Below are 144,179 nucleotides of genomic sequence, written 5' to 3'. Positions count from 1 at the left end.
CCTACTTAAAAAGGAAATAATTCATAATGAAATAATTCTAATTAATTAAAATATTCGATTTAAAAATAATAATAAAAATATTTCATTTATTATTATTTCAACTTCAAATATTTTGTTTTTTGACTAACTTCAAATAATTTTAAAAACCAATTTTTATTTATTTATTTATTTTTGTGGATGAAATGATTTAAACAAAATGAAAAAACGTGAAAATAATATTTTATATTTTTTTTAAATGAATCATGGCTTGACCAAAAAAAAAAAGAATCATGGAATTTTCTTTTTTGAAAAAGATGTGATAATATATGAATGTTTTTTATTGTTGATGAATCATGTAATTTATTATTTTGACTAATTGGTCATATTTGTTATTAATGATTTTAATTTCATATTAAAGACAAAATTATTCATATCTCCATTTTTTTCTCTATATATATATATGATCTTTGTGTGAATACTACAACTCACAATTTTTCAAATCTTTTCTTTTGGTTATTTCTCTTAGTTATTTTCATTGTTATTTATTTACTTGAATTACTTGAATTTTTAAATTATTCTCTTTTTTATCAATCATATTTGTTGTCTTTATAATTTTCTTCAACTTTTTCTTCTTTATTCTATTATTTTGTTGATCATTCTCTCTTCTTCTATTTTTCAGGAATGTGATCATAAAGAAAGACATGAAACACAAGAAACAAAGTTGTTTTCATGGGAGAATGCAAGAATATTGAGAACATTTTGTGGGGCCTCAAATTAACTTCTTAATTTGGATGCTAATAGTGTTTATTCTTTTGCTTGATAGTGTAATAATCATATTAGCTGTCTTCATTGTTAATCATTTGTTGTAATGGGTTGAAGTACATCTTCCTGCATCTTATTTTGATTTTGCCTATAAAAAAAAAACTAAACCACATTTGTTGTCAAATATTAATAATATTAATTATTCTCATTTTTGTGTCGAATGCATTATTTATGATAATTTTTTATTACATAAGGTGGTTTTATTAATCAAGGCATAAGATATGCTAAAATCGGAACACTCGCACTGTCCAATAAAGTCATATAATAGAAAAGTAGAAAGAAGAAGAGGATCTCATCACAGTACATCGTGTTCCTGGAGTTAAACAACAACAACCCCAAGTCTCTTAAAAACTCAAAATTAGAAAAATTATGTCGCGCAATTAAATTAGTGTAGACTATTAATGTGTACGATTAAATAATAAAAAATTATGTCCGCAATTTGTGACTAATTTTTTGGGTCATGTTAATTCTTAGAGTACATGTTAAAGAATCCAAATATCAAAATATTCTCTTCAATTTTGTGCATTTTTTTATATAATAAATTTTTCTGCATTTTATTTATGAAAATTTAAACTTGAATTAACCGCATGAATTTTAATAAAATATTTTTTTATTTAAATCATTATATGTGTTACATTAATTTTAAGGGAACAAGTTAGCATTTTCCTATTTTTTCATAGTTATTTACTTTAGATATTATGAAATTACTTTAACTTTTTCTGTTTGCTTGAGGGCTTTATTTTAAGATATTTATACGAGATTTTATATTTTTACTCATATATTCATACATTGAACTATTTTTTGTATTTTTTATCGGGTCTGTGTTCATTTTTTTTGTTATTTATATATAACTTTTTTTTTTGTTAATTTATATGAAGATTATATATTTATATTCATATATTAAGACGGAAATCTATTTTTATTTTATAATTTACGTGAGACTTTTGTATTTATAATTTACATGCGCATATATTTTTGCACATGTATTACTTTGGGGCTATACTTACCTGATAGTCGAACTGTGAATTATCAGCGAATTCTTCCATGAGAACAAGAGTGTTAATACTACTTAATACCAAAAAAAAAAAATTAAAATAAATACGTTATTTTTATTCATGTATTAACACAAAGACATATTTTTTTCCAATAATTTATAGGATGTTCTATATTTATTTTATTTGGAGGATATTGATGTGGAAATTAAATTAACTAATATAAGATATATTCAAATAATTTTTTTAGGGTATTTTTGTTTCATATTTATTTTACTATGGGTATTATGAGATTATTTTAACTTTGTTTTGTTTGTTTGGGGGGTTTTTTTTAAAAAAGTTTACACACGAGTCTATATTTTTACGTATATATTAAGAGACATGATTTATTTTTTTGTAATTTATACGGGGCCTACTTTTTTTTTTTTGTGATTCACGCGGGAAATATATTAAAATTGTACGTTTAATTTTCGGTAAAATAAAAAATCAGAGGTACAATTTTAATTGAATTGTAAATGATTTTAAAACTATTTTAATTGACTATATTTATATATTAATACGGGATCTTAATTTATTTTATTTTTGACAAATACGGGATCCTACTTTTTTTATGTTATAGTTTTTCATTTTTCATCCTTTTTATTTCAGAATGATGAAAATTTTAATATTAAAATGTTAATTTTTTAGTCTCATTTTACCCGTGCTTGGCACGGGTCCGGATACTAGTTGGTTCAAATGATAGGAGATTTAATCTCTTAAATAGATGCTCAGATATTTAATATATGACTCTTGCTTTAGTTGAGAGGAAAAATTCATTTTATGTCTTACTGATTTTTCGACAAATATTAATTAACATATTAAATGACAGGAAAAACTTTGTCCACATTACATGGTAACCAAAAAATAAATTTTGAGGAAATTGCAAAATAAAAAAGGTGACAGACAAAATACTATAAAGAAATAAAATAAAACAAAAAAATTAATAAGGCTGTTTCCTAGTTGGCTAATTGAATGCTCCAACATATAACAATTAAAAGTTCGTTGGGGTGGTTGTATCAACTATCCCCTATCTCTTCACCCTTTATAACATTGCTATCTTCCATAATTTTTCATCACATTCATTTCTTCCTTTTTTTTGTTCACATTTACACATTCTTAGCCAAAACACATCATATGCTATACACACCCCTCTTCCTAAATTCATCACTTGAGAAAAATATATTTATTTTCATCCATTTTTAGTATTCTTTGTCCCCTCCTTTATATAATCAATTCCGTAGAAAAATTTCTAAGAGTTCTATAATCATGGAAGATCAACAAAATCAAACAGCTACACATGAAAGAAGAAAACTTCCAAATTTTCTTGTATCTGTTAGACTCAAATATGTGAAACTTGGTTACCATTACTTAATTTCAAAAGCTATGTACCTTTTTCTCATACCACTTTTTGGAGCAGCTTCAGCTCATTTATCAACTATATCATATCATGATATTATTCAACTATATGAAAATCTCAAATTTAATCTTGTATCAGTAACATTATGTACTAGTCTTATGGTATTTCTTGTCACACTTTATTTCATGAGTAGACCAAGAGGTGTTTATTTGGTTGATTTTGCATGTTATAAACCAAAACAAGAATATACATGTACTAGAGAAATTTTCATGAATAGGTCTGAATTAACAGGTACTTTTTCAGATGAAAATTTAGCTTTTCAGAAAAAGATTATTGAAAGGTCTGGTTTAGGACAAAAGACATATTTACCCCCAGCAATATTAAGTGTTCCACCAAATCCTTGTATGGCTGAAGCTAGGAAAGAGGCAGAGGAAGTTATGTTTGGTGCTATTGATGAACTTTTGGAGAAAACTGGTATTAAGGCTAAAGATATTGGGATTTTGGTTGTTAATTGTAGTTTGTTTAATCCTACACCTTCTCTTTCTGCTATGATTGTTAATCATTATAAGTTAAGAGGGAATGTTCAAAGTTATAATCTTGGTGGTATGGGTTGTAGTGCTGGACTTATCTCTATTGATCTTGCCAAACAGCTCCTTCAGGTTAGTTTGCAATTTGCATGCACTTTTATTAATTCTTTTTAAATTTTAATTATGATCCTTTGTTTATTCATATACTATTGTTTACTTGACTTTATGGTCATTTTGCTAATATTATATAACTCACTAGTATACATGTTTCTTTAAGGTATGACCCAATTAAAAATTAAATGGAATTAATGTACTAAAATATACTGTATCTTAGTAATTTTAGCTTTAAGCTAAAATCAATTTTATTAACGGATAATATATTTGGTATCACGGTGGGTTTGTGATAATCCCGCTGACGGACTGTGATTCTGACAATCTATTATAATAGTAATACCAAGCATGCATTTTATTTTAGTTGAAAAATACTAACCAAACATGTCAAAAAAAGTAAAAGTGTAACCATAGAAGTAGTCCACTCATTAGAGAAGTTTTGGGAAGCAATTACATCACCCAGTTGTCCACACACATGTACAGCTTGTCCATGTTACTAGCAGTTATTATTACATTATATTTTGGCCATCCTATTTAATACTGCCCCAAACTATAGGCAATAATACCAAAAATGTTGACCCTTTTTGGTGTATAAACTTAGTACTAGTACTACAACAAATTGTCCACATCTACAACTTAGGGACCATAAGTAAACCATTGACATTAATGGAAAACGATTTCCTACTGTTGTTACAGTAGAACGTTCTACCAGATAAAGACCATTTAATTATAATCGTGTGGTTGAGATTATTTTCAGTAATTTTGTAAATGAATTTGATCCTCAGATATGAGGATCAATGGTTGAGATACAAAACTGTGTGAAACTGTGTGTTTTTTTTTACTACAACAAATCTCAATTTGAAATTAACCATTCACTAATCATCACTCGTTAATTCAAACTTATAATCTTAATATACAAAAAATACCATGTTACTATATCAAAACAATTTTATTGATATATTTGTTATTTGTATAGGTTCATCCAAACTCTTATGCCTTAGTGGTAAGCATGGAAAACATCACACTCAACTGGTATTTTGGCAACAACAGATCAATGTTAGTCTCAAATTGTCTCTTTAGAATGGGAGGATCTGCAATTCTCCTCTCCAACAAACCATCAGACAGCAGAAGAGCCAAATACCAACTTATCCACACCGTCCGCACACATAAAGGCGCGGACAACAAATCCTACGGCTGCGTCTTTCAAGAAGAAGACGAAAAGAAATCAGTTGGTGTATCACTCTCAAAAGATTTAATGGCAGTCGCCGGAGAAGCACTCAAAACCAACATCACAACACTTGGTCCATTAGTCCTACCTATGTCAGAACAACTCTTATTTTTCGCAACTTTGGTTGCAAGAAAAGCTTTCAAGATGAAGATCAAACCATACATTCCTGATTTTAAGTTAGCTTTTGAGCATTTTTGTATTCATGCCGGTGGAAGAGCTGTTTTAGATGAATTGGAGAAAAATCTTGACCTTAGTGATTGGCATATGGAACCATCAAGAATGACACTTAATAGATTCGGCAACACTTCGAGTAGTTCGTTGTGGTATGAATTAGCTTATACTGAAGCTAAAGGAAGGATTAGAAAAGGTGATAGAACTTGGCAAATTGCATTTGGTTCTGGATTTAAGTGTAATAGTGCTGTGTGGAAAGCATTGAAGACTATTGATCCTGCTAAAGAGAAAAATCCATGGATGGATGAGATTCATGAGTTTCCTGTTCATGTGCCTAAAGTGTCAACTATTGGTTCCTCAAGTTAGGAGAAGAAATTTGTTTGAGGGATTTAATCAATTCCACAATTAATCTTAGGAAGAGTGTGCAAAAATAGTTTGGCAGCTTGTTATGTAGTATGGTTAAGTTGAAAGAGTTGATAATTATTGTCCAATTGAACATTTATTGCATGATACTGTATTTTTTTCTGTCTTCATAAAATGTACTTGTTTTTTGACTAAATGTACTCCTAAATTGACCTTTCAATGATATCTTAAATTGATTTAAGATGCTTGTTTAGTTGAGGATTGATGAAAGTACTTCTATTTAAGTGTATCTATTGATGTTCAGGTTTGACTAAAGTTGTTTCTTAAATGGTGATATTGTTGGACTAAATTGATACTCCCTCCGGTCCTTATTATAAGAAACAATTTGGAAAAAACACACATACCAAGAAACCTTATCTTTCTTAATAAAAATTCTAAAATTTTACAATCTATTCCAAAATTAACCTTGGTGTATTAATTTATCCTTAGGGAATATATCACTCTAATTAATGCATAACTTTGGAATGGATACAATTTAATAAGGGTAAAAATGGAATTGTAAGAATAAATTTAATGATTGTTTCTTATAAAAAGGACCAAATTTTTTTTCCAAATTGTTTCTTATAAAAAGGACCGGAGGGAGTAGTAGTTTGGGTTCATATAATTAATGTCTAACATATCTAAATTCAGATGATGTCTGAATGAATGAATGAATGAATGAATGAAGGAAAATGCTAAACAGTGCCCCCGGGCACTGACACTGGTTAAGCATGTTAAAATAGAAATTTTGTCTCGAAATGCGTGCATTCAATGCCTCAAAAATACAAAAAGTTGTCTTTTCAATATAAATTTTATTTTTTATTTCCTTTTTAGGTATGTTTAACAAGTGTCCGAGGACACGTTTAGCATGACCCATGAATGAATGAGGCAACATAATTAATTTAGTAGAAGATGATAAAGTCAAGTGGGATAGAATTTTTTTTTTTTTGGTACATAAGTGGGATAGAAATTTATTCCACAAAAAGATGTATTTTCCGGTTATACTATTATAAATAAAAATTCATATCTTTACCAAAAAAAAATAAATTCATATTTTAGATTTATTAAATAACAAAAATATTTAATTTATATTAGATGAAATGAGAGCTAGTAATAAATCTAGGATGAAATGACTAGTAATTTTATTGTTATTGCATGATTGTGTTTTCTAATAAATATGATTACCTTTCAATGGCACTCAATAGGCTAATTGGCAATAGACATTCACATTTTTCTAAGATGTTATTAATGTGTTTCGATAAGACTCTTATATATTCTTTGTATTTCACATCGCCATACCACACTGGAGTATAACATTTCTTAATGAATGAATGAATGAACGAACGAACGAGGCAACATAATTAATTCAGTAGAAGATGATAAAGTCAAGTGGGATAAAATTTTATTGCATAAAAAGATGTACATAAAGATAAAGATTATAGAAAAATAAACACACCAAGATTAGTCTTTCAGTTTGGCCCAAATTGGCGTACGTATGGGGAAAGAGCAATTCTCTGATCCACTATGATGAATGTTTACAAGATATACAAAAAAAGTTTTTTAAAAAAATAAAATAAAATAGCTTCAACGGTTTTCCTATAACAACCCTAATTTTAATAGTTTTCTATCTCAATCTCTCCTATAACAAGAGGGTTACAAAAGTGACCACAATATTGTTCTCAACAGCTCACCAAGAGCAATCCTTAATTTCTTGCATTTCCTCTCAACCCCTAACTTGATAGGTTTCATTCGAGAATCTATTAGAGAAAGCTTTAATCCTGCCTAGCTACCCAAGTTATTTCCCAACCCTATAATCTTTCCCCAAAAAGCTCTCAAGCCTTATGATCATGATTCCCTAAAAATTCTCTATTTTTGGTCTAACCCTAGCCTCCAAAGAAATTCTCTATATTTTTTTCTTCCTACTAAAAAAATTAGTTGGGGAGGGGGTGTTTTTAACGCTGGAGCTGGGAGAAACATCTCTCTATTATGAAACTCCTCTGTTGGGCTTTTGGGCCTTGTGTACTTAACTGTTTAGTCTTCATCTCCCTTCCTTTTCTTCCTAGATGTTTTCTCTCCCAACCCCCCTCAATTCTTTTCTACCCCCCTGAATTTCCGTTTTTGCTCTTGGGGTACTGCGGTTTATACGAACCGAAATAAGCTGACATGCTGATAAATTTCGGTAACCACTTACCGAAATCTGGGACATTTCGGTTTGTAGGTACCGAAACAATTATTTCGGTAAACTTCTACCGAAAATGACCTAATTCCAGCGACCAACATACCGAAATCTAGGACATTTCGGTTCGCAGATACCGAACAAGCTGACGTTCGTTTTTTGTGTACCGAAAACGCTAATGTTCGGTTTGCAGTTACCGAAATGGTCTAATATTTGGCTTCGGTGAATACGAACCGAAGTTTTTTGGCAAAAATGTTTGAAACCGCAAGGGGCAAAATTGGATTTTTGGGGGGTAGAAAAGAAATGAGGGGGGTCGGGAGAGAAAACATCTTCTTCCTATTTGCTGTTTTGCAATTAATTTCTGTTTGGTAGAGTTATCACGAGATTAGATCCTCTCCTGTAAATTTTTCCTCTAGTTTCATGTCAACCATGAACAGATTCAGAAACTAATCGAATAGGGGGTTGACCATTTTTCTATAAAAAATATTACATAAAATTTAATTGTAATTTATATGAATAGGGATCAAATTATACCGATATAAAATTATTTTACACTGATTTATTTATCGAAATCTAATTTACACTACAAATATACATACAAATTAATTATAATTATATATAAAAAACAACTTTGAAGATATAATATATACACCATTAGGGGTGGGAGGGAGGGGCCGAAGGCCACCCTTGCCACCCCTTAAATCCGTCCCTAATCTCAATCATCCATATCTTTTTTGCAGTGTACTGTTCATATGACCAACAAACATTGGATGGATGGGATGTAAAATTTACCATATCTAGTTAAATATTAACAGGAGAGAACCTACTCTCATCAAATTATAGGTACCTGTTTTACAACATTTGAACTAACTTTTTTTGCTCTTCTTTTTTCTTAAAAGTTATGTCAAACAATTTTTAAAAGTTTAGTAAGAAAAAAACAACATCTGAATTTTAAGACAAATTATAATATTTTATCAAACATATTTTTTAACATTGTTATAAATTATAATCAATAAAAAACAACTTTTAACTCTTTTTTTTAAGAAGTAAGATTTATCAAACAACTTTAATTTTAGTTTTAAAGCTACTACTTTTAGCTTTATGATTAAAATAGCTTCAACACCTAAAATAAACAGGGTCAAACGATACCTTAGAATTATTACTTTTGTTGAATTTACTTTTTTTGAATTATCTAATATTGGTAGCGATTGTGTCAAAAAAAAAAAAGATATTGGTAGCGATTAATTTCTACTTTTTACCATTACGTTTTTTTGCAAAAAAATCAGTTATTTTTCTCACATTTTAACTATAGCCTTTTAAAATTAAACACCCCAAACTTCTCCTTTTTCTTCTCCTTTTTTTCATAGCCGCCGCCCCCACCTTAACCTAGTTTTTTTTCTTCTTGATCAATCAAGGAGGGGTGGTTTTGGGGTCAATTTTTGACCCAAAATCACCCCTCATAATTGTTTTTCTTTTTCTTCTTTATTTAAATAAGTGATTTTCACGTTGATCAAGTTTTTCTTTTGTGTTTTCTTTTCTGTGATTTCGCCGTCTGAGTGCGGCGTTGTGTTGTTCGTCGTCTTGTGCGACGTTTTTGTTGTCCCGTATTGTGCGGTGTTCATTTGATTTATATTGAAAAGATCGGCTTCAGTCAATTACAGATTCAACCAATGATTTGGGCTTCAACGCTGCAGATCCGGAGGCATGGATACTTCGGTGACTTTAACTTTATCATATTATTTGTTGTAGGCATTTTGCCGTTGTATGCTATTAACTCGGATGCTGTGAGTTTTGTTCGCAGATTCATCCTTTACGTTTTTAGCGATGTTGATTATGTGGTTGTATTTGATGTAATCTATCAATTTGAATGAATGAATATCATTTTGTTATTGTCAAAAAAAAAAAAACTATAGCTTTTTTTTATAAGAAAATGAATTAAACGAGGTAAACTAACTACTATTTTGGCCTGACTTTTTTTCTCTTATTTAAATTTTATACAAATAATTTATGCAATTTTAATATATTATTATAAGTTTGGAAAGATAGTTTATGATAAAATAACTTATAAAAAAAAAATTAGACAAACAGACGCTTAGTAGTATATATTTACTAGTAGTATACGATCCAAAAAATAGTTTCCGTTGCGACTTGATTTTAATTTTAAGAGAAGTGAAGAGAAGAGAAGAGAGAGAAACACAATGTAACCCTAGTCCAATTCACCGCCTCTCTCAAGCTCCTTTCCCCACCGTGACGGACAGGATTCAATGAATCAACTTGCCACCGTCACGAATTCACCGCCTCTCTCAAGCTCCACCGTCCACCGTCACGAACAGGATTCAATGAATCAACTTGCCACCGTCACGAATCACGAAAGAAATCGCTCAATCTCTCACCGCTTGCGAAGAAATCAGACGAATTTAATTTTGGTGAAGTCATTATCCCTTTTCCCCTTTTCTTTTTCTATCAATTCTTGGTAATTTCAAAAATCAATTATCAATTCTTCGAACATGGATGTTTACCCTATTTTTTTGCTGTGTATTTTCTTGTTCAAATGTTAGGTTTTTGGCAACAGCTTTGGGTGTTTGTAGTTCCAAAACTACATCTTGTTTCTTGGGTACGTACGAGCACAAATTTGTTTGCTTTGTTTGTAGTTTCAAAAAATCAAAAATTAAGAGAAAATAAGATGGCCATATTATAATAACCAAAAATTAAGAGAAAATTAAATCTTGTTGATGATATCTTGAAATCTAAAGATGATTGAAGTTGAAGCTTAAGAATAGATTGGGAGTTTTTTCTGTTTTTTGAATAACCTGTTTACATAGATGATGGTTAACTCTTTGTAAATCTCTTGTTTCTTGAAACATTTCCAATAAACATGTGTATTTAATAATTGTTTCACATTTTCTCTTAACCAATACTTTCTATTTACTGTTCTCCTCAGTTTGACACTAAAGACTACATACTTAAACTTCCTTCACCAGAGTGTTGGGTGGTAAGGCAATTTTGTTTCAACACCTTCTTGAAGCTTTTACTTATCAGTACAAGGTCAAGGATGATTGAGTTGGTATCAAAAGGTTTGACTACATTAGAGGTATGGTAGTTGTAGTGTTGTATTTGCATACAATTTTGTAACTAGTTTTTTGTTGTTGTTGTTGCGATTAACTGCATACTAGTTAGACGAACTTTGATTGGATTGTTTCAGTGGTGGACTTGATTTTATTGACTTGTGTGTTTCACTTAAACACTCTGGCTCTCTTTTTATGTATGCGGTTCATGAGTGTGGATCTTATTCAAAAAACAGTTTTGGAAATTTGTATGCTCACAAGAGACTATGTCTTTTTTTATGTTCCCTCTTTCTATTTACTTTGCAATTAATGTTTTCTCTCCTTTGTTATGATTGATGGTCATCAGCAAATGGCATATAGCATGAAATTATCAGAATGATTTTTTTCTAGGAATATGATTATTGTAGTGATCCATTTCTGAATGCATTTACTTCATTATTCCACTTTATGTAACCTCTTTTTTTTTTGTTGATTATGCCTGTTTTTATTTCCGACCACCTGCAGGGCTGATGATTAAAGTGTGTAAATGATTAGCTTATGAATAATATGATAGCTTTTCAATACATGGTTTATGATCATTTTGACAGAAGTCATTCTCCCCTTCCCAGTTCCCAACACACTTTCCAGTTCATGTGGCTGTTAATTGAATTCACTGTATAACTATAAATTCATATACTGTAGTATTCTATTACTACCTTAATTTAATTTATCATTAGTTGTGTTCAAGATGAAGAAATGAACTTTACTATTTTCTTCTCTTTCAGAGAAACCATAGAAAGCATGTGCATATCAATGGAATTAGTAGATGCTGTTCTTGGAGATCATGGACAGCGTCCTCATGAAAACTATGGTAAATTCATGTTATTTTAAATAGTATAGTGTTTTTAGATTCATTTGAAAAACACATTCCAAATTTCAAAATACATTACAAATTGGAAAGTAAAATTCATATTGTTATCTACAAAAGGATGACTTTTACCGTGTCAACAAAATTAGCCCAAATTTTATGTATAAAATAGACTTAAATTTGTTTTTGGAATTGTATGATGTAGTATTATTTCCTATCATATATTCATTGGCATTTCTTTCTCTGAGCAGTAGTGGCTACAGCAGTTACTGAATTGGGCAATGGAAAGCCAAAGTTCTATTCTACTCGCGATAATCTCTTTTTGCATAAAATGACGATTACCAACAAATCACGTGTGGTTGTTCTCAACAAGGTGAACATTTAGTATTTAAATAGGCGTTCTTTATTATTCAACTTCTATAAATGACTCAAGTATGATATCATTTCTTTTACACCAGCTATCTTCAAATAATTTGATATACCGAAATTAATTAGTGTTATATTAGATTTAGAAACACTAAATACCTATTGTTTTATGAAATGTGTAATTATTATGTGATTAAAATCTGATGGATTGGTATTCTATTTATTAAGTTCTTAGAGATTTCTGGTCTGTGAGATCAGTTTTTTTTTTATATAGTAATATATAATAAAATATAATATAATAGTAAAACATTTTGATTGAGAACCTTTATGTAAATGTAGAAAATCAGCCTCTTCCTTCTTTGCTGCCTATGATGCCTAATGCGAGGAAGGTACTGCAACTTCTGTATGCAGGGCTCTTGATGAAATTGTGGACGTATCTATACCAGGTATGAATGTTATGTTAGCACTATTTATTTAACTTGACATTGTGTCTCATGCTCCACATATATGATGAAATGGTATTTGATAGAAAATGATTTTTTTTTTTTAAAATGAAAATAGAAAGCCTACTTTGTTTTAAATTCAATGAAATAGACTGACCTGATGGAAAAAATAGAATGACCCTGATGGAAAAAATAGAATGTCCCTGATGGAAAATATATGGTATTTGAACCTATACGTTTCGATAAATGGGATGATGATGATAATGTGACCCTTAATGGAATGAAAATAGAAAGCCTACTTTGTTTTAAATTCTATAAAATAGAATGACCCGATGGACAAAATAGAATGTCCCTGATGGAAAATATATGGTATTAAAACCTATACGGTTCGATAAATCGTAGGATGATGGTACTGTGACCCTTAATCGAATGAAAATAGAAAGACAACTTTGTTTTAAATTCTATATAATAGAATGACCCTGATGGAAAAAATATAGAATGACCCTGATGGAAAAAATAGAATGTACCTAATGGAAAATATATGGCATTTGAACCTATACGGTTCAATAAATGGAATGATGATGGTACTGTGACTCTTAATCGAATGAAAATAGATAGCCTGCTGCCTACTTTGTTTTAAATTCCATGAAATCAAATGACCCGATGGAAAAATAGAATGACCCTGATGGAAAAAATAAAATATCGCTGATGGAAAATATATGGTATGTGAACCTGTACAGTTATAAATTCTATGAAATAGAATGACCCGATGGAAAAAATAGAATAACCCTTATGGAAATAATATAATGTCCCTGATGGAAAATATATCGTATTTGAACCTATACTGTTCGATAAATGGTATGATGATGGTACTGTGACCTTTAATTGAATGAAAATAGAAAGACTACTTTGTTTTAAATTCTAAAAAATAGAATGACCCGATGGAAAAAATAAAATGTCCCTGATGGAAAATATATGATTGTACTGTGACACCTAATCGAATAAAAATAGAAAGCCTACTTTGTTTTAAATTCTATGAAATAGAATGACCCGATGGAAAAAATAGAATGACCCTGATGGAAAAAATAGAATGTCCCTGATGGAAAATATATGGTATTTGAACCTATACGGTTCGATAAATGGGAGGATGATGATACTGTGACTCTTAATGGAATGAAAATAGAAAGCCTACTTTGTTTTAAATTCTATAAAATAGAATGACCCGACGGAAAAAATAAAATGTCCCTGATGGAAAATATATGATTGTGTGACACTTAATTGAATGAAAATAGAAAACCTACTTTGTTTTAAATTCTATGAAATAAAATGACTCAATGGGAAAAATAGAATGTCCCTGATGGAAATTATATGGTATTTGAACCTATACGGTTCGATAAATTGAAGGAGGATGATACTGTGACCCTTAATGGATTGAAAATAGAAAGCCTACTTTGTTTTAAATTCTATAAAATAGAATGACCCGATGGAAAAAATATAATAACCCTCGTGGAAAAAATAGAATGTCCCTGATGGAAAATATATGGTATTTGAACCTATACGGTTCGGTATATGGTTGTATGATGGTACTGTGACCCTTAATCGAATGAAATCTGAAAGACTATTTTGTTTTAAATTCTATATAATAGAATGACCCAATGGAAAAAATAGAATGACCCTGGTGGAAAAAATAGAATGTACCTGATGGAAAATATATGGTTTTTGAACTTATACGGTTCGATCAATGGGATGATGATGGTACTGTGACTCTTCATCAAATGAAAATATAAAGCCTGCTGCCTACTTTGTTTTAAATTCTATGAAATAGAATGACCCGATGGAAAAAAAATAGAATAACCCTTATGGAAAAATTAGAATGTCCCTGATGGAAAATATATGGTATTTGAACCTATATGGTTCGATAAATGGTAAGTTGTTGGTACTGTGATCATTAATCGAATGAAAATAGAAAGCCTACTTTGTTTTAAATTCTACGAAATAGAATGACCCGATGAAATAAATAAAATAACCCTCATGGAAAAAATAGAATGTCCCTGATGGAAAATATATGGTATTTGAACCTATACGGTTCAATAAATGGTAGGATGATGGTACTGTGACCCTTAATCGAAGGAAAACAAAAAGACTACTTTGTTTTAAATTCTATATAATAGAATGACCTGATGGAAAAAATAGAATGTACCTGATGGAAAATATATGGTATTTGAACCTATACGGTTCGATAAATGGGATTATGGTACTGTGACTCTTATTCGAATGAAAATAGAAAGTCTGCTGCCTACTTTGTTTTAAATTCTATGAAATATAATAACCCGATGGAAAAATAGCATGACCTTGATGGAAAAAATAAAATGTCGCTGATGTAAAATATATGGTATGTGAACCTATACGGTTCGATAAATGGGAGGATGATGTTGCTGTGACCCTTAATCAAATGAAAATAGAAAGCCTACTTTGTTATAAATTCTATGAAATAGTGTGACCCGATGAAAAATAGAATAACCCTTATGGAAAAAATAGAATGTCCCTGATGGAAAATATATGGTATATGAACCTATACGGTTCGAGAAATGGTAGGATGATGGTCCTGTGACCCTTAATTGAATGAAAATAGAAAGACTGCTTTGTTTTAAATTCTATTAATTAGAATGACCCGATGGAAAAAATAAAATGACCCTGATGGAAAATATATGATTTTACTGTGACACTTGATCGAATGAAAATAGAAATCCTACTTTGTTTTAAATTCTATGAAATAGAATGACCCGATGGAATAAATAGAATGACCCTGATGGAAAAAATAGAATGCCGCTGATGGAAAATATATGGTATTTGAACCTATACGGTTCGATAAATGGAAGGATATTATACTGTGACCCTTAATGGAATGAAAATAGAAAGCCTATTTTGTTTTAAATTCTATAAAATAGAATCACCCGATGGAAAAAATAGAATGTCCCTGATGGAAAATATATGGTATTTGAACCTATACGGTTCGATAAATGGTAGGATGATGGTACTGTGACCCTAAATCGAATGAAAATAGAAAAGACTACTTTGTTTTAAATTCTATAAATTAGAATGACCCGATGGAAAAAATAAAATGACCCTGATGGAAAATATATGGTATTTGAACTTTGACGCTTGATCGAATGAAAATAGAAAACCTACTTTGTTTTAAATTCTATGAAATAGAATGACCCGATGGAATAAATAGAATGACCCTGATTGAAAAAATAGAATGCCCCTGATGGAAAATATATGGTATTTGAACCTATACGGTTCGATAAATTGGAGGATGATGATATTGTGACCCTTAATGGAATGAAAATAGAAAGCCTACTTTGTTTTAAATTCTATAAAATAGAATGACCCGATGGAAAAAATTGAATAACCCTCATGGAAAAAATAGAATGTCGCTGATGGAAAATATATGGTATTTGAACCTATACGGTTCGATAAATGGTAGGATGATGGTACTGTGACCCTGAATCGAATGAAAACAGAAAGATTACTTTGTTTTAAATTCTATATAATAGAATGACCCTGATGGAAAAAATATAGAATGACCCTGATGGAAAAAATAGAATGTACCTGATGGAAAATATATGGTATTTGAACCTATACGGTTCGATAAATGGGATGATGGTACTGTGACTCTTATTCGAATGAAAATAGAAAGCCTGCTGCCTACTTTGTTTTAAATTCTATGAAATAGAATGACCCGATGGAAAAATAGCATGATCCTGATGGAAAAATAAAATGTCGCTGATGTAAAATATATGGTATGTGAACCTATACGGTTCGATAAATGGTAGGATGATGGTACCATGACCCTTAATCGAATGAAAATAGAAAGACTACTTTGTTTTAAATTCTATAAATTAGAATGACCCGATGGAAAAAATAAAATGACCCTAATGGAAAATATATGATTGTACTGTGACACTTGATCGAATGAAAATAGAAAACCTACTTTGTTTTAAATTCTATATAATAGAATGACCCGATGGAAAAAATAGAATGACCCTGATGGAAAAAATAGAATGCCCCTGATGGAAAATATATGGTATTTTTAACCTATACGGTTCGATAAATGGGAGGATGATGATACTGTGACTCTTATCGAATAAAAATTGAAAGCCTGCTGCCTACTTTGTTTTAAATTCTATGAAATAGAATGACCTGACCCGATGGAAAAATAGCTTGACCCTGATGGAAAAAATAAAATGTTGCTGATGGAAAATATTTGGTATGTGAACCTATATGGTTCGATAAATGGGAGGATGATGTTGCTGTGACCCTTAATCGAAAAAGAAAGCCTACTTTGTTATAAATTCTATTGAATAGAATGACCCGATGGAAAAAATAGAATAACCCTTATGGAAAAAATAGAATATCCCTGATGGAAAATATATGGTATTTTAACCTATACGGTTCGATACATCAAGATGAAAGGAAAACAAAATTACAAGGAATACTTCTCTCGATTAAAGTAGTACAAAACAGAAAATAACAGAAATATTTATGGTAATCAGAAGATAAAACACCCGATTATATCCCAAATCTAAAGTTACACAACAACTTATAAGTACTTGCATAGTTCAAGATTTGGCGGCTATGTTGGAATTTTTATTATATTACCTTCAATTTATTGTAGCATTGTTATTTTAACATAGGAAATTTAGTTAATATTGTTCATTGTACTTCAACATATGTGTATCTAATAATTGTTTTACATTTTCTCTTAACCAATACTTTCTATTTATTGTTCTCAGTTTGACACTACAGACTGTGTACTTAATCTTCCTTTACCAGAGTGTTGGGTGGTAAGGCAATTTTGTTTCAACACCTTCTTGAAACTGTTACTTATCAGTATTTTATGTTCCTGTAGACAAGGTCAAGGATGATTGAGTTGGTATCAAAAGGTTTGGCTACATTAGAGGTATGGTAGTTGTAGTGTTGTATTTGCATACAATTGTTGTTGTTGTTGCGATTAACTGCATACTAGTTAGACGAACTTTGATTGGATTGTTTCAGTGGTGGACTTGATTTTATTGACTTGTGTGTTTCAGTGGTGGATTGTTTCATGAGTGTGGATCTTATTCAAAAAACAGTTTTGGAAATTTGTATGCTCACAAGAGATTATGTCTTTTTTTATGTTCCCTCTTTCTATTTACTTTGCAATTAATGTTTTCTCTCCTTTGTTATGATTGATGGTCATCAGCAAATGGCATATAGCATGAAATTATCAGAATGATTTTTTTTCTAGGAATATGATTATTGTAGTGATCCATTTTTGAATGCATTTACTTCATTATTCCACTTTATGTAACCTCTTTTTTTTGTTGATTATGCCTGTTTTTATTTCCGACCACCTGCAGGGCTGATGATTAAAGTGTGTAAATGATTAGCTTATGAATAATATGATAGCTTTTCAATACATGGTTTATGATCATTTTGACAGAAGTCATTCTCCCCTTCCCAGTTCCCAACACACTTTCCAGTTCATGTGGCTGTTAATTGAATTCACTGTATAACTATAAATTGATATACTGTAGTATTCTATTACTACCTTCATTTAATTTATCATTAGTTCTATTACTGTAGTATTATTTCCTATCATATATTCATGTGGCTACAGCAGTTACTGAATTGGGCAATGGAAAGCCAAAGTTCTATTCTACTCGCGATAATCTCTTTTTGCATAAAATGGCGATTACCAACAAATCATGTGTGGTTGTTCTCAACAAGGTGAACATTTAGTATTTAAATAGGCGTTCTTTATTATTCAACTTCTATAAATGACTCAAGTATGATATCATTTCTTTTACACTAGCTATCTTCAAATAATTTGATATACTGAAATTAATTAGTGTTATATTAGATTTAGAAACACTAAATACCTATTGTTTTATGAAAGGTGTAATTATTATGTGATTAAAATCTGATGGATTGGTATTTTATTTATTAAGTTCTTAAAGATTTCTGGTCTGTGAGATCAATTTTTTTTTTTTTGTATATAGTAATATATAATAAAATATAATAGTAAAACTTTTTGATTGAGAACCTTTATGTAAATGTAGAAAATCAGCCTCTTCCTTCTTTGCTGCCTATGATGCCTAATGCGAGGAAGGTACTGCAACTTCTGTATGCAGGGCTCTTGATGAAATTGTGGACGTATCTATACCAGGTATGAATGTTATGTTAGCACTATTTATTTAACTTGACATTGTGTCTCATGCTCCTCATATATGATGAAATGGTATTTGATAGAAAATGATTTTTTTTTTTTTAAAATGAAAATAGAAAGCCTACTTTGTTTTAAATTCAATGAAATAGACTGACCTGATGGAAAAAATAGAATGACCCTGATGGAAAAAATAGAATGTCCCTGATGGAAAATATATGGTATTTGAACCTATACGTTTCGATAAATGGGATGATGATGATAATGTGACCCTTAATGGAATGAAAATAGAAAGCCTACTTTGTTTTAAATTCTATAAAATAGAATGACCCGATGGAAAAAATAGAATAACCCTTATGGAAAAAATAGAATGTCGCGGATGGAAAATTTACGGTATTTGAACCTATACGGTTTGATAAATGGTAGGATGATGGTACTGTGACCCTTAATCAAATGAAAATAGAAAGATTACTTTGTTTTAAATTCTATAAAATAGAATGACCCGATGGAAAAAATAAAATGTCCCTGATGGAATTTATATGATTGTACTATGACACTTAATCGAATGAAAATAGAAAGCCTGATTTGTTTTAAATTCTATAAAATAGAATGACCCGATGGAAAAAATATAATAACCCTCATGGAAAAAATAGAATGTCCCTGATGGAAAATATATGGTATTTGAACCTATACGGTTCGATAAATGGTAGTATGATGGTACTGTGACCCTTAATCGAATGAAAACAGAAAGACTACTTTGTTTTAAATTCTATATAATAGAATGACCCGATGGAAAAAATAGAATGACCCTGATGGAAAAAATAGAATGTACCTGATGGAAAATATATGGTTTTTGAACTTATACGGTTCGATCAATGGGATGATGATGGTACTGTGACTCTTAACTGAATGAAAATATAAAGCCTGCTGCCTACTTTGTTTTAAATTCTATGAAATAGAATGACCCGATGGAAAAAAAATAGAATAACCCTTATGGAAAAAATAGAATGTCCCTGATGAAAAATATATGGTATTTGAACCTATACGGTTCGATAAATGGTAGGTTGATTGTACTGTGACTCTTAATCGAATGAAAATAGAAAGACTACTTTGTTTTAAATTCTATAAAATAGAAAGACCCGATGGAAAAAATAAAATGACCCCGATGGAAAATATATGAATGTACTGTGACACTTGTCCGAATGAAAATAGAAAGCCTACTTTGTTTTAAATTCTATGAAATAGAATGACCAGATGGAATAAATAAAATAACCCTCATGGAAAAAATAGAATGTCGCTGATGGAAAATATATGGTATTTGAACCTATACGGTTCGATAAATGTTAGGATCATGGTATTGTGACCCTTAATCGAATGAAAACAGAAAGACTTCGTTTTAAATTCTATATAATAGAATGACCCGATGGAAAAAGAAGAATGACTCTGATGGAAAAAATAGAATGTACCTGATGGAAAATATATGGTATTTCAACCTATACGATTCGACAAATGGTAGGATGATGGTACTGTGACCCTTAATCGAATGAAAACAGAAAGACTACTTTGTTTTAAATTCTATATAATAGAATGACCCGATGGAAAAAATAGAATGACCCTGATGGAAAAAATAGAATGTACCTGATGGAAAATATATGGTATTGTAACCTATACGGTTTGATAAATGGGATGATGGTACTGTGACTCTTATTCCAATGAAAATAGAAAGCATGCTGCCTACTTTGTTTTAAATTCTATGAAATAGAATGACCCGATGGAAAAATAGCATGCCCCTGATGGAAAAAATAAAATGTCGCTGATGTAAAATATATGGTATATGAACCTATACGGTTCGATAAATGGGAGGATGATGTTGTTGCGACCCTTAATCGAATGAAAATAGAAAGCCTACTTTGTTATAAATTCTATGAAATAGAATGACCCGATGGAAAAAATAGAATAATCCTTATGGAAAAAATAGAATGTCCCTGATGGAAAATATATGGTATTTGAACCTATACGGTTCGATAAATGGTAGGATGATGGTACGGTGACCCTTAATCGAATGAAAATAGAAAGACTAATTTGTTTTAAATTCTATAAATTAGAATGACCCGATGGAAAAAATAAAATTACCCTGATGGAAAATATATGCTTGTACTGTGACACTTGATCGAATGAAAATAGAAAGCCTACTTTGTTTTAAATTCTATATAATAGAATGACCTGATGGAAAAAATAGAATGCCCCTGATGGAAAATATATGGTATTTGAACCTATACGGTTCGATAAATGGGAGGATGATGATACTATGACTCTTATCGAATGAAAATTGAAAGCCTGCTGCCTACTTTGTTATAAATTCTATGAAATACAATGACCTGACCCGATGGAAAAATAGCTTGACCCTGATGGAAAAAATAAAATGTTGCTGATGGAAAATATTTGGTATGTGAACCTATACGGTTCGATAAATGGGAGGATGACTCTTATCGAATGAAAATTGAAAGCCTGCTGCCTACTTTGTTATAAATTCTATGAAATACAATGACCTGACCCGATGGAAAAATAGCTTGACCCTGATGGAAAAAAATAAAATGTTGCTGATGGAAAATATTTGGTATGTGAACCTATATGGTTCGATAAATGGGAGGATGATATTGTTGTGACCCTTAATCGAAAAGAAAGCCGACTTTGTTATAAATTCTATTGGATAGAATGACCCGATGGAAAAAATAGAATAACCCTTATGGAAAAAATAGAATGTCCCTGATGGAAAATATATGGTATTTGAACCTATACGGTTCGATACATCAAGATGAAAGGAAAATAAAATTACAAGGAATACTTCTATTGATTAAAGTAGTACAAAACAGAAAATAACAGAAATATTTATGGTAATCAGAAGATAAAACACCCGATTATATCCCAAATCTAGTGTTACACAACAACTTATAAGTACTTGCATAGTTCAAGGTTTGGCGGCTATGTTGGAATTTTTATTATATTACCTTTAATTTACTGTAGCATTGTGATTTTAACATAGGAAATTTAGTTAATATTGTTCATTGTACTTCAACATATGCGTATCTAATAATTGTTTTACATATGGTAAGGCAATTTTGTTTCAACACCTTCTTGAAGCTTTTACTTATCAGTATTTTATGTTCCTGTAGACAAGGTCAAGGATGATTGAGTTGGTATCAAAAGGTTTGGCTACATTAGAGGTATGGTAGTTGTAGTGTTGTATTTGCATACAATTTTGTAACTAGTTTTTTGTTGTTGTTGTTGCGATTAACTGCATACTAGTTCGACAAACTTTGATTGGATTGTTTCAGTGGTGGACTTGATTTTATTGACTTGTGTGTTTCACTTAAATACTCTGGCTCTCTTTTTATGTATGCGGGTCATGAGTGTGGAGCTTATTCAAAAAACAGTTTTGGAAATTTGTATGCTCACAAGAGATTATGTCGTTTTTTATGTTCCCTCTTTCTATTTACCTTGCAATTAATGTTTTCTCTCGTTTGTTATGATTGATGGTCATCAGCAAATGGCAAATAGCCTGAAATTATCAGAATGATTTTTTTCTAGGAATATGATTATTGTAGTGATCCATTTCTGAATGCATTTACTTCATTATTCCACTTTATGTAACCTCTTTTTTTTGTTGATTATGCCTGTTTTTATTTCCGACCACCTGCAGGGCTGATGATTAAAGTGTGTAAATGATTAGCTTATGAATAATATGATAGCTTTTCAATACATGGTTTAGATCATTTTGACAGAAGTCATTCTCCCCTTCCCAGTTCCCAACACACTTTCCAGTTCATGTGGCTGTTAATTGAATTCACTGTATAACTATAAATTGATATACTGTAGTATTCTGTTACTACCTTCATTTAATTTATCATTAGTTGTGTTCAAGCTGAAGAAATGAACTTTACTATTTTCTTCTCTTTCAGAGAAACTATAGAAAGCATATGTGCATATCAATGAAATTAGTAGCTGCTGTTCTTGGAGACCATGGACAGCGTCCTCATGAAGACTATGGTAAATTCATGTTATTTTAAATAGTATAGTGTTTTTAGATTCATTTGAAAAACACATTCCAAATTTCAAAATACATTACAAATTGGAAAGTAAAATTCATATTGTTATCTACAAAAGGATGACTTTTACCGTGTCAACAAAATTAGCCCAAATTTTATGTATAAAATAGACTTAAATTTGTTTTTGGAATTGTGTGATGTAGTATTATTTCCTATCATATATTCATTGGCATTTCTTGCTCTGATCAGCGGTAGTGGCTACAGCAGTTACTGTATTGGGCAATGGAAAGTCAAAGTTCTATTCTACTCGCGATAATCTCTTTTTGCATAAAATGGCGATTACCAACAAATCACGTGTGGTTGTTCTCAACAAGGTGAATACTTAGTATTTAAATAGGCGTTCTTTATTATTCAACTTCTATAAATGATATACTGAAATTAATTAGTGTACACTATAGCCTTTAAAATATCGAAAACAGAGCTAAATGCATTATTGAATATTTTGTTTTTAAAATAAAAAGGTGGCATCACACTTGTCTCTAATTTACATTCAAAATAGCATTATTGTAATATACTTGGCCCTAGTCTGGATGACTTTTTCTATGCCAAAAAGTACATTTTTAAAACTAAACTAAAAGATCATTTTCAGTTATTTGTTTGTACTCTATACGGGACATAGTCAATTAGTCTAATTGCACATGAGAAGAGGCTAGAAAAATAGAATCCAATTCAGTCGAGTCAAAAATATTTTCTAAACTATAATTTAATTTGAAAATAAAATCTAAACCATATTTAGAAGACAAAAGTATAATTTTTTTATAGACAAAATAGTAAAACCATTATAAACTCACTTATTGATACGTACCTTTTTCATGCCCAACAAGACAACAACAATACGTGAATATACATCATTGCATTGCACAACCTAATTAACTAGTATGACTATCTCAAGCATGAGATACATGATCTTTAAAACAACGTCATTTAACTTCAACGAGATACATCATCGCCCCTGAAGCTATGTCATTTAACTTCAACAATGTCAACTCTTATCATTGAAGTAAACACTTAATATAACTTAATTAATTTCATAAAATTTGGTATTGGTTGAATGGTTAAAATATCTACTATATATTTAGCTCTATGGTGAGAATAAATATTTTTGAGTAAATTAATTCTGTAAAATTGATTTTAACTTATGTAAAATTGATTTTAACTTAAGTTAAATTATAAATTAAAGTGAATTATGTTTGGACCATTTTCCTCCAAAAATGGACGATTATCTTAAAAGAAATAGAGAATTTCTTTTCCCCGTTTTCTCAAGAGTCCTATAAATTTACCAAAATACCACTACTTGCTACTTAGGTAGCGGATATCCTCCAAAGACATCCTACCAATTTTTTTTTATATCGTCCGATACTTAAGTATCAGACATCATTTACAAAAAAAATTAAATTTTTTTTCATTTTTAAAACATTCACCACTTAAGTATCAGAATGAGAAAAATAAAAATGCGTGAGAAGTAGGTAGGACGACAAAATAAATCTCAAAAAAATATTGACTTCTCTCCAAAAATAGGCCCTAATCCGGCCGCCCATCTCGATCTTGCTCCGGGTCACCACCAATTTGGCCCACTGATTCTGAATTTTTCTTAGATGTTTTCTCTCTAGGCCTCCCATGTATCTTTTATACCCCCAAATATTACAATTTTGCCCTTGTTAAAAACTTTGGTTCGTAGCAACCGAAATTTTTATTAAAAGGCAAAAAGGTAAATTCCAAAGAGGAAAAAAGAACCATGGGAGACCTAAAGAGAAAATATCTTTTCCTTAACCTTGGACTTCTCTTTTCACTTGGGTCTTGCATGTTCTTTCCACATGCCCCACGTTACCCTACTTATGCACCTACCCTCAGCCCTCCACAAACATTTTCTTTGGGTTGATTTGTTCTCTTGTGGTGAATGTAAGTGGAAAAAACCCCTCCATAATTGTTGATCATATACATTTTGTTGTCCCTTTCTAAATTTTGTGCTTGAAAAACACCTTCTACTGCCACCACTTTATCGCCATTACTTATTTGTTATTGTGGCTATAATGCATTTACTAATTCTAATCAAGTATCAAGGTGATCAATGACAACGCTTCTAACTTTTTCTCTAACGATAAACAACATGTTGTATTTATAATTTTTAGGTATAGTATTAGTAACATGTTATTTTTGCACTATTCTTTCATCGGAAAATCCTTAATTGTATACTATGTTCAATCGCTCATAATCAAGCATTTAGAATCGGTTGTTTGACGAATCAAAGCTGTGGTTTGATGGTGGTTAAAGACAACCAAAAAAATTTGTTTTTGTTAAATTGGTTTAGATCTCATCCAAAAAGTTAGTTAAAAAAATGAGGGTGCCTAAACACATTTATACATTCAATAGTCTAAAAAATTGAGTAATGATAAGACTCCAAACAACTTCAACACATACATTCATGCTTAGCATAGGTCTTGAGTCATATTCTGACATTAATTGCAATCTTAACTCAACTCTAACTAATAATACTATGCTATATGAGTTTGAATCTCTTCCCAAAAATTATTTAAAAGATAAGGGTGTCCAAACACGTTTATACATCCAAAAACCCAAAAACTTAAATAATATGAGATTTCGACAAACTCCAACAATTTTGACTTAATATTTGGTGGTCTAATTCATTTGTGCATGTTTTGGTTATGAAATGATATTTTGACACATACTTTCTTACACAATACATACACATGAGAGAGAAATAAGGAAAAAAGGAAAATGATGAGGGAAAATATTACCTCTCTATTTATGTATTGTGTAAGAAAATATGTGTCAAAATATTATTTCTCTTCTATTTTATGATGTAGCTTTTGTGTTTTCCCCTTGTAAGGTGAACTCTTGCTTGCCCCTTGTAGGCCTATCTTGTGCATAGAAGATTTTTCAATTTTAATATATATTTGGCTTCTTAAAAAAAACTTCAAAGATCTTCTTACACATCCTCCAAAATATCTAGTGCTTCAAGATGCCATCATCCTTCCTTGTACATCAAGCTTCATACCATCACCAATTGAAAAGGGATAATTATTGTGAATGATAGATTCTCCTTTCAATAGATTATAATTTCTATCACCTTATATATGAGATTAAGTTAAAATCGAATTTTTGTAAAAAAAAAAAAAGTTAAGATCGAATTAATCGAAAATATTCTAATCCACAATTCATCTTCATCGTATTTTACTTAATTTTTAATAAAAATAGAGAAATATTGTATTGAGGAGATGTCATTTTTTTTAATTCGAGTTACTGGAGGAGATATCTAATCTCTTACTGTTTAACTATATAAATATAAACATAAAATTTTAAATATAAATTTGAATGCATATGTTTTTAGTAGTATAATAGCTAGACGCACACCGTCACACTAGCGTAGAAAAATAAGAAATTTAGAATTTGAACTATGGTCCCTCTAATAACATTTTAATAGCTACCAATTAAATTATCCACATGGTAACATGTGTTCTTATGACAAATATTAAGGAAACTAAAACTATAACTTTTACATTAAAAAAAAAAATGAATGCAAAATTTCTAAAATATTATTTTAACATTGAGCTATTTTTACCGTAAAAAAAATTGAGTTATTTTTAACATGTGTCATAAAAACGCATCTTAATATAAAAAAAAATAGGAACACCTCTTAATATTTCCCTTACACATAATCATCTTCATGCATCTCATTAATTTATTATAGTGACATAATTTGCTTATTTCACACAAGTTAAAAGAAATATTCCTACTTTAATTTTTTACCAAAAGAAATGAAATATTGTAATTAAAAGAAATTTCACATGCACCATCATCCTCTCCTAATTAAATTAGAGTAATACAGGAAGAATAACACAAGAATATGATATTTGAAAAGAGCAAACATGCCCTTTCTTTATAAATAAATTTATATGGATCTTTGCTACTTTGTGTGAAACTTGTTATCAAAGTGGTAAAATAATGTTGGTTTTTCCAAACTAAATCAGTGTGTTTATGTAAGTGTGTACCATACGTGGGGAAGTCGGTACATGTGATTAGCTGCATACAATAAATTTCCAATTAAAATGGGCCATGAAATGGTTAGATAGCACTTTTGGTTTGGAGTTGGGTTGCTCTCTCCCATTATCCCACTTGACCTTTCAATCAATTCTTTAATTTCTCTACCATTCCATCCAAACAAACAAATGTCGAAAGTAAAAGCAAATATGCCAAAACATGCTAAACAAACATGACCAATGTCATTATTACCATGTGATAAAATAGAGAATTGCATTTATTCTTATCAAGGAATCACTGTTTTTACAAGTTGTTTTTTGTGGATGTCATGTTATTCTTTTAGATGTAATTATTTTTAAGTAAATTTAAATTTTGAATTTGTTTTTTTTACATAGTGTGCAACTAAAAGTATTTTGACCCAAGACAAAGGCTCATCTAGTTTATATCGCACTTGACCCATAAATTATTGAGTTCGTTTAGGTATAAAGACGAGTTATAGTCTACAAAAATAGTCTGATCAAGATTTAGTTAAAGTTGGTGTAATCTATAGGAATTTGGGTAGTATACATGAGGTCCTAGGTTCGATCCTCATTGCTAATATTGTAAACCAAAAAAAATTAATTTCAAAGATTTTTTATAAAAAAAATAAAAAGTTTGCTTAAGCCCATATAATGTTTTATGTAACTTGTAGACGTTGTTTTCTTTAACCTTTTACTTCAAAACTAACAAGTTGTGTCACATAAACCTCTTCTTCTAAGGGGTCATTTAGAAAGACACACTTCGCATTATCTAATACATAGATCAGTTGTTGATATTGGCTAAAGCAACAACTAATTTTATGGTTTCAATTCTAGCCCCTGGTGCAAAGACCTCGTCAAAATCAATGTCTTATGTGTGAAGAAACCCTTTGGCTAGTCTACTGTCTAATCACTTCACCATTTGTGTTTAATTTCACTCTAAACACTCACTCACGTCAATAGCTTTACTGACCCACTTTGGATCTTTCAGTGCTTCAATTACATCTAGCAGCTTAGTATTTGCATAAAATGCATAGTGCACTAGTTCACCTACATAGAGCACGGTGAGCTCAGTCACAAATACGGGAATTGGCGCATGATGAGCACAAGGGAGGGCAACTTAGATACGGGACATACAAGCACACAATTATGCAAATTGAAAGAAAAGGAATATTAAAAGAGGGAAAATTCTACGGTGCATTCCAGCTTTGGAATGTTTTGGTACATTTTTAATCTAGCCAATGAGAATGCAGTGTTGACCAACTTTGAATGATACGGTACAATCCACATATATGGTGCTTACCATGTATCTTTGCATCTTTTAATATTTTAACTAAGTCCCTAAATATTATATTAAATAAATCTTCATCTTCAACCTTCAGCCAGGTCACTTCGACCCGTTTTAGATCTGCGATATCCAGCGTTGACCCGACAGTTTTAGGTCCATTTAAACGTGGAAAGTAACAATTAATTACCCAGAAACATCACAAAAATCATTTGCAATACAGTTATGATTTTAATTTTGATTCAAATCGTCTAAAACAAAAAACATAAAATTAAAATCTCTAAAACTTGAAAACGAGATCTTGCCACCGCCGCATATGCCACAACTGACGATGAATGATTTCACCGTATCCACTGTTAATGTTACTCGATTTGTTTAAAATCTTATGAGTTTATAAAATTTTCTTGAAAGCAATAGAAGAACAATGGATCTTGAGTTTGAAATATCATGAGATTAAGAGTTTTTGTACAAACATGACAAAGAACATAGTTTCTTCTCTCTCCCGTTTTTTTTTTACTAAAATGATAATATATATTTAATTTGTAAATTATTATTAACTAAATGAGGGACTAATGTGCAATAAATTAAAATTTCATAAGATTCACCATGGACTTGCGCTGATGCGGAAATAATTGATATTCTATTGGTCAATTAAAAGGACTGCACCCAAACAGTCCAAAACAGGGCTGCACCATAGAATCTCCCTTAAAAGAGATGGACTTGATAGGGAAAAGTAATCACATTCACTTATCATTTAATGATCACATTACAAGTATTAATAAGCCAATAACTTGTACTCTAAGTTACTAACTTCAATGTTTAAACTCCCATTTAACACCTTAGTAATAGAAATTTGAAACTCTAACTAACTGGTTGCTTGTGATACAAGTAACTAAAATTGGCTATAATTAATTAATTAATCTCAATAGTTTTTTTTTTCACCACCAGTTTAATCTGATTCGGGGGGTCAATTCTGACATCAAGTGGTTCTAGCCCCTCCTTAACGCAGTTGCGGGAGATCGAACTGCGGTCCTCCCTACCAAGTTCATTTCATTTTAGTGATCATAATAGATATTGAATATGGTAAAATACCAAAAACAAAAATTAACCTTTCACTTTAGTGATCATAATTGAATCATGTAATTTATTTCAATTGTCTTTTAGTAAACCATTAAATAAGTCCCGATTTTATTGGATGTTCTCAAGTAGGTTCATAATTTCATAAATATTTTTAAAATGTCTCTCATTAAGTCAAATTTTACACATACTAATCATATGTGTGTGTGTGTCTTATGCGAATACAAAGCATGTTATTATGTACTAAAGTATCAATACTCACATCTATACCTATTCTTTTTTTTTTTTTTTGAATAATTACTCATATCCATTTTTATATTCATAATGTGAGTTTTTACCTATTATGAATATTTTCAAAGCAATATTAACACTTTAGAAAAAAATAATTTTATTTTTATTTTTGTAAAAAAAAAATTATGAATATTTTCTGCAGATAATATATAAGTCCAACAATAATCATTTTTAAAAATAATTAATATCAGAAAATTAGTAATCTTTTTAATGTCTCTCTGGTTGCTACTGTATTTGCTTTTCCATTATTTGACTTCATATTTGCATATGACCATTAAATGTGCTAGTGCGGCAGTGCCCGCCCAGGTTCAATACTAGATAGCATGTGCTTGATTTGGTTGGTAGAAAGTAGAAACTAGGAAAATCATACCCAAAGACCAAACAGCTAGATACTTTTGGACATGAGTGGTTCGCAGCTGTGCATTTTAGTTTATGGGAGTAGTATACGATAAACTTAATGACCCTTTACCTAATTAAATATTAGGCTTAAATGTAGTTTTGGTCCTTCTATTTTTAATATGGGTTATGCTAACCGGTGCTCCAGGGCACTGGTTAAGGAAACCAAAAAAGGAAATTTTTAAATTGAAAATAATACTTTTTAGACTTTCGAGGCGTTGACTACACAAAGTTCAATGTCATATTACTATATTTGCTTCCTTAAACAGTGCCCCGGAGGCACTATTTAGCATTTTCCTTTTAATATTTTGAAGTTTTAGTTCCCCTATTTTTAAAACCAATTTATTGGTCTCCTATTTCAATTTTTTATTACTTTTGATCCTCCACCCTACTTTTGAGTCAATTTTGATGACGCAGCCAAGTCACTTATGACATAGCAGATGTCACATGAACACAATAATTATACATGTAATTATTCTTTATTTTAATTTTAATAAAACACGTTAAAAAATCTTTTTATTGATAAAATAATTAATTTAATTAAATTATATGTTACATATAAAAATTGAATCCTGCCTCAAAAATAAAATAAAATTGAATATGTGAATTTCAAATTGAATCCATCTTTACCAAAACCAATATCCTCCCCTCCATGTTCTCCTAATCGATCCCTACTTCTCCATCCATCAATTAAGTTTTTCTCCCCCATAAGCATTCACATATAAAAAGCTATCGTAAAAAAAAAAATTGTGTCTACCATGTTCCTATTGAGGAACAAAGAGATTGTTCTTAACCCAGATTATCATGGCAGAACTTAACAAATTTTAATTCAAGTAAATGATCCTCTCAAGTAGGAGCAAAATATAAAAAATCCATCTTTATAAAAGAAACACAAATTATTAAGAAGCTTTAATTTGTTAAATTGGTTAAAAGAGTAAAACCAAAAACGTATAGAAACAATAAAACAGAGATATAAACCCAATGAGGGAGAATAATATTTTTTTGCAGCAAGAAGAATGAAAGATATGCCAGACGAATAGGGAGAATACTAGTTCGTAAAAGATGGATTTCATTTGGGATTTAGGGTTTTTTTTCTTATGGTATAAGGATTATTTTTTTAACAAATATTATAATTTAATTTATTATTTTATCAATAAAAATATATTGTAATATATTTTATTGAAATTAAAATAAAAAATAATGACATGTAATTGTTGTGTCCATGTGTCATTTGCCACGTCACAAGAGAGTTGCCCACATCATCAAAATTGACTCAAAAGTAGGGTGGGGGATCAAAAATTTTAAAAAATTGAAATAGGGGGGACCAAAAAGTTGGTGTTTAAAATAGGGGACTAAAACTTCAAAATATTGAAAATAGGGAGACCAAAACTGTATTTAAACCTAAATATTATTTTGAATAGTGAGACTCTTACAAAAAAAATAATAGTGACACTATTTTTCTAGTTGAATCATTTTTATTAATACTTGAGTTTGAATTTAAGGTACTTTTTTTTTACAACAAATAATAATTTAATGTAGCTTTTGTTGGCAATACCAATACTTGTAGTATAGAACATCAACCACATTATTGTGCCATTTTTACCCAAATTGAAAATAATTTTTTACACGTTAAATGTTAAGGAATAATAAATTATAATATAAATTTTTGAATCCCCATTTTTATGAAGCCCTATGCCACGGCCTGGGCTATGGCACATACATAAAAGACGTCTATGTTATATATTAGGGAGAACTCTATTTATAAATTACAATAACTAGTCGACTACCCGTGCGTTGCACGAGTTCGATGGAACGTCATGTATATGTCAATCATGGACGTTGTCAATCATGGATGTTGATATTAAAATACTTATTAACAAAGTTATACTACCCAATTATATGAGCAAAGCCCGTGCGTTGCATGGGTTCGACGGAACGCCATATATATGTCAATCATGGACATTGTCAATCATAGATGTCGATATATTAAAATACTTATTAACAAAGTTATACTACCCAAATATATGAGCAAAGCCCGTGTGTTGCACGGGTTCGACGAAACGTCATATATATATATATATGTTAATCATGGACGTTGTCAATCATGAATGTTGATATTAAAATAATTATTACCAAAGTTATACTACCCAATAGAATGGTGATAAATAATAATCAAATTTAACACGCGAATGAGTCTCATCATATTCAAAGACCAACAATAGAATGGTGATAAATAAATGAGATGGAAAGTAATACGGGAATGATATAAGTTAATCGTAAAACATAAGTTGGAATGATATAAGTTAATCATAAGTTTGCGTAAATCAAATTCAATTTGTGTGGTGAGATGGGTCATTGATTTCCAATAATTATCATTTTTCTTTTGTTTTACAAATCTAATCACCTCTTGGAAGAAAATAGTATTTAGAGAAGAAGGCGAAAATCTTAAATTGTGTAACTAAAAATGTGGAAAGATTTAGATAGAGATAATTTAGTTATCAACCCTCCCTAAAAAATAGCATTCATAATTAATCCCTTAAAAATAACATTCATAGCGGTACATTTTTTTTCTCTCTAGGGATATTATCATATTGATTACAAATAATTGGTCATTGAGTAATTGGTATAGCATTCATAAGGATACACATTTTTATTTTTATTTTTTAGGATTAAGGGTTGGCATGACCAGCTTGAAATTTGTTTAAAGTCAATTGATTTATATGTAAATTAATTATACAACCTTGATCTGATAAGGGGAGAAGCACCTTGGGCTGTTTGTTAAAGCTCAAAGGCTAGGATGGCGCGGGTGCACGCTTTTGCCATAGTCGCGCGTACACCGGATCTAGTCCCTGTAAATACCCAAAAAATCCAAATTTGCTCATTTTCCATTCATTTTCTCTCTCTTCTTCTCTCTCTAATCCGAAAACTCTCTCCTCTCTCTTATTTCACCTTCACCAATTTTGTTGTTGTTAAGTTTCACTAAATCATGCTTAGAAAAACATATATTATTACAACATGTTCGTCACATTTCTTGATAGTGCTCTCAAGTTTAAACAAAATAAACAACATTTATAAGTATTTTAATCTCATTTTCTTCAAAATCAATCTCTTAAACAAAGTGCTTGAATCATCTATTTTTCCTTATAGTTGCATGATTTTTGCTCTAACTTGATGCACCTTAAATAGATGGGTTGCTTGAGCAAGCCCTTAAACAAAGTGATTGAATCCTCTACTCTTTCTTATTATTTTTTTTTGTAAAATTTTTGTGTAAAAATTTGTGTTGTTGCGGTGGTGATGGTGGTGGTTTTGAGAAGAAGATGAAGATTTAATGTGATGTAGGTTGTGAAAGAGATAGAAAATTAATGTGTGTGGTGTGTGTGGGTGAGAGTGAGGGTAGTGGATGAAAGGTTAAGCTAGTGTGTGTATTTGATGGATTGAAATGAGTTTATATAGAGTGTTTGAAAGTAAAGAGGATAGATGGATGCTAAGTGAAGCTTTTAAAGCCAATGAAATTCTTACACTTGCAATGCAATGAGGATATGAGAAACATAGCAAATGGTATTATGCAAAGTCATGGATGGATAGTAGAGAAAAAAAATAACAAATGATATTATGCAAAATCATGGATGGATAGTAAAAAATGAAGTAGAAGCACTATATTTGTCACTTGATTAAAGTGTTATTTGGCTTGAAGAAGATATATGTGGTCAATGCATGCATGATGGAGGTTCCAAAAACTTTTTGAGTAATTACCAAGACACAATTGTCACATGAGCATTGGACTTATTGCATCACACATGACATAAGGCACTAAGTGCAAAGATCATGACACACTTGTCATATCACTATTGCACTACACATGATAGGCCCACACATGCTTATAGGTGTCAAGAGATGGTTGGCCATGATAGATAATGTTTTTTAAGGAGTTAGGGTTTTCAATGACATCATGTATAATGTCATCCAAATAGGGTTGCAACTTCTATCTTTTATAGTAAGTAAAAAAAATTTAATTTTTTCCCCCCACTTACTACTTGATGTGGGATTATATAGATAGCCACTTACAACATATCATCCGTTCATCCAAAATTTCACATTGTTATCAATTTTATTCTCTTAGAATAAAATACCAATATTCTTATGATGACCACTTTGCAGAATAATTACTCTTCAACTTGATTTTTTTAAAACAGGAACCTTGTGCCAAAGCATCTTTTTCTATTTTTGATAATACATGTACCAAAATCAACTAAATTATATAGTGAGTGAGAAGTGGCGTGAGAATTATGTATTTGTTTAGACATTTGTGGCAACAGATTTATTACATGCCCGTGTATACTCCCTCCGTACTGCAATATATGTTGATTTGACACTTTTACATATATTAAGAAAGATAATAAATGTTGTATGGAAAAAAAAGATTATGAGTTGATTTACAAAATTGTTCTTTATTTATGGTATGGAAAAATAAATTGAAAGAAGAGAGAGTAATAAATAGTTAAGGGTATAATAGGAAAAATAACATTAAATGCTTCAATGGTAATATAAAACGATATATATTATGGTACAAATTTTTTCCCCAAAGTGACATATATTGTGGTACGGAGGGAGTATTAAGTTTTGAAGTGTTTTTTTAAGAATAAATAAATAATATTAATTAATTTTTAATTTGAAATGTAAGAACAACTGAAACACTAAATGATTGTAGGAATATTTGATATATTAAGAAAAAAAAGACTCTAACTTCATTCGCAAATTTCCACTTCTCTTCTATAAAAAAATAAATAAATCCACTTATCAACACTTAATGTGAAATTTTGAAATTCTTTTAAAAAAAATCATATAACAAACGGGTCTACAAAACAAATACTTCATCCGGTCCTTTTTATAAGAAACGGACAATTTTTTTGGTACATTGCTTGATCAATGTATTTGATCTATAATATAAACCAAATACATTAATTATTGAATGAACCTGAAAAATCAAAAGTTTTTTATAAAAAGGACCGCGAAAAGTATATTTGAAGTCACTAGGTTTGATATAGCGGTGAAGGATTTAGATAGTATGTTAGATGTCCTGAATTTGATCCCCAACTACATTAAAAAAACATACTTCCTCCGGACACAAATATAAGAAGAAAAAAAAAAACTGTTTACGCGGTGTTTAAGAAATCTAGTTAAGTGTAGTTAATTTTCTTGATTTAATGCAAAACATAGTTAAGTTTACTATATTACTCATTCTGAAAAGTGTAAAAGTGAATAAATATCTAAAATAAAATAGAATTAAATAAGGGTATATTAGGAATAGTAGTATTAATTAGTTTAAAAGTAGTTAACTTTTGTTTATAATAGTGACCAAAATTTGAAGTGTTTTTTTGCTTATATTTGTGTCCGGAGGGAATATATATTTGAAATTTGGGTGAACCAAAAAAAGAGATTTAAAACATCTAAATTTAAAGATGACAAAATTAAAATAAGAGGGCGAGGCTTTTATCGCATAGTTTTTATTAAAAAATATAGTATTTTTTGGGTTATTCAAATTTTAACTTTTTTTTTGTCAAGTAGTTTAGTGGTTAAAAATTTTATTTTAAAATGAATAAATGGATATTCAGGGTTCGAAGACTAGCTTATACTTTATATTTAAAAAGTTTATAATATATCAAATTAAATTAAAAAAAGGTATAATATATGAAATTTTATTTTACAATATGATGGAAACTATAGTATAGACAAAAACTTTTGCTTTACTTTATAAAAAAAAATAAAAAATTGCTTTACACATATCATCCTATAAGATGACCTCACACAATGTGTCCCATGGAAATGTTGCATGGTCTCTAAGCACAACATATGAACACACTTTTAGCAAGTAAATTGCCCTTATTTTGAAAAAGTTTATATCGAAATGCTCAATTATGAGTGTTCAAATCCCGGCTATAAATGATATCATATCAACTGAATTAAATTCACGAGGATGAATTCAAGTAATATCTTTAGTCTATAGTATAAGAAAGCGTTTACATTTTAAACTCGTGAAATAATTGAGATATTTAATCTACAGTTTAAACTAAATACACACATCATTCTAAAATGTACATTAAATTTTTTTCTTATATTGAAAATATCTAGAGGAGAAACTGTTCGATGGAATAGTTTCTTAATTGTATTACCACACTCTCAGCAGAATCTTTATGCTCAAAACCTCAATTTGAGTAGTGATTTATTTAGTACTTCTTCGCAAAGCGAAGAAACTACCATTCTAACACTTGGGGGATTCCACCCTCGAACACAAAGTTTATGACTAGCCAATATAACACATCATTATTTAGCTATTGAAATTCTTTTCTCATTGTCGATCATATGTATAAAACTAACTTCGGGTTTGGTCACAAAATCAGTAGGTAATAAATTTCATCAAAAAATAAATCGTTTAATAGAATTTAATATTAATTCTTGTGTAAAACATTTTTTTTTAATCAAATTTTACTTATCGCTCAAACTTCGAATGATAATCACCCTTCCTCCTGAAAATTGAAGTATTAACAAAAACAAAAAAAAAAAATACATGAAACACAGCAAAAATTTACAAAAAGCTAAGATAATATATTAATGAATTTCCTCAAGAAGAGAAAATAAAATTACAAAAAAAAAAAAAAACATCGTTACATAATATACATGATACAGTAGGGGAAGGTAGCAACCAGAAACCCATAGCAGTAGAACTAGGAAAGGTAGTGTAGGTCCTGTAGGACATGAAAGAATGAATAGTATAGTAGTAGTATTGTCTCAACTCTCAATTCAAATCAACAGCATTGGGACCAGCACAAGCATTCAAAATTGGGCTCCAAACCCATTGGACCAAAAACTTTCTATTCCTAAGCCCATTAACATTAAAAGTTCTTCCATCTCTATCCTTCATAACTTCCCCAATGTAACCGCCACCACCGCCTGTACCATACAAACCTTCACACAAATCACCGATCTCCGTCGGCGCTGTCGGATCTTCACCGGCGTACCACGCGTTAACTAATGGATTCGATGATAGTTCCGCTAATTCATGAGCGATCACACTCACCATTCCGTCGACTCCGACGTTACCGTTCGGCGGTGAGAGTTTCCCCGGTCCACCTCCTGCCATGTATCCTGGTACGGCGAATGGATACGCGCAAACTTCGGGACACTGTGTGCCGGAGTTTCCTACCCAAGCGTAAGGGAGAGTGTAACCTACTTTTGATGGAAAGGTGAAGTAGTGGAAACCGCATACTGCACGGCAGTATTCGTCCATTGTCACGTCGTCGGATGTTAGAACAAGGTAGATCCCTTTCCGGTGATCGACGGGGAAAGGTTTGGATCGGACCGCGGTTGCGATTACGTCTTGGATGGATAATCTCGTGAGGTGTTTTCCGTTTGAGTAACGTAAGTCGGAATATTCTCCAGCTATGGAGACTGTTCGGGAGATGTTAGCGCCGGTTTGGTCTGTGTAGAGTGAAACGGTGGTCCACCAATCGGAGACAGAGGGGTGAGGTGCGGTTGTATCGGAGATTGAGAGAAGGAAATCTTTGATGAGTTGTTTGTGTGGTCTAGCCCAGTTACCGTACCAGATTAGGTAGATGTTGATCGGAGAAGATAGAACTGGTCCCATGTGGTATTTCAGTTTTACAAGATCGGAAGATCCTTCAAAACGTTTTGATGATGATAGAGTTCTGAGTGGTGGGAGTGGGATTTTGGGGTTGAATTTTGTGTTAAGCGTTTGAAAATCTCCATTTTGTTCACTTGATGCAAGTGAAAGAAGTGCAAAGAGCAAACATAAGGTAAGAAGAAGAAACAAATTTTTTGCCTGTGACATGTTTGTGAAAATGCTCGTGAGAAGAAAAGAGAGAAAATATGAAGTGAATAGAGTCACTCACTTTCACTTGCTATTTTAGTATTTGAAATTGAAAATTGGGTTGTGGGTTGTGGGTGTTAGTTGTATTTTATTGAGTGAAAACAAACGGTGGAGGAAGGTTAACATTTAACAAAGATTATGAGATGTTATATAGTAAAGTAATAATGTAAGGTAGAGTGAAGAGATGAAGAGGAAAGGGGGAGGTATTTGATTGGGAGGGAAATGGGCTGGAGACAGCTGCCATGTGTGGGCACACTTTACTGGCCAAAAACAATCATAAATATCTATCTACTTTTTTTTATGTTTTTGAAATGTGGAAAGTGGAAATAGATATTTGTTTGTTTGATTCTAATCTTGTTTTGACTCATAGTACTAACTAACCATTTGTTGCACAAAATTATTAAAGGTAACTTCACATTTTACATTGGGAATCTTTTTTCAACTTGCTCTTTTGTTCTTGTTCTATGTATTTTAATAAACTCTCACATTATTGACAACCGGGCTAGTTGAAAACCGAGATCAAAGATAGTTTATATACAACACTTATACTTTTTAATTGAATGAAACATTTTTTTTATAAAGGACAAAGTTGTGAGAATTCACACAACATCCGGTGCATTCTCGAAAATGCCGTGCAGCGGACTTGACATCGAAACAGTTTTTTTGTTAATGTATGTTAATGTGTTTTTACCTTTTTCCATGTTAGTGGTTAGTGGTTACTTTTCTTTTTTTTTACTTTTACCAGTCTTTGAGATAATGTGGTTGCTTTGTTGCAGATGAACGTTGATTATTATTCATGATTGATTCAAGGGAGGAAAAGAAAGTAAAAGGAAATTGGTTGGTGGGTATGGTAAAGTTAATAAAGTATAATGAGGAGGTTGTATGTAGGGATGGTTGCAGACTTGAAGACAATTGAGTTCTTCGCCGTGATATGCGTATATTGGGATTTGGGTCCATAAGGTTTGTCATTTTTTATTTTCTCAGTGTTCTGTTTTTACATTATGGTTTAAGATTTTAATGTTTTTATTGTATATATTTATGTTCTGGTGGGGTTTTCATGCACATTTACGAGAGAGATCATCTGCGGTGCAATATACCTCAGGTGGCATCTAAGCCACTCATTTCATTATTGCAGTGTACCGTACAAATTACCAAGAAGTCATGCATGGCGGAGATTTAAACTGGACTGCCTCGCGTGTAAATTGCACCGCAGAGGATCCTGTCTCCCACATTTACCTATTACAGGGAAATCATATCTAGGCACCATCTTAACAGAGAAGCATTTTAACAATATATTGAAAAATCCTATTTTTGGGGTTTTGAACAAGAAAATTTGCTAGCATAAAATAACTTCCTCAATTGTCACACAAGTTGCAACTCACGAGTGTTTGTTTAAGCCAATTTTTCCTTTTATAGTTTGTCCCTTCCTTCATAATAAATTTTAAATTAATTATTTTATCTTAATTATAGTAAGTTGATGGTTAAGTTGTTGAAAGATGATAACAATGAAACATTATTTATGTATTATGGACAAAAATGATTAGACCATTCTTTATATATATATTTTTGTTTGATTAAACTCCTCAATTTACAATTGGGGGATAGATGCTTTTAGGCTTTAGATAATTGTGTTCGTGTTATATATCTTTCAACAGCAGTTATATATCCGGAATATATTACTATTGTTTAGCTGTGATTAATCCTTGTCATAGAATCTATTGAATTAAGTACATAAGATGAAGTCTCTTTTTTAATTGAATTTTTTTTATACACCACCGTCAAATTTGAATGTCTGACCACATGTTTGTTGGGGACATTGTTGTTAAACAATGGACAATGGTCATGGCAAATATCAATGGCGGATTTTGTGAAGGATGGCGGCGCCACGGTGCCATATGCCGGCTTGTATGTCATTTTTTTGCCCTTGGCAATCGATAACATTGGTTGGACAAATCTCAATAGTTAAGTGTGTGTTTCAAATTAACTTTAGAGATTTCTAGGAATAAAATGATAGAAAAATGCATTGTCATATTTTATTTTTTTGGTACAAAATGCATTGTCATATTTATTACAAGTTTATCTTATTTTATTTCGGGTATATAAAAAATTATTAGAAAAAGAAAAAAAATTCCAAAGAAAAAGGTGAGAATAAAAGTTCCCATAAATCTATCAAGATAATTTGAAACAAACCCCTAAACATTTTGTATAATATATATACCTGTTCAACCCTCGAATACTTGGAATATGAATTATTCCCAAAATATCTAATATTTTAGGTTTTGATTTGAGAATGATTAAATTTTATGAATTTATTTCTCAAGCACCAATTTACCTATTATGTTTCACTCCAATATGAATTATTCTCAAAAACATGTCACTAATACCAGTTTCTGATTTGTAAATTTCGCCCGTTATTTAAATATCCGACGTTAAAAAAAAATTGATAGGGTGTCTTTGAGATGTAACCAGTAACCACTATTTAAGTGGCGGTTAATGATATTTTGTTAAATTCGTAAGGCACACGAAAAAATGAGTAGGATGCTAAAACAAACTTGGCGACCCCATGCTTCAAGTTTCTTTGGATCATTCATACAAGATTATCCAGCCCATCCTTTGCATCTAACTTACTGTAATCTTAGCTTGCCTCTCAATTCCCAACTTATGAACGTTGCTATTTTGTCACTACTGCATGTGGAGCCTATCTTAAATTAATCATTAACCTACCTTAATTTGCTAGTGCTGCCCAGTGCCGACCACAGTGGTTCCACCTGAAATAATTAACTTTGCTGTCAAATTAATTCCAAAGAGTTCTTACCTATTTTTTCAAAATTTGGCATGGAGTTAATATTTGAAACTTGATTCATCTAAATTATTTTGACATTAATTTAGGGTTGATTCTAGCGTGAAAGAGTGGGGCATACCGTGAGAGAGTTGGTTCGATGCCGTTCAATCATCATAAAAACCTGCCAACGGTTGAGATGTGTTTATTGGAAATTGTTGCTACAACACCTACCAATTTAGATCTCCGGCGTTGTTCGGATTAGACATTAAATAAATTTGTGTGCACGACGAACATACATATAAGTATATTAGATTCAAAAATTTAATTTACAATTACAATAATATCTTAATATCTTAATATCTTAATAAATATAAGAGGTGAGATGAATATTCAATTCAAGAATAAAATGTGTAATAAAATCAACAATGAATTGGTCCAAGTGATAAGGTTCCTAGACCCCTTAAGCAGGTGGTCATGACTCCTGCGTATGGAAAAATTCGGTTGGGAGGGAAAACCTTACCTAGTGTGCCTCACAAGTTCCCTAGCGGATATTAGTCATTGTCACAACGGTGAAAACTTCGTACATATGTTATGACTCCTGCGTATGGAAAAAATTCTATTGGGAGGGTAAAACTTACCTAGTGTTTCCTACTAGTTCTTCGACGGAGATTAGTCATCGTTACAACAGTGAAAACTTCGTACATATGTCATGGCAAATGTGCAATTAAGGGTCAATGGACATAGACTAGACTATACTATTAGGAAAAAAGAACCATCTGCAATTACCGAAGAAAGTTCTCCAGCTGCACTTGCACTATATGAGTGGTGGAAGAGATCTAACTGCTCAGTGTGATGTTCATTAAAGGTTACAACTAGTATTCGTGGTTCTGTCGATCGGCATGAGAATGTTCGTGATTTGCTGAAAGCCATTGACGATCAGTTCGTCACTCTGAAAAGGCTTTGGCAAACACCTTAATTATGAAATTTTCTTCCTACCGACTCACCAGTATGAAAGGTGTACGTGAACACATAATGAAAATGCGCGACATTTCCGCTCAACTTACAAAACTTATGGTTGATATGTCTAAGTCCTTCCTGGTGCACTACATTTTGAACTCTCTTTCAGCTGAGTATGAGCCTTTTAAGATTTCATACAATACACATAAGGACAGTTGGTCAATCAATGAATTGATGACCACGTGTGTTCAAGAAGAAGAAAAGCTTGTGATGGACTATAGTGAGAGTGCATTGCTGACAACCACTCACAGGAAGAACAAAGCTATCAAAATTGACAACTCTCAAGCAAATCAAAAGGGTAAATTCAAAATACCACCTCAAGGTGATATCATGAAGGACCAGAGTGTTTTTTATGTAAAAAGGGAGGACACATGAAGAAGCAACGCCCTCTCACCTTGTTCCATCACAAGCTTTTTTTCTTCCTAAACACACATGATCATCAATTCATTGATTGGCCATTTTTCCTTATGTGTATTATATGAAATCTCGAAAGGCTCGTACTCAGTTGGAAGAGAGTCCAAAATTTAGTGCACTAGGAAGGATTTAGACATATAAACCTTAAGTTTCTTAAGTTCAGTTGAAATGTCGCACATTTTCATTATGTGTTCACGCACACCTTTTACATCAGTGAGTGGGTGGGAAGAAAATTTCCTAATTAAGGTGTTTGCCAAAAGCCTTTTTAGAAGTGACGAATTGATCGTCAATGACTTTCAACAAATCACGGACATTCTCATGCTGATCGACGGAACTATGAATATCAGCAGTAACCTTAGTCTTAATGAACATCACATTGAGCCGGTTAGATCTCTCCCACCGCTCATATAGTGCAACTGCAACTTGAGTACTTTCTTCAGTAATTGCATGTGGTTCGTCTTTCCTAATAACATAGTCTATGTCCATCCACCCTAAATGGAGGAGAATTCTTTCCTAATAGCATAGCTGGATTTAAGGAATGGCTTGAGAAGAATGGTAATTTGTTTTCATTGGATATGCTGAAAATGATCGTGAAAACTTTGCACTAGCCGTGATTTGCAAAGATTCAAATTTGTGGTATGATGCCATGAACGATGCGATGAATTCCATGAAAAACAACGGTGTTTGGGATCTTGTAGAGTTACTTAATGGAATAAAGGTCATTGGTTTTAAACGGATATTTAAAACCAAAAGAGATTCATTAGGTAACATTGAGAGATACTAGACTTGTTGCTAAAGGATTGACTCAGAAAGAGTTAGTCGATTACATAGAGACTTTTCTCCTGTATCTAAGAAAGATTTTCTGCATGGCACGGGTTGAACATTTTGACCTTGAGTTGCACCAAATGGATGTGAAAATAGCGTTTCTTAATGGTGATTTAGAGGAAGAAATTCATATATGGTTTGAAACCAGCATCCCATCAATGGTATCTTAAGTTCCATGAGATAATTTTCTCATTTGGTTTTGTTGAAAATCTCATGGATCAATGAAACCGCATTAATTCTTCCTTCTTCTAGATCTCGCATAATTCTTTCTGTGCATTCCAGCCACCAAATTCCTCTTCCACAATTACCATTTTGGATACTAATCTCTGAATGCCTTCCAGACGAGCCATAATATCTTTCTTTTTACGCAACACTTGATCAGATATGTTTTACTGATATGTTGGTAAAAAAAATAAAAAATTGTGAAGAGGTGACAATTTAGTGTACAGCTATGTTAGTAATTTGTTTTTTAACTAGTGCATTTGAAAGTTTGGACATTTGATATCAAAAAACAACATAAAAGAAGTTTGGACATTTGTTATTTCCACTTCTTATTTCTGTATGTGAGAAAATTTTAATAAAGACCAGGGTATAATTTAAAGCTTGAATTCTCATGTCTTACTGGGTTTCTTTTCTTTTTTTACTTTTTTTTTATATTGCTTTTGGCTGCTTTTATAAGTTAGTGTTACGGCGGCCCCATCTTTAACTAATAGCTAGTGTCTAAATTCTGGTTGATATACCAAGTTGTATTGAACATGTTTTAATCAATGATATGCTATAAGCACTTTTTCATAAAAATAAAAAAAAAAAGTTAGTCTCAAAGAATTTTTCTTTGTTGAGAAATTTGGCTTATTGTCTTGAATTGGTTGGTTCCACAACATTTGCGAGTTGAGAGTCTTATTGGATGGAATGTTGTGTTTCCAGCTGTAGATTTTAAAGAATATGCTAAGGGGGCTGGAATTTGTTTTTGGCAATTAATTGATGATCACTATCTTCTCTTCTAAATACAGTAGGAATTGTTAAGGCCATGATGTGTACTACTGCAGAGAAATGAGAGGGGCCTGGCGCTGGGGCTGTCACTTCGATATTACTAGGTTATTTTTGGTCAGACAATGACTTATATTTTGTTTTCCGGACACATGAAGCTCTGCATTCATCAATTGTTACAATCATGCACATAATATATAACCAACAAAAATCCAACAATATTTAAATGAGATTATACAATTCTAAATTCTTAAGTTTGATCTTGAGTTTAAGCATTTAAAAATGTTAAAATTCTTGGTGAAAGATTTCCCTTAAATTACACGGTTCTTCCCATGTCTTTTCTTCTATGTTGTCCATTTGCATTAGTCCTTTATTCTCTTTTTCTTCCTTTGCTAGACATTTTTTTTTCTGAATTAATCAACCGTTAAAATATGAAAAAGAGAGTTGAGAAGAGTATCCTAATCTAAAAGTATAACCAACAGGACTTCTCAATGGATGTTTTTTACCCCCTATAAAATTAACAAATTTTATTTTTCGTCCTTATGAAAAAAAAATCACATACTTTCATCCCCTAAAAATTTTCTGCTTTGTTCTTAGTCCCCAATGATCAGTCTATATTCATTTTAATGCCAATATTATAATTATTTCTAGTTTAAGATGTGTCTTTCAACCAACTGAACTATGTCCATGGACAATGTCTATATATAATATTAAGAGTGCTGCTATATGCAGCGAAAGTTTTATCACGAAATTTTCACGAAGCGCGTGGCCTTCTCTCATCTTTTAGAGCGTGTCGCTTCTTTTGTTTGAAAACGTGGAGTTCTTCTTTTTGACAGTTGTGGAACTCTTTTTTATCATCTAAAAAATTAATAAAAAATATTGGATCAATCTTGCCTCTGTTTTTTCATTGTGAAGCTCTAACAGGAATAGAGCAAAATTCTTGACCTAAAGAGGGGCTAACAACCGGTTCAATAAAAAAAATTATCAAATTTCTTCTCTAAATTGGCTCATCAAACTGCTTTGAGGCATTATGCAATGAATTAATTCTATTTGAATTTTTAATTAGAGGTCCTATTTTTCTCCGGTGAAGGGAGAGGAGAATTATAGGAAGCAGAGTCGACGGGAAATAAAATAGCTCGACGGAAGAGACGATAGGAGTGTCCGGGTGTTTAAAGGATGGCGAAGAAATCGGTGTAAGATTCAGGCCCGGGAGAGAGCGACGTCAAAGGAGGGAGGAATGGACTTAGTGTCGTTGTTGTAGACGATGCAAGTGCGGAGGAGTTAGTGAGCTGAGGGAAAGAGTAGCAAGTTTTTTTTTTGCCAAAGAAAGATGAAGGGAAGACGCGGATGGTGGGTTCTGAGAGACGAGAGAGGTGTAGAAACAGTCAAATAGCATCAAATAATCAGTAAAGTTAGTTTAATATTTCTTCTGCAATATTAAGAATAAGTTAAGTGAAGAAGAAACAAAACACACTTGAAGAGAGATAATGAATCCATTAATTATGCAAGTGGGTCCAAAATGAAAGTGCCATATCATTCGTGATTCATTCGCGATCACTGTTTTCGCGATATTTATCATCCTAATATTAAACCTATATAATTTTATATTATGTACAAAAATATGTTAATTCTGTCCAATAAAATTAAAAACAAAACATAATTTTTTGAGAAAAAGATTTAATTTTTTATAAGAATGACAACCATATTTTTCGTAAAAACATTTTTAAACCATGTTTTTAAAGTAGTTGTCATTTTATATTTGCATGATTGTTGCTTTATACATACTATACATAGTTCAAATTTCAAATATGCACGCACTTAAATTGTATATGGGCTTAAATGTCTTAATATTTTAGGAATTTTTTTCGCGTCCAGTAAATTTTTTAAAATATTTTGCTGCTAAGTTGTGAACTCTCGGTTCGCACCTTAAGTAGTAAACAACAATTTTTTTTATATCAACCTTAATGTTTGCACCTGTCACGCCCTCCATATGAAAATATTCTGGAAAAACAAAATTCGCTATTTTAACTAGTGATCAAATGAAAAAAGTTGTTTCAGTTTATTGAATTCTTGGATGCTTGTGATTGAACGATGCTATGTCACAGCCGTTGTGGCAAAGAAATTCTTAGGGTGCGTTTGATCTGCTAAAAAATAGTGGACTGAACTGGACAACTTTTTTTGTACTATGTTTGAAAAATATGAAAATATTAATTTTATTTTCGAATATAAAGATATTATCGCTCTATATCTCTTCGGTACAGTTTTGTCTTGTACTGTTCTGTCCAGTACTTGCTGTTTTACGAATCAAACGCACCCTTAATGTCTTTAAGTTATGTGGATCTATAAACATGAAGCCCAAGAACTAAACGTAACTACTTCTCGTCCAACCCAAAAGAAAAGGTTTGAACTAAACATGCAAGAAATTTTTTCTTCCCACCCCGTGTGTTACTTTTCTACCCCCTATTTTTCCAATTTTTGTATAAAAACTTTGGAACGTGTTTTCCGAAGTTTTTTTAGTTCAAATAAAATTTCGGTAAACACATTCCAAAAAAAAATTCAAGGCAAAAATAATTAGGAATACACGTTCCCTAATATTTATCAAAGGGCAAAAATGGAAATACGGGGTGTGAGAATAGAAAATTCCAACATGCAAATACATTTCGGATTATATGATCCGGATATAATTTATTTTTATTTTTACATTTCAGAATTTACGTTTTGAAAATGGTCTTTTTCGAATCCTAGGATACGAAGTGAAATTTCATTTCAGAAAGCAGGATACAAATGAATCTAAGTTCAAAATTGAGGGTATTTTGGGGGGCTTGAGAGCAACTCAGGGGGCCTAAAGAGCAATTTTCTTAAAATTGTTGTGGAACTAATTTATGAAATTGAAGTTTTATGAGTTTAGATCTTTAAGACAAAAAAAGAGTTGGGCTTTAGTTTATGGATCTATTCATAATTATAAGTATAATGTGGGGGTGTCATATAGAATTTTGCTCCCAGGTCTCATGTTCTGACCAAATTACCCCTAAGCATGATATTAAAAATGTTGATGTTTTGAAGGAATGAAAGTAAAGGATTCATATAAGGTAGTTTTGGATTGTAGGATCTGAAATTAATTAATTTTAAAACGTACGTTCCGAAGTTGCTTTTTTTTTCTTTCAATTTTTTCGTATTTCGGAAGTTACAGTCCAAAAATGCTCAGTTTCAGAACGTAATTTCCGAAGTGTGTCGGTATCATATTTTGGAATATCAAATGGTACATATCAAAAACAGTGTGTTACTGGGTGCTGCTTCTACAACAGCAAATCGAATTCGCCTCAAACACTCGGCATGTTGCCTCTATTTTATATATCCCATCCTACATATTTTTTATGGACTTCTCCCTTAACCATCTTATAATGAGCCCTTGAATAAAAAAAAAATAAAAAAAACAGAAAAAGAAAACAAGAAGTTTTTCATCATGAGTTAACTCGTTCAAAATCAATTTTTTCACGAGTTTACTAAACAATAAATTACTACTAATTTAACTCATTTTTCATACTTAGAAACATAAAATTATCCGATTTTACAAGTTAACACGCGAGTTTAACAATATGCTACGCCGCCCGCCCAATACTCCAATATGAGTATCAATTTTTTCTTTCAATAAGCTTGTAATGACACAATGTTCACACACTGACATGGGGCCATCAGCTGTGACAATAACTCTTTTAGTTTAATAAATTTATGTATTAAGTCAATAGTTGGTTTGAAAGATATACGTACGTACCCCATATTTCCTACTATAGTACAATTTTAAATGGAACGAGCGTGCTACAAATTTTTTATGAATACATAAATAATATCCATCGTGGTATTTAAAAATTAAGATTTAAGGTTGTGGTCAGCTCTAACTATTGATCAATTGGTTTGATTTTTGGATAGAAAACTAAAAAAAATCAACAGCAGAGAATGGTTACAATGAAGGACAAATGAGTGATTGAACCAAACAAGGACTTTACAACAAGCAGCTAAAATAAGGTTTTGATTTATTTAAAAATAATAATAAGGTTTATTCTAAAAAAAATAAGGTTTTGATGGTTTTAGTAACTTACTAGTTCACTTGCTCGACTAAATAACCTAAGATTTCATCACATGTTTTGTTAGTTGAAAGTGGAACCTTCCAAACAAAAATCGGTCTATTAACAGAGAAAAATATGTAAGTGGTCACAAATCACAATGGATCGATTGGATTGTAGTACGAAGAGGTTTAAGAAGGTATTGAAGAGAAGTTGGCATGGTGGCCAACCAAGACAATGAAATCGAGACAATCAATCGGAATAGGGTTTAGTTAGGAGTCCGGGTTCCATGCTATAAGTTGAAGGAAGGGAGCAAAGGAAATACTACTATTTAGTCATTTTATTTGATTACACTCGCATAAAAATATATATCATTTAATTATTTTAAAAATACATATTATTTAAATATTTTTTTTACCTTTTTATCAAACATGTGTGTATCTAAATAGAGAACTAAATCGTTGTGACCATCTAAAACTTTCTTAGTGATAGATAAAACTTTACAGAAATTATCCAAAAAATTAATACTAACATTGTGGAAGCTACCCATCTTAACCTTATCATTTAGTTATGCCAACCGTTGGAGTCAAGTGGTTGGGATGGTTTGGATTGTTTCCCAGAACATCATTGATCCAAGTTCGACCTCCGGCAGATTGTATTTTCAATATTAATTAATTGAGGTATTTCAAAATACCTCTTTAAAAAAAAGTTATGCCAACAAGATTTATACTTTTTTTTATTAAGTGAATATTGTAATGCACTTTCTTTTTTCACCATTAGTATTTGGTCCACTGGATCGTCTAATCCAGTTTGAAAATCAATTTTGGTATCAAGTTATTTTGACCCTCTTCAGATCCAGGATATAGAGGTTTGAACTGTGATCCTCCCTACCAAATCTAACATCGACCAACTAACGATTGGTTGTAATCCACTTTCTTTGATTTGGTTAATTTATGTGTCCAAATTTTCATTCAAAAAAAATAAAATAAAATAAAATGGCTAATGTGTTAATGTCACCTAGGCTATACATGATGGAAGCTAATGTTTGTAGTATCAGTTGTGTAATGAGTTTATTTAGCAAACATCAATGCTTAATTTAACATTGATTAAATGCTGTTAGTAGCAGATGAATATGAAATACATACACTTTCCAGTTATTTGACATCACTTTCTCGAGTTGAGACTAGCTAGCTGGTCCTAGTTAGTTACTCCCTCCGTCCTATTTTATAAGACATACTTTGACTAAATGTAATATGCATATGTCTTGTTTTGATCGTATTTTTCTAAAAGTATATAAATGTAAATATTATCGTATAAGATCTTGTTTGATTTATTTTGAAGAGTATTTTTAAAATATTAAATTTTTATAATTTTTATTAATACACAATTAAAAATATTCGTAATCAAACTTATGTATTGATGTACGTGCAAAAGTCAACGAAGTCTTATATTTTGACTCGGAGAGAGGACTACTACTACCTACTAAACTTTTGGGGAGAGCAAACGAGGGAAACAAAAGATGGGTAATTTTTATCTGGACCACTTGTTTGTTTGTGAATCATCAACAAAAATGAAACGTATTGTCATGCTTGATTAATGCTACCTATCTTTCTGCAATAATTTAATTGTGTGAACTATATATTCCCCCTTCCATCACCTGTTTTTATACCATACTAGTGTAATTTTTGCAAAAGTTTTGTTTTTCCATTTACTTCTAAAAATCCAAAGAATAATGTTGGTTTTACACACTATGTATGCATTTAAGTAAAATAAACATTAATTTCAATGTACAAACTGATAAGTGCTAAGTAAATGTATTAATTTTTCTAATCACATGCATAAACTCAAATATATAATTATTGCAATTTGTACACCCACAATCATACACTACTTTACTTCAAATCAATCAATATTTTAAGGGGAATTGGCACCACTCTTGTCCTTATCTCTTAACTATGTTTCTTTTTGCATGATGATAGAACTTTTAAGTGCATAAAGGGTAAAGGGATTTTGAAATCAAAGGTTTTTGTTGGGGCAAGCATTATTTTACTCCTCTCTGGATTAGGACTTGTTGGGGGTAGGAATCACAATTTTATTGTTCACAATATTTTCTGGACTTCCTAACTTAATACTGCAAAGTGTATCTTTTTATTTAATTCTGGAACCGTCATAATTGATTTTAGACGTGTATAATTAATTCTACTTTGTTTGGTTTCTCAAAAATAGAATTAATTCTGCCTTTTCAATTGATTCTACTTGAAGCTATAAATCATAGCTTCTTATTATAGAATTGATTTTTACACTTAGGGGGTGTATTCAATTGGGATTTGGATGGATTTTAAAAGATTTTTTTATGTTTAAAAAATCTTGTGGTATTCAATCAAGACTTTTATGAAATCTAAATAAGTCTTAAGGTATTCAATTGAGACAATCAAGATTTTTTTTTTCAAGGCAACCAAATCTGTTGGTATTCAATTGAGATTGTTTTAAACTTATGAAATGTCTCTTGGTATTCCAAAATCCACAAATTTTGATGGATTCTTTTGTGAAGTGGATTTTGAGAGACTTTTCATTAAAAATACACATAAAACACTTATCTAACAATCTCAATCAAACCCTCAAGACTTTCACGACTTTTTTCCTTTGCCTGCAGGACTACCCTCATGTTCTTTCTTAAAATTTCAATCGATTTTTTATGCATATTGGCCACGCAGAAAACTGCTCTCATCTAACTTGAATCAATACTGTATTGTTGATGCTATTGCCATATAGCCGCACAAATCAAAGATATGCGGCAACACGATTCATATATATATATATATATATATATATATATATATATATATATATATATATATATATATATATAGGCAAAGTCTATGGTGCACAAGTGTGTTAAGTTGTGCACCATGCAAAAGTCGCCAAAAATACTATAACGAATAAGAATTTTACATAATTCACCGTTGGATAGAAAATTTATATCGTATAGATCATCCATAAATTTAAAAAAAAAAATTGAAAATCATTTGATATGTTATTGAGACCCGTCAAAATTAACGGTTTATGGATTTTTATTCAATGTCGTTAGTTTTGATAGGTTTCAATAACATATCAAATGATTTTCAAAAAAATTTATGGATGATCTAAACTATATAAACTTTTCATCCAACGATAAATTTTATAAAATTCGTATTCGTTATAAAAATATCAAAGACTTGTGCATCATGCACCACTTAATCAAGTGGTGCATGTTACTATGTTAGACAAAGCCTATATATATATATATATATATATATGATATGCTGATTTTTTTTTATTTGAATCACATATAGGATGAATATAGGGTTGAAGAGTGGAGACTATATGCAACAGGCAACACGACTCTGCAATTTACAAAATGATTCATTGTAATTTTTTTCATGTATATATGGCTGATTCATATCGTTTTTATAAAATCATTTCATATTATTTTTGTTTTTTCTTCAATAAAACTGAGGTTAAGCATCAAATTAATTAAGAAGAAAACTGTCAGATAATCGATTATCCCAAAAGCTTAAGCTGTTAGGATATGGTCACATTAATGGTTTTATATTATTTCTAACACGCCCCCTCACGCAAGAGCCCATTTGGGCTTGAAGCGTGGATAATGCATAGGCCCACCTACCATATGCTTAAATTCCACTTTTTAATTAGAAAGTGAGGGGAGCGGGGATCGAACTCTAGACCACTTAGTCATAGAGGCTCTGATACCATATCAGATAACCGATTATCCCAAAAGCTTAAGCTGTTAGGATATGGTCACATTAATGGTTTTATATTATTTCTAACATATTGAAATGAGTATTGGGCCTAACTCAACCTTAAAAAACCGGCTTGTAAGGTGAGGATTGCCTCTAGTATATAAACACTTAGTCAGACCATCTCTCAACCGATGTGGGACTCTTAACACACCCCCTCACGCCCAGCACTATTGGGCTTGGTGCGTGGATATAAACGGTAGGTGGCCCGATAGCGGAAACCTGATAACAGGTGGCCCAACGGATCGTGGAGAGGCTCTGATACCATATTGAAATGAGTATTGGGCCTAACTCAACCTTACAAAACCGGCTTGTAAGGTGAGGATTGCCTCTAGTATATAAACACTTAGTCAGACCATCTCCCATCCGATCCTATATATAAGAAAAAGTTTATTTTTTAGATTCATTGTAAAATTAATGTATCTCGATAACATTATAGTCTAGATACATCAACTTTACATTGAATTTAAAAATAAACTTTTTCTTATATATAGGATCGGAGGGGGTATTTAGTAAGAATTTTTTGATGCAAGAAAGAGAAGAATGATACCCACAACCTAAAACAAAAAAAATCCAACCGCCGGAAATTGAAAAACCTCGAAATTGCATATATGAAATAAAAATATGAACTTTACGAGAAATTGAAAGAAATGCTTCAAAATGAGTGGTGCTATAAGTATAAAAAATAATATAAATTGATGAAAAGCAAAAAAACACACATATTAAAACCCTTTTGTCAATTTCACAAAAAAAAACCTTTTGTAAAAAAAACAAAACCATTTTAAAATTTTTGTAAATTAAAAATCTCATTTTTTTTTTACAAAACATCTCTTTTTATTTTGACAAAAGGCAATTTAGGAAATTTTTTTAATTTCCATTTTAAAATTTTTGTAAATTAAAAGAGTAATTTAGGAAATTTCTATTTAAAGAAGTCTTGAAATGACATGTTAAAATTATTATTACATGTGAACCAATTAAAATTATACACCTTAACAGTGTACCGGTACACGTTCACATAAGATGTGTACCGGAGTGTTCACCATTATTTTAATGTATGATTAGAAATTTCACCTTAAAGACGGATAAGTGGAGTGGTTCGGGTTCGAACTCTCGCTTCTACATTTATAATGCTACTCCCTCCGTCCCAATTTAATTGTATAATAGTAAAAATTATTAAAATTTGATATTTTGAAAATACTCATCGAGACGAATTAAACATCTTATATGCTAATATTTATTTTTGTTTATTAGTAGAAAAATAATTCAAATCAATATGTATGAATAGTGCACAACAATCAACTGTATCAATCAAATTAAGACGAAGTGAGTATGTTCCTACCAACTAAGTTAAGCTCACGTGGACCAATTATTTTTATTGAAGCTTTATCATTACTATTTACTACTAGAATTATTTATTCAAATATGACTTGATATTGGTAGCTAGAAAAATGAAAGAAGAGGCAATAGGTGATGATGTCCAGCTCAGTCACCTGAGGACAAAATAGAAGCTGAGCCAATTGTAGATTAGGTAATAGGTTTTTAATTAAGTAGAATATTAATTTGTGCCCTTAAGTCACATGTTAAGGAAGCAAAAATAGAAATTATTAAATGCTAATTTGTACATTTTGACTTTTGAAGCATTAAATTTTTTGTATCATTAAATGTTTAATTTCTATTTTGGTATATCTTAATATGTGTCCTTAGAGCACATGTTAACAAGACCCTTTAATTAAATTAAATTATGTGCAGTACTTAATAGTTAATACTCCAAAATCTAAACTTTGCTATCTTATCAAATCTCAGTAGTACTGTGAGTAGCCGAAAAGGTAATCATACATTGTTTTAGGTGCAGAGTGCATTTGATTTGTGTGTGTGTCAATGTGACATGACTTCTACTTTGGCATATTCCCATACCAAAAAATAAATTCATTAGCCATCAGAAAATGGATAAAAGACAACACTCCCATATTAAGAAAAAGTGTTATTATTATTAATGTACTATTAAACTATTAATTATACTCCATCCGTCCCTTAGAGCATCCACAATGAAACTATTCATTTTTGAGTATTTAAGTGGCTTCACATGTACACATCATTTATTTATAATTTTTTTAATAATAGTACATAATAAGTACTCATTCCCTCCAACCCAAAACCTCTTCAAAAGTTTTAAATTGGTCCCACTAGTAGCACATTTATCCAATAACTCAACATCATTTTAAATGGGTCCCACAAAAATTATTTAGGTACTGTGTCTTATTGTAGAACTAGTACCTATTAGGTACAATTTTGTTTTTACTCCCATTACCTATTAGGTACTAGTACTTACAAATATAAGTACCACCATTGGAGATTGTCTTATTATAAGTTTCGTATTGTGATTTTTTTATGCATATTAAAAAAAAATTGGTAGTGTAATTAATATGTACTTTTTTTAGTGTTACAATTACTAGATTGTCCTTATAAAAAATGTATTTGTAATTGACTTTTTAGATTTCAATGTAAAGTAGGGTTATGTTTGAAAAAATAGTAATAAATACGTCTATGAATTTGGAAAGAGACTTATATATAGAAACAAATTTTATATTTAAAATGAGGCTTATAATTAGGGACAGACAGAATAGTTTATTGTGCCAAACATGTCAATGGCAGTGCAAACAGATAACCACCACAATGGAAGCAGCACTATAACATCATGTCATGTAAAATAAAAAGGTGAAAATTTTAAAGATCCTTCAATTTTTGGCTATCGATATAGGAGTAGTGCATTAACATCATCACATCACATCACATCAGCAGTTAATTTAGAGTATACTATAGTTGTAGCTAGCTAAGATTTGTTCAGCTAGAGCAGAAAGACTTTGAAAGGTAAGCATTAGAAGCTCAAGATCCAAGTGAGGCGCAGGCTAATATCATTACCTTTTTCTGGTTATCTCTGTACTAGTCACTCATGCAAGCTGTTCTTTACTCAACAAAGCTAATCTTGTGTTCATGAATCATGACTAATGTATGGAACATAGGAATTTGGAATCTCTCCTCAGGACACGGATTAGTCCAATGAAGTATTAAGTAGTCTAAATACATTAGATTTTCAATGAATCTAAAAAATAAATTTTTTCTTAGGATCAGAGGAAGTATTACTCTAGGAGCATACCATCGTAAGTGGAGGTACTATCTACAAGACTTAATTATGTCCAATATTACCCAAACATGTGGACCAACATATCATCGCGACCGAGATATTGGTCATGGTCCTTAAGATAATATTTTTAGTTAGGTTTAAGTTATTAACTTACTCACCGTGAAAATTTAGTCAATATACAAGAAGAATGAAGATAAATTTAAACAATTGTTCACACACTACATATAATAACCTAATTAGCAAGTTCTTTTTGTGAACTCACTTATATGGAACCGCATATATTTCATCCCACTATGGTGGTGGAGTTACAAGACTCTTGAAGTCTTAATTTCTTTTGTTGTCTTTATGTAATACTCACTCCATGATAATATATAAGCAAAAATCATATTTTTAGGTTTATTGTATATTTAATGTATCTGATCTATATTATAGGTAAGATACATTAATTATGCAATGAACTTAAAAAAGTGATTTTTGCTTATATATTATCACAGATGAAGTATATAAGACTTATTCAGATATGTTTCATGTGTAACGCCATTTGTTATTGTATTTTAAATTGATGTATGTATAAACACACGAAAGTGACTTTAGCCAATACATTATGGATACTACCTTGAATGTACCATTATGATTATGAATATTATTATTTTAGATTTTAGACTTACAATACTTATAATATATTTTTGGAGATTAAAAATCATTTATCCCAATGATAAATAGTGATAAAGTTCAAATTTTATTGAATATTTTATTAATACACAATTATGAACAGTATATCTAAAAAAAAAAACTAAAAATAAAAAATAGTAAAATACAATGAAGGGTCTATAGTCTATACCATATTATGGGCTTGGACGCTTGCCAGCCGAGATAACAAGCCCAACTTACAATTTGGGCTCAACAACATGAGTAAGAAATTTTTTTTTTCTACCCCAACAATCTTCATTCTACCCCAACATTTTTCTAAAAATACCCAATATACCCTTATTAAAAATTAATATATTTTAAATTTTTTTTTGTCGTATTATATTGTTCCGGTAGAATTTTCATCCTCCCAAAAAACTGTTCCGGTAAGTATTTATCGTTACCGGTAAATTAACTTTACCAGTACACTTTTTAAAAAGTATTCCGGTATGTTAATATTACCGGTACACTTTTTAAAATGTTTTCCGGTATGTTTATGTTACCGGTACACTTTTTAAAAAGTGTACCGGTATGTTAAAACTCAGTTCATGAAAAATGCAACACCGGTACACTTTTTAACAGTGCCCGAGACCAAGAGACCCACCATTGTCCATTCTCTCTCTTTCCTTATCTCTTCCTCTTTCTCTCTGTTAATTTACTTTTTTTTTGTCTACCTTCTCTGTTCATTGTTTTAACCTTGGGTTGGAATTGGAATCTCTTGTAATTTTTCAGGGTTGAAACTTGAAATCAAAAGGGTTCATGAACTGAGTTTTTCACACAGCTACTTTGCATTTTTCATGAACTGAGTTTTAACATACCGGTACACTTTTTAAAAAGTGTACCGGTAACATAAACATACCGGAAAATATTTTAAAAAGTGTACCGGTAATATTAACATACCGGAACACTTTTTAAAAAGTGTACCGGTAAAGTTAATTTACCGGTAACGATAAATACTTACCGGAACAGTTTTTTGGGAGGATGAAAATTCTACCGGAACAATATAATACGACAAAAAAAAAATTTAAAATATATTAATTTTTAATAAGGGTATATTGGGTATTTTTAGAAAAATGTTGGGGTAGAATGAAGATTGTTGGGGTAGAAAAAAAAAATTTCCATGAGTAATGTAATTCACAAGATGTAAAAATACATTGCATAGACCGAGAAACAAAGGGTAACTTTTTCAATGTATTCTTATTATACAAGAAATAAAAGAATTTGTCTATTTTCTTATAAGTCACTTGGTTGAGAAATTGCTCTTTTACTTAGAAGTACTCATGTCGAAACCTGGCAGCAAGAGAAGAAGGAAAGAAATAGAAGAATTTAAATACACTTTTTGTTTAATTAAATACCATTATATCAATTATTGTAAAAAAAAATACACTCACATAAATTTAAAAAGTGTATAATTTTTGTTTATGATTAAGGTCAAAGAAATAACAATATATCCAATTTTATGAATTAAAATACAAAATTATCAAATCTTTTTATTTATTTTGGTTTAATTGCGATTTTGGTCCCCCTAATTTCACCAGTTTGCAATTTGATTCCCCTATTTTAAAATTCAACAATTTTGGTCCTCCGAACACATATTTTATCTAAAATATGGTGATACAGTGTGTTTTAAATTAATTTTATGAAGAATTTTTCTTGTGATTTCGTCGATGTTGATATTTTCTCATCACATCATATGCCACATTGTTTAAAACACATTACATCACCAAGTTACAGTTAAAAATTATAATAGGTGACCAAAACAGTCGAATTTTAAAATAAGAGAACCAAAATTGCAAAATAATTAAAATAGAAAGACTAAAACTGCAATTAAGCTATTTATTTTTTCTCGCAGATTATTGATATTTAGAATTGTATTTTAAAAGAAACTCTTATGTTCAAACAAAAATTATTAAAATTATTAAAATTTAAAATTATATTTTAAAAGAAATTTATTTATATTTTTAAACAAAAATTAAGATAAAAACCCTTAATCACAATGAAGATTTGACATTTCAATTATTTTATTTTTAGCATTCAAGTCATCCAACTAACATTTTTGGCACCCTAAATAATATTACTCCAATATTTTTAATAAGAGATACGAGCTTAAAAAATTATATTTCTCAATATTTATTTATCAGACTAATCATAATATTAATTAAGGTAATTGAAGAGAAAGTCTCTTTTCCGAACCAAAATAAACATTAGATATTATTCTCCACTAGATTTCTTTTTTCTTTAAAATATTTACTATTTTTATCAACTACTGTATTTTATTACATTGAGTGGTAAGTTGTTACTTCTTTCTTACAGAGTTCCCCTTGTTGCACAAAAACAGTAGCAAAAACAAAGAAATTCGAAAGATTAAAATTTGGAAGGAAAAAAAAAAAGTCCTTCTAACTTTGATTATGCTTTTTTTAATTAACGCAAAAAAATGCAAAATTTTATTTTCTTTTATGATTTATCTTTGAGAAGAGCGGCTAATCCAGTCACCACCTTTGCTCCTTTCTCAACACTCTTTACTTTCACTGCCGGTAACTGCCACGTTGGCATCGCCACTGTCAACAAGCTTTTCTCACCACCGGCAACATTTTCCGATTCCGGCGAAGACGTTTTCTCGCCGAAGATCAGCTCTAACTCACCACAATCACTCTCCGATGCAGCACTATCACCGTCGCTCAGATCCTCTTTCAATTCACACACAGCAGTGGTTGGCGACGGGATTTCTCTAGTACACGAGGCGGAGAGCCACTTAGCTAGCATATACTCCGCCTTCCTCCACGGCGGAACATGCATTCCTTTCTTCTTCAAACTTTGCTTCGCCGCCTCCGAAACAATGGCCACGATCTGACATAAACGATCAGATTTTCCAACGAAAATGTAAGGAAGAAACTGAAGAATCGCCTTGAATGTTCCAGTGGATCGAGCAATCTCAAACTCTGATCGAAAATCAATATCAATAATCAACCTCTCACCTTCCACAATCACATCGATGTATTCATATTCACCTGAATCAAAATCACAACATTCAATTTTAGGTTTTCAATTAAAAAAATCTCCAGCCAAAATTTCAACTAATTTGGGGAAATTTTTTTACCAGCGGGATAGGATCGTGTTTTATGCCATTTAGATTTGCATATTGATGAATCGTAACCTAGAGATGAAAGATTTTCTGCAACGATCTTTCTCAAATCGTTTTTTCGTTTGTAAACTTTGCTGTTTTTGTCTACTATTTTGGATGTATCTGCTAAGAGGTTTCTCTCTGCAATACTCGCGCAAGGAATCAGACTCTGCAAAAATGGAAACACAAAATGTAAGAAAAAGCGAAAAAATGCGAAAATCCGAAACTAGCGAGTTAAACTAGAGTTGTTGAAGTAACCTTGAGAGCGTCACCGGCATCGGTGAAAGAACCGGAAGGGACAGATTCACCGAAGAAATCAGTTTCCTCGTCGGAGATATCGTTACTGTTACCGTTAAAGCAGTTGCAGCTGTTGCGAGTGAATTTCTGCTTATCGTTACTTCCTTCTATGAAACTCTGCACCATTTTTGCTAAGACAATGGAGCTAGGCTCGAAATCTTCAATGAACCTATTGCCGGAAACTGGAGGTGGAGCTTCGCCGGCGATAGGTTTCTCTGAAGAAGTCTTTAACACGCTAGAAAATTGCCGGTCGAACACGAACAGCTTTTTTAGCCGCGATTTCAACACAGGCTTAACGGTGTCGTTTCGAACTACCGCTTTCAATTGATTCAGCTTCTCTGAATCGATGTCGATCGGTTGGATCTTCATCGGAGGCATGATATCACAAAAGTAACAACAACAAAATGAAAATACCGCAAGAAAAAGTTCTCTGAAAAGCTTCGTTAAACTACACTACTCTATAAAACTACTTTAGAGTTTAGACTAGACGAATAGAGAAAAAGAGGTGAAAAATGTTTCGTGGAAAACGTGACGGCGATGATCGGCGAGACGTGCATTGTTTATGGAAAACGAAGTAATGTTCGCCGGAATGTTCATTTCACCGGCGAGTTAACTATCGCCGGAAACTAATTATTTTCTGTATTTTGATTTTAGTATAATAATTTTCGCATTTGTTTTTCTTGTTTAGCGTTTTGAATTAGGTGTGAAGGTAGGGAAGGATGGGTATTTATAGTGAAGATGGAGAGTTGATGACGTGGACTATAGATGCCACGTGGGATCCTACATGGCGTTGATGATTTTTGGAACCCAAAAGGCAATCACGGAGCATTAGTTTAGTGACGCGTGTTGAAGATTATAATCGTGTGATGTACGCTTTGGGTTTTCGATGGGGTTGTATTTACTGATTTACCCTTGTTATTACATGGAATATCGGGTAGATGCCACTCGAGTTCTGTGGATTGTAGAAAACTTCTCCAATCTGGTGAGTAATAGTGGCAAGTCTGCATTTTGGAGTATTTTTAGAATTAATAATAATTAATAGGATTTGTTTTTGGGGTTTTTTTTTGGGGTTAATCTTTGCAATTAGTGATGTGAAAGTGATAGGAGAGATGGAGATTTCTTGTGCGGTACGAAGATAGTCCATGGGTAATTGCGTTATGAGGCAGGAGAAATTGGGAATTGGATAGCCTGCGGTTGAATTTTTACTGCAGGATTTTTACTGCAGGATCCTGCTGTAGAGCAAAAACCACTACAATTCACTTTATTTTTTTTAATTTGTAATTTATTTATATTATTTAAATAATAATTGTGGCTGATTTGTTCAACTGTGTGACCCTGCAGTTTAACACAACTGCATGTAATCCAAGTCCGAGAAATTGTACTGCTTTTTTCTTAATAATAATAAATGTCACATTAATGTGTTTATGTACTCCATATATGTTTCACCATCAATAGGTCATTTATTTATAGGTGCAACATGTTGGTTTGATTTTATAAGTTTTGAGAAGAAATTTTTTCAATTATTAAAAAAATGATAGTCTGTTTAATTTTATTTTTTGTATTTTTAAAAAAATTTAAATCAAATTAAATCAATAAAGAATAGATTGATTTTATTCAAATAAAATGAAACATGGAAAGAACATCAAGAAACTTGGAATGGTCGTCAAGGAAGGGTCACCAGAAAATATTGAATTGAGATTGTAAAATATTGGGTCCATGAAAAGCCTCACCGAAAAACATTGAATTAGACAAAAAAAGACACATGTTATAAGATGAAACTTCAATCGACTATATATTCTACACAAAGTCGAAGTGTTTAAGTTTTTTTTTTTGTTCACAATGTTTTCAATGAGGATCGAACCTAAGATCTCATGCATGCTATCTAAACCTCTCACCACTAGATCAAACCTAGTAGTTTGAAGTGCTTGAGTTTTAGTTAATGAAAATGTCTTTGGCTATGGCCTCTTTCACCCTTTTTTAACTTTTTTTTTTTTAAAAACTTGGTATCCGGCCTTAGGACCGACTAATCCAAGGGGACCAATCCCACCGCCCACTTGCGGGGGTCCCATTTAAAGCCAGAGTTTTTTTTGCTCTGTATGAACTTAGCCCACCGAAATTGGCACTAGTGGGAATCGAACATGAGACCTTGAGAGGAGCATACTGCCATACTCCAAGGGCCCAAGCCAACACCACTCGACCAACCCCAAGTGGGTTCACCCTTTTTTAACTTGGTGTCCCCCTTTCATCTTTTGTTCATTTTGTTCTCTTATTTAGGCTCTACGACTAAGTCATTTCTCAGATGTTGCAGTAGCATTTCCAAGTAAAGTGGTAAAGCGAGATGGTTAATTGGATTAAGCCATTTTGGGCCTCTTTGGCCTCTATCGTAGTTGGTTATAATCCTACCCCATTTGTTTCATATTAAGTTACTCATTTAATTATTGGGGGAAACAAACCATTTTCGTCCCTCAATGTACAACTCGTTGTCACTCTGGTCTCTCACTGAGGAACAACTACAATATAATCTCTGAATCTACATTTCGTTAGTCAATTTAGTCCCTGACATTAAATTTGGTCGTTAAGTCAACAAAAAAGTTGATCTCACATTTTTTTGGACACTCACCAACTTGCTGAGGTGTCACGAGGGGCCAAAGTGGAGAATCGGACAAAAATTTAATTGTTAAAAAAGAAAAGGAGAAACTATCATTTTAGTCACTGAATGTGCGCATCGCTATCATAGAAATCCCCGACTCACATAAAAATACAAAATAGTTATCGACTCTTCAATCTGTTAGTCATATTAGTCCCCAATATTAATTTATACCGTTAACTCTAAAAAAAAGTTGACGTGTCTATTGTTTTTAATGTTTTTTTTTTAAAAAAAAAAACTCATAAACATATATCTTCATCACTTTGTTCATAATACTAGTATTCATCATCATCAACAAAAGCCAAAAAAAAAAAAATCCCTTCAACATCATGAAAACCCCATCAATGAAAATATAAAAACTCCATCATGAAAATTCATTTATACTATAGTACTCCTACTAATGAATAATAATGATCGTCTAGGTAGCTAATTGGTCATTTAGTAGTCAAACAACATTCATGAAATGGAAAGCAAGGTTTGAGAGAATCCAAATGATGTAGCGATTTGTCGTTTATGTGAGTAAAAGTAGTATGAATAACATTTACAGTGTAGGGATAACCCTTCAATTGTACGCATGTCCGGTCAATTTTTTCATCAGATTTACGATAATTAAAGGCATATCCCTTGTTACATGATCTTGTGTACACTTTTTCCATCCACAAGAGATGTTGTCTGATTTAGAGGATGCACGACACTAGTTAAATTAAAATTAATGAGTTAAGGACGAGTAATGATAATCTTCCACAATTAGATTTGTGATTAAAACCACTTTTGAGTAATATAAATTGAAAATTTGTACAAGTACTTAGATATTTTTTAAGATAATGCTAATGAGTATTTTTTTTTTCGATCATAGTAAATGTTCAATGTATAAGGAATTAATCTCAACTCTACGAAAACTAGTCTAAGAATTGACCGCTTGAGCAAGATTATGAACAATCATATTCGCTTGTCTCCTAACAAACTTCACTTCGAAGTTTGACATAAATTAAACTAAATTCCTAGTTACCACTACGTCTGGTTCGAATAGTTTCAGTTAACACATGTGAGTCGCTTTCAAATTGAATCCTATCCAAATCTCTACGATTGACTTCCTTCATTGTCTACAAGAACGCCCATGCTAATGAATACTCCCTCTATGTAAGAGTTGTGTAAGTGTTCCGGATTGGCTAAAAGCCCAACATACATGAAGGCCTATCAAAATGGGATCGATAAGATCAATCACGTGGCGCAACGACCACATAACTCAAACAACGAGCACGGAAAAAGTACAAACACCCATAATAACGTCCCAACGTGTTCCCTTGCAAAGGACAATCCATAAATTATATGTGGTTGATCCTCTGCACATGAGGGACATAACTATACTGTAAAACTCTAATATTCTCCCATATATAAACATCCATACATCAATTCTTAGGTATGAAATATTTGCGCCTTCAATTACTCACTCTTTTTTACCTCATTCAAATACTCACTTGAACGTTGGAGTGTTAACAATCTTGCAAGTACATTTCCCTTCACAAAGACCAAGAAATCATCTCAACAACACGATTTCGTATTCACACCAGCTGAATCACGACGAGTTAAGACAAATCATTTCTAAATAACTAGTTCGGTAAGTATGACACAATTGTTTGTGAAACCACTTGACAATAGTATATAAAATTTAAAATGAGATTTTTATTGGAGATGATCTATGAGTCTATGACCATCCCCAATGAGAAATATGCCCAATAAAATAATTACATATTTGGGAGAAATAAAAAAGAGTACATAGAGAAGAGGTATTTTACTTAGCCAAAATATTTTTTGCTGGATCTACGTTTTTTAATATTAAAAAAAATTAAAATATAATAATATATAATTATTAATATATGATTAATGTGTCTCATTTAATAATTTTTTTAGGTATATTTGGTTAGAATCGTTAGATGAATTGAGTGTTTATTAAGTATAAAATATTGAATTCAAGTGATTAATGGACTCTTCTTAATATGAATTGTTCAGAAGAATCCAAATTTATTTTCTTGTGAAAACCCTGTACGTAACTTTCTATAATTTTTTTTAAAACTTATTTAATTAATGTTATTTGTTTTTTCCCTTATAGTAGTAGTTTGGAACGGATGAATTATTACAGAATATAATTTGGCCCAAAACCACAAAAAGAAAAGGGAAAAACAAAAGAAAAAGGAAACGATGAAAGGGGTCTTTCATTTCGTATACTAGTACTACTAGTTTACACTACAGTGGTGTTGCATTTCTTATATATGAATCTCACGCTCTCTCCTAAAAGAGAAAAAGCCAAACAAGATACCAATATGTTGTGACAAGCAACTACAACCTCAAATTTAGATTAGGGATTGTATTATTTGTTTTGATTTTTGGTAAGGGATTATTACTTGTTATACAAGTTTATAAGAAGGTTTGGGAAAAAGGGGTTCTAGGATCATCACATCAGATCTTGAATAATTACACTTGTGAATTAGATACTACACTTTTATCCAAAATATTAAAGTGTTAGGTTTATAAGTCTTCTTACTTATAATGTGTTCAACATCTATTTTTTTCATCTGATTTGGTCTTCAACTCACATTTGAAATACCAACAATTTTCCCTTCAAGTGTGAGTCTAATAGGACACCCGCCAGAAGCCCTGAACACCTTGTCAGGAAGACTTTCAACATAAGGAGCCGAATCAACAACCATCAGCTCTGATACCACTTGTTGGGTCATGAGGGGGTCCGGGGATCATCACACCGGACTTTGAACAACTACACAACTGAGTTGGACACCACACTTTTACCGAAAACCTTAAGGCATTAGGTTCATGTGTCTTCTCACTTATAAAGTGTTCAACATCCATTTTTCCATCCAATATGTGAGACTCAACCCACACTTAAAATATCAACAATCTCCCCATAATGTGCGAGTCCATCCAATTTTTATGGATATACTCTCCCTCAGACATAAGCTTTTTCATCCACTTGCACCACTGTTGTGACACTCAACAAGACACGCCACCTGAACACCTTATCAGGAAGACTTTCGACACAAGGAGCCAAATCAACAATAACCGACTCTTATTATATCACATATTGGGGAGTCCGAAGATCATCACATTGAACCTTGAACAACGATACACTATTAAAGTGTTCACCATCTATTTTTTCATCCGATGTGAGTTTAACTCACACTTGAAATATAAAATAGAGGTGTGAGAGGTGGGAGAAAGAAAATAATAATTACAGAAATATATATAGTATAATAATAGAACAGTAATTTTCATACATCAATTTCTGTTTGAGGCCTCTTGTTTTCATTTTCAATTTATTTTACCATAAGTGGGTTTAATTTAGTTTTCACATATAGTACTATTTTCGTTTCCTTCAACTTTCTCTTTATTGACATACTCATAACTTTTTGTGTAGGAAGATCTTATGTCATATTTTCCAAGGAAGGTCCATAATCCCTATCAGAGTAAACTAGCTACCATGTTTTTTGCTTGATTTCCAATTTAGTATGTAGAGTAAACTTATTTGGCGCTTTCTAAAATTTATCAAGTTATACATAAAGTAGAAGTTAGATTTTTGACATGCATACATATGACTCATTATGTTAATTAAAAATCAACATCTAAATAAGCACACATGTCACAATTACTTAAAAGAAATTTACAATTTAAATTTGACTAAGGTGATATTGAGATTTTTTTTTAAGTGTTGAAACTTAAGTTGGCAACTAAACTTCAATAAAAGACAAATTATTCAAAAGAACATGAATTCAAATTCTAATAAAAATAATTATTTATTGAACTTTTATTTAACTCCAAACCGAATTCACATTTATCAACACCCCTTCTAAAATTTAGAAAAATATAAATGTATTATTTTTATTAATGTATAATACATAATCTTATCCATAGACAACACACATAATCCTGTCCTTTTCTTTGATTTAGCTAAAAAATCAGATTACAAAGTCATTATCTTAAAAAATCCATTACAAATAAGTGCTAATTAATTAAAAATAAAAACAAAACATGGTCATATTAGAGAGTAAAAATAGTGGGTGACCACACTATACAGAAGCAACAGAAAACTAAACAAGAGCCAATCATCCACCATTTAACCACTTAGCTAAGTAGAGAGGATATTGTCAGACACAGTTGTTTGTCACTTTCTATATTTCCTCAAAGTATCTCAATTGTTGGCCTACCACTACACCATTTAGTATTTACATGTATACTAAGTCAAGTGTATATATCTTGCTCACCTAAGAAAAACTATCACCAATGTCATTTTTATTTAATTTGATACTACATGTCACATTAAATTGGACCCACTTAATTTGTTTGTAAATATTTGATTTCTTCATAGGTGTAGTATAAAATAAAGTATGCTTTGTTTGACCTTGTTAATTCCACTAATTGATATGGATATAGCAACTATTGTCCAAAAGACTATTTATTAATTTAATTTAAGTCCCTCTTTCTTATCACTATTATTTATATTATATGTGCCTTGCTGATATAAATTTGTGATATTATAGGTACAAATTATATAATGGTTCTAATGCAATCATTATGTTATCTTGCTTAGTCTTCTTAATTACATGCTTTTGAACTCATCTTGTGTTGAATTTCCTTATTGAATCAAATCAAATTGAAGATTTTTATTTATTTTAAAATTTGATGTGTGCATATGTGTCTCAAACTAATATAACATTGCAAAATGTATATATGTTGTAAATAATATGATCAAGACACACCACATTCAAATGTGTGCACTATGTGTACATACTTATCATCATGAGTTGTTAAAATTATAGAGATGTTTGTATTTGTATGTATCAATTGCTACAAAAGTTGATGTCTTAACAATATTGAATTTTATAGGTTAATAAAATGTGAGATGATGACTGATAAGGACACAAAGTGTATGATAAGGGTAGGCCATACAAGACATGATGCCTCAGTCACTAAAACCACCTTTGGTTGGGATTCATGTTTCGGTTATCTGATTTTCCCATGTCAGAAGCCAAAAACTAGGTTTTCTGCTCATATAATGGCACTATCTGCTCAAATAATGGCACTTTTTCTTAAACAAAAAGTTTAGATCAATTTAAGAGACACTATGCAAAGAGTCAAAGAAATTGAGAGCCATAAGCTGAATCCACAATTTACAATAAAATTTACCTATAATTTATTGTTTAGATCTAAAGTTCGCAATCCATGAACCATATTTTTAAAGTATTGTCGGTTTTCAATTTTTCATTTTATTCTTTCTTTTGTTAAAGGCGTCTAATTAGTCAAAGGAATTAATGTGATGTTGTTTATAAATTACTTTTATGCTCGATTTCTCTATCATTGTGAGAATTTTTTAGTGTATCACAATAGTAACCTTTGGTTGAGGTTAAGAAACCAACTGACTCTGTCAACCTTCAAGTGCAACATAGGTTCAATGTTTGTGCTTAAGTCTAAAACATTGCATTTGTAATTAAGTCTAAAACATTGCATTTGTAAATTAGTATCGTGTGTTTTGAATCTTGCATAAGTGTTTAAATCCTCAAAATTTTGTCTTTTGTCTAAGGTGCCTATGTGGTTAGAAGTGGTATTGTCTGAGGTTGTTTATGTGATTCTCAAGTAATGTATGCCTTTTTTTTGTGTAGTAGAACATCTTTTTCATATGTGAAATTCTAAATTAGATTTTAAATGAGTGTGAATATAGGTAGAAGGTCTAACCATATGTGTTAATCGCAGTTGACACACATTTTAATCAAACTTAATTACAGTTTGAATTAACTTATTTTTATGTTTATGCAAAATAACATATGCAAACAAATAAATTTTTATATCAAATCCAAAATTACAAATTTACTATTAAACTTTTAACTATGGTATGATGATGTTATAGACATGGGCTGAAAGAGTCATGGCTGATGATGAATCTCCAAGCCACTCAATTGTTTTACCAAAGGGACCCATATTCATGATGATGCAAGAATTTCACAACATTATGATCCATCAAAAACTTTTTTTCTTTGATGTTTTAACCACCGATTTGAATCAATTGATTTTAACCTTACCAAAGAATATCTTCACACGTGTGATGATCAACTATTCAGTTTTGGATGATCTTTGTGTACATATATTTACTAATCAACCCCTACTAGAGGAATTAACTTCAAGACTATAAGCTAGAAATATTTCATGTAAAATATGTCAATGACCAATAATAATTGGTAGTGTAGCAGGTGTTGTATATGGTGCCTTCAAGTTTTCATGTCATCTTCATATAGTTGATTAAAAAAATTGTCACATTCATATCTTTTTCCCCAACTTGCAATTGCAAATGTGGGTCCAACTAAATTATGAAGTTGGGGTTTGATAATTTGAGCCCAATAATCTATTGGCCTTGTGTGGTTTTTTTAAATTGAAAGTCACTTTACTATATGGTTCAAGTGATTGCACTTGTATAATTTTTAATCTCACACTAACACAATCAATTAATGCAAAATTAGGTGGTATGCAGCACATAAATCCAGTATAAATTTTTTTATTTAACAAATATCTCTGAAACTCACACGCAACTACAAAGTTTTAGGTTTGAATTTGATCAAAAATATTTAGCTTAATAATATCAACATTACTAGTTAAGACAGGAAGAGACGATATAAGTTTATTTTATCTGATTAGATAAATAATTTGACTAAAATTACATGAATAGTATAAGGTGCCTCATATGTTATGTCTTTAACTTGAGTGACATGTATAGGTAACATGTCAAATATAAATGTACAATAAGAATCTTCCATCCTTTCATTTTTATTTTTTTTGGTAAATTAAATGGTGGGGTCTATTTTTGTTCTTTTTTTGGTTCAAGTTAAAGACAAAAGAACAAAAAAAGCATTGTACCCGTTATTCGAATTTTAATTGAAAAAGTTAAAGAACTATACATCTTGAGTACTTGCATTACTTTTCAGAAGCATAAAAGACTTACCATAGTGCACATATATATGTATTGTATCATTGTAGTACCAAAAGACTCAAAGCTCTTTGGTCATTTAAGGTCACTACTTAATTAACACATCTAAGTTCAACGTCTTTATTTCACTATTCCTTTTTGGCACTTTTCTCTTTTTTTTGGTGAGGGTTGCCCTAGAAGACTAAAGAGCCAAGGAAGGTACCTGTTCCAAAGGATCATAAAGAAATTTAAAACATAAACTAGTTACTGACCTCAATTAAAGTTCACTTACAAGGCAGATGACTATCAATAAAAGTTCAATTTATAGTGTTGGACTCTACTATTAGTAATATATTATAAAGAATATGTACTAGCTAGTTACATCATATTCAATGTACAATTTTGCATTTTTTAATATTTAATTTTGTGTAAAAAAAAATATGTTAGTGTAAAAAAACGTGGTTAATAAAAATTATAAGCATCAATTTATAAAAAAAAGAAGTTAATTTTTTATTTCTAAAGTGACTCATAATTGATTATGATTTATTGATACTTGGTGGTAGTATAATATTATTTTAGTGCAAATGAAAATGTATAAAAATTAAATTTCTGGAGTATATAAAGGTAAGGTTGTATCGGGTCAATGAATCTGGACCGTTGAATGGTGCCCAAAAAGAAGTGTTATCTGCACACACTCCGACAATCAAGTAAATGCGCTGAATCTCGAATGTGAGAGATATTAGGGTTTAAATGTGACATATATCTAACATAGACTATGAATTAGACTTTTATGGATAGAGAATTAGGATTTTAGAAACCTAAAGAAACTTCTCTTGGACACTTGTTCCTAGAGACAAGTGTAGACATATCACCTTAGAGAGTGAAATTTGGTGATCCGCGTATCTCATATAGAAATAATCTAGTGCACTTCTAGGGTGTGCTCATGATATGATTCATGCAGTTTTATTTGATTTGAATGATCCAATCCAGTTTGTGAGTAGGTCTTAACCCAATCAAGAACAGTTATCAAAATACTTTTAACACATAATATAAAAATATTGATACTTTTATTTTTTACTTAAAACTTTGATAATATTATCTTCAATAAAAATCATAGGGCAATGCAACATCCAGCAGCGGACCTAGGAGTGGGCTGAGGTGGGCCATGGCCCACCCCCACCCAAAAAATAATTTTTTTATATATAGAATATTAATTTAAATGTATTATTAATTAATGATATTTTTAGTCATTCGGTATAGATATTTGTACAAATATTAATGTAAATATTAATTTATAGTTTATTATAGAAGATTATAAGTAATTCGGTACACATGTTAGTTCAAGTATTAATGTAAATATTAGTTTATAATTAATTGAAATTATAGTATTAGATTAGATAAAATTAGCAATTGAACTAGCATATATATAAATATGAAATGACATAAAAAAATATGTTTAATTAATATTTAATTTTTTAAGTTCGTTACAATTTTAGTCCCCTCTCAATGTTTTTTTTTTTTCTTTTATGCTGTAAAACTAGTGAATTTTAATACCAAAAAATGTGAATTTTGGTCTCAATTTTGATATTTCATCTTTTGATTCAATGTTGGAGACAATAAATCACCTTTATGGCCAAAAATCACAATTTTTAGAGTAAAAATATAAATTGTTGGTACCAAAATTTTAACATATGAAAATAGAGGACCAAAAAAATTCAATTTAAAAATAGATTGACTATTTTTCTGTCCAACCACACTATTTTTTCCGGTTCCGCGCCACTGGCATCTTCTCATCAAAGTCAATAACGGATTTACGTTTTGTGTTGTTTATGCGGATACTCTTTTTGCTTTTTAAACTTCCATGTGAAGATTGCTCAAAACCTTGCCTCAAATTTCAGATTTCCACTCACGAATCTGAAAAAAGGAAAAAGAAAAAACAAGTGTTGGAATAAGGATATCATTGGTGCATTTAAAATGTGCACACTTGTAACACTATCAAATTTTATGATTTTTCTTTTGTTATATTTTGTGATCATAAACATCGAATAATGCTATTCTTGTCCCTCATATTATGCACAATTATAGGAAGACTGCTTAGTTTTAACAAGCAAAGAATGATAGTACTCCCTCTTTACCCCCTAATTATCAAACCCTTCAAAATATTTATTTGTCTTTAAGTAAATTCACTTTACAAAATTTTAGAGACATTTATAATTATATTTTTTCAATTGTTTTTATTAATGCTATTAATTTGTCGTAGAATGTCAAAAATCAACATTGGATTTTTTTTTTTGTTGATATAGTCATTGGATGTATTTTTTTGTACAAAGAGTTTCTAAACAAATTATACTATCAATTTACCAACAATGAGTCAAGTGGTAAGGAGTTTATATTGTTTTAAGTTAATGATCAACTTAGATACTCTTGATTGACATTTTTTCTTTTTGTTATCATGTATTAAATATAACTCTCGGAGTCATGTATATAACTATGCATGATACCACCAAACATATTATGAAGTTTAAATTAAAAAAAATAAATTTAAACATTAATAAACCATACCTTATTGATTGTTCCTCATGTTCATGTATTAAATATGATTTATAGAGACATACATATAAATAAATAAAAAAACACCACCAACCAACACATACATAATACTACCAATATATTTTTTCGAAAATTCATTCTCCCAAATTCTTCATGTATTAAACATATCTCTTTGAAGACATGAATCTCATGTGATAATAAGTATTATATATGTTAAAAAAAAACCTATTACATATATCTATTATCTATCAAATAGTATATGATTTTATTTTAATCAAAGAAAGTTTTGTAACATTCCACTATTTGTTGGATAAATTATAAATTCCAATAGTCGCCACTTTGAGAAATATCATAATTATTTTTCTATTCTCTTAATTATCTTTATATATTATCGTGTGGCTTTGTCTAATATGCACAAGTGAGAAATAAGTCTTTTGTCATTCACAAGTTTGTTTTTCACCATTAGATCAATATGCATAACACATCTCATTTGATCAAATAGTGAAAGTAAGTTTGTGCATGATGAAAACTTAAGACACTTGTGCATATTAGCCTTCACTCATAGACTTGGTATTCTTTCGTAGTCTCATTTTTTTAGCCTTAATTAACGACAACGATGTGTTAGATGTGTTTTTTTTTATTTAAAAGGCTAAATAAAAATTGAAGAGTGTGACATTCTTAACACAACACAATCATAGCACAAAAGTGCTAAGAAGTGCTAAGATTGAAGAGTGATCTTATGCCATTTCATATTTCATGAATCATGAATATGAAAGATTAAAAATATGAAGTCTCAAATAAGATAAAAAAGAATCATATTCGCTCAACTCTTTTTACCAACAATCAATGTATCATCCCTAAATTGTAAATGAGAAATACAAAGTTGAGATTCGAAAGACTCAACAAATTAATAGCCCAATATTTGAGGATGCCTTCAAACATGACATGATACACAAATTTTCCAACTAAAAAAACAATATAGCAAAACCTATTCATCCAAGAGCCGCAAATGAACCATCCTCTCATCCAAAACTCTAATGTGAATCGAGCAGTTGGAAAGTCTTTTCGACAACAATTTGCTGCCATAATAAACCTTTCAAAACAGACGGTGCACATATAGTCATCCTAATATTTGCATTAAAAAGAGTTCATTGCTAATAAAAACCAAAAAATGTAATATCAAACATTGAAATATATTAAAAAATTTCATGCTTTAAAAAACCTGTCATGATAACGTTTACTTCATAACTAGTATGTATAAATACCTTTAAAAAAGTGTTGAAATAATCCACTATGTTCTATATTATCCAAATGGTTTAATAACCAATAATTTTTTTGGTTAAATAAGTTTTTTTTATCCTAAAAAATTATCAAGTTTTGTTTTTATCCTTATAAAGGAAAAGTGATATGCTTTAGTCTTTACAAAAAATGTATTCACACAATTTTTTTTATATAAGAAAAAAAATTTGATTACGAAATAAAATAATCATTTCTAACCACTTGAATTTAATGTCTTAATTATTTTACAAGAGTTGAAAATTGCATGTATAACTACTGAAGATGATGCAACGTTAAAACAAGGAGAAAACAATTCAACATGTTAAAGAAACTTTTTAAAAATTAAAAAATGTTTTTTCAATGCTAAACTTCAACTTTTGTATTCCTTTAACATATACCTTAGGACACATATATTTTTTTGAATAAGCTAAATTAGCCCACCCAAATTGGCACCAGAGAGAATCGAACCTCAGACCTCAAGAGGAGCACACTCTCAGGTCCCAAGCCAATACCAATGCACCAACCCAAGTGGGTTCCCTTAGGACACATATTAGCAAACCCTTAAAACAAATAACTACTTGTAGTCAGTCAGAAGTTTGAATTGGAGTGTTCAAAATGCTGCAACATCAAAACTATATGCCCTCAGATACACAGAATAAAACAAATAAAATTTTGCAACATGCATACATTGAGCATATGTTACATGGTCCCATACAGTACCAGCAAGTAACTAACGTGTAATCTTATTGAAATTTCACATTATACTCATCATGGCTTGAAAGCTAATATAATGATACATTCTAACAGAAAATGCAGATGTGCCTTACAACTTGAAAGGGGTGAATACTAACACTATATTGCTTCACCACATTAAAATATATATGAAGGGGCTTGAAGGTGTATGCACTCGCTACAAATTCTACAATAAAAAACTCCAGTAGCATAAACATAAATTCTCGCAAACTCAAGTTGTATCCTTTAGATTTAAAATGACAGAACCACAATCCGGTCATGTAGTCTCCCTGCTCCATTTTCGCACTCTAGCAGCATCCCGAGTTTTGAACAAACAGTAAACAAATAACATAATCTCAAACTCTTTGGAACATGTTCTTAAGGAACATTCATCACTTGTATGGACTGAAACATATCCGAGACAGCAATGACAAGGTCACCAGATTTGATCAGATTTCTGGCCTTAAGCAATGAGAAGGTTTTATTGAGATTGCTTTCCATGTCATCAGAGAAGCTCAGACGGAAAGGTATCAAGCCCCACTGGAGGTTCAGACGTCTACGCACAGATGGAGTGGTAGTAAAAGCAAAGATTGGACAATCAGGACGGCACCGTGACAATAGAGATGCCATGTGCCCGGTCTTTGTGTATACAAAAAGTGCATCCACCTCTAAATTATTGGCTGCCAAAGTTTAAATTCATATTAAGATACACCACTAAACAACTCCAAACCAAATAAAACCGAATAAAAAAACAAGCTTTTCGCTTCACTTAAACATGAAAGATTGAATCTTGTACAAGAGTTGAGTGCATTATGATACTGTTTCAAATATGAACACCATGCAGTCTTCTATATTATTGTATGAAAGTAAAAGACAACAATGCAGAATTATCACATAAAGACTTTCAACATATAAGTTTCTTTAAACACAAACATTAATTGCTGTGATTATCAAACATAATTAGAAAGCAGTGCAACAGCCTATATTTAACTTTGAATTTTTAAAGTATATATCTTGATAGAAAAGATAAATTGCAATAACAGTATAAACAGCAGAAACAAAAGAAGGGAAATAGACAAAGCAAGAAGTTAAGACTGCATACCCATCTTTGCAGCAGAATTGCAGATTTCTTCAGATATTTTTTCTGAAAAATAACTACCAACTGAGGGGAGTTGCGTAGCTTCATAGCGTTTTTCTTCCCTCCACCATCTCTCAATTCTCAAACTAACACTCCTTAATACAGTTAAGGCCTTATCAGGGAACTGGCCCATTGCTGACTCACCAGAAAGCATCAAAGCATCAGCGCGTTGCCTGACTGCTTCAGAAACATCTGCTACTTCAGCTCTTGTAGGTGTAGGATACTCAATCATGGATTCAAGTAGCTGAGAGGCCACAATGACAGGTTTATTCATTTGCCTGCAAACTTGAACAATCCTTTGTTGGGCAGCTGGAACCTGTTCTAACGGTATCTGAGCTCCCAAGTCTCCACGTGCCACCATAGCTCCGTCTGATGCTCGAATGATCTCCTCTAGGTTCTTCAGTGAATCAATACTCTCTATCTTTGCAATGACTGAAATATCACTGTATCACCACATCACAGTTCAGTCTTGGCTATCAACATTAGCATTTTCCAAGAATATAAAGCATGGTTATTAACAGCGCACTATTGCGGCATTATAGGATTGGATCACACTTAGTTCACATCACAGTTTAGTCTGTTGGAGATTTTGTTGGGAAGATACTTCAACACTTGAACAAAGAAGATGTCGATGACGAATGCACTTAAAGATTCAAAGCGTGTATATACACTAACCTTTAGGTTCAATTCACCCCAACCAATTAATGTGTATTGGATGCAAATGGGATGAACAATGAATTCCCTGCAGGATACTTGGAATACCTTGATGTGATTTGCATTAACACAAGAAGCCTATCTTTGATTAAATTTTACAGAGAGATGATTCCCACAATTCGTTCATGCATTAAAGAAGTGAAGGATGATTTAGAATAATGTAAATGAGAGAGAATCAGAGAAATTGGTTGGATTATATCCAATTTCGTGTCCTTACTGTTTCCAAGTTTCTCTATTTATAGAGAGATTACCATCACTTGATGAAGAGAAAAACTTCTCTTTTTTTTTTGACGTAAAGGTGCTTAAAGCATTTCATTAATAATAATGTTATGAATACAAATAGGTGTATCAGTGAAAACACGGAAACTAGCTAGGGATGGGGCTGCCCGTGCTAAAACATGAGCGACCATATTGGCTTGTCTCCTAATAAACTCGACCTTTGAGTTTTTGAAAAAAGTGTTGTGCAAACGTTGACAATCTTTGATGACTTCCCCGAATTCAGATACATCATCCTTTTTACTATGAAACTTAGTAACAACAGTTTGCGCATCAAGTTCAAAATCAACATCTTCCAGCTGTAAATCTCGAACCCATTTGAAAGCTTGCAGAAGCCCTTGAGCTTCACCCATCTCCACGTCACAAACAGGTGAAAACCACTCTGTTTTGGCGACGACAAATCTGCCTTGATCATCTCTCTTGATAACCGTTATTAATGTTTACAATTCGAAATATATCCATAACTGTTATCAAGAGAAGTTTTTCTCTTCATTAAGTGATGATAATCTCTCTATAAATAGAGAAACTTGGAAACAATAAGGAAACGAAATTGGATATAATCCAACCAATTTCTCTCTCAATTACATTATTCTAAATCATCCTTCACTTCATTAATGCATGAATGAATTGTGGGAATCATCTTTCTGTAAAATGTTATCAAAGATAGGCTTGTTGTGCAAATCACATCAAGGTATTCAAAGTATCCTACAGGGAATTCGTTGTTCATCCCATTTGCATCCAATATACATTAATTGGTAGGGGCGAAATGATCCTAAAGGTTAGTGTGTATACACGCTTTGAATCTTTAAGTGCGTTTGCCTTCGACATCTTTGTTAGTCTTACATATCTTCCCAACAAAATCTCCAACATAGTCTTGGTTATCAACATTAGTATTTTCAAAGAATATAAAGGATGGTTAATAACAGCGCACTATTGCGGCATTATAGGATTGGATTGCACTTAGTTCCCTCTGCTTACTTTTTAATGTATTGTGTTGTGTTCCAGTGCCATTGTCGTTTATAGCAACTGAATTCGTGGAAGTTGCAGCACAATTGGATGGAGCAATACCAAAGCCATTTTTTTAAGGGACAAAAAGGTTATTTGGTCATTCTTTGTTCATAAAAAAAGGATTTGAAATTTAAACCCTTGCTCAGTTATCCACTACTGAAATACGCGTCTCTTCCCTTCTCTTGGCATGAAAATCTTCAACCAGTCATCATCGGTATCATTTCTAGCCAAGAATCAGACTTTTACAGCATAGCCCTGCAACTATGATCTGTTCTTCATGCTGTCTGTTCTGTACTCATCTACTGCTTTGTTCTTCCTTCTACTTCCGGTTGCCTAACATATGTTATTCTAGCATTGTTTTGTTTCCCTTTTAATTTCGTTCTCCTAGACTATCTTAACTTCTCAGTTTTAATTCTGTTTAGACTTCTTGTTTCAAAACTTAAAATCCTTGACTTTTGATTATTAATTATGATTCATGAAAGCCCAGATACTTGATTCGCAAGGTACGATACAACACAGATAAGGTGAAACAGAAAATATACATGTTTTGCATAGTGCAGGATATTTGTAAAGAGATGTTAATATCTTTTATAAATATATAATTATAGCTATATAAGTTGACAATGATCACAACTTACAAAAAGATACTTGTGATCATAATGAAAACATATAGGGCTCGTTTGGTGCACAGGATAGAGAGACAGGATATGATAAAATTATCCTATCCTATTCAAATCCTTTGTTTGGTGCACCGATTGGAAAGGATAAGACAAACCTATTACTTATCCTATCCTATCGAGCCTTTGTAATTATTATCCTGATTTTAAGCTAGGTTAGCAACATGATAGGATAGTCTAACACCGGTCCTCTCTTCGAGTCATGGTGAATGCATTTTGCTTAATTTTTTATTATTTTGTTCACCATATTTTACTTATGCATACCCACACGTGTTACTTTTTCCAGTAGCCCACACGTGTTACTTGATTGCTCACCCACATACTATTTTTTTTTACTAATCTTTGTATGTTTATATTATTTTATTTTTTTTACTAATCTTTGTATGATTATATTATTATTTTCAAAATATATCAATGTCAAAATTATTATGTTCATTAAGGATAAAAAGTGAAACATAATTCTTTTTACGAAATGAAATAGAAAAATTTGGGCAGACAAAAACATCACATTTTTATTTTTAGGAATTCAAAATCAAAATTCACTATTTTTTTAAGTACAAAAAACTTATTCAACCCATTTTTTGATACCAATTAAAATACCAAATTATTTTATTTTATAAAAAATGTGTATAAAATAATTTTTTCATTACTTATTTATTTTTCCTAATGTTAATTAAAAATATAAATTATTTTAATAAAAAAAATAAAAAAATAAAATTATTTGTTTTATAAAAAAATGTACATTTTCTTCACAAGAATAAATTTTTCATTTAAATATAATAGGTATTTTATCATGTCAATATCAAGTGTGCACCAAACATATGATATGATAAAATAATGTTATCCTCTTTCTTATCATGTGTGCACCAAACACATGACATAGGGTCATCTTTCTCTTAACCGTGTCAAAAATATCTTATCCTAGTAAATATATACTGCAAAATGTTTTCCCCCCATAACCAATGTCAAGATGTTGCCAAAACCATGATCAGCCCTATGTAAAAGAAGTATTGTTTACTCTATTCAATGGCTAGCAATTTACTCCCTCCGGTCTCATATATAAGCAAAAATCAACATTTTAGGTTCACTGAAAAAGTCAATTTTTTCTTATATATGAGACCGGAGGGAGTATTGTCGAACACTAATTGTTTCATATTCAACTCCCCGTTCTCGTCTTAAAAAAAAAAAAAAGCGCAGTTTCTGAATTAAGTTCACCAAGAGACAACTCAGCCAATTCAAGAAGTCATCACCTCATCACCATCATCATATGGATATGTATGTCTCCTTAAATAACCCACAACCATGTCCCTCTTTTTTGTTTTATATCCTGAAATTATGAATAGAGAAAGTACTCTGATTCCTCCTCTCACAGCATGACTGAGGACAAGGCTGTACAAAAAGCTTTAAAAGTTTTTGGAGAATATGGAGGATACTGATTGGATGTGTATCTAGGGGTAACATGTGTGTATCACTATTGTGTAAGGGTGACATTGATACTTTAGCAATTTTTGAGTATCTAGGCTTCATAGATTATGATTCTAATTATGAATTTATGTTTAATTATGAGCATATTTTTAACTTTAAAGTGTTTATATATTTTATACAGGGTTGGTAACTATAATATAAATCCAAAACTGATAAGAGTACATAAAATCCTATGGACTGCTAAACTTAACAGGATTAGCACTTTTCACATATTACAGAAATGCAGAGCTGTAGGTGCTTTGACCTCCAACGTGTTAAATGCAGTTCTAGATTGGAAACCGGCGTTCATCCTTTTTGGCACTTTCCTGCTCCGTTTTCTTTGGAATAAGCTTCTCAAGATTTTAGGAGAATATTGGGTTTGTCCTAAAAATCATGTGTCCTCATTCTTCCTTTCCAATTTATTGATGTTTACAACCAGAGACCCTTAGAGGAATGCTAGAATTTTTAAGGATACTTGTTTAGATCTGTACTTCATTTAGGATAGGGTAGGCTTATTGTTTTAGCCATTCCTCGGTGTAATGCACATGCTGTTTTCAGAAGGGGGTTTTCCCAAGAGGGTGTTTTATCCTCTTCCTTTGTACTTTTCTCCCCTTCCTTAATAGATTTCGGAGAGGAATGCTATAAGTTTTGAGGATACTTGTTTCGATCTAGATTTCATTTGGGTTAGGGTTATTTTTTACCCATCCTTTCAAGGTAGTAATGAAGATCGCGATCTGGCATGTAGGATCATACGGTCCTACGGTCCATGATCATGGTAATGTGTGGCGATACAGGCAAGATCGCTAGAGGTCGCCATCGTGGTCAAGATTGCGAGTTCAAGGTAGGATTGATTCATGTTGGGCCACCCACTTTGCAACAGAGCTTGCTGAAACTGGTCTGATTTTGTGAAAAACTCAGTTTTTTAAAACGCGACAAAACCCTTCAACTTGGGCTAAATTGAAAATGACGAACAGAGAAAACCCCTGACTATGTTATCTCATCCTCCAGAACTGTTCTCTCCTCCTCCCTGCGACAGTGTTCGCTCTTCCATGCTGTCCCCTGTTTTCATTTTGTTCCCTGCCTTCCCCTGCACCTATGACTCTATTTCTTCTTTCACAAGTCTGAAGTATCTGTAGTGTAATGGCTTCAATCAGGTCTCAGAATGTTCTAGTTATGTCTTTTGAGTTACTTTATGAGCTTTAGTACTTGGTTGTTATGAACTTTTATTTTACATTAATTGACCTATGGAATGATGGTTTTGAATTTTTAATCAACTAAGTTTGATGTTGTGATTTATTAGAAGTTATTTTATTCATGAATGATAATTTTTATGCTTGTGTGTGTGTAATAAGTACAATTTTGACATTTGGTAGGATCTTAAGAGTTGTGTTACGATCTTCGAATTACAATCTTTCACGCCCCTCCCAATCCTATGTAGGATCTTGTGTTTGACTACATCGCATCCTTCAGTGTCCTTCTCATGGTTTTCAGTGTGTTTTCCCACTTCAAATGAGTCACTTATCTTTAATACCTCACTGAAATTCTTTTGTTAATCAAGACAAAAAGGCTTAACTCAACATGAAGGTTTACATAAAAGGATCAAGTCGCTTCTAAATATTGGAAGAGGCTGGGAATGGACAGATTTGGGTGAGAGAGAAAAATGATGTTAAGAATGATGATGATACTTTTAAATAATAAAAAGAGCTCTCAGTACATACCTATCACGAGATCGTGCAGCAATATAGCTTTTAAGATGAGTAATAACTTCAGCAGATTTGACAAATGAAATAGCAATAAAATCAACACCCTCAGCAATACCAAAATCAATGTCTAACCAATCCTGGATATGGAAAATAAGATGAAAAAAATAAATTAAGATGGATAGCTTTTTTGACTATAGATCATATACAGTGATGGGGATGTCAAGTCACAAATAAGATTCAAGCTCGGTTTATAAAATGCAGAATGTGAATATCAAACAAAAGAAAATGTGGAGCAACAAGCAGACCAACATTGTTCTCAAGTAATGAACGTTGGGGAATGAAGTGTGAACAAGAGCATAAAGTTGAGTAACACACCAAAACTTATTGATGAAAAACAATGGACAAAGTTCACACATCTCAAACAAAATTCATGGCAAAAGTCTCAGCTCAAGGCAATGTTCATGCCAAAAGTCCAAAACAGATCATATTCTAATTCCACCAACAGTCTAATTTCCCACCAGAAAAGTTAACCTTATTCAAACAAAATACTTATAAACAAGAGGGAAAGGAGTTGCAAACCTTTGAAGAAATTGTAGGGAGCATGGCATTCCTTTCTCGAACTAAACTACCATTTCTCCAGAAAGTGAGATTTGCTCTTGGAAGCAACAAACCAGGATCAGTGCAAAGACACTTCACATCTGGACCTATCTTTTCAATGACCTCAAACCTAACCATTCCCCCGTCAACCAAAAGCTCATCCCCAACCTTCACATCTGACACATTATAATAAACCAATAAACAAAACAATAGTTCAGAATTAAAATCAGAAACAAAATGATTCAGCATAATGAACCAAAAATATTATTTGAACATCAATTTGGGACAACAAACTTCAACAATTTTTTTTTTACAGCACTTCAACGACTTTTTAAATTGTTAATAAAGTGTTAAATTTGGTTAATATATATACCAGATGTCTGCAGCTTATTAGTCATCTACTTAACTTTATTAAGCACAAAGTTAAATGTGTTAGACTTAAATTAACCATTCAAAAAATTGTCAAATTTTGTTGTCCCAAATTGATGTTCAAATACTCGTTCCGTTTCAAAATGAGTGTTCTATAGCAAAAAATTGTTTCAAAATGAATGTCATTTACACTTCCCAATGTAGATTATTACTGTATTTTACTTCCAATTGTATCGTCTAATCGATTGAGTGTATACTACTTCCAAAACATTACACCAATGGTAAATAAGATTAGTTTAGTAAAACTGTCATTCTTAGATCATTCCATTTCTTAATCTGTGTGTAAAAACCTTAGACCAACTCTCATTTTGAAACAGGTTAATTGAATAACTAATGGATCTGATTATAGACCAGACATGTCAGTTTTTCAATGAACCTGAAAAGTGAACTTTTGCTTGTAATTGTGGCCGGAGTAGTATGTAATAATTATGCAGTAATGAAATTGAAATTAACCTTCAGCAAAACCCTCATAATTGACATTGATGGTCCGTTCCGGAGGTGGAAGACTAGAATCAAATGCCCTAACACTAAAAGTCCAGATCTCACCATCCTGAATAAGAACAGAAAATAAAACTCATCAAAATAAGATTCAAAATTTTAAAAAACAAGAGTACTAATGAGATTGAATAAGAAATGAAAAATACTTCAGCTTTAGCAGAAGAAGCACCAGCAAGATCACCCATATGAATCTCACTCCCTTCAGTATCCATCATAATAGCAACAGCAAAACCCTTTTGATGATTAAGTCTTCTAACACGATCAATAACAGTTTTATGCCATTCTCTAGTACCATGACACATATTAATTCTAGCAACATTCATTCCACCAACAGCAAGAGCTTCAAGCTGTTCAAAACCACATGTTGCAGGTCCAACAGTGCAGACAAGTTTCGTTCTTCTTGTGCTACGGAAACCGTTTTCTTTAAGCTCTGTTTCGGTTACTGCATCAACTTCAATTGAGCCGAGATCTGAGGGTGAAGCTGAGGGTGAAGGTGGTACTCCATTGTTGTCGGGGATTGTTGTGAATTGGGAAGTGGAGGAGGCGCGAATGAGGGGGAAACGGATAGAGGGGAAGGAGATGGTGGGGGGTGAGAGGTGGGAGGGGGTGTGGTGGTGGAAGGTTGTTGACGGTGGAGTGAAGAGTTGGAGATGGAGGCGAGAGACAGACATGGTGGTGGTGAATGAAGTGAGTGAGGTTTGTGTTTTGTTTGAATTTGTGTAATGTTGTTGGGGGGCGGAGATAACGAGGGTAACAGAAAAGAAAATGAAGTTGGGATGGGAGGTGCGGTTTTGACGTTATTACTGTTTATCGTCCTTGTCACAATGACTGCGGAAATCACGAGGTGTGTTGCGACTGCAACTTGTGAAAAGTAGACAACGGTGATCGATTCTTAGTTGATTCAACGATGATTGACGGTGAATTTGATAGGGAGTAGTATAGTTCCCAACTGCGATCGGGAGGAAACTGGAACCACCAGATTAAATTGATGGTGAAAAAAAAAATAGACAACACTTTTTTTTTTCTTCCTTAATTTAGTTTTCAATCCTTTTATTTTCATAATTTTGTAGAAATAATCTCTTATTTTAAAATTTGACAATTTTAGTCTTTCTAACCCATATTTTGTATAAAATGCTTTGATACAATATGTTTTAAGTTAACTTTATATAAACGTTTCTTATAATTTCATCAATGTTAATATTTTCTAGTCATCAGATCATATGTATCGTCGTTTAAAATATATCACATCACTACTTTACGGTTAAAAATTATGATAAATGAGCCAAAACTGTCATATTTTAAAATAGGGGCGTCAAATCCGTAAAATAATAAAAATAGGAAAATCAATATTGGAATTAAACATTTTTTAGCATGATATTAGTACAAACTACTATTCGAGAACACGTAGAGAAGACTTTATTATGACACATGTTAGCATGACCCTATTTATATTTATCTTTTTCTTAGAGTAACGGAGTTTAAATTTGTCTTTTTGATGACGATGACACTCTTGGAGTTTACCATTTCTTTTTCATAGATGTTAAAAAATATTGTTGGAGTCATAATTTTATTTGGAATGTTTGCGATTATTACTCTATTATAATTTATGTTAAATGTATTCAATGATAATCTTTTATACCACTAATACCTTAATTGAGTCGGTCAAGATCAAATCTGTTTATCCAAGTACTTCTTCGATTGCTCAAGACATCTCTTTTCAACTGAGAAAGAAAACAAAGTCATATCGAAGAAATAAAGAAACGTGCGACGATTTGGCACCAGATATTTGGATGTGAAAATTTTGGAAGGTGAGATATTTGAATTCCGAATGAGACTAGCCCAACCAACATTTTGAACAATAGGACAGTGAAATGAGTAAGCATCTTTTGAGGGAGAATTCACAATCGTAAAAGTGGATCTATAAAAGCATGTCCTCTTAAAATTTGAAATATTCCACTTGACATCAACAATGAAGAGGTGCTTACTATTATTATAAAAAAAGAAGAGTTAGTTATAATTTAAAAATTAAATTGATGGTTTATTTACAAATTTATCATTCAAGTTTTTGTTTTTATAATAATTTTAACTTTTTCCCATTTGTTTTCAAATTGAGCTACCTTTAAATTTATCAAACCACAACTCTTCCTCCGAGGCGAAGGTCACCTCCAACCATTTCCACCATAGCCTCACCTAATCTAAACATGTCTGCCATCGTATTATCCCTGTCAAGACCCAACTCAAATAATCTATTAAATTGAGACTTAAGGTGAATCTCATTCATCCAATTATCATTCCAGACTAAAGTCCTCTCCCCATCCCCTGCCCTCCTAAAACTGTTATCTCCAAACCACCTCCCCTCCACTATACTATCCAGACACCTAATACTATAAATAACTTTCCACCAATTAGACAGTCTATTATCCTCATTATCCACGTGACCATCCTTTATGCCATATTTTGCCGCCAGCACCTTAAATCAAAGATCCTCAGATTTATGCAAAAAAAGCCTCCAACACAATTTACCTAGTAACGATAAATTAAACTTTCCCACCTGACACACCCCTAAACCTCCATTCTCTTTGACAAAACAAATTTTGTCCACTTAATCAAGTTAATTTTCCTGGATTCCTCACTCATATTCCACAAAAAGCTTTAAATAAATCAAACAAAATAAATTCTTAATAATTATGCAACAAAGTTAGAGTTTTTATAATAGTACCTATTTTTAAAAGCAATTGTGATGTAAATTATTAAAACATCACGAATCAATAAAAATAATTTTTTTTATATATAGTTTTTATTTTATTTTTATAATACTATAATTAATTAAATCAAAATAAAATTTTATTACATATTTATTTGTTTATTTAGTAAGTAGAAATAAATTTATTAAGACTATATATATAAAAAATTTAAAACTAGCGGGTCAGATGCGTTCCGTGTCACACGCTTGTCAGTGTCTAACTTATGTAAAAAAAAAACTTATGTTATTATGAGTTTGTTAATAATTTTTTTTTGCTGTTATAAAAAAAGAAAGATGTACTTATGATGAGTTTGTTAATAAAAAATTTGTGTTACGGTTAAACATATCAAAATATTGTTACGGTTAAAACATATCAAAAATTTGTTAATATTGTTGTGTTACACCAAAACTTTTTTTGAAACTTATATATTGTTTTATATAAATAAGAGAAGAGAATGTAACCAAAAAAAAAAATATAAATAAGAGAAGAGAAAGTAAGGAGAATAAAGATAATAAAGAAATTAAATTGGGGGGTGGTTCCTAATTCCTATGATAATATGATGATGATATGCCATATGACGTGCTAGATAGTTCCTTTCTTCCGTCGATCAAAATTGAATATTTCGTTACCAAATCATCAAATTCGCTGTTCATTCCAATTCACACACCAAAATCATCTCCGATCCGATTCTCTCCGCAATCGCAACACATAACAACACCGCCTTCCAGGTTCGATCCTTTTCTTTTTTCATCGATCCACAAACTTTAAATCGACCCAACGCAACATTAATATATGCTTTTTCTATATTCAAATTGGATACTTTTCTGATTGATTTGTTTGGTTGTTTTTCTGATTTTTCACTTCAGGTGTGATTAATATATTTGGGAAGTATATAGTATAGTGCTAGATTAGAGGGAAAAAGGATGGGGGCAATGATGTCGAGATTTTGGTTCATGTTATTCCCTGCTAAAGAGTATAAGATTGTTGTTGTTGGTTTGGATAACGCTGGTAAAACTACAACCCTTTATAAATTGCATCTTGGTGAGGTTGTCACTACTAACCCTACTGTTGGTAGCAACGTCGAAGAGCTCGTTTACAAGAACATACGATTCGAGGTCAGCTCGCTAACTAACTCGTCGACATTATACTATATTATATATATGTTGTTATTCTTGCATGCTTCAATAGTTATAAATTGCGGTCTGCAATTACAATTGCCCAGTATGACGGCAACTGCAATTTAGAACCATGAGTTTGTTAATTAATGTTAGGTTTAAATATGATGTTCGTCCCTGTAAGCTTTTTTGTTTGCATTCAGTCCTGCTAATTCAATCGTTTTTAGTCCTTGGCGTCATATGTGGTCTAATATAATCATGCCACGTGGCCCAATAAGGTGGTGTTAGGGATTAAAAACAACCGTTTTTTTGAATTTGCAGGAATTGAATCCAAACAATAAAACTTACAGGACTAAAACTAAAAAGTGCTATTTTTGCAGGGACTAAAATTGTATTTAAACATTAATGTTATCTTTATTGTTGCTTGTTGAATATATTATTTACATGATTCTTTGTCTCGTCTTTTTGGACTGATCAAATTTATATCCTGAATACCATGCATATATTACAATTCATATTTGGTTTTCATTTTGTGACATAAGTCAAGTTAAAAGAAAATTGTAATTAACTAGTGTGTCTATTGAAAATTTTGTTCCTTTATCTTTGGTTGTGGTGTGTGGTTATCAGGGATATAAACTTTTATAGGAAAAATAGTATTATAGGTCGTTGAAAAAAGTATAGTATTATAGGTGGTGAAAAAAGGTATGGGGGAAACTATGTCATTTGTAACACTTGAGTCTAAGATCTTTGGTGTTTTGGTTTTACCATGTTGTCAGGGTGACATGGTGATATTTTGAGAACTAACATGATTAGAATCATGAATAAGTGGCTATTTGATTGTGGGAGCAATGCTAGTAGATCTTGCATTTTATCAATTGTTAGACCTTGTATAGTTGCCACCTGATTGGCTGCCTTTCTGGACTTGCACCTAGAGGGACGTCCCACGTCCGTACTTGAAAAAGCAAGTGTCCACAATTTGTACATTGCATTTGGGAAGTGTTCTTGCCATTGAACTGTTTGGACTACCACGAGATGAGCAACCTCTACCTTGTGTTGCTGGGTTAGGAGCTAGTTTGGAATTGATCGTCAGAATAGTGGGATCTACAATGTTCGAATTCAAAGTTGTCTTTCTTGTTGGATGATTAGAACAACTTATTGATATAAGGTAAGGGGTCCATCAACTTATTGAGTCCTTGAGTACCCATGAACACTTGCAAGAAGCATAGAACACAATCACGATCCCTATATCTGCACAATCTTAGAATTGATACATGGATATTTGCAAGTTGGCTGGGGCCGCAAATTGCAATGCTATCCCACAGTATCTTTAATTATGTAGAGGGACTCGGTGAAAATATCTACCAGTTGATCATTAGAATTTATAAAAGATGCAACAAATAACATTATCCCCGTAGACAATCTTCTCTTGGATAAAATGACAATCAATCTCTATGCATGTAGTCCATATGCCTCACCTTGGGATAAAGATAGTATTGATCTGAACCAAAAAAATGGTAGCTCAAACAAAGGACACTATCTTTACTTTCTCTTAGCCTTATCGTAGTTTCCTTCCAAGGAAAATTCATAAAAGCAAACTCTGGTTATCAAAGACAGGATTAGATGCAATATATAAGGTTGCTGGTTATCAGAAAAGAGACTCATGGGCTCTAATTTACATAACTTCTAAGTCACATAGGAGTTGTTTCAACCAAATAATTTCAAATGTAGTAAGAGCCATAGCCTGATTTTATGCTTCTGCACTAGAACTAGTAGCAACAACACTCTGCTTTTACTTTTCCATGAAATAAAATTCCTTCCAACAAGAACACAATAACCAGAGCTGACCATTGGTTATTAGGACATCTAGCCCAATTTGCATTTGAATATGCAACATTATTAGCGTGGCATCTATTTTCATAGACTAATCCTTTCCTTTGAGATCCTTTGATACGTCTCAGGAGAATTTTGGTTCACAATGGTGACGACAGAGGATATGTCAGGTCTAGTCACAATAAGATAGTTTAACTTTACAACCAATCTTTTATATCTACCATGGTCTAAAAAGGAGGAGGAACAAGAAAATTCTGAGAGGCAGATTGTTGTGTTACTGATGAAGAAAAGAGTATCCTCAAAGGTAACACAACACACACACACATATCCCTTTTATACCCAAGCAAGTAGCTAATAAATTGTAAATACACCATGTCCTTTTTGTACATCAGGACTAAAGAAGCTAATAAATAAATAAATTGTAAATACAGTTTACAGAGAAGCAGATAACTCTATTCCCTAAGTAAAAGGAATCATTCATAATATTTATGCCAGTTTTATAGATCGTATTTGAAACAGTTATTAGTTATTTATAATATGAAAGTAGCTGATCTATTTCTATCAGCTTCAGCTTCATATATACCTTCATCCTTCATGAATAATATTCGAAATGCCATTTTACTACTATAGTAATACTATTATAGGATCTGATGGTATTCGATATTGCCAAATGCTTAGGTTTTTCTGTATGAACATAAGTACCCTTTTAATTATCGTAGGACTAAGATATGTTTTTTTAGAGCACAAGAGCATCATTTCAGTCTTCTTGTTTTAAAGAGGGCAGGCATTCTTAGTGCTTGTTTGTTTTCACCGCAAAGAACACACTGCAGCCAACAAAAATTAAGTTGCACAGTTTGCATTTCACTTAGCCAACTCTTAGTCTTGCGAAAATCAATTTTTTGCTGATTTGATTTCTGCAGATGATTTTTTTAAAAAAAATTTGACTTTAGGTGGATGACTCACAAAAACTTGTCTTTGTTTACACTTTAAGAATGAAACTTGGTTTGATTATTTGCTTGTTTCCCGAGAGGTCACTTGGTTGAGGATTTGTTCTTCAACCTTGAGGAACTCGGTTCGAGACTCGGCACCGAGAGAGAGAAGAATGATTTTATAATTACATATGTTAAAGTATTATTCAGAAACCATTTTTTTCAACCTCAATTTTTTTTCTAATTTTTTTTTTGGTATTCAACGGGGCCTAAGCCCAATTTTTTTTCTAATTTAATTTAGGGTTAAATATGTTCTTAGTCCCTACAAAATTACATCCATTCAAGTTTAGTCCTCATTAAATTTTAATGGTTATTTTAGTCCTCTATGATATTGCATTTGTAAGAATGGTCCTTATTTTGAAAACGTTTTACCAAAAATAGATATTTTTTGTCTCTCAAAATAGTCTTACAGCCCGGCCTTCGCTTTTTGAGACTTCCTCTATCCGCATCTCTATGCTTGTAATTACTGTAGCTCCCCAAAAGCTCATCTGACCCCAAGGTGGTACGTATCCTGTAAAAGCTGTCACAATCATTAATAGGAAGATTACAACTCCGATACGGATTTTCAGTCCTTTGCTCTAACCAGCTGAGCTACCCGAAGAGCTCGCCCTGACTTAGTCTTGTCGATAGGAATGAGAGAAAAGGTCAGTCCCTATAAAATGCAAATAGGGACTAAAAGTGAATAATTTTTTTTGAGGGACTAAACTTAGAAGCTCATGATTTTGTAGGGACTAAAAACATGCTTAATCCTTAATTCATCAAAATTTATACAAACTAACACTTATCCTTTTAGAATCAACTTTCTTTGCTAATTTTTATTTTCTTAGTGAAGGGGTTAGTTTTGATGCTTTTGATAATAATCCATCTGTGTATATGGTTTTATACAGAATATTTCCAAGCTTTGCTATTGTGCACGATGTAATATTACTCACTCGGATTTGTCCTTCAATTCAGGTTTGGGATCTTGGCGGACAAGAAAGACTCCGTACATCATGGGCGACATATTACCGAGGAACTAATGCTGTAATTGCAGTGATTGACAGCAGTGATAGAGCCAGGATCTCTATAATGAAGGATGAACTTTTCAGGTTGCTAGGTCATGAAGATTTACAACATTCTGTCATCCTTGTCTTTGCTAATAAACAAGATATCAAGGATGCTATGACTCCTGCTGAGATCACCGATGCACTGTCTCTTCACAGCATCAAGGATCACGATTGGCATATACAAGCTTGCAGTGCCCTCTCAGGAGAAGGGCTTTATGATGGTCTTGGATGGATTGCCGGGCGAGTAACTGGCAAAGCATGACGTGGTATTGCTGGAAACTAAGGATGACATTTATTTTAATGAATTGTATTGTTGTTATAAGTGACAAAAATTTATGTATCATTTATATTTCAAAGAATCATGCCAAACTAGTGTGTGTGAATTGCTGTGCAGAAAAAGGTTATTCAGTAATCTATTAAGTCACACACATTTTCCCAAATTGCTATAGAAAGAAGTCTCTGCACTTCATGAATCTTGGTCATTTCCATTTAGTTGTTTCTGCTTCCTCTCATCAATGCAGCCCATTTTTCTGGCTGTGTTTTCCTGTCTTGTTGGCTTTATAGTAATCTGCTTGAAATAGTATTTATTTAATTTATTTAAAAATGTGAAAATAAGCAGTTTATATCCGACAAAAGAGTTAATAGTGAACATCTTTTTGTCTGGGATCGATCATCATAGTTATGTAGAATTTTTATGTGATGTAGAATTAAATCTCACTAATGATGATTGAAAAACGAACATGGTCACATGTATATCAGCAAAACAAGCATTTTATATCAGCTAAAACAAGCATTTTGGATAGAGGAGTGCTAGCAACACACTCCAATAACAAACACACTCTAACACACTCTCTTTTATTGGTTAAAATTTATATGGGTCCCATAAAAGTTATATGGGTCCACATTTTTTTATGGGACCCATGTGAATTTCAACCAATAAAAGAGAGTGTGTTGGAGTGTGTTTGTTAAAGAGTGTGTTGCTAGCATTATTCTTTTGGATATGGTCGAACATAGACTCATTGTTATTCTTTCTTGTCCACCGTCAAACAAAACATTACAGAAGCACATACAATACTAAGCTGAATCTTGCAGACAAGAAATAAGAAATCACAAAACAGCCAGCACGTTCTCTATATCTATCACATAAACATAAACTTGGCTTATCTGCTGGAGGAACATCCCCCCCTAATCTCCTCCACAAAAACAATTCTAGAATTATGGTAAAGTTGAAGGGGCAATGCAATTGACTATGCCAGAACATTTCAACAAATTAACATTATGGAAGGCAACATTCTCGGCCATTAATTTGGAAGTTAAAGGCTTTTGAACACCAATCATCAAAACTAACACCATTTCCTGCCCCAACTTTACTTGATTCTCCCATCTTAGATTAAATAGGCCTGCCCTTTGGAACAATTTGGTCCTTGATCCACATGTAAATTGGTAGTATTGTATAGTAAGTGGCTGCAATTGCACCAAGAATGAGCCTTGAGAGAAACACCAATGGATTTACAGGCTTCTCTAAATCCTCTACCTTAGGACCAAGCTGCATAAAGAAATGCATATAATGAAGAATTTAGTGTTTGATGAATTTTGATATCTAAAAAAGAACTTAAGAAGGGTGTATATATTACCTGAAGGGGAGAGTCACCTGATAAAGGCTTGACACCAGTGACAGAACATCCCATGATGAGTCCGTGCCTCCGTACGCCGCGATACCATTTTGGACCTATCCTTTTGAGCTTGACATCTTTGAAACCAGCGTTTTTAAACCATTCAATATACTCTTCCTCCTTAGGGAAGAGCATCCACATGTCTGCAAAGAATTGAGACAGCCAAAAAGTTGGGTGTACAGGACCTATAAGACATGCTTTGCCTCCTATTTTTAGCACTCTGTATGCTTCTTTAATGCCACGCTGTGGATCAGGCCAGTACTCAATGCTGAACAACATAATAATCTTATGTTACATTGATATATAAGGAAAAAGATAGCACAATTAGTAGAAACCATAGATAAATTAGCTATTTTCTAAAAAACATGCTCAAGTTAGCATTTTCCACTAAAATATTAAAGTATTAGTTACCATTAAAGGTGCTCACAGTCATGTTTCACAAAGGTTAATTTTTCAAATATTTTGGTCCAATGATAATAGGATTAAGATTTCACTTATAAAGCTCAAATGGCCTCCACCGTAAATTATGTTACAAGCATCCTTTAAATTTGACCGAACTGGATTGTAATATTTAAATATAAGTTGTAGTCTGTAACCCTAAGTCTTCACTGATAAGAGAAAAGCCGCACTGAAGTTGAAGAGGTATACACGACCGAACTTCATGATCAAACATTGTGTGCTCTCTATTTGTGTTTCTTTCGTATCCTTTACTTTTGAACCGAGTTGCTATTCTAACAAAATCCATGCAGACAATTCACATAGTACTCTTTAACTTAAAAAACAAAGAAGTGAACTTAGCTCAAATGCATGAACACTAATTAAAGTAGCCCCAAATCATAATTGCAGGAAACAATAATAGATGTGTTAAGAGTCTCACATAGGACTAGATAAGACCTAAATTGGGTTTATAAGTGACGGATAGTCCTCACTTTACGAACTACTTTCGTAAGAGTTGAAGAAAAAATTCTAAGAGGTGCATACTTATTGTGAAGAAAAAATTGTGACCACACAATACCTTCCAGCAGAAACATATCGATCGGCATAATCAGTTGGAAAAGGAAGATTTTCTGCATCACCTTCAATTATCGTACATTCTTTCAATGGTTCCTTCTTCTTAGCCTTAGCCAACTGATGAGGAGACTGATCAATAATGGTAACATTTTTAGCATCAACATGCTTAACAATACCAAGAGTAGAGAATCCAGTTCCTCCTCCAACATCAACAACTCGCATATTCCGGTCATACAAATCAACAGGTTCAAGTGCCTCTTCTCTCATATCTTCAGTCCAGGGACCAAAATTTAGCATGTTATCATATACAATAGACAAAAACCTGTAGAACCAAAATGCTTCTCTCTTGTGTTGGATGCATCTTGGCTGAGACATGGAAGGTATGGAATTTGTAACAGAATTGGAAAATGGCAAGTTATATTATGGATTATGCTACTATATAAATAAGTGGATAGTGGAGTATCTTTTTTGGTAGAATTTATTAGAGGGACAACCAAGGAGTTGGAATATGTGACACACCACCAAACATAGATAAGCTAGGGCGAGGTCAAACTATACATATTATAGAGGCTACAAACAGGTTCTGTCCAAGTTGAACTTCAAAAGTCATGACTCTGACTCTCTTGTTCCATTCACCAATGAGGCATTGCTATCACATGAAAAGAATGGTGTGTTGGATCTTATCTTTTTTGGTACAATTTATTAGAGGAACAGCCAAGTAGTTGCGGAATATGCGACACACCAAATATAGATAAATTATTACCTACTAATTAATACGAATGGCGAGTTCTACTGTGCACAAACCTTACATATATTGGGTTTTGAATTTCCTGCTGTGACATGTAGTTACTGTTCTCAACCGTTCAATTTGAATACACAATTGAGATTGTTTTATTATACAAGTGATTTAGACCGTCTGGTCTCAAATCAACAGTCCAAATTTATTACCGTGTAGAACTGTGTAAATAGTTGACAACATGAAATCCTGGTCCCATATTGTACATCATATGCAACATTTTGTAATCATTAGATAATAAATTTTCATCAAAGTTAATATGATTTTATTACACTAGATTTTCTACTCATTATCTTCGAAAAACGTAGTCAAACTGTGCGCCACCTCCGCCACCACCTTCTCGGCCACTCCTTGCAACCGTCCGACCACCAACAGACGTGCCCTACCATCTCTTTTCTCCCTTGGTCAAGCTCTATCTAGTACACGAAACTCGTATTCAAACTACCACCATTCTCGTTGGAGCTCCACCGCATTCAAAAGCAATTTCTCGCCACCATGATAATGATAGTCGATCTTAAAAACAAACATCATATTCGTATTCCTTGTCATCTCCTTTATGATTGGAGAAGTTTGACTTTTTAAACACCGCCTCTCTAGCAAGTTTCCCATAACCGAAAGCTCGCCTACGAAAAGAAAAATAAGATTTTTGCTCTTAGTCACAAACTCTCTCGTCACTAGACTACCATTATATCTACCATGACTATGAATTTTCCGGCTACCTCCATCTTTGTAAAGTAAAGCTATATTTGTAACAGTATTTTGTTGAGATTTATTAAGTGTGGGTTAAGTCCTACATTGGCTAGAAGATTTGAGATTGAGCAACATATAAGTGAGATGACTCATAAACATAATGTTGCCTTAAGGTTTTCAGTGAAAGTGTGGTGCCCAAGTCACTTGTGTGGTTGTTCAATGTCCAATGTGCTGATCCAACCTAATGACGCTCCCCCTCACGGCCCAACGGTAATATCAGAGCCCGTTGATGGGAGAACAATAAGGGAGTAAAGATGGATCGTAGACACAGAGAGACTAACACTTGAGTGGTGATGTTGAGATCTATCAAGTATGAGTTAAGTCTCACATTAGTTGGAAGAGTTGAGATTGAGTGACATACAAGTAGCCTTAAGATTTTGAATTAACGTGTTGTGTCAAGGTCACTTATATAATTGTTCAAAGCCCAATATACTGATCCAACCCGGTGAGGCTCCCATAGGTCCAACATATTCTTCATGATATGGGTGAGGGAAGCGAGAGAAATGGAGAAATTTTCAGTACTAAAAAACACCCTAAAATTTAACGAGACTTTAAAATCTAATGCTCATATAATTTTTTTTTTTATGGACAAGGCTCAAATAAAGTTTGTGCACATACACTACCTAATGTGGTATTACATGTTAGACAAAGTCGGGGTGAGATGAGTAGCTCAATAAGTTAAAATAGTTGAGCTAAGAATTAAAAGGGTTGGAAGTTCAGGGTTAAGTCCCGACAAAGTATAAAAAAAATTAACACAATAACTAATATACTAACAATTTTCCATTAAAAAAAATTATGTTACACAGCCAATATTAAAAATTAATTTTATACTTTGGCATTTTTGACTTAACGATGAAGTTTAAGATTAAGTTAGCATTTTCCACTAAAATATTGAAGTTAAGAGTGGCAGACACAATCGTAATCAACATTGTGTGCTCTTGTTAAAAACTGGTTTACTGACTTTAAAAAACATAAAACGATTTTTTTTTTTAAAATTGGCAACGAAACAAATTATTGGCTGAGTCGCGTATTAGGTCGCTTTCTTTAAGACGTTTCGCGGAACTACTCGAAGAAGTGCACTGTAGTATATCAACCGCGAAGTCTCCAGGATAAAACAGCCGTTTTTCAAATAAATACCGATAAACTACTGCACTGTAGTATCGGCCATAATAATATGGTACGAAATTTCGAACCACTCTAATTGATATGCGAATATCAATTCTACGGTTACAACCGTTCAAAGATGGAAACAACAAAAATATTTTCGAAAAAAAAAATAGAGAGTAAGAAAGAAGCAGTTTTCTCAGAATGCAGAGAAACAGAAGTGAGTTTCAAATTGAAGAAATGAAGTGGTATTTATAGGCAAGTAGGGAGCTGGAATCAGAGGATACGAAAAAACGTGGGCAAAAGAATAGGCCACGTATTTGACCGTTAACAGATTTGAAAATCTGTTTCAGGCTTGGTCTAAGCACATTTAACATGTGCGAATTAAGGGACACACATAAAAGGAAATTTCAAAATTTTCTTTCTCTTAGTATTAAAAAAATTAAGCCCAGCCCGTCCCGAGCTGGACGGCAGTGGCGGCGCACGTGTGTGATATTCGACATTGTGTGCGATCTCCCTTTCTTACAAAAGTGGGTACCTCAAGGGCACACCCTTGGTTGCCACTTTGTGGTATATAAACACTACCAAGTAGTGTGATCTTAGCAATGTGAGACTTAAAGAGTCTTTTTTCCAATTCACACTATACATGGTTCTAACACAATGTGTTTACTTCAATACCAAGTTTCCTCCAATTATTCATCATGTTCCAACAACTCTCTATTTACGTTTTTTTTCATATCCTTTACTTTTAAACTAGGTTGCTATTCTAACAAAATTCATGCCAAGACAATTCATATATTTTTGCTTAAAGAAAAATAAAAATGAAAGACGTAGACGAGATAATGCCTGAAAATATGTTTATAAGTGATGGATTAGACCGTCCTCATGTTACACATCACTTTTATAAGAGTTGAGTTAGACCTAACCCGAAATTCTAAGAGGATGCATAGTTATTGTGAAGAAAAAATTGTGAACACACAATACCTTCCAGCAGAAACATATCGATCGGCATAATCAGTCGGAAAAGGAAGATCTTCTGCATCACCTTCAATTATCTTACATTCTTTCAATGCTTCCTTCTTCTTAGCCTTAGCCAACTGATGAGGAGACTGATCAAGAATTGTAACATTTTTAGCATCAACATGCTTCACAATACCAAGAGTAGTGAATCCAGTTCCTCCTCCAACATCAACAACTCGCATATTCCGGTCATACAAATCAGCAGGTTCAAGTGCCTCTTCTCTCATGTCTTCAGTCCAATGACCTGGATTTATTATATGATCATATACAATAGACAAAAACCTGTAGAACCAAAATGCTTCTTTCTTGTGTTGGATGAATCTTGGCTGAGAAGAAGGCCTTGTCGACGAGACACTGCATCTCGGTGTCAAGTTTATAGTCCTGTATTTGTTACCGTATGAAACTGCATTTTTTCTTAAGAAACACTTCTTGTGAAAGTTAAGACTCACAGAACCTAATCCAGATGGAACTATGCTGTTAATAAGCTTAATATTTTCAGCACCACTAAGCATTAAAGAGGCCATATAGAGTTGTAGAAATTAATACTAAAATTCTTCCAAGGAAATTAACAATTTGATATATATAATAATTTATGATAGTTTATATCATATAAATGAGACATGGATGGTGTGGAATTTGTAACTGAATTGAAAAATGGTAAGGTACATTATGGATTGTATTGCAATATAAATAAGTGGATATGAACCACATAATATATGGTAGTGGTGCTGATTGGATTATGCCTGTGACTCTCTTGTTCCATTCACCAATGAGGCATTGCCATCACATCAAAAAAATAGTGTGCTAGATTTTATCTTGTTGGTACAATTTATTAGAGAGGCACAGCCAAGGACTTGTGGAATATGTGACACACCAAACTTATATTCACACCTTTTGAGAGAGAACATGCAAAATAAAGTTATTTATTAATTATGAACCTTAATTGATTAAGTGATCAAATAAAGTTAAAAGACCAGTTGGATTTATAGTTAGAAATTAATTAATTAATTAGATATGAGCTCAATATGAGTGAATGTCATGATGACCCATTTCAAAATAATGGGAACCCTAATTGGCCTACTATACATGAAATTTCAAGATTTTACATTGTACTCTATTATCCTCTTTAGAGATGTGGTTGAAGATTTTGAAATTAGATGTGGTTCATTTAATTAATTTTAGAGAATGGTGTAAAATCCTGAAATTTCATGTATAGAGGGTGTTAGGTAGTTAAGTTGAGAACACAACTTAAGTAGCGAACAATGTAAAATCATTAAAATTTCATGTATAGGGATGTTAGCTAGTTCTCTACTTAAGTAGCGAACAATGTTTATTCTAATTTTCTCATTTTTACAATGTTCGCTAATAAAGTAGTGGAAGGGGTAAAATTAGAAAAGTAGGGGGTGCACAAAAAGTACGCCCCCCGCAAAAAAGTATCACCATATATTGGGTTGGGCCCAAGCATGTTAAGTTCCATTTACAAAATAAATTTGGGTTTGTTATTCCCACCATCCTATTTTTACATTTGATTGTTGCTTTGCCATCTTAAATTGATCAGAATCCCTTCATGTTCTCTTATTCAATGAAATATATTTTTCGATAGTGCAAATCTTACCAGAAAGATATCTTTTGATAGTACAAATCGATCTTACCAGATGTTATCTTCGGATAGTGTAAATTTTACCTGAAGATATGTTTTAGTAGTATGTTTTTCTAGTGTGAAAAATACAAGGGTGAAGCCATGAAGAACAACTATCTTTACATTTCCAATCACCCACCCCATCTCACTTTTTTTTCTTTAAAGTTAGAATAGATAAAGAAGTCAAAGTTAGAATTTTGATAGTTGTTGGATTGAGATTAGATAATACAAATTTTAAATTTTAGATTTTTTTTTAAAAATAAGTATATGTTTTATGCACCGTCTATCTTAATTCAACAACTACTAAAGTCCAGAAAACATGAACTTTTTAATGCATAAAATTCAAATCCAATTGAGACAGACATTCTAAAATTGAATGCACATATTGTACATGTGTGACTGAACAATGGCCCACATTAAAATCTTCAGCAAAAGATGATTAAAATTTCTCCTGCAAGTAAGTAATAAATGACCGCAATTTGACGTAGAATAAGATTCATTTGTTGGTACCAGAATATGGTTTCAATATGTTACTGAGTTTTATTTTTCTTTCTTGATTATGTATTATTTTACATAAGCATGGCCTTGGCTCTAGCATCAAAATATGCCTGATTGATAAGAGCAATGACACTATAAAATTGGTTATGGTAGGAATGTGACAAAAGCAAACATGAATATACATCGAACCCCATGGAAGAATAAAAAGAGCTAGGAAGAAACCCAGTGGAAAAGTGTTTATTATTAGTCCATGTCTACTATGCATGAGTACAATTAATTAGAATGAGGTTAAGAATTAAGATGGTAATCTCAAACCCAAGACAAAGAAAATATATTGGTGATAAAACAAATTAGCTTATGATTAGGCTTTTTGAAAGGATGCCAATTAATTAGATGCTGCTAGCTGTAGGTTTCTATGTAGTACCTAATGATTAAAAAAAAATTAATTAGTAGTTGCTGAGAATCTAATGTAGTGATTTAACAATAACATTTTCAACAAACTATGATTTTTTTTTGCACTTGGTTTTTCACCATCAACTAATCTGATTCGGATGTCAGTTCTGACATCAAGTAGTTCCGATCCCTTCGCGATCGTATTTGCGAGAGATCGAACTGTGGCCATCCCTACCTAATTCAACACCAATCGCCACTAAATCAACTAACGATTACTAACAAATTATGATTTTACATACATAAAAATTAAGAATGAATGATAGCACATCTAAAAATTGTATGTAAATTTTACCGTTTCAATATGCCGTTTCGATATGTAAAATCATAATTTTTATGTATGTAAAATGTTTATGTATGTAAAATCTATTAGGATTGTTTTTCTATGATGAGATCACCTACCTAATTGTGTGAAGCAGTTATCACTAATCTTGATTTCTAGTTAGTTGAAGTATATATATTGGTTAATAATATTTAGGTTAAAATCTAGGTAGTCAATATTCCACTGAGTTTAGCTTAGTTGGTAAGAACATTGCATATATTATATAGAAGTTGAGGTTTGAATCCCCGGACACTTATTCACTTTTAAGGTGAAATTTCTGGCGACGATTTTTGGTAATGGCGTATGTGTTTTTTACCCCAGCGGCAATGAGCGCATTTTTGGTTCTCCGGTGCTGATTTCGATCAACAACCATGATACACAATCTCCTCTGCAAGTGTCATGGGATAGAGGTGTTAAAATCAATACAAAATACCAAAAGACAAAGCGAGACTTGAGTTCAATGAAATATCATTTGTATTACTTGCATAAAATAAAAGGTTACAAGTTGTAGCGGACCTATGTAAGGCTTGGTGTGACCACACCAGCCCAGCTCAAATTTTTTTTTTTTTAAAAAAAATTAAAAAATTAAAAACAATTTTTAGACATTTTATATACATATTTGTACAAATATTAATGTAAATATTAGTTTAGAGTTTATTATTAATGATTGTAAGTCTCTCGGTACATATATTAGTTTAAGTATCGGTGCAAATATTAATTCATAATCTATTATTGGTGATTTTAACTATTTTGTTATACATAGAGTATTATTTTAAGTTGTATAGTTTAATTTTATAATATTCAACTTTGACTTTGTTTGAAAAAAAACAGTGGATAATTAATTGAATTTGTAGTATTGAGTAAAATTAGCAATTGCACTAACATATGATATTTAATTTTTCAAATAAGATAATACGAGTAAAATTGGATTAATATAAAAATAAACTATAAAGTAGTATAATTTTGGGTTCTATATATTTTGGTCCAAGGTAGGATCTTCCGAAACATCAAACAATAGCGATATGCAAGATTTAACAGATATTCGATAAGTTATAGTCCTTTTTTTTTCGAATAGAAATTTTGTGGTTTTTTAGATATAGTTGTTGATTTCTTTTTTTGAATAGAAATTTTTTGGTTTATTGTTGTTCTTTTTTATGAATACATGTTGTATGAGTAGTAATCTCATATATGGTTTGTTATTTAATTGAATTTTCAGAATGAAGATTTTTTTTAATAGTATCTAAATTTTTTAGCCACACTGATAATTTATAGTTGGGTCCCCCCTGGTTACAACGATCTCTCTCTCTCTCTCTCTCTCTCTATATATATATATATATATATATATATATATATATATATATATATATATATATATATATATATATGAGAAACGATAACTATTAATTGTAACCTTAAGATTTAATTAATGCATCAGATTAAAATATTCCACTCACTAAAAATCTCATATGATTATATTTGTGAGATTGGAAAATCATTCTATATATAAATCTTTCCTAATCTTTTATTTGATTTCATTTTTTTAGTAAAGGATATTGGAATCACTGGGTTACATCTCTAAGTTTGTTCAAATCCTTCACTCGATATAGAGCCAATAGAGTTTAACGCCAAAATTTGCTTGTTGGTTCAGCAATTTCAGAGCCGATTTTCACTTCTCACTGAAAAAGAAAGACTTCATGCTGTGATTATTAGATTGTCAAATTGGAGCGGTGGAGAATGAGATGACCCTCATGAGAAAAAAATGAGAGCTTTGTAATGTAGTAAATCATAAACTTGATGAATGTTTAATATAAAGAAGAGAAAAAGGTAAAGTTGAAGAGAGTTGAAAATTGAAAGAGAAAAAAATAGAACAGAGAAATTTAGGAAAAGATACAAAAAAAAAAAGAAGAAAAAGAAGAAGAAGAAAAGAAAATTAGGAAAAATTTATATATAGAAAGATTTTCTAATGCTCACAAATATAATCGTATGATATTTTAAGTGAGTGAGAGTATTTTAATCTGATGCGTTAATTAAATCTTATGGATATTATTAATAGTTCTCGTTTCTCATAATAATTATCAGTTCTCACCGGATACACTCCATATATATATATATGGTAGGGATCAAATTACACCGGTGTAACATTTGAGTAATGTTACACCGCTCAATAACGCTTTAACGAATACAAATTTTACAAAATCAACCGTTGGATTGAAAGCTTATATCGTATAGATCATCTATGTTGAATTGTATAAAAATCTAAAATCGTTTTATATGTTTTTGAGATAGATCAAAATTAACGGTATTCAATAAAAACGCATAAACCATTAATCTTCATCGGTCTCAATAACATATCAAACGATTTTAGATTTTTGTAAAATTCAACATGGATGATCTATACGATATAAGCTTTCAATCTAACGGTGGATTTTGTAAAATTTATATTCGTTAAACCGTTATTGAGCGGTGTAACATTACTCAAATGTTACACCGGTGTAATTTGATCCCACCCCATATATATATATATATATATATATATATATATATATATATATATATATATATATATATATAACAACTTAAAAGACTAGAATACTAAAAGATATACAAAACTTATAAGCCCAATAACACTTATAAGCTCAATACCTATTATCTAACAAGAGAAAAATTGGGTGTGTCTAAATCCACCCGTCTCCGTCAAAAAGCTTTGAGTGGTTTTTGTTTGCCTCGGTTCGATCAACCACACCTCCAGTAACTGTCTTTGATCCTGGGGGTGATCTGACAAGTTCAGTCCGGTGGCGGATTCTGGTGGCAGTCCTCGCATTTTCTCTCTGTTGTGGTTGCAATTGGGGAAGAAGAGTTGCACTTAAGTGGTTTGCAATGCAGAGCTGTTTTGGATCGTTTGTTAGAGCACCTCCAATAGTAAATCCTACAAATGTTATCTTATGGGTCATATTAGAGCATCTTGCTGGTGCCAATTTGAGTGAGCTAATTTAGCTTCTTAAAAAAAAAGGGTCATATTAGAGCCACATCAAACAACTCATTTATTTTTACTCTAATGGTACAACTTTATTCTTTTAATTATTTCATAAATAATAAACAAATATGTAAGTGTGACTATATGGTCACATGACCATGAAAATCTTGCTCAAAGTGTCGTTGCATATATTGAAAGCACGGTGATGCCACGTTGGAATACTCCAATAATAAATTTTAGCTAATATCATCCAAAATTATTCTCCAGGCTGGCATACTACCTCAAAGTACCAATGTTGGAGTTGCTCTTAGTTTGGGTACTCTGAGTCTCACTAGAGAATCAGGTCCAGGTTGAGTGAAAGGGCATAAGATACACTAGGTGAGATTAATCTTGTTCTTAAAAAGATTTAGAAGGATGATGAGTCATTGATTAGTTTGTTAGGATTAATCAATGCTATATATAATGTCATTGGATGAAAATCGGATGGCAAATGGATTAAAGGATACTCGTGCAAAATAGGAACCTGTGAAACTCTCACCGCCGAAATGTGGGAAATGTACTTGGGAATGCAGCTTGCTTGGAGTTAGGGTTTCCACCACCTTCAAGTGGAAAGTGACTCAAAAAGTCTGGTTGACATGATCTTGGAGAAAGTTAAAATAACTGGTAATCCGCCTACCTTGGTGCGCCGTATTCAAGAGCTTTTAAAATTGAACTGACTAGTACGTGCAGTTTAATCATACTTGGCGAGAGCAAAATAGAAATGTTGATTTGCTGTCTAATTTTAGCTTCTCTTTGGATTCTTTTAACGTTCATGTTACCGAGACCCCTCCTAATGCGATTTTTAGTCTTCTTTTTTGTGATATATATGGGGCTTGCATGCCTAAATATATTTATGTAACTCTATAGTTCTTTTCTTTTTGGGCATTAATCCTCTTTAACTACAAAAAAAGGTTAAACTATGCATATATTTTCAAAAAAAAAAAATCGACAATTATTTTACATAAATGTATCTGATGTAAAAAATCTAATTTTTCTTACGATATATATATTTTTTCTAAATATTCATTAATTAGAGTCAATATATTGATCATAATGAGGAGAACCAACTCACGGTATGTTTGTTGCTCTAACTTGAAAGTTATAGCATGTATAATAAACATGAGGCCCTGCTAGCATAAAAAATTGAACCATTTTTTTTTTTTTTTACTAATAATAGTCCAAATATTCAATCTTTTGTCATCCCTCATGGTTTGGGAAATTGAAATATAAGAACCGTGAAAAAAAAAACTATTCTCATTGTTTGATATTTATGAGATTATATATGATTTTGGTGGTCATCTTTACCAATTAGAGTTTCATGATGTGGCATAGAAAATATCAAAATTTATGATATATACCGTACTTTATTTAAGGTACCGTATCATTAATTTAAGTTAAAAAAATAAATATAGAATGAACCACCTGTAACTAATGTATAATACCCAAAGTGGTATTACCATTGGAGCAAAATATATATGTGTTACATAAATATTATATAGCATCGTAGGAACCACTTATTAGTAATGTATGATACTCATAGTGATATCACTATTGGAGAGATGTTGTAAGACTATGTTTGGATATTTTGATTGAGTAATTAATGTATGTTTATATGTATAATTTTTTTTACTGTAATATGTATAATTAAAAGATGTAAAATATTTGACTACATTTTTTTTACTACATAAAACTTCTTGAATATAGTATTTTAATAATTAGTATTACAATTTTTAATAATTAAATTTAATGTTTAAGGAAAATATATTTTGACTAAAAATTTTATACTTGACTGAAAAATTTGACCAATTTTTACAATTATAATTACAATTTTACCATAAATTTAATATTTGACTTTGACCACAATTTTACCATAAATTTAATATTTGACTTTGACCACAATTTTTCAATTAGAAATAGTATTTTTATCACAATATTTAAATGATTATATTAACAAATAATTATGAACTCCAATACCTAATATTAACGCCAGAAAATTGTCACTCGCACAGAATGGAGAAGTTCTAAAAAGAGGGAGTGTGAAAGAGAACCAAAAGTACCCTCAAACTGAAAAACACTCAGGTTAATTTCTAAAAAAAATTGTTTAGAATTCGTTTTTTTTTGTCTCGTCTTTTTTTTTTTCTTGAGTTTTTTCCTACAATTTTAAGGCATATAGAATGACATAGAAAAAGGGCATGTAGGATTCGTAACAACGAAAAATATACACGTTTTTCTTCGTTTTGATGGTATGTTTCAATCTTTGAATTTGGGTATGCATGTCGCCATAGTTTGAATAATTGTTTTTTATTTGATTGATTCTTAAAAAAAAAACTAGTTTTTTATACAAACTCTTATGCTAGGTTGTGTGTAAGCATCTAATTTTGAAAAAATTCCGTTTTTAGGACAGCGTGTCTCATTTCTTATTATTGTTTTGATTTTGATTATTGTTATGGATGAGCTAGTATATATTGCTTATTCGATGTTCACTAATTTCTATAATGCATATGTGAATTGTTATATCCGAAAAGAGTGTTTGTGATTTTACATTCAATATTTAATTAATGGAGTTTTTTTCAACTATTTTTGTTGATTGTGATTTTCCAATTTACTTATAAAATATTTTGATTTGAAGGAAGTAGAAGAATAAAAAGCCATGTCGAGAAAGTCAATTAAAATTTTAGACGATTCTATGGAAGGGGACAAGCAGAAGAATGTCCACAAAAATGCAGATGAGTCAAGTTTGCTTATTCCTCGGCTCGATTATGATGCCTCCCTCAATTGTCTTGTTCGATTGTCAAGGTCTGATTATGGCTCAATTGCTGTATTGAACCGAAGTTTTCGATCACTCATTAAGAATGGACAATTGTTTCAACTTCGACGGAAAATGGGAATAATTGAACATTGGATTTACTTTTCTTGTGATGTCCTTAAGTGGGAGGTGTTTGATCCAAATCATAATCGGTTGATGCAATTGCCTAAAATGAATTCCAATATATGTTTTATGCTTTCAAACAAGGAGTCATTAACTGTTGGTACAGAGCTTCTTGTTTTTGGAAGAGAAATAACGGGTCATTCCATCTATAAGTATAGTATTCTGACAAATTCATGGGTGAAGGGAATGAAATTGAATACTTCAAGATGTTTGTTTGGTTCTGCAAGCCTCGAAGAAATAGCAATATTAGCCGGTGGTTGTGATCAACATGGCAACATTTTGAGCTCTTCTGAGCTTTATAATTCAGATACCGGTACTTGGGAGGTTCTTCCAGACATGAACACACCGAGGAGAATGTGTTCGGCTGTGTTTATGGATGGAAAATTTTATGTCCTTGGTGGGGTTGGAGTTGACAATACAACACAGTTAACCTGTGGTGAGGAGTTTGATTTGAAGACAAGAGAGTGGCGCAAAATACCTAACATGTGCCCATCTCGAAATGGAGGCGATGGTGCAAATCCAGTTAGTGGTGAGGCACCTCCTTTAATTGCTGTTGTAAACAATGTATTATTTGCTGCCGATTATGCACAACATGTAGTAAAAAGATATGTTAAAGATATAAACTCATGGGTCACCATTGGAAGCCTTCCTGATCGAGTAACCTCGGTAAATGGATGGGGAATGGCCTTTAGATCATGCGGAGATAAGCTAGTTGTCATTGGAGGTCATAGTCATCAGGGTGGAATGATAACTGAAGTCAATGCTTGGGTAGTAGACGAAGACGTACCACAGTGGAATTTACTTGCCATAGTTCAATCAGGGAACTTTGTGTATAATTGTGCTGTGATGGGATGTTGAGGTGCTTGTTTTCTGATTTTTAGATTCTTTGAAAATTATTGATACAATCTTTAGAATTTCAAATTTCATGGATGTTATCTTTTTTTTCTTCGTTTGTTCATTAGATTTAGTCTTTTGGAATATTGTATATGCATGGGAAAATAATTTGAGTTCATGGTACATTTTGGGTTGCAATGCTTGTATCCATAAGTTTGATTGAAGCAATACATAATTTTAATTGACCTCAATTTTATTTAGGCATAATTGTATATTTAGTCCCTTGTGTTTATTTTAGGTTTCAATTTGGTCTCTTATGTTTAAAATATTTCAAGTTGGTCCTTTTCGTCATCTTTTTGTTTAAATCGTCGACTTGTCTAAGGAAGTTGCGTACGTGGACCACTTAGGAGAGTACTATCTGAAAGTTTTAGAAAAAATTAACTCAATATTTAACAAAAAATTAAAAAAAATTAACTCAAAATTTAACGAAAATGACCAACTTATGTTGAGATCAATAACATAAGGGACCAACTAAAAACTTTTTAAACATAAGGACTAAATTAAAACATAAAATAAACATAATGGACTAAAGCCTTTTATTTACTTTCAACTCTTCTAAAAGCTTATGAGATTGGTCAATAATTTTAGTATATCTTCAAAGTTTTTCACATCTTCAAGCAAATGTTCTTTGACATTGAATCACAGATAATGCACCCTATGCTACCATGAGTTGAAATTGCAAAAAAAAAAAAAACAAAAAAAACAAAAAAAAAGACTATACTTCTTTTTAGAATTTTCATATACCACAAAAAGGTTTAACTCTCCTAAAAAGTGTGCCTTGTATGAGAGTGAATGTTAGTTTTATTATATATAATTTATTCTTTTATATATTCTATGATTATGCATCATATATTTTAACTAAAACTAAATATAACTAAAAAAATGCGAAATGTTTGACTACACGGGACTTCTTAATATATACTTCATCCGTCCCAAAATATAAGCAAAATTGAGTCAAAAAAACTTGATGTATTTGGTTAAAGATTGAGACTAAATACATTCACTTTTGTTGACTAACTTTTATTTATATTTTGGGACGGAGGGAGTATTTAAATATGAGTTTTTAATTATTTTCTTATTCTATGATTATGTAATATATAGATTCTCTCTCACAGTTTGATGAATAAGTCGATAAGGTACATGACATATTTTCAAACCACAATAGTTGTAATGATGAGATATGTAAATTCAACTTTCGTTACACATGTCAAGAAGTTTATCAAAGTAAAAGAGATCAAGAGACGTGTCTAGTGATGTCTTCGGTACTTCTAAGATTTTTGTGTTAACTAGTATAATAGCCGTGCATATGCGTTGCCGCGATTATTCTATGATATGGTGATATTTTCGTAAGTAGAAATAATGACTAATATTTATTACATAATTTAATTTTAATTTATAATTTTTTTATTAAGATAATGCAAAAATATATATTAATAAAATAAACTATAATAGGTCGAACATTTTATAGTGTGAAATTAGTCCCATTAAAAAATTACTCGACGTTGCAAGATTGTGTTGTTCCGTGTATGATAGTTATAATTGTAATATTTATAAGTTACAACTTGTTCATATACACATAATATTGAACCTGTTGAGTTGATATTTTTCATTTGAATAATAGCAATTTTTTATGTGTCATACAAATAGACACTTGTATTAATATATGAGTTAATATTGGTGGTCATCATAGAAATTGTAAAAAAAATAGGCACGCATATTAATATATGAGTAGAAATATAGGTCTCGTTGAAATTATAAAAAAGTAGACACTTGTATTGATATATGAGTAGAAATATTGGTCCTGGTAGAAATTATATAAAAAACAAGCACTTGTATATAGATGAGTAGAAATATAGGCCGTTCCTGTAAAAGTTAGAAAATAGACATCGTATAAATTAATATATGAGTAGAAATATATGTCTTCACTCTTCGTAAAAATTAATACCTAGCTCCGTCACTAAGTATATGACCGTCTTGAAGTTTTTCTTTGTCCCTTTTTATAAGCTACCTTTCAAATTTCCAAGGAAAAATATAGGTCCATGTAGAGATTATAAAAAAGTAGACACGCATTTTATTATATGAGTAGAAATATAGGTCAGTGTAATGTTTTTAAAAAAATAGACACGCGTATTATTATATGACTAGTTCTAGTGCCCGTGCTAGCGCACGGGAAACACCGTCTTTTAGTAATTTCGTACACAATTATCAATTTGCAAATGCTATATAAATTTGTGATAAATTAAATGGCAAAATATTGTTTCTTAGCTTCACCCTTCAATTTAGATAAAATATTTCTTGCTTACCATTAAGACTTACCGGAAGCATATAGTACAAAGTACTAACTAAATTCAATCAAAGGGCAAAATATTGTTTTTTTAGTTTCACCCCTCAATTTAGATGACATATTTCTTAGTTGCTCTTATGATTTAACATGAAGTATATAGTACAAATAACTATATTCAATCAAATCAAATATTAACAAAGTCGATATATGCATAAACATAACCCTTCTTGGGATCACTCCCGTGTTTTTTTCTAGATATTAAACCTGAAACTTAATTATCATAAAGTTACATAACATCACCCCTCTATAATTTTTAACAAAGTTGATATATGCATAAACATAACCCTTCCAGGACGCCCCATATTTTTTCTAAATATAAATTTGAAACTTAATTATACTAAAGTTACATAATACCATCCCTACACGTGCCTCTCTTAGCACCATGGCGATCTTGCTATCTTAATAAAATTATTTTTATGTTGCATTTCAGAAAAGAGTATTTTTTTTAAGCAAGGCCATTTGATAAATTCCCATTGCATAGTCAAATGTTTAACAAAAGAAATCAGGAAAATAATATTGCAAAATACTTTGAGGGATCAATTCCATTAGCACCATGACAATCTTGCCCCTTAATAAAATTGCTTATATTGCATTCCTGCAAAGAGACAATAGAATGCTTCATGTGTTACCTAAAATTGCATATACTTTTATGTTACTTGAAACATCCTTTAGCATATTAGCAAAGTAAAGTAAGTTTAGCATATTAACAAAGTAAAGTAAGGAACCAAAAAATTGTATTGCAGGAAACAAAATTCAGAAAGCATATGTTGAGTTCATGGTTCAGAGATTAACATAAATGTTTCTTTAGGTATGGATAAAATGACAAAATTCAAAAACTGTTCTGTCAAAAAAAATAAATTCAAAAACTGTTAGGATTATTTCCAAATAAATATCTTTTTTCTTTTACAAATAAAACAACTTAAAATTGATACAAATCTTTAAAAAAATATGAAATTTAACCATCTAAATCTCACTAATAACTCCTAAAAAGTAGGGATTATTAGCTAAATATAGAAACAAATCATAATAAATATGACAACTAAGATCTTGTGATTTGGAACACTTCATGAAACAACCATGAAAATCAATATTTTGGTAAGTAAGCTTGATGAGAGATATCTTTCTGTCAAAAGGCCACTAGTGGAAAATAAAATAAATATCAACGACAATAATAAAGGAAAGAAAGAAAGCAAGCAAATGACCTCACAAACATAAAAATAAAATTTTAAATTAAGTTAGATATGAACTTAAAATGTTACGTGCATCTAAAAACAAAAGATCTAGGTTTAATATATAACTTTTTTCTCGTCATTGCTTTACCACACTAAGCAATGTTGGACTTCTCTGATAGTTAACTTTTAACCACATTCTTTATTTATAAAAGAATGTGAAATGTGAAACTTGACAATATCAATCCCAACCATTATATCATTAAAGTAAAACAACGAAATAAGCTAAATGATAAATGTGTAATTTAGCTTATATAATACTACTATATGATTTAGCTTAACCCTTAGGGTTGGCTTAATCGTTTGAGTATACTTATTTCCAAGTTTCCATAAATTTAAAGACAAAATTAATCAGTAGATAAAATTCAAAGACTTAGTGTATGTTTGGTTTCAATTCTGGAGCATGCAGAATTGATTCTGGACGTGTAGAATTAATTCTGACTTGTTTGGTTTCTCAAAAGTAGAATTGATTCTGCCTCCAGAATTGATTCTACTTGAAGCTAGAAATCGTAGCTTCTGATTCTAGAATTGATTTTTACACTCAAATTTTTTGTTCAACTCACTTTTTCATGAATATATCCAAACATAAACCACTTCAGCTTAAAATCAATTTTGGCCAGAATCAATTTTACAGAATCAATTCTGCCAAAATCAATTCTCTCCGCCGCAGAACCAAACACACGTTTAATTTGATTATTTATTCTCCAAATTCCACTTCATTCTCTCCTTTTTATTCTCTCTAATTCTCTCTCATTTTTGTTTTACGTGTTTTCTCTCTCATACTTTTTATCTATCATTATCATTTATTTTTAATTCCTCTCTCTAAACACTCACAAAACAAGGAAAATAAGATAGAATTGGAGAAAAAAAATGTTCCAAATCCATACTATTACTACTAGTCTACTATAGAGAGAATTAACTACTCTTTCCGGTCCTATGAGAAAAAAAAATTATTTTTAGATTTATTATATAATTGATGTATTTAGATAATATTATGAGTTTAATTTATATATACTGTCAGTGTAAATTTTTTTTATACATGCATCCAATGATGTATTGGCACATCATGTGTTTTTAAACACCATACATGATGTGTTGATATATTATTTTTACACTGACAGTATATATAAATTAAATTCTAATATTATAGTCTAAACACATCATTTCTATAATAAATCTAAAAAGTAAAAATTTTCTTATATGTTGTACGACTAAAGGGGGTACAAGTAAAGATAGAGAGAGAAGAAAAAAACAAAAAAGAAAAGAAAAAAGGTTTATTAAAAAAGGAAACATGCTTGTGTGAATTTGATTGGAGTTTCCCCACTTGTAGGACTAGGGGTTGGAGATTTTATTGTAGGACAGACAACTCTCAAAGCTGTTTCAAGCAAAATGACCAAACATGAGAAAACATGTTCTGACAATCAACACGTTTTTATCCGTTTGCATTTGACACTTTTGTCATTCTAGTACTAGAGGCCGTAAACCTTTTAAACAGAGTTCAAAAGATCATGCATAGTAATATTGTGTCGCCTAGGTCGATGAATGTAGTTTTTCAAAGATTGAGTTTTGCTATCCAAAAAGGTTTAGCGGCGCAGCTTATTGTCCGTATATTGATATGTAATTATTATAATTATAATTATAATATATATAAAAAGGAAACCCACTTGGGGTTGGTCTAGTGGTGTTGACTTGGGTCCTAGGAGTATGCTCCTCTCAAGATCTCAAGTTCGATTCCCCTTGGTGCCAATTTCGGGGGGCTAAGTCCATACAGAGCAAAAAAAAAAAAAACTCTTGCTTTAAATGGGGCCCCACAAGTGGGCGATGAGTTTGATCCCCTTGGATTAGTCGGTCCTAAGGCTGGATACCAAGTTTAAAAAAAAATGGCTTAAATGCAGTTTTACCCCCTGTTTTGAAAAAATCGGAATTTTACCCCCTATTTTAAAATCCGGTATTTTACCACCGCTATTTTATAATTTGTTGGATTTTGCCCCTCACCAAAATTCTACACAAAATTTGCTTGCGAGTCTCAACTTCAAAGATTTGCACAGAACTCAATTTGGATAAATAATTCACAAAACTGTTGCCAAAATGACCGTAATCGAATTAGGTTTCCACAGAATCAATCCCCACTAAATTTGGAGTTATAGAGAAAAATTAATTACAGTTTTAGTGAAGGTCTGTCCAATTACTAATTCTGCAGAAATCTACATCTGGCCTTCAAATTCAACATCGTCTACCGAACGCATCGTAACTCCAAATTCGACGAAATTGAAATGCCAACAAGGGTAACTTCGTTAGCTTTCCATACATATAAATACTATTTAAAAATCAGCTACATTGTGAGAGGCATGATTTAAATACCAGTAGTAGTTTCACACGATAATTAATTTGGACAGACCTTCACTAAAACGGTAATTAATCTCTCTCTGTAACTTCAAATTTTGTGGAGTTTGATTCTGTGGAAAACTAACTCGATTGCGGTCGTTTCGGTACCAGTTTGATGAATTATTGATCCAAATTGAGTTTTGTGCGAAACTTTGAACTTGAGGCTCAAAAGCAGATTTTGTGCAGAATTTTGGTGGGGGGCAAAATCTAACAAATTATAAAATAGGGGGTAAAGTTCCGGATTTTAAAATATGGGGTAAAATTCTAAATTTTTTAAAACAGGAAGGGTAAAACTGCATTTAAGCAAAAATATATATATATATATATATATATATATATATATATATATATATATATATATATATATATATATATATATATATATATATATATATCAGGAGGGTTATATTGACTCCAAGAGTAAGTTATAAAAACTACTCCAAATCATGACCTTTGTTTTTAATTTCAATTAATGGCTAAGATTGATTCATAATAATTAGTTGGATGAGACTTATATTTTTATCACACTGGAAAATGAACATTATCAAAACATTCTTCAAATTGAAGAGAATGAATTGTCAAAACAAGATCCTCCCTTGCTTTTTTTTTCCACTTCTACTTGTCAAAACAAGATCCTCCCTTGCTTTTTTTTTCCACTTCTACTTGCATACTACATGAAATCTCTTCAAAAACATTGACATCCATTACTAAAAACCTGTTTGTTTCTTCAACAAAATCATTACAAATTAAATTATTAAATTAACCTATTGTTCAAATTTGTAAAAAAAGAAAACAAAAAATATTGAACTAATAACAAGAAAAGAAAAGTACGAGCAAAGAGAATATTGTAACAAAAAAATCATACACCACAAAAAAAATTGTACACTTGTAAAATTGAAAAGAAAAGAAGCATATCGTAAAAAATTATATGAAAAGATGCAGGATTGTCAAACGATTAGTGTTACACCATTTCAGAGGGTGTGGAATCCTTGTTTTCCCATGTGATCAAAAAATAAGTTTCAATTGATTATTATAATTGATTCATTCTCTTCTATTTAAGGTATGTTTTGATAATTTTCCAATACAATAAAAAAATAAGTCTTACTTTGTGTTTTATGATCAATCAATCTTAGCCATTAATTGAAATTAAAATCAAAAGTCATGATTTGGAGTAGCTTTTATAACTTACTCTTGGAGTCAATATAACCCTTCTATATATATATATATATATATATATAAAGGAAAAAAGAGAGGAGGAGTGCTAGCAACACACTCCAATAACAAACACACTCTAACACACTCTCTTTTATTGGTTAAAATTTATATGGGTCCCATAAAAGTTATATGGGTCCACATTTTTTTATGGGACCCATGTGAATTTCAACTAATAAAAGAGAGTGTGTTGGAGTGTGTTTGTTAAAGAGTGTGTTGCTAGCATGAGAGAAACCGGAAGCAAAAAGAAAAGCAACTTTGTTCCAACAAACACAGAAAGCGACAACGTCAACAAATCAAAATTGAAACCAACTTTTGTTTTGTTTTTTCACCCCCACATTCCACTCTCTCACACTACAAATCCCTCAAACCCGTTCTTTCACTTTCTTCACCAAACAAACACACTTTCTCACTACAACCTTAGATCCCACTCTTTTTTTCATGCTCAACACTCCATTCACATTTCTGGGTCATCTTTTTTCCCTTCAAAAATCCAATCTTTCTACTCTCTTTTATAGTATCAGAAAATGCAATCAAGTGGGTCAGAATCCGAGAACCCGATGACCCACTTTGTTCAAACTCAGTCTTTTTCTTCTTCAGATACTAGAGGGAAACATAGAATACATGCTGAACTTAAACGTTTGGAACAGGAAACAAGGTACTTAGAGGTTCGTACTTTTTTCTTCTCTTGTTCTTTCTGTCTTTGGTTTTTTGCCTTTTGATCTTCCTTGTGACTATGTGTTAATGAGTAATAGTAAATTTGATTGGTAAAGTTTTTAACTTTTAGTTAATTGATTTCTGGGCTATTCTTCTGGTGGGAGCTGGATTTTTTGGTAGAGGTACTTGTAATTGGGGTCCATGTACCTTTAATATAAGGTTACCTTTTCATAGTTAAAAGGGTACTTGTGTTTTTATTTAATGTAAGGTTAGGTTATCCATATAAGATAAAACCTACTCAATTTTGTGGCAAAAATATTTGGAGGGTCAAATTGATGTGAAGTGTAATTTGGAGAACCAAAATGGTACTTGAATTTTTCTACAGTGTTATGTAACAGCATATTGGTTATCCATTATTCTTATTGAAAAAAGTGTATATTTATTTGATCCCAAGTCCTAGCTCAACTGGCAAATGCTGATATTGTTAGGCTGGACGGCTTCATTCGGTTTTGAACTCGGGACCTTGCAGTTGTGTGTGTGAATTTCAGTGGTGCTTGCCACTTCGTCTAAGACACAAAAATAGAGTGTATATGTATGAACGTTTTTGCTATGGAACCATCCATTACAGTTTAGGGGTCCTCACTTAGAAGCTACATTTTAGTATGACTAATGTTATGTTTGATTAATCCAACAATTTGTATTGTCAGTTTGTTATAGCAACAGAAGGTTGATGATTTAAATGATATAGCTAACATATTCCATTTTTCGCTTTAATTTTTGTCTTTAATTTCCTATTACTGTTGAGACTTGATGTTTGAAGTTTGGACAAATTAACCTTTTCAATAAGTAGGAAATTGCCTGAAAGTCCATTTATTTTGTTTGAAGGGACATAGATTTTCTTTGGTATGACTTAAAATTGACGGTTTATTTTATCATTCTTTAATTTAAACAGCTTTATGATTTAAAGAACCATGTATAGTATAGTTATGCAAAAGTGAATATGTACCTTGAGTTTTGAACAATCGGAGGATGAGGTTTGTTGAGACTTACTAGGTGCATTATGCTTGTTTGAAGAGTTACCTATAGACTGAGCAAAAGAGATTAAGCACATGTTTGTAGGCAACGTTTGACGCACAAATGATCAGGGTCTTAATAACTTGGTGTTGGTTACCGGAAATATCTATCCAAACAGATCATGTCATTCAAAATGTTGTGACATTATCTGTATTGAAACGTTTAGGTGGTTTTTCCAGCAATGATCAGTAAAGTTGATAGATAAGTTGGCCAAATTTAGGTAACTGGCAGCATTATATAACATATTGTCTTGTTTGACAATAATTCATGTTCTGAAGTATGCTATCAAATCCTTACCTAGTTAAGATTATTTCGAATCCATCATGAGCCGTAATCCGGATAGAATGAAGCAAGCATTCTTTCTGAGATATATAGGTTGATTTTCGCAGTGCATTCTCAACCATCTAATGAACTTTATACTCAAAGGCTAATCGTAGTTCCTGGCCTCTCTTTCAACTTGTTTAATTCTCTTACCTCCGAACTTTTGCTTATATATTAACATTCACCATAAATTGAATGTAGGAAGAGCTAGAAAAGCTTGAGAGGATGGACAAAGCATCTACATCGTGCAAAGAGTAAGCTTACAAGCTCAAAATATTTCCATAATGTGTAATCAATTTTTGTTTGGTTTAACTTTGAATTTCCGTCACGTGTTTGTTTTGTCAGGATTCTTAGCAATGTGGAAAAGAGGCCTGATCCGTTACTTCAATCGTAAAATCTCTTATGCTAACTTCCCGTGCTTAGTTGTAAATAAATACATTTAACTTTGATATATTTTTTAACACAATATTTATTTTTTCTGGTTTTACAGTACAATTGGTCCCTTAAATCCTACATGGGATCGATGGTTTGAAGGACCTCAAGATTCCAAAGGCTGCTGCAGATGTTTGATTCTCTAATGATTAAAGATAATCTCCAAAAAATCTACTCTTTTTTTTCCCTTTTAATCCCAGATTGGTCCAGAAATTTTGTGAGTTTAATTTTTCATGAATGCTTAGTGTGTATATATTATTTACAGCAAAATACATAGTTTTTTATATTTCGGATAACAGTGTGATAGAATTCTTTCAGATATTTGTGCAGACAAATGTGTTATGATAAAGTGGTTTTGAATCAATATTTTTGCTTCCCTTTTTCCTTGATGTGTATTGTCATGGAACCTACTAAAAGTTACTAGAGTAGTCACCATGAACATAACCTTTTCCAATGCTTTATTTTCATACTGTGAATAAATGATTTGTAATATTAATTAATAGTGTTAATATTATGAGCATGACTTAAATTTTCCTTATTCACAAGGCAAATGTTAGGTGGAGAAGTGTCAATTATATGGTTTACTAAAGTGGACAATTGTTTAAAAATTGCTCAAACTTTTGAAGTGTTCAACATTATCATATTTAAGTAGAAGTTTAGGGTCCTCTATGTCCTTAGAGGGTAGTAGGAAGAATACCTAATAAGTGTTGATTTAACTAATATATTCATATCTGTCAAAAAAATAAATTAATATTCTGTGTTTTACCGAACCCACATCGATTGAGTCACCGTCTCAATCTTAAAGACGAGTAATAATATTAATAGTTACTCCTTCCGTGACAAAATATAAGTAAAATTCACTATTTTAAGTTTATTGCATAATTAATGTATCTACTTTATGATTTATATCAGACATATTAATTATGCAATGAATCTAAAAATGTGAATTTTACTGTGTTTCAAACGACTTTTAAGCATTGAACCGCATAGTAAAATATATGGTTGTCTATCTAAAAGCTGCATAAATACAAAGACGAGCCAGATTCTCTCTGGCTTTTTCTCTCATACCGTTCATTCTGCTCTAGTTTAGACCATTCATTTATCTTTTTTTCTCTATCAACCGTTGAATTAACAAAAAGCGAGAGAACCGAACAAAAAAGACATTAGATGATCCAAATTCACAAAGACATGCAAATTGTTTTTATTTTTGGTACACCTGGCAAAAAAAATTATAAAACCAACAATAACAAGTGTAAATTTCTAGACCAAGAACACATAAACTGAAGAACAAGAGTAGTAATAATCATTTTTGTTTTTTTATAAACAGAGAAAAGTAAAAACAGAGATTTGCCATTGAGTGAGCAAAGAGCCAACTGCATAAATAAACAGAACAGAGTCAGAAACTGAGCCTTAGACAAAGTCTTCAAACTTATAGAAAGTAAGAGAGAGAGAGAAACAAATAAGAGACCCAACAAACAAACAAAAAAAAATGAGAAACTCAAAGAAAACCAGCTTTTTTCTTCCAACAGAAACCAAAAACGATAACTTCATAAAACTTCAAACTCAAAAAATCCAAAACACCACAGACCTGAACTCTTTTTCTCTGAATTCTTCACAGACAAACACAATTCTGCTCTGTCTCTGTGTTTTGCAGCACAAGTTACGATCTTAGACACTTGTCTTGTTTTTGATGGTTAATTCTTAATTGGGTCAATGAATATCATTTCTGGGTCATCCTTGTTTGCTTAAAAATTGAGTCTTTATACTTAATCACCTATGTTTCATAGCCTTTGTGGCTGGTTCATCAAGCTAGGGATTTTCCTTTTTAACCTCTTTAGCCTCTCAGAAAATGGAATCAGGTGGGTCTGAATCCGAGAACCCTATGACCCACTTTGTTTTTCAGTCTCAGTCTCTTTCTTCTTCTTCTTCTTCTTCTTCAGATACTAGAGGGAAACATAGGTTACATGCTGAACTTAAAAAATTGGAACAGGAAAAAAAGTACTTAGAGGTAGGTACTTCATGTTCATCTTCACTATGTTTTGGAGTTTAGTTCTTTATTTGGTCTATTTGTGTGTGGTTTTGTTGTTTAACTTAACATTTTTATTGTTCTGTTTGTTAAAGAAAAACTACATAAAATGGTTTGGGGAGATTTTTAACTTATGAAGCACGAACACGAACATCAGATATGACACGAATATTGGACACGTTGATACCGATAATATTTTGAGAAAATAATATAATTCAATAATTATGTGTATTAATTTTGTGTCGGTTACACGTCTCACAATGGGACACGCCCAATCCGAGGAGGGTCGTGCTTCATAATTTTAACTTTTCGTCATTGTACGTGTTGGTATGTGAAATTGATCATATTGACTCTATGCTATGGTGGATAATAAAGTTGACATTTTTTTTAACATTTTTTTGATTGGTTGGGTATGGTTTAGGAAATATGATGAGTATTTTACCTAAGGAGTATTTCATTATTTCAAGGTAATCAATGGATTGCTAAATGAAAGTTTTTCAAAATTATGTTAAGTTGTTAATAGTGTTTGGATTATCAATCGTGCTTAGTAAGCAAAGTGTGCTTTTAGCTAGTAATTTTGTCTTCAGAAAGATGCATGAACTTAGAAGCTAAATCTTACTATGATTGATGAGTTATAGATTAATCTGTCTATATGTATTGTCAATTTGTCAATTAATACATCTATAGAAAGCTTGATGATTTAAATAATATAACTAAACATATGATCCATTTTCTTACTTTAGTTCACATTGTTTCTTTCTTATCAAAGTTGATAGTTGAGACTTGTGATTTGGACAACTTCACCTTTTTAAAAATAACCATATCATAATTATACAAACATTAAACATGAACCTTGACTTTGAATTTTATTGGATTGGAGGAAGGGATGCATTGAGACTCAGTAGTTGCACTGTATGTATGTTTGGCAATTCTTTGGAAAGACCTCATACGTACGATTAAGTCAACCCATCTCTGTTGATGGATTTGCTTAACGTTGAGATCTCTCCAACAGATTTTGAATATACACTTTATGCAGTTTGAAATATCTATGAAATTTTTTATATTGGAAATTTTTCGGTGGTTTTACAAATTGTTTGTTTATGGTACACACACATAGACCTTAGTATTTTTTATGTATGAGATAAAGTTGAGGTTTGATTCAGTATTGAGACTTGAGAGTGTCTTAGGCTTTAATAATAACTCCATCGTCAACGCTAGTAAATAAGTTGCAGAAAGTTAGCTAGTCGTCGTGAGTGTTTGGATCCGCATTGGAAAGCAGACAAACATATGATAGTATGTTGTCTTCATTGTGATAAACATCTGTACGTGGTTTCAAACATGCTTCTTAGAAATGAGAGTTGGGTCTAACTCAACCCTACAAAACCGGCTTATAAGGTGAAGACTGCCCTCACTTATAATCATCCTGAACATGTGGTTTGCCTTTTAAGGTTAACTAATATATGCTCATGTTTCACTGTTTTGCGCAGGCTCTGATTTGTGGCATGATTGCGGTTCTTAGCTTTTCTCTTGAGAGACATTTATTTCTTGTTTTGAAACTACTGATGCAAGTGTTTTAATCAATTATTCACTATGAAATGAATGCAGGAAGAGCTGGAAAAACTGGAAAGGATGGATAAATCATCGACATCGTGCAAAGAGTAAGCTTAAAAACAATAATACAATGGTTCAATCATGTATAATGAATGTTAGTTTAACGCATAATCCATATTAGTTTAACAAGTTCGGATTTCTGTCTTGTATTTTCTTTTTGCCAGAACGCTGAGTAGCGTGCAAACAAGACCAGATCCGTTGCTTTCATTGTATAATCTCTTCTCGAAACTTTCTTGTGTTTATGTTGCATCATATTTTATCTTTGATATATCCTACTAACAAATGATACAATTTTCTATTTTGACAGAACCGTTGCTCCCTTAAATCCGTTATGGGATCGGTGGTTTGAAGGCCCTCAAGCTTCTCAAGGTTGCAGATGCTGCATTCTTTGAAAATAAGTATTGAATACTAATTGCCATTGTATCCATAATATAACAGATTGACTAGGATTTTGTAATTTTTGAAACAATATTAAAACATTGTGATCTTACTTTTTGGTTAAATTTATTCGGAGACAAACAAATACAATTGCTCTAACCTTAGCAATGCCTGCTGTACATTGTGGTTTTGCCACCGCATTTTTGACGTTTTACCTTTAGTATTTTGCGTATTATTTTTAATGAATTGAATTAAACTGTTTTTATCACACACCAAACTTGCTCTTTAGATTTTTATAACATCATGAAATATCATTTTCACTAAACTAAACTTATAATAAAAATTATAATTGTGAATCCTCATTAGTAGGCTTGATGGTGTAGGCCTGAGACTTTAGTGTGTACTTCTCTCTAAATCTCAGGTTCGAATCTTCTTAATATCAATTTTTGTGTTGGGTTAGTATATACTAGACTATGCTCGGATTTCAATTCAACTTTGTTAAATCATCTGGTTGGAATGTGTCCACCCGTGGTTTCGTCATTAGGAAGGGATCAATTGTTGTTATTATTGTTGATTCTTCAATTTATTTATATGATAATACTATAAAATTTTGACAACACATTTTAGTTCCGTCGGTAATAAATCGACTCATACTATATTTCAACTATTACTACTAGCGAAAAAGACTTTGTTGGTGAGTAGTCTATGGAGTAGGATTTGTTGCGGTCAAACAATGATGCAGTTTCACGCGATAATCAATTATGACCGTCGGTCTGAGATCGGACGGGTACAGATTTTAAAATACAGTTTTATAAAGTAAAATGATCTCAGTCGTCGCTCAGACATCGGATGGTCCATATCAGTTACATCACCATGCAGAGATTTGTTTTGCCAGATAGTGTTCCACATAGGGTTATCAACCAAGGGGTTGCTAGTATATCACTAATACTCAAAAATAAGTTCATACAACCTGCACAATTTGATCTGTTTGCGATATTTATCACACTCTATAGTCCCTAGAGTGAGCAGAAAGTGTGCATTCGAGGAAAAGAGATGGATGGATGGATGAAATTATTTGATTATTCTCAAAGATCAGTGCAATATGAAATCTTTGAAAAGTCTCAAGAATTTTCTTATGATAACTGTCGGGCCCCAAATGCAACACACAATCTTTTAACCCCGAAAGATTCTTTTGAAGGATATCGCCTTTGTGAACATGAACAAAGGGATCCATAAGCAACTTCAAATACTGAATATTATCTTCAGAAGGATTTTCTGTTTTACCATTGCCATAATCCAGTTCCCAACTCAATTCTTTCGATGCCTTTTCATGTTTCTGCTTCTGGTAAAACTTTTTTTAGCTCATGTGGTAACATGTTTAGAAAAGAAGGCTTCACTAGACTCAAAGTGTTATAAAGTTCCAAGCAGCTGTTCTGGAAAAGAGTTCTCGAAAGTATAATCCACTCTTTGTTGGAATTTCGAAAAACACCTTCCAATTACCTCTTCTTTTATTTCTTGTGTGTGTCCTTCATCTGGAAAGGCGCTAGATGAAGGACACACACCGAGAAATAAAAGAAGAGCTATTTGAAAGGTGTTTTTGGAAATCTAACATAAAAGCGAATTATAATTTATGAACTCCTTTAATTTCCAAAATAGCTGCTTGGAACTTTATAAAACTTTGAGCCTTGTGAAGCCTTCTTTTCCGAAAATGTTACCACATGAGCTGAAAAGGTTTTGAAGAAGCCTGAACATAAAAAGGCGTCAAAAGAATTGAGTTGGGAACCAGATTATGGCAATGGTAAAACAGGAAATCCTTCTGATGATAATATTCAGCGGTTGAAGTTGCTTATGGATCCCATTGTGCATGTTCACAAAGGCGTCCTTCAAAAGAAGCTTACAGGAATTGTGTGCTGCGTTTGAGACCCGACAGTTATCATAAGCAAATTCTCAAAAGTTTTTCAAAGTTCTCAGAATACATTGATCTTTGAGAATAATCAATAAATGACGTCCATCCATCCATCTCTTTTCCTTGAATGCACACTTTTTCAACAAGAAGAATCTCCTGTCAAAAAGCACCTGTTAGAAAAGCCTAGATTGAATCATAATGCAGTCGTCGAAACAAGGTTTTTGGTGGAGTTTGTTCGTCTTCGTGCTGCTGCTAATGAAAAAGTTCTTGTGTTCAACATATTCCTTCGTCCTTTATGCTTAATCATAGACCAATTAAAGTTGACTTTAAAATGGACCGAGAATGAGGAAATTTTCTACATGTATGGAAAGGTAAAGAAAAAGAAATCCTTAATCCATAAATTCAATTATGCAAACAGCCACGTGAAGATTCTCCTTGCATCAACAAAAGCTTGTTCAGAGGGAATTAACTTGGTCGGAACTTCAAGGGTTGTGCTACTCGATGTGGAATGGAATCCATCAGTTGAAAAACAGGCTATTAGCCGAGCTTATAGAATTGGATAGAAGCAGGTTGTGTACACATATCATCTTCTAACTTAAGTGACTAGATAGTGTGATAAATATTGCAGACAAATAGAAAATTACATGTTGTCTGAACTTATTTTAATTTTACACCTAAAAAACCGACAATAATGATGAGTCAAAAAGTCGTGCGGCGAACATTGAAGATAGAATTCTTTATAAGATCATTCGACATGAAAATCCCAAAGACATGTTTGATGATTTTGTGATAGAGGTCGAAGGAGCGAAAATTTGATAATTTTGCCTATTTATTTATGATGAATGCAAACTTTAGGGGAGCCAAATGTGTTAATTTCGTGCATAATTCCTAGCCGTTACACTTTGATTAATGAAGTGAAAAACCAAAGATCAAGCAGCAGAAGACCTGTCACAGCCGTGCAAGCCTCACACGGACGTGACAGACCCAAAAAATTAGAGGATCTCCTCTGAAGCAACTGTCACCACCGTGGCAGTGTGTTACACGGTTGTGACAGTCCCTAAACTTGGCAATTTTTGGTTTTGGCTCTTTGTATTCCCACTTTTATGGGCACTAATAGGCAATTATTGGGACCTTATCACTACTGTGTACGTTTTCTGATCATTGGGAGGCTATATATGGCCCTCATATTGGCTTTGTGAAAATTAGAAATGCATAGCTTGTAACATTTCAAAGTATCAATAAAAGTATTTCTTGTGTTTATGTTGCATCATAGTTTATATTTGATATATCCTACTAAAAAATGATACAATTTTCTCGTTTGACAGAACCGTTGCTCCCTTAAATCAGTTGTGGGATCGGTGGTTTGAAGGCCCTCAAGCTTCTCAAGGTTGCAGAAGCTGCATTCTTTGAAAATAAGTATTGAATACTAATTGCCATTGTATCCATAATATAACAGATTGACTAGGATTTTGTAATTTTTGAAACAATATTAAAACATTGTGATCCTACTTTTTGGTTAAGTTTATTCGGAGACAAACAAATACAATTGCTCTAACCTTAGCAATGCCTGCTGTATTGTGGTTTTGCCACCGCATTTTTGACGTTTTACCTTTAGTATTTTGCGTATTATTTTTAATGAATTGAATTAAACTGTTTTAATCACACACCAAACTTGCTCTTTAGATTTTTATAACATCATGAAATATCATTTTCACTAAACTAAACTTATAATAAAAATTATAATTGTGAATCCTCATTAGTAGGCTTGATGGTGTAGGCCTGAGACTTTAGAGTGTACTTCTCTCTAAATCTCAGGTTCGAATCTTCTTAATATCAATTTTTGTGTTGGGTCAGTATATACTAGACTATGCTCGGATTTCAATTGAACTTTGTTAAATCATCTGGTTGGAATGTGTCCACCCGTGGTTTCACTTTCGTCTTTTGGAATGGATCAATGGTTGTTATTATTGTTGATTCTACAATTTATTTATATGATAATACTATAAAATTTTGACAACACATTTTAGTTCCGTTGGTAATAAATTGACTCATACTATATTTCAACTATTACTACTAGCGAAAAAGACTTTGTTGGTGAGTAGTCTATGGACCTGGATTTGTTGCTGTCAACCAATGATACAGTTTCACGCGATAATCAATTATTATCATCGGTCTGAGATCAGACGGGTACAGATTTTAAAATACAGTTTTATAAAGTAAAACGATCTCAGTTACATCACCATGTTGTAACTACAAGAGATCTGTTTCCGGTAGTCTATAACTCTAAGAAATTCTGCCAGTTTGAGTCACCTAAACTTTAAGTTATAAAAAGAAAATATACTATACAACTTAACATTGTTGAAGTCTTATCCACGCCATAAATTAATTGACTTAATTTTGAAGCATTTGATCTCCAACTCATGGAAAAATTATTTATTTATACATATTATAGCCATTATCCAGTTATAGCAAAAACAAACATGTCAGTAAAAAATGTAACTTCCCAGTTCCTTGTTAATGGCCATTACATTACATTATTTATACATACTACTAGTTGTTTTCACTCTATTCGAGTTTAAATGTTAATAATTAAACTATAGTTATTATTGAATCTAGGGGAACAAAATTAACTTCCATAACATTGAATATACCAAACCTGTTTTATTAGCTGGTTTCATGCTTGCAACTTATTTTTTGGGATATATTATTATATAGGAAAATGTTAACTATATTATACACAAATGTTAATCAAGAAATTAAGTTAGTTTCACCCGCATTTCTTGAACTTTGATGCATTATTTAATGGTTAATTTGTGGAATATGACTCATAGTTAGTGATAAATGAGGTTGAGCGGTGCGGGGGAAATCCCTCAACAATACGGTTAAGGGATAATGATGTAATTTTAACATATTTAAATATAACTTGTTTACTATCCATTGCGGATCCATGACACTGGATTAGAACGTGCAAACTTTTATACAAATATAATAATTACGCTTAAAAGTCTGCACGTCCCGTTTAGACACAAAATTAAAGAAATAAGAGATTAGAGAAAAGACACCATATTTTGAATTTTGGGTTTAATTTGAATTTTCCTAATGTTTTGATTTTTACTCAAAGCACTTATATAATTTGATGATCAAAATCAAAGGTTTAAATTATGCAGAATTTTGTGTGATATATAGTACACATATGAAAAATCGCATAAGTTTAATTCCTTGTGTAAATATTGTTTCTAATTGTATTACCTAGATTGTGTCCAACATTTTTGTTTTGATTCTAAAACAAGTCATTAGAAACTTAATTGATTTGAGTTTCAAATAAGTATTCAACCATTTGTTTAACTAGTCCTATCTTTTATCTTTTGTGCTTTGCAATCAAACTTTTTGTTTTGGAAAAGCTAAATTAGCTCACCTAAATTGGTACCAAAGAGAATCGAACCTAAGACCTTAAGGAGGCGCACACTCCTAGATCCCAATCCAATACCACCAAATCAACCCAAGTGGGTTCGCTTTTCAATCAAACTTATGTGTGAAACAATTAACATTATGGTGTGTTCTAACTTCTAAGTATTTATGACTTATATATTGTAATATTGATGATTTATCATGCAAGGTTTGAGCGATTTCCTGAAACATAATTTGATGTTTTTTCCAAGTTGTAGAAGGCAATTGTAGAAAAATAAATGGGAAGATTACATTGATTCAAATTTCCAGAAAATTTCCGTGGAACATGATATTCAAAGGTATTTTTCAGTTAAAGGTCATGCTAACATGTGCCCTTACATGTTAAGAATATTTATATATAAATATTCTCTCAAAGTTTGTGCATTTAATTTATGAAAAGTTTAAAATTCAAATCAAATGCACGAATTTCAATAAAATTACTTTATTTAGATTCTTAAGAGGGCACATGTTAGCTTTTTCCTTCAGTTAATACTATGTTTAAATGGTGTGACAAAAATAATGAACATGTTTTTTATTTTTTATTTTTAAATTTTTTACAATGGAGCAAGTGAAGAGCAAACCTAGACTTGATGCATACTACACAAACTTCCAACACTAGATCAAATTTAATGATTTATAATGAACATGTCTTTAATTGAAGGCTTAAATGCAGTTTTGACCCCTCAAATTTTATAAATGTACGAGTTTAACCCCCTAACTTTTACAATTATTCGATTTTAGCCCCTAAGTTTCAATTGTCCCCATGTTTATCCCATTTTACATTTGTTAGCCCTCCGTTGATATTTTTGACTAAAAATTGATTATGTGGCATTTTAAAATTTTAAAAATATTTTTAAAATTGAAAAAATATTTTAAAATAAAAAACCTTAACAACCACTTGAAACTTTGAGAATAATTATAAAATGGCATCCATCCCTTGTGTCTATATCTTTTGTGTCTATATAAGAATATCTTAGTGCGGCGTATTTCGTTTTCCCGTCTTGGTACGGTATTTATTTGTTTCAGGTTGAAAAATTAAGGTCGATCTAGTGCAGAGAAAATCAATGACTTTGGTGTCGTCAAGGCTACAGATCCGGATACATGGATATTTCTGACACTTTAATATAGTAAAATATGTAGGCTTAATTAATTTGTTGTTTTATGCTATTATTATGAATGTTGTGAGGTTGTCCGTAGATTCATCCTTTTTGTTTTTAGTGATTTTGAATTTATATTGCATCGATATACTCTATCAATATGAAATAATGAATGTCATTTATTTAGTCAAAGAAAAAAAAGTAAATATCATGTTTTGGTCAAAATATAAATATAAGTTTCCATTTATTTTTCATATACCTTTATTGTATTTTGGTATATATTTATATATTTTCTTTATAATTTTTTTTTAAATTAATATATATATATACAGACACTATTATTAATATCCCAAAGTACTATAAATACTCATTTCACTTATTTTTTTTTCATAACTCACATGATTTTCTCTCTCTTCTCCCACTTCACACTTCTCTCATACATACCTCATCTCTCCCTCTTTAAGTTCTTTTATCATTTCCCCCTCTTGTCTCGTGAGTGTTGGTGGTAGCAAAACAAAAACAAATAATCAATTTTCGAAAAATTCAACAGGTATTTGTGAAGGACTTATGAGCTGGAATTTGATCCTTTGAATCATGGTGGTGCTCTCATGCTAATTTTTGTGGTAAGAAAATCTTCCTCACCCTATATATGTTATATGTGGTCTGAAAATGATATTGTGGGATTTGGGATTTATTTTTCGACTGTTTGTGCTCATTTATTGTATTAATGTTGTAGATCGAGTTTATGTGATCATAGATCTGAAATAATTTTTTTTAATGTTCTTTTTAATTGATGGGTAGTCTTAAAATAAACAAATTTATAGATTTATTGGTTTGAAATTTTGAAAACATTTTATAAAAAGATGGTAGTGGATTCGGATCACCGTTTTAGAAAAGTTTTACTCTGATTTAATTTCAAGAAGATTGTAAATACTTATAAATTTTTTTTACTCTAATTTAATGTAACTCTATTATTAACCAAATGAAGCTATACTTTTTTTTTATGGACAAATGAAGCTATACTTGAACCACCATCTTTGCGTCAATCTCAATGATAACCTCGTGCCCTTAGAACCGTACAATCACCTTCACCACTGCTTCAAAACCCAGAGCTTCAGCTTCGATGGCCAACCTCGCACGAACAACCAACATTGCAGCTCCGAGATAACTTCCATCCGTCTTCCTCACAACCGATCCTAAACCCCAATGGCATCACTATGGAAGTGAACTTCCACATTGATTTTTAGCGTTTTCGTGGAAGGATGACTCCATTTTTTTCATTACCACACTTTGGATTGTGCGTACTAACTCGGTTGAGGCCCTTCTTACTCTTGAAGATTTTAGCTGACTTGATATAGAATCTCGAACAAAGATATGTTTTTTGTTGAAACACCAACAAATTTCTGGCCTTCCAAATATGGTAGCTAGCAAATAGAGCTTATCAACTAAATATTGTCTTGGTGATCTTGAGAGAACGTGTCCTGAAGCCAATCAGTAATGCTGATACGCGATTGATCTTCAACCTTTATGTTGAGTTGAGAGGCGAACCAAAATTTGTTTTCCCCAAATACACCCTTTGAAAACATGATTGATATCCTCTTCTTTAGAATTCATCTATGGCATATGGGATTGCAATTGACCCTCTATTGTTAAGATTATTTCTAACCGTTAAAACATTGTAAAAAAATCTCCAGATAAGATTAGTATAATTTGCGAGGATTTTTTTTGCCAAATAGTGTTCCACATAGGGTTATCAACCAAGGGGTTGCTAGTATATCACTAATACTCAAAAATAAGTTCATACAACCTGCACAATTTGATCTGTTTGCAATATTTATCACACTCTATAGTCCCTAGAGTGAGCAGATGATATGTGTACACTTCTATAAGCTCGGCTTATAGCCTGTTTTTCAACAGATGGATTCCATTCCATATCGAGTAGCACAACCCTTGAAGCTCCGACCAAATTGATTCCCTCATAACAAGCTTTTGTTGATGCAAGGAGAATATTCACTTGGTTTTTTGCATCATTGAATTTATGCATTATGGATTGCATAGTCTTAACCTTTCCATACATGTACATAATTTCAACATCCTCTACCCGTTTTAAAGCTGAATTTCATTGGTCTATGATTAAACTTAAAGGATGGAAGAATTGGCTGAACACAAGAACTTTTTCACTAGCAGAATAAAGACTAACAAACTCCACTAAAAACCTTGTTTTGACACATGCGTTATGATTCAACATGAGCTTTTCTAATCGTTCCTTGTCGATAGAAGATTCTTCTTGTTCAGAAAGTGTGCATTCGAGGAAAAGAGATGGATGGATGGATGAAATTATTTTATTATTCTCAAAGATCAGGGCATTATGAAATCTTTGAAAAGTCTCAAGAATTTTCTTATGATAACTGTTAGGCCCCAAATGCAACACACAATCTTTTAACCCCGAAAGATTCTTTTGAAGGATATCGCCTTTGTGAACATGAACAAAGGGATCCATAAGCAACTTCAACTACTGAATATTATCTTCAGAAGGATTTTCTGTTTTACCATTGCCATAATCCAGTTCCCAACTCAATTCTTTCGATGCCTTTTCATGTTTCTGCTTCTGGTAAAACTTTTTTAGCTCATGTGGTAACATGTTTAGAAAAGAAGGCTTCACTAGACTCAAAGTGTTATAAAGTTCCAAGCAGCTGTTCTGGAAAAGAGTTCTCGAAAGTATAATCCACTCTTTGTTGGAATTTCGAAAAACACCTTCCAATTACCTCTTCTTTTATTTCTTGTGTGTGTCCTTCATCTGGAAAGGCGCGAGATGAAGGACATACACCGAGAAATAAAAGAAGAGGTATTTGGAAGGTGTTTTTGGAAATATAACATAAAAGCGAATTATAATTTACGAACTCCTTTAATTTCCAAAACAGCTGCTTGGAACTTTATAAAACTTTGAGCCGTGTGAAGCCTTCTTTTCCGAAAATGTTACCACATGAGCTGAAAAGGTTTTGCAGAAGCCTGAACATAAAAAGGCGTCAAAAGAATTGAGTTGGGAACCAGATTATGGCAATGGTAAAATAGGAAATTCTTCTGATTATAATATTCAGCGGTTGAAGTTGCTTATGGATCCCATTGTGCATGTTCACAAAGGCATCCTTCAAAAGAAGCTTACAGGAATTGTGTGTTGCGTTTGAGACCCGGTAGTTATCATAAGCAAATTCTCGAGAGTTTTTCAAAGTTCTCATAATACATTGATCTTTGAGAATAATCAAACAATGACGTCCATCCATCCGTCTTTTTTCCTCGAATGCACACTTTTTCAACAAGAAGAATCTTCTGTCAAAAAGGACCGGTTAGGAAAGCTTAGATTGAATCATAATGCAGTCGTCGAAACAAGGTTTTTGGTACAATTTGTTCGTCTTCGTGCTGCTGGTAATGAAAAAGTTCTTGTGTTCAACATATTCCTTCGTCCTTTATGCTTAATTATAGACCAATTAAAGTTGACTTTAAAATGGACCGAGAATGACGAAATTTTCTACATGTATGGAAAGGTAAAGAACAAGAAATCCTTAATCCATAAATTCAATTATGCAAACAGCCACGTGAACATTCTCCTTGCATCAACAAAAGCTTGTTCAGAGGGAATCAACTTGGTCGGAGCTTCAAGGGTTGTGCTACTCAATGTGGAATGGAATCCATTAGTTGAAAAACAGGCTATTAGCCGAGCTTATAGAATTGGATAGAAGCAGGTTGTGTACACATATCATCTTCTAACTTAAGTGACTAGATAGTGTGATAAATATTGCAGACAAATAGAAAATTACATGTTGTCTGAACTTATTTTAATTTTACACCTAAAAAACTGACAATAATGATGAGTCAAAAAGTCGTGCGGCGAACATTGAAGATAGAATTCTTTATAAGATCATTCGGCATGAAAATCCCAAAGACATGTTTGATGATTTTGTGATAGAGGTCGAAGGAGCAAAAATTTGATAATTTTGCCTATTTATTTATGATGAATGCAAACTTTAAGGGAGCCAAATGTGTTAATTTCGTGCATAATTCCTAGCAATTGTTAATTTATGATGAATGCAAACTTTGATTAATGAAGTGAAAAACCAAAGATCAAGCAGCAGAAGACCTGTCACAGCCGTGCAAGCCTCACACGGGCGTGACAGACCCAAAAAATTAGAGGATCTCCTCTGAAGCAACTGTCACCACCGTGGCAGTGTGTTGCACGGTTGTGACAGTCCCTAAACTTGGCAATTTTTGGTTTTGGCTCTTTGTATTCCCAGTTTTTTGGGCACTAATGGCAATTATTGGGACCTTATCACTACTGTGTACGTTTTCTGATCATTGGGAGGCTATATATAGCCCTCATATTGGCTTTGTGAAAATTAGAAATGCAATAACATTTCAAAGTATCAATAAAAGTATTTCTTGTGTTTTTGTTGCATCATACTTTATATTTGATATATCCTACTAGCAAATGATACAATTTTCTCGTTTGACAGAACCGTTGCTTCCTTAAATCCGTTATGGGATCGGTGGTTTGAAGGCCCTCAAGCTTCTCAAGGTTGCAGATGCTGCATTCTTTGAAAATAAGTATTGAATACTAATTGCCATTGTATCCATAATATAACAGATTGAGTAGGATTTTGTAATTTTTGAAACAATATTAAAACATTGTGATCCTACTTTTTGGTTAAGTTTATTCGGAGACAAACAAATACAATTGCTCTAACCTTAGCAATGCCTGTTGTATTGTGGTTTTGCCACCGCATTTTTGACGTTTTACCTTTAGTATTTTGCGTATTATTTTTAATGAATTGAATTAAATTGTTTTAATCACACACCAAACTTGCTCTTTAGATTTTTATAACATCATGAAATATCATTTTCACTAAACTAAACTTATAATAAAAATTATAATTGTGAATCCTCATTAGTAGGCTTGATGGTGTAGGCCTGAGACTTTAGAGTGTACTTCTCTCAAAATCTCAGGTTCGAATCTTCTTAATATCAATTTTTGTGTTGGGTCAGTATATACTAGACTATGCTCGGATTTCAATTGAACTTTGTTAAATCATCTGGTTGGAATGTGTCCACCCGTGGTTTCGTCATTAGGAAGGGATCTATTTTTGATTCTTCAATTTATTTATATGATAATACTATAAAATTTTGACAACACATTTTAGTTCCGTCGGTAATAAATCGACTCATACTATATTTCAACTATTACTACTAGCGAAAAAGACTTTGTTGGTGAGTAGTCTATGGACCTGGATTTGTTGCTGTCAACCAATGATGCAGTTTCACGCGATAATCAATTATGATCATCGGTCTGAGATCAGACGGGTACAGATTTTAAAATACAGTTTTATAAAGTAAAACGATCTCAGCCGTCGCTCAGACATCGGATGGTCCATATCAGTTACATCACCATGCTGTAACTACAAGAGATCTGTTTCCGGTAGTCTATAACTCTAAGAAATTCACCAGTTTGAGTCACCTAAACTTTAAGTTATAAAAAGAAAATATACTATACAACTTAACATTGTTGAAGTCTTATCCACGCCAGAAATTAATTGGCTTAATTTTGAAGCATTTGATCTCCAACTTATGGAAAAATTATTTATTTATACATATTACAGCCATTATCCAGTTATAGCAAAAACAAACATGTCAGTCATGCATGTATGCACCTGATCAAAAATGTAACTTCCCAGTTCCTTGTTAATGGTCATTACATTACATTATTTATACATACTACTAGTTCTTTTCACTCTATTTGAGTTTAAATGTTAATAATTAAACTATAGTTATTATTGAATCTAGGGGAACAAAATTAACTTTCATAACATTGAATATACCAAACCTGTTTTATTAGCTGGTTTCATGCTTGCAACTTATTTTTTGGGATATATTATTATATAGGAAAATGTTAACTATATTATACACAAATGTTAATTAAGAAATTTAGTTAGTTTCACCTGCATTTCTTGAACTTTGATGCATTATTTAATGGTTAATTTGTGGAATATGACTCATAGTTAGTGATAAATGGGGTTGAGCGGCTTGCGACTAGGGTGCGGGGGAAATCCCTCAACAATACGGTTCAGGGATAATGATGTAATTTTAACATATTTAAATATAATTTGTTTACTATCCATTGCGGATCCATAACACTGGATTAGAACGAGCAAACTTTTATACAAATATAATAATTACGCTTAAAAGTCTGCACGTCCCGTTTAGACACAAAATTAAAGAAATAAGAGATTAGAGAAAAGACACCATATTTTGAATTTTGGGTTTAATTTGAATTTTCCTAATGTTTTGATTTTTACTCAAAGCACTAATATAATTTGATGGTCAAAATCAAAGGTTTAAATTATGCAGAATTTTGTGTGATATATAGTACACATATGAAAAATCGCATAAGTTTAATTCCTTGTGTAAATATTGTTTCTAATTGTATTACCTAGATTGTGTCCAACAATTTTGTTTTGATTCTAAAACAAGTCATTAGAAACTTAATTGATTTGAGTTTCAAATAAGTATTCAACCATTTGTTTAACTAGTCCTATCTTTTATCTTGTGTTTTGTGCTTTGCAATCAAACTTTTTGTTTTGAAAAAGCTAAATTAGCTCACCTAAATTGGTACCAAAGAGAATCGAACCTAAGACCTTAAGGAGGCGCACACTCCTAGATCTCAATCCAATACCACCAAATCAACCCAAGTGGGTTCGCTTTGCAATCAAACTTATGTGTGCAACAATTAACATTATGGTGTGTTCTAACTTCTAAGTATTTATGACTTATATATTGTAATATTGATGATTTATCATGCAAGGTTTGAGCGATTTCCTGAAACATAATTTGATGTTTTTTCCAAGTTGTAGAAGGCAAATGTAGAAAAATAAATGGGAAGATTACAACTTAAAAGTTTGTTAATGTTAAGGAGTATGGTTGATCGTATTACTACAAATATATATCAAGGTGATATTTATGCAAATAGTAGTTGACTCCAGGTATATATCAACGTGACTATATTATTAATTACGAAAAAAATCGCTGATTCACATTTATTTCTTTTGCTAACAATGTATCCTAACCTTTCCGGATCAAAGACGTTTGTTTTCTGAATGGGTTTTGGGTTTGGCGATGGAGAAATTGAAGATGACAACGACGATGATTTAGAACTTGACATTCCATCAGATTTATTGATTCCAAATTCAGGTGATCCTCTTGCTTCTATCGTTGAAAGCGTATATCCCCAACTTTTACAAAACATGAACGATATAACATGTTTCCAAAATAGAGCTATATTTGCTCCTAAAAATTCAATAGTCGACACTGAAGGTGTGAAAACACAAGAAGGGGAGGGTTGAATTGTGTTTTAGTCAAGTTTAAAACTTTTTCAAGTTCTTAACTTAACTACAACAGCAGCGGATAAATAACACAATAAAATACGTTGAGAGAGAGAGAGAGAGATCACACAAGCAATTTATACTGGTTCCTCTCACAAAACGAGAGTAGTCCAGTCCCCTTGCACTTCCAAGGGATTTCACTATAATCACACAAGATTACAACTGCTCAAGCACACAAGCAAGAGACTTCTCAACAATGCTCAAGCACACAAGCTTAAGACTTCACACTTAAGCACACAAGCTTAAGTTATCCCAAGTACTAGATATAATAAAGTAATGGAATGTATACAATAGCTCTTAGACAGAACCTAGAAGAACAAATACTAAATATTTGAACTAAAAGTGCAACAACACAGTTCAGAGGTTCAGAGCTTTGTATGAGGAATTCAGAGTTTGTTCGTGCGTGTAATAATCCTTGATCTATCTTTTATTACAACTGATTCCTTTAGTATATATATACGACTAGGAAAGAGTCGTTGCAAAGATGACCGTTGAAGTAGATAACCTTTTGTCTTCAAGCAGCCTGTCTTGATGCAGTTTGGTTGTATCCAAAACTAAGTAAGAGTTTCAGGTACTTTGACTACTGCAGAGAAGACTTTCCTTATTCAGCTAACAACTGATGACCCACGTTCTCAAAAGAGAACAGACAGAAAGAGATTAGCTGTTCTGATCAGGCTTGAAAGGTCCTTTTCTTCATTGGTAGAAGAGTTGACTTGCAAAAGAGAATCTTTACAAACTTCAAGAAGATCATCAGAGTTTGATGAAGCTAAGACCTTAAGAGGTTCTGAAGACTCCATCGTCTGAAGAGTACAACTTCTGAGTGTCACGATCTTCTGAGCGCTTACAAACTTCTGAAGTCCTTATCTTCTGATCTTCAATCAGAGCTTAATTGAATCTAAGTCCTGCACACTTAAATTAAATTTTTAGTCCTTCCAATTGTTTATTAATACTTTGTTATCATCAAAACCTTAATAGATTTAGGGGCAAACATTTTTAAATCAATTTTGTTCCAACAATCTCCCCCTTTTTGATGATGACAAACATAAGTATTAATTGACAATTGTTGTTAAATTAACTTATCATGTTTCTCTTAGGTTTGTGAGGTTTGCAAGCTCCCCCTAAGATTGATACTCCTTAAAGCCAAAGCTTTAAGTTTTATCCATGATATTTTAATTTAGTATAAGATTAAGATAATTTGGAATAAAATAAATTTCATATCTTTCTTTAGAGTGAGAGGTTTGCAAGCTCTCCCCCTAAGTCTCATAAGGCTAAGTTAAAATTGCACTCTTAACTTATCCTTACTTATGAAATTTATTTCAGTTTCAACTAACTTAGTCTCCACATTGAAATACGTAAAACAACTTAAAAGTAACAACTTTTTACTTAACGGATAAAAGCGAGAGCGTGGTTTCAGCTTTGAAACTTATCACTTATCAATTAATGCGTAACTACTCCCCCTTTTGTCATTATCAAAAAGTAAAAAAAATTAGATAACCAAGACAGTCAAAGAAGAAGAGTGGTTGTTACAAAGGTGAATTTATTTCAAAAACAAAAAACAACGCGCTAAAAAGTTTATAAAAGGTGAACGAGTTAACATGCATTCTTCACATAAAAACAATAATAAACGAGTATATCAAGAAAGATCAAGAAGAATGAGAAGGTTTAGTTCACGTATCGCAGAGTTTCGGACAATCATAAAATAAAGTAAAGAACATATAAATATCAGGTTCAGACGATCATAAAAAAAACATAAAAGACATAAAGTGCAAAGATTCCTAAGGTTTCTTGAGAAAGGCTAAGAGCTGGTCAAATTTGTCATTCAGAGACCCCACGTTGGAAACAAGACCATCCACTTTAGATTCCAGGTTGAGGTGAGCTGTCCTTTGCCTTTCCAAACCTTCTTGTTGTTCCCTCAGAGCTTCTTGAAAGATCTGCAACTGATCAACAACCACAGGAGCTTGATCTTCAACCAAAGGTGCCTTGCCTTTATCAGAGGAGGGTTCACCTTCCTCTGGATAATCAATCATCAAAATATCCGTATCTGGATCATCCTCTTGGTTCAGCTCAGGGATTTCTTCAGCAAGTCTTGCAGCAGCTTCAGCTAGACGTTCATTTTCAATCCTTTGATCCTCAAGACTCTTGAACAACTTAGAATCCACCCAGCATTCCTTAAACACAGACATATGCCTTGCAGTAGCGGCAATAGCAGCAAGCTTAGCACGCTCATGCTCTTCATGATTAAACCCAGTTAGACGTTTCAAGCTAGCTCTGGCTAAGCTGTCCTTCAGCAGATGTACCAAATCCAAATCTCGTTGCCCAATCACAGTCTTGATTTCATTACCCATAGCATCCAGAGCATTGCAGATTCTAGCTTTGATTAGTGACACCTCCAGATCCACATCAGAGGGACACACCAAAAACCTGTCCTGAATGTGTGATAACCTAAGTAAATCATCATAAAGCTGATTGGAGAGGTTACCAAAAGGGTCAGAGGATGAGGGTGAGATATTTGGAATGGTAGAGAGTTTTGGTTCATTAACAGGGTTGTTAATGATAACAACTTCTGCTTCTGAAGAGTTAGGAGCACAAGTATGAATGCGTGGATTAGGATTAGGTTCAGGAGTTGATTCAGAGGAAGAGATGTCAGATGTTGATTCAGGATAAATGTGTTCAGGTGATGGTTCAGGAGATTTGTGTTTAGGGGTTGGTTCAGAAGCAATTTGTTCAGGGGTTGGTTCAGGAGATTTATGTGGAGAGGGTTGTTTGGTGGGAGAGGTTTGTTCAGCAGTTGGAATATCTGGTTGAGGTTCAGATGGTGGAATGTCAGGTGATTGTTGTTGTGGTTGAGGTTGAGGTAGAGGTGATTTTGGTTTAGGAGGTGAGCTAGATTTGTGGGTTTCATGAGTAAGAGGCTGATTATTGAGGGGGTCAGGGCTCAGGTGTTTTTCTAGTTCAGAAAGAGGGTTAACAGAAGGTGAAATGTCAGGAAGAATAGTTCTAAGTGGTTTGGTAAACCCTATTCCAATTTCAGCTTCATTAAAGATGTACTGAGAAGATTTACCTTTAGGATCAGGGACATGTTTCTGATGCATCCTGGTACTCAAAGTTTCTTCATCAGACTCAGTTTCTGAATCAGACTGAGATTCAGAGGAGTCACTATCTTCACTTTCTTCTTCATCATCAACAACAATAGGCTTCTTTTATGAAGTTGCAGCAGCTTTTCCAGACAAAGCTTCATGTTTCCTTTTAGTTCTTTGCTCAGCAGCAGCTTCTTCTACCTTAACCTTCTTCTGAACCAGAAGATCTGGTTTATCTTGTTCAGCTTTCCTCTTAGGTTTCCTCTTAGGATTATACATGTTTACAGGAGCTGGAGGGACCATACTCCTATCAACAGTATACCCTTCTTTCCTAAGAACTTCCAGATAATCTTGGATGATGTGCTCAGCATCCATTTCAGAGATTACTAGGTAACCATCCACATACAAACGATCTTCAAGACTGGCTGTAAATTCTTGTGTAGGTTGAACCAACTTTGATGAGATGATGCGCATCTTGGTTAGAAAACTTCCATTCAGAATCTCATGAGTGAACTTCTTTTCCACAAGTTCTGGATGGAATTTCTTCAGATTCTGAACAACATGACCTTGATAAAGAAGGTCTGAGAGTAATCTTGGATAAGCTATGGCTGCTTTCCTCTGAGATTTGCTTGAGAAGATTGCTTCACATATCCTCTCAAAGAAATATTCTCCTAGATTCACTTTCATTCCTTTCAGAAGGAAGAAGATCAAGTGACGATGAGTCCAGGAGATTGTATCAGTACCACCAACTCTTGGACTGATAGCAGCTAGTATGATCTTGAACAGCACTCTGCAGACATCAGTCAAACCCTTGACTTTACCCTTCAGTTTCAGATCTGTACATATCAGAGCCAGAAGTTCATCTCTGTACCTTGTGTCCTTCTCAAAAACATCTAACTCTATCCCAGAGTTATCCAAGCCAAGCAAAGCGTTAAAATGAATAGGAGAGAAAGCCAGATTCATACCACAGATATTTGACCTAATTTGTTTTCCAGTGAACTCCAGTAAACCTATTTCTTTCCTAGATTTACCTTTTAAACTAGGATCCCTTTCAATAGCAGCAAGTTCTTCCTTCTTAGCTTCAGCCTTATCAAAAACCTTAGCTTTCATCCAGAATTTCTTCAAGAGATCTGGGTAAATAGGACCATTAAGCATGTTGAAATACTTATCCCAACCTTGAGTGGAGAAGTACTGTTTCACGTCGAACCCATTTGCCTTCAAGCTATCAAAGTCTATCATCTTCTCAGAGAGAAAGATGAGCTCAGATTCTGGAAACTCCATTTCGTTCCCAACGATTTGAAGATTTCTAAACATGAATGGAGGAATTTTTGTTGTCGAAGAAGACGAAGAACCGGCCATGATGGAGTTTGGGTAAGGGTAGGAACTAATGAGAGAGAAAGAAAATTTTGTTGAAGGTTTAGAGAGAAAAGAAAGTGTAGGTTGTGAAAGTGAGAAGTGTGCAAGTGTATTGTGTAAGTTTTATTTAAATGCACACAGTTAACACGAAAATAGCAAATTTGGGAAGTTACGCTAATTGACAGAAAGTTGAATACCAAAAATCATCATTAACCACCCACTACCTGACACACGTAGACCACGTGCAGAAATTTACTCGGTAACTGCTATTTTAATGGACAACTGTTCAGCAGCGAATACTAAACGTTTCCCACTTAAATAGTTCAGAGCCTCTGAGATATTTAAAATTCTCTATCAGAGTTAAGTACTTCAGAGCTTGTGTTTCAGATGTTCTGAATCATAAGTTCTGATATACATAACCTCTTACACTTTAATTGCCAAAACAAAAATTTTCATTCAGAGATTGAAAACATATTCAGATGTTTCTTTATAAAATCAAATCTTTCAACAGGTAAGGCTTTAGTAAATATGTCAGCCCATTGATTTTCAGTATCAACAAACTTAATATCTATAATGCCTCTCTGAACATAATCTCTAATAAAATGGTGTTTTATTTCAATATGTTTGGCTCTAGAGTGTAGGATAGGATTTTTAGATAAATGAATGGCTGCAGTATTATCACAATATAAAGGAATATTGTTACTGCTTACCTGATAATCTTCTAACTGATATTTTAACCAGAGTAGTTGTGTGCAACACTTAGCTGCTGAAATGTATTCTGCTTCTGCTGTAGACAAAGCTATAGTAGTTTGTCTCTTACTAGCCCAGGAGATAAGGTTTTCACCAACAAATTGACAATTGCCACTTGTGGATTTTCTTTCAATTTTATCTCCAGCATAGTCAGCATCACAGAATCCATTTAGCACATAATCATTGGATTTCTTATAGAGAAGTCCAAGATTAGTTGTTCCTTTCAGATACCTAAAGATTCTCTTTACAGCAGTAAGATGAGATTCTCTAGGATCTGACTGGAATCTTGCACATAAGCAAACACTGAATAAAATATCTGGTCTAGAGGCTGTCAGATAGAGTAAGGAACCAATCATACCTCTGTAGACCTTTTGATCTACTTTTCCTTCATCTTCTGACTTGCTCATGTTGGTAGTTGAATGCATAGGAGTGTTCATTATCTTGCAGTCATCTAGGTTGAATTTCTTCAGAAGTTCCTTGGTATATTTTGATTGATGAACATAAGTTCCTTCCTTCTTCTAATTGATTTGAATTCCAAGAAAGAATTTCAATTCTCCCATCATGCTCATTTCAAATTCATCCTGCATTATCTTAGAAAAATTCTTGCACAAGGAAGCATTAGTTGAACCAAAAATAATATCATCAACATAAATTTGAATGATTAAAATGTCTTCTTTGGTTGTTTTTCTAAAGAGTGTGCAGTCAACCTTCCCTTTCTCAAAACCCTTTTCAAGAAGAAAATTACTGAGTCTATCATACCAAGCTCTTGGAGCTTGTTTCAGACCATACAGTGATTTCTTCAATTTGAAAACATGTTCTGGGTTTGAGACATCTTCAAAACCAGGAGGTTGCTTAACATATACTTCTTCAGAAATAAAACCATTTAAGAAGGCACTCTTAACATCCATTTGATACAAAGTTATTCCATGATTAACAGCATAAGATAGAAGTAACCTGATTGCTTCAAGTCTAGCAACTGGTGCAAAGGTTTCAGTATAGTCAATCCCCTCTTGCTGACTATAACCTTGAGCAACCAATCTAGCCTTGTTTCTTACCACTTCACCTTGTTCATTTAGCTTGTTTCTGAATACCCATTTTGTTCCAATAATGTTCTTGTGTGAAGGTTTGGGCACTAGAGTCCATACATCATTCCTTTGAAATTGATTCAGCTCTTCTTGCATTGCTACAATCCAAGCATCATCTTTTAGAGCTTCATCAATCTTTGAAGGTTCCATCATTGAGATAAGACCAACTAAAGATTCCTCATTTCTCAGTTGAGATCTTGTCTTCCTTGGACTATCCTTGTTGCCTAAGATCAGTTCCTCTGGATGTGATGATTTGTATTTGAAAGTATTTCTTGGGGGCTCATCATCTTCAGACTCATCAACATCAGGTTCAGCAGTTGCTTCAGTTCTTTGTTGTTCAGAGTCTGTAGGAACTGTTATGTTCAGAGGTTCTTCAGAGAATGGATGTTCCGAGTAGTTTGGAATATCTGAATATTGATCCTCTGATACCTGAAATCTAGACAAACCTTCCACAAGCTCTGACACTTGGTCAGGCTCTTTGTCATCAAATTTGACATGCATAGTTTCTTCCACAGTGTGTGTTTCAGAAATATACAGTCTGTATGCTTTTGAGCGTTCAGAATATCCTATAAAGATACCCTTATAACCTCTAGCATCAAATTTCTTTAGATGGACTTTGTTGTTTAAGATATAACAAGTACATCCAAACTGATGAAAATAAGAAATGTCAGGCTTTCTTCCTTTGAACAATTCGTAAGCAGTTTTGTTCAATTTAGATCTGATATAGATTCTATTTTGAACATAACATGCTGTGTTTACAGCTTCTGCCCATAAAAATTTTGCTACATTAGTTTCATGCATCATGGTTCTGGCCATTTCTTGCAGAGTTCTATTCTTCCTTTCTACAACCCCATTTTGTTGAGGAGTTCTAGGAGAAGAGAATTCATGCAATATACCATATTTTTCACAAAAGTTTTCAAAAGGTTCATTTTCAAATTCTCCACCATGATCACTTCTAACTTTTAAAATAGTGTAGCCTTTTTCATTTTGAATTTGTTTGCAGAAGATGCTAAACTCATCATAAGCTTCATCTTTTGTTCTTAGGAATTTTACCCAAGTTCATCTACTGTAATCATCAACAATTACTAATCCATACTTCTTTCCATTGATAGAGGCAGTGTGAACTGGCCCAAAAAGATCAATGTGAAGAAGTTCCAATGGTCTTGAGGTAGAAACAATGTTCTTAGGTTTAAAAGATGATTTTGTAATCTTTCCTTTTTGACATGAACCACAAAGTGTGTTTGAGTGATATTTGATTTTAGGTAAACCTCTGACAAGGTCAAGCTTACTAAGCTTAGAGATTAACCTCCAGTTAGCATGGCCTAACCTCTTATGCCAGATCCATTTTTCTTCACTCAAGGTCAAAAGACACATCACTTTTTGTTCATTCAAATCAGAAAGATTAATTTTATAAACATTGTTCTTTCTCAGACCTTTGGATATAATGGAGTTATCAGATTGTTTAGATACAGTACATGATTCCTTATTAAAGACAACTACATAACCATTGTCGCAAAATTGACTTATGCTCAATAAGTTATGTTTGAGTCCATCTACTAACCAAACATCATTAATAGATAGGGAAGAATTACCTACTGTACCTGTACCTATTATCTTTCCTTTTTGATTACCTCCAAAGCCAACAGATCCTCCTTCTTTCATAGTCAGCTTAGAAAATAGTTGTTTGTCACCAGTCATATGCCTTGAACATCCACTATCCAGATACCATGAATGATTCATGATACTTCTTTGAGTGGCAGGCTGTATGAGAAACAACTTTAATCATTGCGGTAAAACTCTTCATCACAGTTAATGATAAAGTCATCCCAGTATTCTTCCTCTTCATTTCTCAAGTTCTGATTGTTATCTTGAGAACTTGTCAGCCATTTGTCTAAGACATAAGCCCTTCTTCCTTTGCATAGGACTTGTTTCCATACTTTAGGTAGGACATATCCTTTCCTAGTTGGTAAATCTGAATGATACATTATTTCAGCTTTTGGTACCCATCTTCTGGGTCCACGCTTGTTAGTCCACAAATACTTACTATGTTGACCAGTGTTAGAGAAAGATCTTGGTTTGGAATAATAACATTTTTGAAACCTTTTCTTTGTTTGAAATCTGTTATTATTCCAGGATTTGGATTGTTTATGATTCCAGGGTTTGTATTTATCACCAATCCCATGTTCTGATTGATTATATCTACTGACTCTAGAATCATAAATAATCTGAGTCCTGTACTTCATCTGAGATTTGGAGTTTGGATTTTTTCTTTTAAAAACTTCTGATCTTTTAGATTGACTAGCTTCAGGTACTGAAGTTCCTTTGGATCCAGAATTTGAAGTCTCAGATGTTGAAGCTTTCAGAACATCTGAACTAATGTTCTCAGATTCTGAACAACTTCTATCTTCTGAACTTTTCTTTCCAGATCCTGAGGCACTTGGTTCCTCTGAGCTGTCAGCTTCTAAATCACTCAGATCATCATTGTCATTTTCAACAATACCAGGATTCTTTCCCTCTTCACTTGGTGGAACAACATAATAAACCCAAGATTTTCCAACCTTTTTGGCAAAGGTCTTTAGCTTTGAATATGTTCTACCATATTCATAGCCAAGTCCTTCTCCTCTATGTCTTAAAACATTATAAATTCTATTAGCAGCTTTGTTCTTCCCAAGGTTGAGATGCACAAACTGTTGAAGAGCTATTTCCTGCTCATCAATAGGTTTGTGACAAACAGCACAACCCTTTTCAAAGTCATTTACTCTATTCAGAGTTTCTTGATACAGACCTTGAAAATGTTCTGCTTGTTCAGTCAGAGTGTTAAGCTTTTCTTGTAAAACTTTTTGTTTACTTAACACTCTGAGATGTTTCTCAATGACCTTGTTAAGTGCAGTTATAAGTTGAGATTTAGAACAGTCAGAAAATACCTCATCTGTTACTTCTGAATCTGATTCTGATTCATCCTCTGAGTCTGCATCTGAGTCAGTTGAAGCCATCAGGGCTAGATTTGCCTCTTCTTCTTCCTCAACTTCTTCCTCAGATGATAGCTCTTCAAAAGTAGCCATCAGACTCTTTTTCAATTTGCTCTTGAATTGTTGCTTCTTTGAGCTGTATCTTTTGCTTTTGTCTTTAGCAGACATTTCTGGACAGTCAGCAATAAAGTGTCCTGGCTTCTTACAGTTGAAGCAGTTCTTCTGATCATCCTTTTTGCTGACAAAATTTCTGGAGCTGTTACCTCTAAAATTTCTTTTGTTAAATCTGTTCCATTGCTGAAACTTGGTGAATAAAGCAAACTCATCTTCACCCATTTCCTCCTCTTGACCATCTGCAGAAGATTCCTCTTCAATGTCAAGAAGCTGAGTCTTAAGAGCTTTAGAAGGAGTCCTAGTTGACTGTAAAGCCACAGACTTGGACTTCTTCTTAGCTTCTGAATCAGCATTCAGAACCATCTCATGGCTTCTGAGATTGCTTATCAGAGCCTCAAGACTCAGAGTCTTGAGATTTTGAGCTTCCTCTATTGCAGTGACCTTAGGTCTCCAAGCAATAGGAAGACTTCTCAAAATCTTCTGAACATGGTCATAGGTGGAATAACTTCTCTTAAGAGCTTTAAGACCAGATACAAGGATTTGAAACCTTGTAAACATAGTCTCAATGTTTTCATCTTGTTGCATAGTGAATAGTTCATATTGCCTTATCAAGAGACTAGCCTTAGCCTCTTGAACCTTTTCATTACCATCATAGGTAGCACACATAGAATCAAAGATAGATTTAGCAGTAGACTTGTTCTCTATTCTGACATAATCCTCATGTCTAATAGCACCAACAACAATGTCCTTTACTCTATGATGCTTAGTGTAGGTTTTTAAGTTAGCTGGTGTGAGTAACTTTCTATGCTCAATGGACAATCTTCCATGTTCATTTAAGTTTTCAAAAGTTACTCCCAACTCAACCAAATCCCACAACTCATGATCAATAGCAGTAATATTGCTATACAGTCTTTCCTTCCACCACTCAAATAATGATGCATCACCATTGAATATAGGGGCTTTCCTATTGCCACTATGTTCATGTGATTCATTACTTAAGTAATCAAAACCAAAAGCATTTCTAGGACCACCACCAGCACCACTGGCATCACTGGGTTCACCAGTTGTTCTAGTACTACTATCATCTCCTCCAGACATAGTGTTCTCACAAGATCTTTACTGTCTCACTGTTAAGTGAAAGTAACAGACCAGAGCTCTAGATACCAATTGAAGGTGTGAAAACACAAGAAGGGGGGGTTGAATTGTGTTTTAGTCAAGTTTAAAACTTTTTCAAGTTCTTAACTTAACTACAACAGCAGCGGATAAATAACACAATAAAATACGTTGAGAGAGAGAGAGAGATCACACAAGCAATTTATACTGGTTCCTCTCACAAAACGAGAGTAGTCCAGTCCCCTTGCACTTCCAAGGGATTTCACTATAATCACACAAGATTACAACTGCTCAAGCACACAAGCAAGAGACTTCTCAACAATGCTCAAGCACACAAGCTTAAGACTTCACACTTAAGCACACAAGCTTAAGTTATCTCAAGTACTAGATATAATAAAGTAATGAAATGTATACAATAGCTCTTAGATAGAACCTAGAAGAACAAATACTAAATATTTGAACTAAAAGTGCAACAACACAGTTCAGAGGTTCAGAGCTTTGTATGAGGAATTCAGAGTTTGTTCGTGCGTGTAATAATCCTTGATCTATCTTTTATTACAACTGATTCCTTTAGTATATATATACGACTAGGAAAGAGTCGTTGCAAAGATGACCGTTGAAGTACATAACCTTTTGTCTTCAAGCAGCCTGTCTTGATGCAGTTTGGTTGTATCCAAAACTAAGTAAGAGTTTCAGGTACTTTGACTACTGCAGAGAAGACTTTCCTTATTCAGCTAACAACTGATGACCCA

The 144,179-nt window shown here is 32.2% G+C and overlaps 10 protein-coding genes and 1 long non-coding RNA gene across 14 annotated transcripts; 7 read left to right on the top strand and 4 right to left on the bottom strand.

Annotated features, from left to right (window-relative positions):
• Positions 1-2,802: 2,802 nt before the first annotated feature.
• Positions 2,803-5,830, top strand: LOC123922524 (3-ketoacyl-CoA synthase 11-like). Its single transcript, XM_045975237.1, has 2 exons — positions 2,803-3,848; positions 4,804-5,830. Exons 1-2 carry the CDS (start codon positions 3,099-3,101, stop codon positions 5,590-5,592), a joined length of 1,539 nt encoding a protein of 512 aa, XP_045831193.1. The 5' UTR covers positions 2,803-3,098; the 3' UTR covers positions 5,593-5,830.
• Positions 5,831-9,957: 4,127 nt separating this feature from the next.
• Positions 9,958-23,288, top strand: LOC123902828. 3 transcript variants are annotated; one of them, XM_045952629.1, is made up of 8 exons: positions 11,632-11,719; positions 11,968-12,089; positions 12,422-12,528; positions 17,438-18,297; positions 18,630-18,736; positions 21,907-21,957; positions 22,693-22,780; positions 23,029-23,288. In XM_045952629.1, the coding sequence occupies exons 4-8, from the start codon at positions 18,276-18,278 to the stop codon at positions 23,163-23,165; spliced, it is 405 nt and encodes a 134-aa protein (XP_045808585.1). In that variant the 5' UTR covers positions 11,632-11,719; positions 11,968-12,089; positions 12,422-12,528; positions 17,438-18,275; the 3' UTR covers positions 23,166-23,288. The 3 variants fall into 3 exon arrangements, 2 of the variants coding, with proteins under 2 accessions (XP_045808586.1, XP_045808585.1); XM_045952630.1 differs by lacking the exons at positions 11,632-11,719; positions 11,968-12,089; positions 12,422-12,528 and adding exons at positions 9,958-10,230; positions 10,363-10,418; XR_006807757.1 differs by lacking the exons at positions 11,632-11,719; positions 11,968-12,089; positions 12,422-12,528; ... (2 more) ...; positions 21,907-21,957; positions 23,029-23,288 and adding exons at positions 9,958-10,230; positions 10,363-10,418; positions 10,746-10,895 and having other exon boundaries at positions 22,693-22,925.
• A 13,025-nt stretch (positions 23,289-36,313) lies between these two features.
• On the bottom strand, positions 36,314-38,062 carry LOC123922122 (protein EXORDIUM-like 5). The gene has a single exon (XM_045974871.1). It carries the CDS (start codon positions 37,748-37,750, stop codon positions 36,698-36,700), a length of 1,053 nt encoding a protein of 350 aa, XP_045830827.1. The 5' UTR covers positions 37,751-38,062; the 3' UTR covers positions 36,314-36,697.
• A 19,622-nt stretch (positions 38,063-57,684) lies between these two features.
• On the bottom strand, positions 57,685-59,622 carry LOC123899675. Its single transcript, XM_045950886.1, has 3 exons — positions 58,881-59,622; positions 58,599-58,791; positions 57,685-58,509 (listed from the first exon to the last, which is right to left on the bottom strand). The coding sequence occupies exons 1-3, from the start codon at positions 59,295-59,297 to the stop codon at positions 57,956-57,958; spliced, it is 1,164 nt and encodes a 387-aa protein (XP_045806842.1). The 5' UTR covers positions 59,298-59,622; the 3' UTR covers positions 57,685-57,955.
• A 13,392-nt stretch (positions 59,623-73,014) lies between these two features.
• LOC123913527 (pyruvate kinase isozyme A, chloroplastic) lies at positions 73,015-82,477 on the bottom strand. Its single transcript, XM_045964303.1, has 6 exons — positions 81,741-82,477; positions 81,550-81,646; positions 80,650-80,843; positions 80,086-80,207; positions 74,193-74,671; positions 73,015-73,770 (listed from the first exon to the last, which is right to left on the bottom strand). The coding sequence occupies exons 1-6, from the start codon at positions 82,263-82,265 to the stop codon at positions 73,469-73,471; spliced, it is 1,719 nt and encodes a 572-aa protein (XP_045820259.1). The 5' UTR covers positions 82,266-82,477; the 3' UTR covers positions 73,015-73,468.
• A 2,320-nt stretch (positions 82,478-84,797) lies between these two features.
• On the top strand, positions 84,798-89,810 carry LOC123911890 (ADP-ribosylation factor-like protein 5). Its single transcript, XM_045963197.1, has 3 exons — positions 84,798-85,066; positions 85,205-85,453; positions 89,227-89,810. Exons 2-3 carry the CDS (start codon positions 85,262-85,264, stop codon positions 89,578-89,580), a joined length of 546 nt encoding a protein of 181 aa, XP_045819153.1. The 5' UTR covers positions 84,798-85,066; positions 85,205-85,261; the 3' UTR covers positions 89,581-89,810.
• Positions 89,811-90,319: 509 nt separating this feature from the next.
• LOC123911864 (2-methyl-6-phytyl-1,4-hydroquinone methyltransferase, chloroplastic-like) lies at positions 90,320-96,355 on the bottom strand. 2 transcript variants are annotated; one of them, XM_045963195.1, is made up of 4 exons: positions 95,964-96,353; positions 92,007-92,333; positions 90,953-91,259; positions 90,320-90,864 (listed from the first exon to the last, which is right to left on the bottom strand). In XM_045963195.1, exons 1-4 carry the CDS (start codon positions 96,194-96,196, stop codon positions 90,709-90,711), a joined length of 1,023 nt encoding a protein of 340 aa, XP_045819151.1. In that variant the 5' UTR covers positions 96,197-96,353; the 3' UTR covers positions 90,320-90,708. The 2 variants fall into 2 exon arrangements, with proteins under 2 accessions (XP_045819151.1, XP_045819150.1); XM_045963194.1 differs by lacking the exon at positions 92,007-92,333 and having other exon boundaries at positions 95,637-96,355.
• Positions 96,356-104,244: 7,889 nt separating this feature from the next.
• Positions 104,245-105,381, top strand: LOC123896574 (F-box/kelch-repeat protein At1g74510-like). Its single transcript, XM_045946971.1, has one exon. The coding sequence runs from the start codon at positions 104,245-104,247 to the stop codon at positions 105,379-105,381; it is 1,137 nt and encodes a 378-aa protein (XP_045802927.1).
• A 7,453-nt stretch (positions 105,382-112,834) lies between these two features.
• On the top strand, positions 112,835-115,454 carry LOC123902981 (guanine nucleotide-binding protein subunit gamma 2-like). Its single transcript, XM_045952827.1, has 4 exons — positions 112,835-113,255; positions 114,841-114,893; positions 114,985-115,029; positions 115,130-115,454. Exons 1-4 carry the CDS (start codon positions 113,115-113,117, stop codon positions 115,215-115,217), a joined length of 327 nt encoding a protein of 108 aa, XP_045808783.1. The 5' UTR covers positions 112,835-113,114; the 3' UTR covers positions 115,218-115,454.
• Positions 115,455-116,224: 770 nt separating this feature from the next.
• Positions 116,225-119,332, top strand: LOC123884269 (guanine nucleotide-binding protein subunit gamma 2-like). The gene is made up of 4 exons (XM_045933342.1): positions 116,225-117,079; positions 118,703-118,755; positions 118,873-118,917; positions 119,016-119,332. The coding sequence occupies exons 1-4, from the start codon at positions 116,921-116,923 to the stop codon at positions 119,098-119,100; spliced, it is 342 nt and encodes a 113-aa protein (XP_045789298.1). The 5' UTR covers positions 116,225-116,920; the 3' UTR covers positions 119,101-119,332.
• A 6,599-nt stretch (positions 119,333-125,931) lies between these two features.
• On the top strand, positions 125,932-130,378 carry LOC123903054. The gene is made up of 2 exons (XR_006807797.1): positions 125,932-126,159; positions 130,045-130,378. It is a non-coding gene; the product is annotated as an uncharacterized LOC123903054 (long non-coding RNA).
• Positions 130,379-144,179: the final 13,801 nt, after the last annotated feature.

The sequence above is a fragment of the Trifolium pratense genome, linkage group LG1, assembly GCF_020283565.1.
Source record: "Trifolium pratense cultivar HEN17-A07 linkage group LG1, ARS_RC_1.1, whole genome shotgun sequence".
NCBI classification, from domain to species: domain Eukaryota; kingdom Viridiplantae; phylum Streptophyta; class Magnoliopsida; order Fabales; family Fabaceae; genus Trifolium; species Trifolium pratense.
This window is presented reverse-complemented; position numbering and strand designations above follow the sequence as displayed.

What these genes read in the sequence shown, in the direction of transcription:
- LOC123902981 (XM_045952827.1), top strand. Translation starts at nt 113,115, where the DNA reads ATGCAATCAAGTGGGTCAGAATCCGAGAACCCGATGACCCACTTTGTT. An exon ending in GCATCTACATCGTGCAAAGA is followed by an intron (nt 114,894 to 114,984) that starts GTAAGCTTACAA and finishes TTGTTTTGTCAG; the next exon opens with GATTCTTAGCAATGTGGAAA. An exon ending in CCTGATCCGTTACTTCAATC is followed by an intron (nt 115,030 to 115,129) that starts GTAAAATCTCTT and finishes CTGGTTTTACAG; the next exon opens with TACAATTGGTCCCTTAAATC.
- LOC123922122 (XM_045974871.1), bottom strand. Translation starts at nt 37,750, where the DNA reads ATGTCACAGGCAAAAAATTTGTTTCTTCTTCTTACCTTATGTTTGCTC.
- LOC123922524 (XM_045975237.1), top strand. Translation starts at nt 3,099, where the DNA reads ATGGAAGATCAACAAAATCAAACAGCTACACATGAAAGAAGAAAACTT. An exon ending in TTGCCAAACAGCTCCTTCAG is followed by an intron (nt 3,849 to 4,803) that starts GTTAGTTTGCAA and finishes TTATTTGTATAG; the next exon opens with GTTCATCCAAACTCTTATGC.
- LOC123884269 (XM_045933342.1), top strand. Translation starts at nt 116,921, where the DNA reads ATGGAATCAGGTGGGTCTGAATCCGAGAACCCTATGACCCACTTTGTT. An exon ending in TCATCGACATCGTGCAAAGA is followed by an intron (nt 118,756 to 118,872) that starts GTAAGCTTAAAA and finishes TCTTTTTGCCAG; the next exon opens with AACGCTGAGTAGCGTGCAAA. An exon ending in CCAGATCCGTTGCTTTCATT is followed by an intron (nt 118,918 to 119,015) that starts GTATAATCTCTT and finishes CTATTTTGACAG; the next exon opens with AACCGTTGCTCCCTTAAATC.
- LOC123902828 (XM_045952630.1), top strand. Translation starts at nt 18,276, where the DNA reads ATGTGTGGTTGTTCTCAACAAG. An exon ending in TGTGGACGTATCTATACCAG is followed by an intron (nt 18,737 to 21,906) that starts GTATGAATGTTA and finishes ATGTTCCTGTAG; the next exon opens with ACAAGGTCAAGGATGATTGA. An exon ending in AAGGTTTGGCTACATTAGAG is followed by an intron (nt 21,958 to 22,692) that starts GTATGGTAGTTG and finishes CTTCTCTTTCAG; the next exon opens with AGAAACTATAGAAAGCATAT.
- LOC123899675 (XM_045950886.1), bottom strand. Translation starts at nt 59,297, where the DNA reads ATGCCTCCGATGAAGATCCAACCGATCGACATCGATTCAGAGAAGCTG. An exon ending in ATGCCGGTGACGCTCTCAAG is followed by an intron (nt 58,792 to 58,880) that starts GTTACTTCAACA and finishes CCATTTTTGCAG; the next exon opens with AGTCTGATTCCTTGCGCGAG. An exon ending in AACACGATCCTATCCCGCTG is followed by an intron (nt 58,510 to 58,598) that starts GTAAAAAAATTT and finishes ATTTTGATTCAG; the next exon opens with GTGAATATGAATACATCGAT.
- LOC123913527 (XM_045964303.1), bottom strand. Translation starts at nt 82,265, where the DNA reads ATGTCTGTCTCTCGCCTCCATCTCCAACTCTTCACTCCACCGTCAACA. An exon ending in CTTCTTCTGCTAAAGCTGAA is followed by an intron (nt 81,647 to 81,740) that starts GTATTTTTCATT and finishes GTTCTTATTCAG; the next exon opens with GATGGTGAGATCTGGACTTT. An exon ending in CAATTCTGCTGCAAAGATGG is followed by an intron (nt 73,771 to 74,192) that starts GTATGCAGTCTT and finishes AAACTTTGGCAG; the next exon opens with CCAATAATTTAGAGGTGGAT.
- LOC123911864 (XM_045963194.1), bottom strand. Translation starts at nt 96,196, where the DNA reads ATGGCCTCTTTAATGCTTAGTGGTGCTGAAAATATTAAGCTTATTAAC. An exon ending in CGATATGTTTCTGCTGGAAG is followed by an intron (nt 91,260 to 95,636) that starts GTATTGTGTGTT and finishes TATGTTGTTCAG; the next exon opens with CATTGAGTACTGGCCTGATC. An exon ending in CAGGTGACTCTCCCCTTCAG is followed by an intron (nt 90,865 to 90,952) that starts GTAATATATACA and finishes TTCTTTATGCAG; the next exon opens with CTTGGTCCTAAGGTAGAGGA.
- LOC123911890 (XM_045963197.1), top strand. Translation starts at nt 85,262, where the DNA reads ATGGGGGCAATGATGTCGAGATTTTGGTTCATGTTATTCCCTGCTAAA. An exon ending in ACAAGAACATACGATTCGAG is followed by an intron (nt 85,454 to 89,226) that starts GTCAGCTCGCTA and finishes CCTTCAATTCAG; the next exon opens with GTTTGGGATCTTGGCGGACA.
- LOC123896574 (XM_045946971.1), top strand. Translation starts at nt 104,245, where the DNA reads ATGTCGAGAAAGTCAATTAAAATTTTAGACGATTCTATGGAAGGGGAC.